Here is a 121,896-nt window from a genome sequence, read left to right as displayed (position 1 = left end):
TTGAAATTTGAGGGTGTTTTAATAAATAAGTGCACATTTGAGAGTTTTTAGTTTTTTTTTTTTGAAAATGGGCAAATTTGATTTCTGATAAATCTGCCTAAATATTCAATGACGTGAATAGCAGGATTTAAGTTCCACTGTTTTGTAACCCCCTTTTTTACAGGAACGAACGCCATGGCAACGACTCCCACAGGGTCCCCTATTTATTATCCCACTTGTCACCTGTCCAGAAGAAAATAAGGCCCCAATAAAAAAAAATAATGCTCAGAACACACAGGATCAGACACTTATATTCTCTGGCCCCACCTCAGTATGTCTAAACCCCACCTGTGATCTGGAAAAACTCTGCCCCTGGAAGCCCCACCTCTTTCCAAGCAGCAATTTGCATCATTGGGTTACGTTAAAAGCACTGGGGCTCATTTATCAACAATAGGCAAATTTGTTCATGGGCAGCTACCTATAGCAACCAATCAGTGATTAGCTTTTTAAAGCCAGTTGTTTTTAATATGTAAATGAGCCACTGGCTTTAGAAATGTAAATGAGTTGTCCGTAACAGACACCCACAGTTAAATCGATGCATGGATTTGTTAGTGCACGTGCAGATCCTATGGAGTGGGACCAGGAACTTTATCTACCCAATCTCCACGCAGTAGGGCTAATCCCACCCCTCGCCTATCTAAGATCCAACAAGCAGTCTAGCTTTGCCTGCCCCTTAAAGTGGCCATACACGGGCAGATTAAAGCTGACGATATTGGTCCTTTAGACCGATTCAGCAGTTTATCTGACCATATGTGGGGGCTGCTGATGGGTCCAACCGATCGATAGGCCAAAAATCAGCCAGATATTGATCGGTCAAGTTTGATTTTTCCCACGACCCAGGACCGCATCGGCTAGTTGATGAGGTCCTGCGACCCGTCAGAGCCCATTCGTAGTATCGTAATCCGATTGTTCAATTGGATTCACCCGATATCGCCCGGTTTGTCGACCTTGCCATAACGGATATCGCTAACAGATCTTTCCGTAATTTGGGTCTTTATGCCTTATGTCTATTAGAAATTCATTTAAACATTAAATAAACCCAATAGGCTGGGGTTGCTTCCAATAAGGATTAATTATATCTTAGTTGGGATCAAGTACAAGCTACCGTTTTATTATTACAGATAAAAAGGAAATCTTTTTTAAAATTTTTGATTATTTGGATAAAATGGAGTCTATGGGAGACAGCCATTCTGTAATTCGGAGCTTTCTGGATATCGGGTTTCCGGATAAGGGATCCTATACCTGTACAGTACCTGCGGCTAGTTGCACGGGGCAGGGTTCATTGCTGGCGCTGATGAGAGAAGAATGCTGGAGGAATGCAGTCACAAGAACACACACTCAGGTTACACAACAATTTATTAAAATTTTCCCTAATGAAGGTGGAGCTTGTTATGCCCTGTGCTATAGGAACACTCCAACTATAGCAAATATCCTTGAATATAAGTCAGTCATAAGAGTTAAATCCCTCCCTATTGTAGTGTAGTAATTGGTCACACAGAACCAGAGATTTGGGGGCCGTTGAGGATCTTCCAATAAGCTGTATGTTCCCCCCAGCCTGCCCCAGACTTACCTGTAATGCACTATTTTCATATTACCTGACCAAAAAACTGCATTATAGCAGATAAACCCCAATGGGAGAAGTTGCTCAGAATAAAGGATATTAGTAAATTCTAGTTTATGTTCCTGTTTCTTAAAGAGATACCGTACAGGTGATAGGCCTGTATCATTTATCAAGGCGTTCCCCCAATTCCCCCCACAAGCTTCTCATCAGAAACTGTTCTCTAGCTGTCGAAGTCTGTTATTTCCTATGGGAAGAAATGGGCGAGGCTGCTTGAAGGGATTTGTTTCAGGACCAGAACAATCACCGCCATGTTACTTTGAGAGACTGGTAAGTCAGAAAAACACATTTTTGTCTCCCAGTTGTACCCATCCTTACCACTCATAAGAAAAGAATGGGCCTGTGTAAATCTTCCCCTGAATGTTGTTACTTTTCTACAATAAGGAAAAAACTCAGAACAGTAACTCTCAGCCAGAAGCCTGAACATTGTGAGCAAGGACTGCTCTCAACTGAAATGACTTACTAGCCCAAGCACACTATAGAAATGACTTACTAGCCCAAGCACACTACAGAAATGACTTACTAGCCCAAGCACACTACAGAAATGACTTACTAGCCCAAGCACACTACAGAAATGACTTACTAGCCCAAGCAAACTACAGAAATGACTTACTAGCCCAAACATACTACAGAAATGACTTACTAGCCCAAGCACACTATAGAAATGACTTACTAGCCCAAGCACACTACAGAAATTACTAACTAGCCCAAGCACACTACAGAAATGAGTTAGAACAAGGGACAGACAGAAGGATGGGACTGACTGACAGAAAGGACTGATAGAATAAAGAGAGAAGGAAGGGACAGACAAAATTAGAGACTGACAGATAAACCTAATTTATTGGCCGATAGGAAGGGACAGACATAAAGACAAAGGGACTGGTATAAAAATATGTTTATTTCTTAAACACGTGAATTCTTTCAGATGGCAACATTCACCCATTGGTTCTAAGGCACATGTTGAAAGGAATACTGAGGTATAGACTCTGGGCCGTTCCATTCTCCATGCAGTACAGCAGGTCACGTGGAATGCGCCACCATCAGCTTTTGGCCTGTTTTTTCTTCTGCACCAATTCCACTAGCAGTTTGTATCTACATATACAGTCCTCCTGCAGAGAAACAGCACGGTTACTCGTATCCCCGTTATCCAACAGAAATACAGTCTATTAGAAAAAGGATAGGCTTCACTTTTAATGCAACTTTTAGTCTGCAACTGAATGACCTATTCTGAGCAATGTTTCAATTGGTCTTAAAGGAATTGTTCAGTATAAAAATAAAAACTGGGTAAATAAATAGGCTGTGCAAAATAAAAAATGTTTCTAATTTAGTTAGTTAGCCAAAAATGTAATGTATAAAGGCTGGAGTGACTGGATGTCTAACATAATAGCCAGAACACTACTTCCTGTTTTGCAGCTCTCTTGGTTTTTTCTTGGTTTTGGTTACTGCCTGGTAACCAATCAGAGACTTGAGGGGGGGGGCACATGGGTCATAATTGTTGCTTTTGAATCTTAGCTGAATGCTGAGGATCAATTGCAAACTCACTGAACAGTTATGTCCCATGTGGCCCCCCCTTTAAAGACGCTGACTAACTCAGAGTTAGAGATCTGAAAAACAGAAAGTACTTAGTGTTCTGGCTATTATGTTACATATCCAGTCACTCCAGCCTTTATACATTACATTTTTGACTAACTAACTATATTAGAAACATTTTTTATTTTGTACAACCTATTTACCCAGTTTTTATTTTCACACTGTACTGTTCCTTTAAATTTCGACTTTTTTAGTCTTCCTCGTCTGCCTCCTTCCAGCTCTCAAAGGGGGGGGGGGGGGTCACTGACCCTGGCAGGCAGTTGTTTTTATTACTTTTTATTCTTATGTTTCTCCTCTTAATTTTGATCCAGTTTCTCATTCACACTGTATCTGTACATACTTTTGGGTTCTTGCCATGTTTTTTGGCTCATGCCTTTTCTCTCCTCCTTTCTATATCTTGTAATATGCACAGACATTTGCCCCCAGCGTTGGATACATCACTCTCTATGTAGGGTTGCCACCCGGCCGGTATTTTACTGGCCTAGCCGGTAAAATACCTGCCAAGGCCGGGACCGGTATTACAAATTTACCGGCAATGTAGCTGCCAGTAAATAATCCCCTGGAACATCCCCTGGAACTTACCTTTTCTCTTACTTCTTCTAGCGTCCGTGGTGTCCGTGTCCCCGTCCTTTTGACATCACGGCCCGCCCCTTTGTGTCCCCGCCCCCAGCAGCCGGTAAAAATTTTTTAAAAAGGTGACAACCCTATCTCTATGTCATGCACATGTGTATATCAGTAAATAGAATGTTCTTATGCCCATGCAGCACTATGTGCCATTACTATTGCCCTTTTTTCATTTCTCTTACAGTTTTTCTTTGCCGTTAGATGTGTTTCTCACCTTGCTTTTCCCGGGGACACATTTAGCAATTTTATCCCAACGCTCGCCGGTGCCTTTGGGGTATTGTTGCAGTGCCAGCTCTAACAGCTTCTGCTGGTTCTGACTCCATAAATCTTCCGAACTGCGACTTTGCTCCTTTTTTCTCATGTCATTGTCACTGTCTCCAAGCTCTTCAGCCTCCTGCTCTGTATCAAAGTCTCTTTGGCGCCTGCCTCTCACCTTCTCCTCCACTTCTCCTCTGGATGAAGAAGCGGCTTCTGCTGCACCCCTTGCACCCTTCCTTCTTCGGGCCCTGGCAGCTGTTGTGTGGCCCTCGCTCTGTCCTGCAGGGAGATCCTGCTCCTCCGAGTCCAGTTCTTCTTCTTCTCTGTGTGTGATTAGACTGTCAGACAGATTCACACTTGCCTTCACAGAACACTTTAAATCAGAGAATCTAACGGTACCTGAAGGAAACGATGAAAGGAGGTGAGTGCATGTTCCATTGCATTACTAGGGGATTAAATCAGGGAAATAACATCAATATCATAACACAGTGGGGTAATTTATAAAGTTTGCACATCGCATATTTTTTGTTGGTTGTATTGCGCATGTTTTTTCCTGAACGCTAACATATTGCACTGCTCTGCCCGTCTTTCCGTTTTTCTGCGAATTCGCATTGTGAATACATTCTTGGAAACCGCTCGCAAATGAGACGGGTGTTTGCGTGAGTGCGCCCACTGTGCGAGGTTGTTGTGTGCGAAAATAACGCTGACAGTAACTAAAATTCTCAGATTGCGAAACTGCAAATATTTTCTCCGCCACTTTGGTGGCGTAATTCAAACGCAGAGTCTGCACATAAATATTCGCAATTTGCCATTTTTAACATATTTAAAAAGCTCTTTTTAGACATTCGCATTGTGAAAAAAAGATCGCTCTTATTCAGCTTTATAAATGTAACCATGCGCAGGGCAAATATATTCACTGTGTGAACCAATCTGCCCTGCGCAAAGTTTATAAATGAGCCCCAGTGAGGGTCATTTATAATCACTGAGCAATTTTGCACCTGGGCAGTAACCCATGGCAACCAATCATATCATTGCTTCCAGTGTTCAACCTGCAGCTGGCTGAATAAAGCTGGTCACTGATAAGTTGCTATGGGTTACTGCCCTGGTGCAAATCTGCCCAGTGTTTATAAATGAGCCCCACTATCTATCTAATGTTTAATCTGCGAGTCCCAGATCAAACATTAGATAGATATATTCTGTCCTACAAAATGATATTCATTTACACAGTATAAATGACAATAATACTATTTTACTATACAATATGAGTAGAGCACATTACAGGACATCCAGCCTTTCATACAGGCAGATATATAGGGGCTTCTCACCTGAAGAACAGGACACTGCATCCTTTAATTGTTTTGCTTTTGTTGTGACCTGCAAACAAGAAGGGGAAAGGGTTAATCTGGATCTATTCCCATTCTTAATGTGCCCTCAACCCGTGGTGCTTTATTACAGTGGGTGCTTTCCAGTGTGGGCAGCAGCTGTTGGGCAGAAATACCATATAAGGGCTGATGAGTGATAATATAAGGGAATAATAATAGATAAGGAATCAGAGAATAAGGGGTGTGGGGCAGTAGGACTGGATGAGAGATAAAATACAGTGATATTATATGAGGAGTCAGGAGGAATACGAGGCCTGGAGCTGCAGTGACTTTGTTACAGTATCATAGAGAAGGTACTGGGACATATATATATATATATATATATATACGGTATATATCGATCACTGGCCGACTGCACCAATTCTGCACCATATATATATATATATATATATATATATATATATATATATATATATATATATATATATACATATATACATACACACATACATACATACACATACATACACATACATATATATATATATATATATATATATATATATATATATAATTCCTGGCCAAACGAGTGTCCCTGGAGACAGACCTATGCCCAGAATATCTGCATTACTTGTGTAGATTGAAACTAAGGGCAAGGCTTGACGTGGCGTTTTTTACGTTGTGTTTTTAAAAAAGAACAGCCAGGCGTAAATAAGCATAAACTGCACTACCACTGAAACTAATGGAAAATGCATGTCAATTCACACAGGGCGCTTGCAAGCTGAAATCCGCCACAGGACGCCAGTATTGGCGTTTTTTAGCAGAAACGCCAATATGTCAAGAAACTACCAAATTAATAGACTCTATGGGATCTGCACGTTTGAAACCACACTGTACGAAAATACGCAGCGTATTTTAAATATGGCGTCAATGAGAACAATGAGAACTATGAGAAGTGCATGTTGGGAAAAGAATCCAACGTGCTGAAAAACGCATGTTGACGGTCGCATGTGGTACAGTGGCGTATTTACACCTGGCTGTAAAAACGCAGCAAAAACGCCACTTCTGGCCTTGCCCTAAAGAAGTAACAACTGGTATAGCTGACCCAGCATTATTGGTGGGAATAGGGGTATTGGGGGACCCTGTGATGGAACAGTGATGCACAGCTATTAAAAGGGATACTGTCATGTTTTTAAAAAGCATCAGTTAATAGTGTTGCTCCAGCAGAATTTTTTTATATCTAATTTTTTTATATCTAATTTCAAATCTAACATGGCTCTAGACCTATCGTCAGTTTCCCAGTTCCCCCAAGTCATGTGTAGGGTTGCCACCTTTTCTGGAAAAAAATACAGGCCTTCCTATATTTTTTATCTTTTTTCCCTATTAATAACATTGGGATCAACCATCATTTTTCCGGCCAGGCTGGAAAAATACCAGCCAGGTGGCAACCTTAGTCATGTGACTTGTGCTCTGATAAACTTCAGTCACTTTTTACTGCTGTACTGCAAGTTGGAGTGATATCACCCCCCCCCCCAGCAGCCTAAAAACAGAACGGTAACCAAAGAGCAGCTCCCTAACACAAGATAGCTCCCTGGTAGATCTAAGAACAGCACTCAGTAGTAAAATCCAGGTCCCACTGAGACACATTCAGTTACATTGAGTAGGAGAAACAACAGCCTGTCAGAAAGCAGTTCCATCCTAAAGTGCTGGCTCTTTCTAAAAGCACATGACCAGGAAAAATGACTTGAGATGGCACCTACACACCAATATTACAACTAAAAGATACACTTGCTGGTTCAGGAATTCAATTTTATATTGTAGAGTGAATTATTTGCAGCGTAAACAGTGTAATTTAGGAATAAAAATGACATCATAAAAATCATGACAGAATCCCTTTAACATATTTGTGTGCTTAACTGACCATCTTCTGCAAGGTTAATTGGGTTGGCGGGATCTTAAAGGAATTGTTCAGTGTAAAAATAAAAACTGGGTAAATAGATAGGCTGTGAAAAATAAAAAATGTTTCTAATATAGTTAATTAGCCAAAAATGTAATGTATAAAGGCTGGAGTGATTTGATGTACAACAAGTCAGTCAGACACTACTTCCTGCTTTTCAGCTCTCTTGGTTTACACTGACTGGTTACCCTGGCTACCAGGCAGTAACCAATCAGAGACTTGAGGGGGGGGGCACATGGGTCATATCTGTTGCTTTTGAATCTGAGCTGAATGCTGAGGATCAATTACAAACTCACTAAACAGAAATGTACCATGTGGCCCCCCTTCAAGTCGCTGACTAACTCAGAGTTATAGAGCTGAAAAGCAGGAAGTTGGATTCTGGCTGTTTTATTAGACATCTGTTCACTCCAGCCTTTATACATTACATTTTTGGCTAACTAACTATATTAGAAACATTTTTTATTTTGCACAACCTATCTATTTACCCAGTTTTTATTTTCACACTGAACTATTCCTTTAAGCTGATCTTGAGTGGTACCCAGGGAACTTCTAGTCACTTCATAGTTAAGCCGAAGTCTCATGTACAGTATGGGAGCGTGGCACATTATATGCCATTCAGTGGAAGTTATTGGATATACAGTGGCCAGCAACAAGGGGTCCCTGGATAATAATCTGGGAAGGGACAGTGGGGTAATATAAGTGTCTGTTTTGGGGCTCAGTAACACCAGCAAAGTGAAGTAGTACATTATAGAAATATTAAGCAAGTGATGCCCAACGTGTTGTCCCAGGAATATTAGCAATGGATTTTCATCTATGAATTGTGTGGTTTTGTAATTATTTACATTTCAATTTCACATTTTCTCCAGCCTGAAACTGAAATGCTATTGGGTTGCCAGCAGGCCCGGACTGGCAATCTGTGGGTTCTGGCAAATGCCAGAGGGGCTGCTATAAGGTGCCATAGAAAGTCACTTATTAGTGGGCTGGTGGGGGCTGATTGGGCCTCTGTGTACCTGAAATGCCAGGGCCTATTTTAATTCTCAGTCCGGACCTGGTTGCCAGTGTCACTGACCCCCAGTAACCAGAAAGCAAGTTAAAGGCAAGTTTGCTCTTATTACCATTCCTTATCGTGCATATTTATATACAGATCCTCTACCAGTGGTCCTGCCTAATTGCTAGGAAAAGTGGGACCTAGCAACCAGAGCACTGTTCAAATTCCAAATAGGAACTAGTAAAAAAAAAAAAGTTAAATCTTTAAACTTGTAAGGAATAAAAACTACAGACTAATTACAAATTTTCTTAGAATACCGTTGTCTCCATCACATTGAAGGTTACTATACTTGGGCCGTTAAACTTGCTAAGCCAGAAGTGAACAGAAATGCATATTATTCATTATTCCAAAACCAGGATATTCCCTGTCGCCGTGTAGATTTGAGTCAGGTAAATTATTATTACACTTATGGTGTCAGGGGAACATTGCCATAAAGTGAGGATGTACAGTATTATATAGGGAAAGGGTGACTCAGGCCTTGCCTTACACACAACCGACACCATATTTACTGCAAACTTTAATATTGAGCATTATAGAGGGAATAGGGAATGAAAGGTTCAGTAATATGATGGGTTGTACTGTAGGGAAAAAACTGAAATATGAGAATTTGAAGTAAATGAAAGAGCAGTTGATCTGAGCCCAATGATTGCCTGGCATTCTGTATTTCTCCCCATTAATGAAGCTGAATTGGGAATGGCTTTCCCTTTCTCCTGGCCAGGATCAATATCAGAATTATATAGGAGAAAGGCAAATAAATGGACCTGACATCCTAGCATCAATAACCATGCAACTGCACCGTGGCTTTAAAACAACACAAAGGAAAAAAAAATAATCTGCTATTAATTTTTTCTGTAAAATACACATTTAAAAAAACAGCCTTTTGTACATGAAATAAGATTTTTAAGCAACGCTCAAATACACAATAAAATTTTTCGAGGATTTTAAAGTAATGTGTGATTTACCAAAGTCGTTATTTGTCTGTCAGTCTCGGTCTAGTCTCTGACTATTGAAACAATGTAGCGGAAGAAGCTGATTAACAGACTTGGAGGTGGATGGACATTGTTTCAAGAGAACAGAAAGGGACAGACAGACACAACTTTCAGTAACATTTAGGGCAGAGACACGCGGCAATTCGGGGGGGTTTGTCGCCTAGCGACTAATCTCCCTCGGTCGACTTCGGAAAAAGAACTGCCGCGTATGATTATACGCGCCAGCCTTTTTTCATTTTAGACAGCGCAGAGTGAGGGAAGCCATTTGGGAGATTGGTCGCTGTAAAGACGAGGCGATTAGTCGCCAGGCAACAGAATCTCCCCAAAACGCCCAGTGTGGCCTTTTCCTTAATGAATGTGTATTGGAAATGGAAATGTGCTTAGAATAATGATGGTGATGATGAGAATATCTTTGGGCAAAAACAGTTAAACATCTCCTCTCAGTAGGTCTGCAGCTAAACTACAGTTCCCAGCATCCTCCAAAAGTCAGTGCCTGGAGCTAGTGGACAGTATCCCTACTAAAGCCTCAGGATAGAACAAAGCAAAGTGCAGGCTGATCAGGTTTAATAGTGAGAGGCAGAAGCAGGTTTAGTTTTCCTTTGGAGAGAGAGCGCAAGGCTTGTGTCTCTGCCAATCACGTGGCTCAGAACCATGGTGATTAAGAAAGTCACCTTAAATCTCTCCACCTGCCTCTTGTTTTGCTTCCCTACCTGAGCCTTTTTCCAGGCAGCCGGCAAATCCCCTATCAGGAGCTCAGAATGTGGAAGATTAGCGAGCACAGAGAGTGAGCAGAGTCCTCCCATTCACTGATACCGCTCACATGTAGAAATGTGAGAATTGTCTGCTTTCATTTAAAGAGACTGCTGCTAATAATCACATTATGGGCTGCTTTGCATGCCAGACACTTGCCTGTGTTTCCTGTTATTTTTACAATTTAAGTGGCTTTTGTGGTTACAAAAATCATCTGGTGAAAGCTATAAATTAACATTATAAACATTGCGCCGCGCGAAGTGCGTGTGAGGCCACTGGGACATCACGTAGGACTGGATTGTGCTTTCTATTAAGGGCTAGTCCACACGGGGAGATAGCGACGCGTTTGCGGTCGCGGCGACAAAGCGCCGCGACAGTCGCCGCGACCGGCGCAGGCGACAGTTTTGTATGGGCGCCTATGTAAAAACGCCTGTGCTAACCACACGAGGCGATGCGCTTTTCAACAGTCGCCTGAAAAAGCCTGGCGAGGCATTTTCAGGCGACTGTTGAAAAGCGCATCGCCTCGTGTGGTTAGCACAGGCGTTTTTACATAGGCGCCCATACAAAACTGTCGCCTGCGCCGGTCGCGGCGACTGTCGCGGCGCTTTGTCGCCGCGACCGCAAACGCGTCGCTATCTCCCCGTGTGGAATAGCCCTAAAAGGAAAACTTTACCAAAAATGGATGTTTAAGCAACAGATTGTTTATATCAAATTAAGTGGAATATTAAGGGCTGGACTCCACGAGTGTTTTTGGGCGGATTGACGCACGCCGACAAAACACACGCGGCAAGTCGGATGCAGTCGCGCGTGAAGATATAATCGGACTGAATGAAAAGTCCAAGGTAACGACTACATTAAATCCGACTTGACGTGATTGTCGGAAGTGGACGCAGAAAGCAGCGTCTTCATCCGACGGTTGGACCATGTAGTTGTTAACTCCGGCTTTTCATTCATTTATCAGCGGGCGTCGATCCGACCAAAAATCTTACCAAACTGGAATATATATTTAAGTAAATATTGCCCATTTACATCTCTTGCCTTGAACCACCATTTTGTGATGGTCTGTGTGCTGCCTCAGAGATCACCTGACCAGAAATACTGCAGCTCTAACTGTAACAGGAAGAAGTATGGGAGCAAAAGACACAACTCTCTCTGTTAATTGGCTCATGTGACCTAACGTATGGTATGTTGGTGTACACCGTGAATCGTAGGATCCCAGGGGGAGGCCCTTATTTTTAAAATGATAATTTTCTATTTATGATTACCCAATGGCACATACTACTAGAAAAGTATATTATTATGAAAGTGGTTTATTTACATGAAGCAGGGTTTTACATATGAGCTGTTTTATGCAATATATTTTTATATAGACCTACATTGTTCGGGGGGTATAGTTTTCCTTTAACCTGGTTTGAGTTGATATAGAGGCACTCAGGGCCCTACGTGATTGCCGACACTTCCGCCTGTGAAATGTTCCTTATCTACAGATATTACAGTGCAATGTATGGATCAGTCCTCACTCTCATACAACTATCATGGACACATGCTCAATCCACACTCTGCATGTATCTAGATGTATGCTGCAGACTGTACTGGTTTCAATGCAATGCATTCCAGACTGCAGATGTACAGTAGTTGCTGAACTAGAACTCCCAGAATCCTGTGGCAGTTGTGAGGGGTGCTGGTATGGATGGAATCAGGTTGGACATCCCTAATGTAAAATATGGGAGCACGAGAATGAAATGAAATGAGGGAGAAAATATGTAGAAGTGGCAGGTCCTAGGAGTGGGCTGAGTTGGTGCCGGGAGAAAAACAAGGCAAAGCACAAACAAAATGGGCTGATTGTTCTTACAGGACGGGAATGAGTATTAAGCCTGAAGCGAGAGATTTAGCCAGAAAATGGGTCAAACAACAGATGTGGAAAGGCTGGGAGCGAGCGCGGGTCCAGGTAAGCAGGTCTGTGATTAGACCAAAGTCAATCTGCTCCCTCTTTTATAATCAACTTGTTTGGAGAAAACAAATCAGATTAACCCCTTTTCTGCTGAAGGGCAAAATCATTTATCGCATCCAAGTCCAGGGCACTAAAATGGATTTAGCGGACATGAGTGATGGGGATTTGAGTGTAAGGCAGTTACTATAGGAGCTAATGGAAAATAAAGGACAAAACAACAAATATACTCCCGACATACATACATCACTGACCCGGCTACACATGATGCTGCATTACACTGTGCTACACGGATAAATAGCCCTGTACTGATACAAGACACTATTCTAGGGGCCAATCACTAGGAGGGGAGCAGGTATTCCTGGGGCCAATCACTATGACAGAAGGTGTAATTCTACGGGCCAATCACTAGGACAAGATGTGTTATTCTAGGGGCCAATAACTATGACACAAGGTGTTATTCTAGAGACCAATCACTATGACACAAGGTGTTATTCTAGGGGCCAATCACTAGGACAGGAGTTGTTATTCTAGGGGCCAATTACTAGGAGGGGAGCAGGTATTATAGGGGCCAATCATTAGCAAAGTAGTCGCTATTCTAGGTGCCAAACACTATGACAGAAGGTGTAATTCTAGGGGCCAATCACTAGAACAGGAGTTGTTATTCTAGGGGCCAATAACTAGGACGGGAGCAGGTATTCTAGGGGTAGATCATAATGCAAAGGAGTTGCTATTCCAGGTGCCAATCACTATGACGGAAGGTGTAATTCTAGGGGCCAATCACAAGGACAGGAGTTGTTATTCTAGGGGCCAATCACTAGGAGGGGAGAAGGTATTCTACGGGCAAATCATAAGCAAAGGAGTCGCTATTCTAGGTGCCAATCACTATGACAGAAGGTGCTATTCTAGGGGCCAATCACTAAAACAGGAGGTGTTATTCTAGGGGCCAATTAATGGGGCAGGAGTTGTTATTCTTGGGGCCAATTATCATGTCGCCAAACGAGCAGATCTTATAGTGTATGGCCAGCTATAAATATAGAGCAGGGGACAGATTCACATCTGCGTCTTGCTTTCTTGTTACTTGCAGGGCCTGAAAGGACTTTGCTCTCTTACAAAAGGCACAATGTCAGGCCAGTGTTATTGTGAGTCTCCCTCTCGTAACAATCATCTCACTCGGTTCCATCGCCAGACGCACAATATAAATCTGAGTGAACTCACATCTGTCACTGATCGACCCAATTCATGTGCAATCTTCTCCCATCGACCGGGGGTGCCCCCTGGGAACTTCGTCATATTTCTTGTCAGCTGACTCAGGTCTTCCTCTGTCCATTCCGGGGCCTGGGAACAGAAACAGTGGTACAATGTGATATTCCTACTATATGACACTGCCTTATGATAAAGAGAAATAAAGCAAATGTATGTAATGAATTTTCACACCCAGTTGTGTCGGATTATTGTGAGGAGTCTGCTCGCTTGGCGGCACTGATTTTGTTCTGCGTAATGTTCATTATAGGAACAAGGAACATTTCTACTTAAGATAATGTTTAAAAATAGGCAGCACCTCCCCTCATAACCTTTCCAGATAAATAGCTCATCTAATCACCATTTCCGATAATGAACAGGCATGCATCAAGCACTTTCATTAGCACAACTTTCATTTAGAACAACAGTCAGAGGTGAGTGACCCCAGGGAGCATCTCCACAGCTCCAGCAAAGCTTCTCCTGACACTAATCCTCCCTGTCACTCTCCCACTGGGCTCCAGCACACTGACATCCGCCTGCCTAACTGCCAGCTGAACGGGGCCCTTTCTCACTTCTTCCCCTGTCTCCCTAATCAATGGTTCAAGCGTGCTCTTTTCACCATGTCCAAATGGCAGCTTCGCTCATATTAAGAAAAGCGCTGCCCCCCATTAAAGGGCTTCCCAAAAGCCTGTACCATTTGCATTCATTTGCAAAGCAAACTACCTTTATTCACTTTGTTCTGCCATCAACAGAGTCTCCCCCCCCCCCAAGCACAGCCATTAGCATAAGTACAACTGGCTCCTTAAAGGGATAATGTCACGGGAAAACATGTTTTTTTTCAAAATGCATCAGTTAATAGTGCTGCTCTAGCAGAATTTAGCACTGAAATGTGTTTTTCAAATAAAACAGATTTTTTATTTAAATTTTGAAATCTGACATGGGGCTAGACATATTGTCAGCTTCCCAGGTGCCCCCGGACATGTGACTTGTGCTCTGATAAACTTTAGTCACTCTTTACTGCAAGTTAGAGTGATATCAGCAGCCCATCAGCAGAACAATGGGAAGGTAACCAGATAACAGCTCAATAACACAAGGTAACAGCTGCCTGGTAGATATAAGAACAGCACTCAATAGTAAAATCCAGGTCCCACTGCGACACAATCAGTTACATTGAGTAGGAGAAACAACAGACTGTCAGAAAGCAGTTCCATCCTAAAGTGCTGGCTATTTCTAAAAAGCACATGACCAGGCAAAATGACCTTAGATGTCTGTCTACACACCAATATTACAACTTAAAAAAAAATACTGGTTCAGGAATGACATTTTATATGGTAGAGTGAATTATTTCCAGTGTAGACAGTATAATTTAGGAATAAGAACTACACCATAAAAATCATGACAGTATCCCTTAAAGAGTCAATAAACAACGGCCAATAGTAAGGGAAATCTGATCAATCGCTCACTTTTATTCACACAGGATTCTTTTATACCTTTAGTACTTACACTAGAGAGCATGCAAAACCCCTGCAAATAGCATTTACTCATCTATCTTGCATATTTGGTGGAAAAAAAAGTCTAAAACGATTAGTACTGATTGGGTATGTAACCTCCCACTCAGGAATACACTTATAAAACAATATATTATATTCACCTTTTTGCTGTTGTTGAACTGCAATTATACTGCAGCCCAAAGCTAATGGGGGATGCTGGGATTTGTAGTTCATCAACGGAAGGTTGGACACCCCTGATATATGTAAATTGTCTCTCCCTCTGATGGAAACACCACTGCGGCCCTGAAAATGACAGGGACCACAACATTCTCTGTTGTCTTATTGTTTTTTTAAATTTCAATCAATAAAGTGCAATTATTAACTATGGAAAACTGTGAGATGCCTATTAGGCCTTACAACAAGTCAATTTACATGGCAGCTTTTTATATTCAGATGGCTACCTATTCATCAGTGGCACAATGACACATGGATTACCACCTTCAGCATCTGACAAGTCTGGGAAACGTCAACCAATTGAAATTCAGACGCCAAATGATTTGGGGAATGCCTAGTCTGCAAGCATACTAATTATAGCTTTCTAGAGATTTCAGAAAATCCAAAAAAACTATCAAGGGAAAGGGTGTGTGAAAGAAGGGACGACATGGCAGCCACTTAAATTAAAGTATAAATCTGCCTACTTTAGAGGAAAATAGTCTTTCGTTTAAAAAGTGTAAATTAAAATAAAGCATTTGCCATTTTTTTAAAGGGGTTGTTCACCTTTAAATTAATATTTAGGGGGTTATTTATTAGTCTAAATGCCAAAAACTCAAAAAAATCAAGTTCTTTTTATTATAAAATCAGAATTTTTAAAGGAAAAAAAACCTTGAATTTTACAACATTTATTATACCCAGAGAATGGAAAAAGCCCAAAATCCAAAAATCTGGCATCTCAGACCTACGGAGTATGTGTATAAGTCAATGGGAGAGGTCCCTATCCTATTTGGAAGTTTCTGTGGTCTGCGCTGGAATTAGTCAGAGAATCCGACTATTTCGGGCAAAAATCCAAAAAATTTTATGTTTCGAAAAAAATGTGCTGTTCAGGTTTTTGCTCAATTTTAGCGAGTTTGTTCCGGATCCATTTAAATCGTGCTTTTTTAATAATAAATAAGGTCACATTGTGGATTCTAGTTGGGTCTGACTATTTAAAAATGTTTTGATAAATAACCCCCTTAGTATGATGTAGAGCGATATTTTGAGACAATATAATTAATGGGGCTGGTCACCTTTTAATTAACTGTTAGTATGATGTAGAGACAATCTGCACTTGATTTTTTATTTTTAATTATTTATGGTTTTTGAGTTTTTTAGCTTTTTATTCAGCAGTGCTCCAGTTTACAATTTCAGCAATCTGGTTGCTAGGATCCCAATTACCTTAGCAACCTCAGGCCTCTCCTATTCACATTCCAGTCTCTTAGTCATATCAATGCATGGTTGCTAGGATCCCAATTACCTTAGCAACTTCAGGCCTCTCCTATTCGCATTCCAGTCTCTTAGTCATATCAATGCATGGTTGCTAGGATCCAAATTACCTTAGCAACCTCAGGCCTCTCCCATTCACATTCCAGTCTCTTAGTCATATCAATACATGGTTGCTAGTATTCCAATTACCTAAGCAATGTCAGGCCTCTCCTTTTCATATTCCAGTCTCTTATTAGTTATCAATGCATGGTTGTTAAGGTAATTTGGACCCTAGCAACCAGATTCCAGACATTTCAAATCGAAGAGCTGCTGAATAAAAAGCTAAATAACTCAAAAACCATAAATAATAAAAAATGAAAACCAATTGCAAATTGTCTCGGAATATCGCTCTCTACATCATACTAAAAGTTAATTTAAATTTGAAAACCCCCTTTAATTATAGGCTTCAAATAAACCAGCGAGTAAGATATTGGGGGATCGGCTTTATTGAGTGGTCATAGTATCTATAAATCTAATATGACCACAGATTTTCTATTTTCTGTTGGAAAACAACAGACAGAGATTGTTCCAGTGATGTTATTTAATGCAGGGAGGGTCTATTGTTGCTTAGCAATATGATGTCATGTTTGACCTGTAACCCTGTGTGATTTTCTTCTTCCTCTTCCTGTTTACCTCTTCCTGTTTATGCTCTCTATGAAAAGTTCCTGTTACACACATGTTATGCTGAAGTGTTCTATAAAGCAACCAAGTTACTGTTCACACACAAGTCTGTCCTCACTTATAGATAAGCTGCACTTGCAGTTCAGATCAGCTCTCTGCTAACATTTTCATCTGTAATAAAGTGTGATCCTGTTATGGCAAAGGTTGGCCGGCCTAATTCCATGCAAGAAGATTATCCCAAGGTGTGGCACAGTCACGCTGAAAGATTGTATCAAAGATATTAACAAGAGTTCAACCGATTGATCCCGACTTGTGTTAATGCATTGTCTCAAACCATATGCACCTCTCCAATACGTGACAGAAAGCTCCAGCCCTTCCTCAGCGGAGGTTACTGTATCTGAGGCTGAGACAAAGCTCCTGTGATCCAACTACTACACAGACCACTAGGGTGGCCCTCGGGGTGAATGTTTTACTATGTAGCCAAGTAAGAGGCAAATGAATACATAAGCACACTGCTATTGTCACTGGCAAACATGTGCCCAATATTCCTGAAACATTGGGAAAGAATGCGTCTCCCCACATGGGGAGTGGACAGCTGTCAAGGCTTCGCTAGAATTCAAATTTCACATCAAAAGGTCCCGCTCCAATCTCCATATAGAATACAAAGTGAAAGTTTAGCAAAGGCTTAGGAACCACGCACATAACATTCATATCATGTTCTTCCTGCAATTAGAAAAACACACTCCACCAAGGAAGGAAAATCTCTCCGACCACAAAGCTGAAATCGACAGTATTTAATGACCATCTGCTGTTGTTTACAGGGCTGGGTCTAAAAGTCCAGATTCCTGTTTATTTGCAGATGGGAAAATATTTGTTTTATTCCTATTTTGGGAATGGGATAAAAAAATCATCAACAAAAAAACCCGATACATTCAATTCTAACAAGGTTTCCTTTGCACATACAGGTATGGGATCAGTTATCCAGAAAGCTCCGAATTAGGGAATGGCCATCTCCCATTGACTCCATTTTATCCAAATAATCCAAATTTTTTAAAACTATTTCTCTGCAATAATACAACATAATAAATAATAAAACATAAATAAAAAATAAGTTATTTCTTAATAAAGACTTAGCGATTTAAAAGTTTAATTTGTCCTTGTGTTGTTTTTTTTTTTTATACTAACAAATTTTTTTCAAAGAAAAATTGATGTTACTGGTCCTTTAATCCTTATTGGAAGCAGAACTAGCCTATTTGGGTTTATTTAATGTTAACATGATTTTATAGTAGACAATGTATGAAGATCCAAATTATAGAAAGATCCGTTATCCGGAAAGCCCCAGGTCCCGAACATTCTGGATAACAGGTCCCATACCTGTTTTAGTATTTTAATGTAAGTTCTCCACATGCACAAAGGTGGTTATGGACTCTCACCCACTGCTAGGTAAAAAAAAATATCAGTCTTTCAGTATATTTCTATTATTTTCTGGATTTTATAGAAATGATCTATAACAGACAAATTTCAACCAGGAAATAGACCTGCAAAATGAATCACTCAGTTTAAGTTCTCAAAGCCCCACCAAGGGGTGGAGGTGGTGAGGTGCTATTATCCTCTGTCTATAAACATACATAGTACTTAATATGTAGAAAATACTGTATGGGTGTATGTTCTGAATGCTCCTTGTGAGTGTACCCTTAAAGGGGGATCTTTCATAGGCCCACTCTAGGAAAATGTTCTTTTTTCACAAGAAATGTTCTAATAAAATGCATTTAAAACATGCCAAGCATATTAATGCATATGAGTGGCAGTATAACATGCAGATACACCTGTACAGTTGCAGAGCTGAGTGAGACAGCTCTGAGTGACAGCAGCCTGCCTGCAGCAGCACAATTAACTTAACCCTGTAGGTACCGAGTGTCAGCAGTAATCACCACATCTATGTCTCCTGCAGACTTGAGCTCAGTGGCGTAACTAAAGTGCGCCAGGCCCCCCTGCAAAAAAAAATCTTCAGAAGGGCCCGGCTAACTCCGATCCCCATCCTGCCCACTTCCTCTCCCGCCTCTGCTCCTCCCACATTCCCCATTTGCCCTGCCCACTCCACCACAACTCCGCCCACTCCCATCCAACTTGCACCCCAGGTAAGAGAGTGGCTGGGAAGGAGGTTTATATTTTTATTCGCTATAGAGGAAGCAGATACCACAGTCCGAATTTCTAAAGGTGGCCATAAACGTTGAGATCCATCTCTTCCCGATAGGCCCACACTGAAGTGGGTAATATCGGGCTGATCCCCCACACTGAAGTGGGTGATATCGGGCTGATCCCATCGTGGGCCCTAGGGCCCAACGATCGGATCATAATGCATTCGAAACAGGCGGTCGGTTGGCGGGACCGCATAAAGGCACAGATGAGGCTGCGATCCGATGGGATTTTAACCTGCCCGATCGAGATCGATTGGGGAAGCCTGTCGGATGGCCCCACACACGGGCCAATAAGCGGCCGACTCGGTCTGTCAGCAGCTTTTGTCGGCCCATGTATGGGGGCCTTAACTCTCCTAACCAGGCAGGCATAGATCACTGTGTCAGTAATACTTCTTGTTTAATAAAGTGGCCTGAGATAAAAATGACAAAAATACATTAAGGTCCTGTAGTGAGAAGCCACAGACGCAAAGATCTGATCATACGAATCGAGGGTCGATCGGACAGGTTAGAAGATTTCTGTTGGCTGCCAATAATATCTCTGCATGTATTGCCGATCTGTCGATTTTCAGTGGGAGACTGTCACCAGCTTTTGTCGGACATAACTTTCGTGCGATTGCTGTCAGGGGCAGAACATCGGCTGATCTGTTCTTTTTCTACTTTATTTGATCTGACTGGTTAGTGGCAGGTCGGGAGATGGGGAACGATGATTCATACGATCGGATCTTTGCGTCTATGGCCAGCTTATGTTAATGTGCTGTGTGTGTCACTTGGCAGACTGATAGGAGATATTTGTAGAAGTGTTTAGAAAATAGATCTTTCTTTGTTGCTTTATATGTGTGATTTACAGTATCTTTCAACTGTGGAATAGCAATAGATCGATTTTTTTTTGTACGTATCATGCAGTTATCACAGCCTTAAACTGCCACTATGCCCTGACTGGGAGAGGACACAAATACATCAGTGTACAATGGGCTTATCAGGCATTTCCCTTCCAGGGCTACCAAGCCCACTTAATCCTTCACATTTCAACACCTACGTCTTACAAAACACTTTGAAGGATTTGTTCAAAGATTGTTTGATCTCAATTGGCTGTTTTTCGGTCTCCTTCTTAAAAAATATTAGCCTTTTTTTTATCGTAGAAACTTTCTAAAGTTAAATCATCATAAAAACAACAACAAATACTGCAATGGAAGGTATAAATATAATATCCGCCTTAGCCCGACTTCAGGTTTCTTTTATAGACCCGCGCTGCCGATGATGTCACATAAGGGATGGAGCACATAGGTGCGTGTCTATAAAAGTTCAAACCGGAAGTCGGCATATGTAAGGTCGGGGTGGGGAGAGCAGGTATCGGGCCGGGCATCATTAATTTTATATATATATATATATATATATATATATATATATATATATATATATATATATATATATATATATATATATATATAGTGAATAAAGTACCCCCTCTTGTAAAATATAAGGATATTATAAGTTACCGAGGAGTTTCATGACCATATAAAAACACGAGGCCAAGTTTCAGTGAGTCATGTGACAGAAATGACATCACTACTCACCGTTTATATGGATATAATTTACAAGATATTCATGGCTTTTGTGTGTGTGTGTGTGTGTGTGTGTGTGTCTTATTGAGATCCATTGTTAGTTTGAAAGGTCAATCCCTCCTGTGATTCCTATCACCCCACTTAGACCTGCTGTCAGGAATCATGGAGCCCTAAACTAATTTTTCAGCAGGACTTGCTGACATGAGTCCCTGGGGCCCTAAAAAGCAGAGTGGAGCAACATGGAAAGAAATGGCCCAAGCATGCAAAATCACACCCCTGATTAACATCAGCGCCAACATATTCTGCAGGGCTGTACAATAAATAGTTGATACATTGAACATACAGAAATACATACAAAGCAACCACTTTGCCAAAAACCAACCAACCAATCCACTTCCCCCAAATGCGGGTGATGCTCAACTATAACTCACCGCTTGTAGTATCGTCGGGTGCAAGCTGCTGGTCCCCCTGCCAGGGACCCACTTATAACTCCACGTATATATCCCTATATGTAATAAAAGGAACTAAATTTGTCCAGGGGCAGTAACTTATAGCAACCAATAAGATGTTTGCTTTTAAACAGGTGACCAGTAAATGCTACCTGCTGATTGGTTGCTATGGGTTACTGCTCCTGGGCAAACTAAGTGCCTTTTATTACATATCCCCTGATGACTTTATATTTACTAGGGATGGGCTTAATATTTGGATTAAGCTAAAAAAACTAAATCAAATGATACAGTTCGTATAAGGCGCATGGGCTGGATTTTCTCTTTAAGGGTCAGGGCACATGATCAGATTGTGAGAGATTATTCACCCGGTAACAAACCTCCTCTTCTTCGTGGCGACTAACCTCCCCGAACTGCCTCCCGTCCGCTACAATGTAAATCGCCAGTGGGATGGCACTCGGATCGCTTCGTTTTCTGAAGTCGCCCGAAGTTTCCTCGTAAGCGATCAGTGTGCCATCCCGCCTGCGAATTACATTCTAGCTGGCGGGAGGCAGTTCAGGGAGATTACTCGCCCCGAAGAAGAGATTTTTTCGCTGAGCGACTAATCTCCCGAATCTGAGAGTGTGCCCTGATCCTTAAGAATGAGCCCATGCATCTTTGCCGTGACATTTCCAATGACATTTTATTCCCAGTTGAGTGATGACTGATCTCCGTCATTTTACTAGAACAAAAAATGGAATTTTGTTATGTGCATTTCCTTACTATTAAATGCAGGGTTAGAGGAGTTACATATCCGCCTCTATTATTTCAAGACATCATTTACAATCATGTAATGATTAACAGAAGACAGATAGATCTTGTATAGGGCCGACACAATCCTGAGGATCAAGGGAACAATTGGTAATCGGAGTTTGAAAAAAAAAAAAAAAGCTAATCTGCTGAAAACATTAAAAAGGGGGGAAAAGGAGCAAGCTGGGAGTTTCTGGAATAAAGAAATGAAAAGAAGATGATTGATTGTCACAGGAATTAGGCTCAAGATCTGTAGCATAGACTATAATGAGAGTAGTCACAATCTCTGCAACTGGACGACAACAGATAAAACATTAAGATGAACAGAGAACTGAAAAACCAAGAAACCTTTCATTCAGTATGTCGAACGATCAGCCAGCGCCATGTTGAGAGGTTAAACTCCCAGAATCCTCACTTAGGGAAGAATTATCCTTTGCAGATGGAGATACTCGTGATACTTTATTTCAAGAAAAAGTAAATATAATGGCACAACAGAGCGCTTACTTACATGTGGTTAAATGCAGCATTAGGTGCAAAAATGGGAAAACAATTACACCCCATACAATCTGAAATGTGGCTGTGCCTACAGGCAGCAGTTGGATCACAATAATTGTCTATGTCTTAACCAAGATCCGCCACTTTATAATGCTGGTGCAGGTTGTGTCCATTTGCACACAATTTCGTAACAAGTGCAGATCTTTCTGTCTATGGTATGTGGTGCCCCCATTATGGCAGCCACAATCATGTTGGAATCTTGGAAAGAATGCTGCATTGTGGGTAAAAGCATGGTCAACTTCAGGGTTTTTTGCAGGAGAAATTACATTTTTAGAAAATAAGTTTTTAGTTACATTAGTTTGTAGTCTTAATAAAGTTACAGCAACACCCAGTCTGCTGAGCATAACTGTAGAAGTGTGATTGCGACTCATGAATATATTTGTGCTTTAAACAAAAAAAAACCCATGGTTATGATAATACAGGTATGGGATCTCTTCCGAGAACCTCTTATCCAGAAGGCTCTGATTTATGGGAGGTCCATCTTCCATAGAAATGTAATAATAACAATAATAATAAAAAAGCAGCTTGTAAATACCAATATGAATGCCAATATGCAGCTTAGTTACCATCAACCAATACTAATGGCAACACAATCCTATTGGGTTTATTTCATGTTTACCTTTTATTTAGGAGACTCAGGGTATGGTGATCCAAATAATGGAGAAACCACTTATGTGGAAAAACCCCAAGTTTCAAGCATTCTGCATAATAGATCTGAGCAGGGAGAGGCAGAATTAATGATCTGCACATCAGCAGAATAAAGGTTTCAAACCATTTGCTTTTTGGGAATGTCCCATGAGGGAATTTTCCTTAGTGATCAAATTAAGAAAAAAAAAAACAAAATGGCTCCAGATGTCACCTATTGTCCCCAGTGGGTCCAGGCATATGACTGTGTGTCACCCGAGAGACTTGCTGGTAAATCTATCCTACTGTTTTCTCTATGGCAGCTGCCAGGAAGGTATAGCCAGTGTTTAGCCTTAATAGCTATGGGCTCAGATAAACACAGTCAGTTTGTACCAGGCTGCCCCAAGACAGCAGAGCGGACACCCATCTGGTAACACCAAGTGGAGTAACTAGATATTACTGGGCCCCACAGCAAATTAATTTTAGGGCCCCCAACATATCCAGAGGCTGTCCCATTTACCAATATATATTGAAATTTCTCATTAATTAGGGCCTCGTGGGACAGCTTGTACCTCCAGGGCCCCCCCTGCAGGGTCTGCTTCCTCTGTAGTTACACCCCTGGTTACACCTCCATTATACAGAAAAATTAAGGCACTGAGAAAAACACCAAGAATATGTATATTATTGTACATGTAAATACAGTATATGTTCAAAAATAGGTGTAAATCTATCTAAAGGCCCAATAGTTCTAAAGTAAGGAGCAATCACCCATTCCCAAAAGCTGTACTCTGGGGTAAAGCCTGTTTAAGGCATGTCTGTATTTATTTTTTTAAAGGGGAATTATCATGAATGAAAATGTAATATAAGCTTCCTAATACTGAAGTAAGAAACTTTCTAAATACAATCAATTAAACATTCTGCATTCTTTCTGAAATAATCAATATTAATCTCTCAGCATCTGTTTCTCTCCATTCTCTATTCATGCAGCAGTTGGGTGTCAGATATTCATTGACAGTTAGAGCCAATATATCCTATAGGGGGCTTCCTTTCCTAGCAGATGATTCGGCCAGGATTCTGCCTTTTTCAGCAGGATTCGGCCGAATCCTTCGGCCAGGCTGAACCAAATCCAGATTTGCGTATGCAAATTAGGGACGGGGAGGGAAATCGCGTGACTTTTTGTCACAAAACAAGGAAGTAAAAAATTCCACCCATAATTTGCATATGCACATTGGAATTCTGATTCGGTTTCGGTATTCGGCCAAATCTTTTGCGAAGGATTCGGGGGTTCGATCGAATCCAAAATAGTGGATTCGGTGCATCCCTAATTAGAGCTCACTCAAATAACGGATTCCAGTACAAACAAAATCTAAAAAAAAAGACTGCCTTTTGCACAAATTCTGCAGGTAGAGACATGATGTCTGGTGATTTTAATAGAGTGAGCTCTAATATATCTTCTAGGCAGAAGGAGCCCCCAATACATCTTCTTGGCAGAAGAAGCCCCCCTAGAAGATATATTGGATCATTCATCTGACATCCAACTCTTCAATGAAGACAGAAAGAGGAGAAACAGATATTGAGAGAGGAAAAGTGAATATAAACTTGATTATTTCAGAAAAGATATAGAATATTTACAGTAATTGATTGTATTTAGAAAGTTTCTTATTTCAGTATGCTGAAGCTTTTATTAAATTTTCATTTTTGCGATAGTTCCCCTTTAAAGAACAAGAAAGGGAATGGACGTGGGGCATTGAATTGGCAGTGTAATGGGTTAGTAGATCTTGGCATGGAGCATGGGATGCATATCTATGACAGATTTGAGCTATACTTATTGACTGCTCTCTCTACTGCACACAAATGCTGACATTAGGGTTGACCCTTTATTTCTACATCTATATATTTATATGTTGTGTGTGCTCGTGAGATTACTTGTGCCAGTCCATTGATGTCAGTTATACAAACGCAGAATTTTTATGTAGTTCAGCTGGTACGGGGGGAAACACACAGCTTGTACTGGTAAGAAGTCTTACGTTATGGAAGAATGGTGGTGCATGTGATCGCTCTTCTTTCCCCATTTTGTGTTGAACACACAATGATATATTGTATGGAAATGTATTTCCCAAACATTAGGTCACTTGTCGGCCTGCAAGCCCTTCTATGTTCCTAGAGAGATGCCCTCCTTGGAAAAGAGGATTTTACAAGGTATGGATCAGCAATGCAGCAGATGAATGAATGTGTGTTCCTTGGCCCGAAGACAAAATCATTGTGTTAGCCCTTTCAGGCCTTTCCCTTTTTCCAGCCATAAATGCCTAATACAAAATCCCAACTGTAAAACCAAAAATCCTAGTTCTCAAATCCAAAGCCACTGGTGATCACCACTACTAAACAGGGGAACCTGGAGCTACTTCCAACTTCGATGGTGCTGGTTGCTTCAAGATTCCCAGTGTGGGTGGTGTCAACAGAAACAGCAGAATTGAGCCAAAAGGGTCCGCTGCATGTATCATTTTGAAGTAAAGCCAAGAGAAAAACGTAGTTATGTTAAAGGGGTGGTTCACCATTATGTTCACTTTAAGTACCGGTATGTTATAGAATGGCTAATTCTAAGCAAATTTTCAACTGGCCTTCATTATTTTTTTTTAATTTTTATAGTTTTTGATTATTTGCCTTCTTCTTCTTTGGACTCTTTCCAGCTTTCAAATGGGGGTCACTGACCCCATCTAAAAAACAAATGCTCTGTAAAGCTACACACGTATTGTTATTGCTACTTTTTATTAAGGCCTCTCCTATTCATATTCCAGTCTCTCATTCAAATCAGTGCATGGTTGCAAGGATAACGCGGACCCTAGCAACCAGATTGCTGACATTGCAAACTGGAGAGCTGCTGAAAAAAAAGCTAAATAACTCAAACATCACAAATAATAAAAAATGAAAACCAATTGCAAACCAATTGCAATCAGAATGTCAAGCTTGACAAAGGGGACCACCCCGAAACGTTGCATCGTGTGCAAATAAACATACGCAAGGTTTATCCTGCTTGAATATGCTGTGAGTGCCATTGCTTTTTTCTTTTGTTGATTGAGGAGGGTGCCGATCCTTCCAAGCAACTGAGCACCTGGCGGAGCTTTTAAGGCCTGGGTGTGCGAGTTTTGCCATTATCTTCTGAATTTAAAGGTGAACACACTCTTACAATTGTGTCCTTATTTGATTTACATTTCGAGCAGGTCTTTCACTAGTGTTTTGTGCTAATTGTAATTGTAAAGAGAAAACATGAATACAAGAATGAGGTTCCTGGCTGATTATGTTAAAAGTCAGTTTAATACAAGAGTTCCTCTGCATTGAGATATTTTGTACCTTAAGCTACCGGAAAATGTAAAAAAGAGTCAGTTTAAGCCAAGAAGAGAAATCTGCATGATATCAGCATGTACACACCCTTGTTCCAAACTAAGAGCCTCAACTAATCTCTCAGCGTTTAATAAGAGCACAAAGACACTACAGGGATGTGTAATTATGGAGGGATAAATGCACTTTCTCATTATGTGATTAAGGGAGTAAGATGCACAAAACCCTTTAACAATGAAAAAAGGCCATGAAACCATTGTCCCATACTGACACAGCCTGGTGTGCCGCGCTCCACACAACATACCACATTAAATGATCTATTTAAGAACACTATATATAATAAACTGATTATCCATCTGTGTTACATACAAATAGCGAGACTGAATGAGTGGGATTATTGGCCTCCTTGTTAACATGCATAAAATGTGGAGCCACTGCATCAATTTCATTTTCAAACAGGGGGGGGTTTTCAAAGTGCAATATTATAGTAATATTTTGTGATAAAATAAAACAATACATTTGGCTGCAAATGCTGCATTCTATATAATAGCACTATGATCCAGGCCTTCAAAAATGTGCATAGGAGCCCGTAACTTCTGATCAGCTTTTAAAGGTCAGTGGCACTGCACATGCTCAGTGTGCTCTTGGCTGCTGTTGAGAAGCTAAACTTAGGGGTTGTTGGAAATCATCAAGCAGAAAATGAGGCTCGTCTATCATAGAAGCTGGTGCTACAGGCCGTGGTGTAACTTTAAAGCACACAAAAAAGTGTTCCTCCACTGAGGCAAATTAAAGAAATTCTTAATATGTGGATAAAGACCTAATTATGGGTCCCCTCACCTTGGCGTTTAGGGTGGGTCTATTTGATTCCTTTTAAAAAGGTCATGTTGTGTAAAAAAAAAAACAATGGCTGGTATCATACAGTCCAGACAGTCAAATATATCTTTGCATGTGTGAATCCAGGAAATTAAAATAAAGTACTGATTGGCTTGCAAAGTTGATTTTCAGATTTACTATTGTTTAAAATTCTAAGAATTTCTGATACTGCAGCTTTTTTCCAGTAGCTTATTAGTGCAGAAGATCAAAGAGAAAGTCGGTACATTTCAGTAACAAATCCGGGACTGAGGGTTGAGCTGTCAAAATCAAGAATGTCCCACAAAAAACGGGACAGTTGGGAGGTATGGGGTGAGCACTGGGGGGGGGGGGTGAGATAGTTCAGAGCATATACTGTAATTAGGGTTGCCACCTTTTCTGGAAAAAAATACCGGCCTTCCTATATATTTATCTTTTTTCCCTATAAATAACATTGGGGTCAAATACAATTATATTATTATTGACACAATGTTTTTTTTATATCATGTCATATTATACCTGATATTATAGGCCTTTTCTTGCTATTAAATCCCTCTCAGGGGTGTAACTACAGAGGAAGCAGACTATACAGCTAGAACCCTACCCAGGAGGTATAGGGGCCCGATGAGGCCCTAATTCATATAGAAGTTAAATAAATACTGGTAAAACAGGTCAACCTCTTGACATTTTTGGGGCCCATTGATATCTAGTTACGTCACTGATCCCTCTCCTATTCATATTTCAGTCTCTCATTCAAACCAGTGCCTGGCTGCTAAGGTAAACAACATGACCCTAACTACCAAATAGCTGCTGAATAAAAAGCCACAAATAATAAAAAATTAAAACCAATTGTAAATTGTCTCCAGTGTCCGACTGGCCCGGCAGGACACCAGGCCAGACCCCCTCTCCCGATAATTCTATTTTGGGGGAAAACAGTTTTCGGCGATGCGCAGTGCCTTGCGCGGCGAGCGATGCTGCTCGCGCATGGCGCCGTTCATGCATGTGCACTGAGCGGCGCATTCACACAGTAGCGCCGAGCTCGGCGCGTCGCAGTAGGGGGCCAGGGGGCCGGAGGGGCGTCCTGGACCAGCAGTCCTGGTGGGCCCCCCAGTCCGACCCTGATTGTCTCAGAATATCAATGCCTATGCCTTTTGAAAGATGAAGCAGAATTTTTAAAAGAGGCAGAAGCATTAAATCTCTGTGTTTCCTAAGACATTTTTCCATGGGGAATTCTCAGGAAAGTGCCTGTAATTCAAGTGGTAATTGCAACCCATGAGGTCACTGTTCTGGCCTTTCTAAGCTGTGCATGCGAAGACTGAAAAGCTGCAGAATGGGTCAGTGAAATGGTATCAGAGACTGATAAGTTGATTTCCACTCGATAATCACTGAACAAAACATAGTTGAATTGCAGAATCTACATGCAATGAATGAGACTCTTTTTCGAGAATGAAAGCAGAAAGTAAATTGGCCATTACATCCTCCTTGCTTGATTTATTCTGAAATAGTAAGAAGTAGAGTATCACACAGTTCATGACCCTGTTAATGTCATTTCATGTATTCTCCCTTGCCTACACGCATTTCTATATAACAGCAAGATTATTATTGCTACCAGCCACGCTGTCAGGAAACAGACATGTACCATTTACTTTTATTGCAGGAGGAAAAAAAAAATAAAAATATATATCTGTTCAAATTCACCCGGGTCTTAGACATGTGGAAATTCCCAATGCATATTATTTATGTAGGCTATTCAGTATCTCAACAGAACCCACAAGCACATATATTGAGGTACACAGATATGCGGGCACATTAAAAAGATATTATGTAATAAAGTATACATTTTAAATTAAAGGGATACTGTCATTTTTCAAAATACATCAGTTAATAGTGATCTGCACTGAAATACATTTTTTCAAAAGAGGAAACAGATTTTTTTACATTTAATTTTGAAATCTGACATGGGGCTAGACATATTGTCAGTTTCCCAGGTGCCTCCAGTCATGTGACTTGTGCTCTGATAAACTTCAGTCACTCTTTACTGCAAGTTGGTGTGATCTCACACCCCCCAGTATCCTAACAACAGAACAATGGGAAGGTAATCAGATAACAGCTTCATATCACAGGATAACAGCTGCCTGGTAGATCTAAGAACAGCACTCAATAGTAAAATGCAGGTCCCACTGCGACACTTTCAGTTACATTGAGTAGGAGAAACAACAGCCTGCCAGAAAGCAGTTCCATCCTAAAGTGCTAGCTCTTTCTGAAAGCACATGACCAGGCAAAATGACCTGAGATAGCTGCCTACACACCAATATTACAACAACAACAACAACAAAATACACTTGTTAGATTAGGAATGAAATTTTATATTGTAGAGTGAATTATTTGCAGTATAAACAGTGTAATTTAGAAATAAAAACTACACCATAGAAATAATGACAGAATCCCTTTAAGGACACTGATGGCTACCCTATCTGTATTTACCAAAATTGATATTTTTAGATAAAACATGAACTGAAATACCAGTCCGCTTGCCCGCTGTTCCACTGTGCAAAAACACAACTCACACACATTTTCTTGGCATTTGAATGTTTAAAAAGAAAAGAGTCGCCGCCAATCAAAAAGAGTAAACCAAAGATTTTATTTATGACAAATACGTAATCATCACTGAAAATGTAAACCCAAGGCATAAATGAACCAGTATAATACAATATGTAGAAACTCAAACTGAACTGGTTCCGCTATTGGTTCATACAGAGTTGCTTTAGTTTAAATCCTCAAGAAGGATTCCCATATACTGCAGTGCAGTTGTTGCTACCAACTCCACAAATACATATAATGAATATACATTTCCAACAAAATCAATAAGAGCTATTTAAATATCTCGGTAATTAGAGTTGGTCTGACCTCAACAAAAATGGGGAATTTACTGTTCCAACTAAATACTGAAGATATTTTTATTTACAAAGACCCAATAAGAACACAAAGCTCTGATATGGCAGTGAATATATTTATATTTACAGGTTGGACAGTAAGAGGCAAGGCAGCATGTGTAAACTCAGCAGTTTAAATGTATTTTTGCTAAGACTATGTGATATATATGTATGTACACATATAAGCAGAACACATGTAAGCACTGCATGCATCTACACACAAATACAGATATAAACTTTGGTCTTATGCTATGTCAAGTATGTTTTATGCCCCCATTAGACCATCAAGGCATAATGAATAGTCAGGTCATAAATAAAGGCCTTATCTTGGAAATGTCCTTCTTGCCAAATACAGAGGAAAGCAGGGCACGGTTCTGGTACCCAAGCCATGAGATAAAATGGTCATTATTTACTTAGGTGGGACTCTGGACTGAGTATTATAGATAAGAGAATAGAAAAAGAAATTGGCCTTTTGGACAGCTGATAAGGTAAGCTAGTGTAAGTCTGTGATTGGTTAGTACTGCATCAATCAGCTGCCGAAACACAGATAACCAGCCAGTCATTTAGTTTAACTTAACTTGATTGAGCTGTTTAAACAAGGTATTATCCATCTGCAGGAACAGAGTCGGAGTTAGATTCAGGGCCAGTGCTTTTATGAAGACAACCCCTGTGAAATTTTCAGATGACATTCAGCACACATTCTATGTGTAAAGCTGGCCATAGATGCAAAGATCCGATCGTACGAATCATCGTATGATCAGACTTTCCCATCTCCCAACCCGCCACTAACCATTCAGATCAAAGTCTTACCAGTCAGATTAGTTAAAGAACAGATCAGCAATGTTCTGCCCCTGACAGCAATCGTACGATATCTATGTCCAACCAAAGCCAGTGACAGTCTCCCACTGAAAATCGTACGATCGGCAATACACACAGAGATATTATCGGCAGCCGACAGAAATTTTCTAACCTGTCCGATCGACCAAACGACCGATCTCCGCCGGACGAAAAATGTCGGAACTCTCCACACACGGTTCGAAAATCGTAAGAATCCTCGATTCGTACGATCAGATCTTTGCGTCTATGGCCAGACACAACTAAGATCCCAATATCAATGGCAAGCACCTTTGGTTGTGATAAAGCCATGCACCATGTTTTCTGGAGGTTCCTGTCTGGATTTGGAAACAAGATGCTTCCATGTGGATGTGGTGCAAAGTGGATGTGAAAAGTAGATATTACCAGACCTTTTGAATAGCTGCTCTGCTTATCATAACCCTTAACCTCATGAACAGAGAAGTCTATACCGAAATAATCAAAAAAAGATGATTGCTTAACTATAATCTCTGACCACATTAGATGAGAGGACTTTTTTCATTTCCAAAGCATTTCCACTGGGTCATAATTCTTTTCAAGAAACATGCATTCCTATTAAAACAAACATGATGAGTCTCCTGGCCTCTGACTTTATGAATCCAAATACAGGTATGGAACCTGTTATCCAGAATGCTCTGGTGTGAGGGAGATACCATGTTTTATTTTAAGAACAGTGACCCAGCAAAGCCTGATTACACATACATCAGCTATGGATGTGTATCATGACTAGGGTTTCCAGCTTTTCTGTAAAAAAATACCGGCCTTCCTATATATTTATCTTTTTTCCCCTATTAATAACATTGGGATCAACCATCATTTTTACCAGCCAGGCCGGCAAAATACCGGCCAGGTGGCAACCCTAATTATGTCTCGAACAACGGAGTTGTCTGAGGACCTCAGAAAAAGAGTTGTCAATGCCCATAAAGCAGAAAAAGGTTACAGGACTATCGTTAAAGGTTTGGACTCCACTAATCAATAGTCAGACATATTGTGTACAAATTGAAGGGGTTTTTACTCTGCCCAGAAGTGGTCAACCTTCATAACTCCAACTGCAAACTGTCTAATACCGCAAACGTGGTAACACCAAATACCGAGCCAAAGTAAGTGATTCACTTACTTTGTCATATATAGATATGTTATCAATTTTTTTAATAAATACATGACCAAATATAATAACTTTTATTTTTTAATTAGGTTTTCCTGATATACTTTGAGGAGTTGTCTGAAAATCAGAGGTTTTAGGACACATCCACATAAAAATATATAACATTTTAAAGGGTTCACAAATTTTCAAGCACCACTGTACCTTAAGCCTACTAGAAAATCATGTCACCCAATAAGCTGGTTTTGCTTCCAATAATGATTAATTTTATCTTAGTTTACCGTATATACTCAAGTATAAGCCGTCCCGAGTATAAGTCGAGGTACCTAATTTTACCTCCAAAAACTGGGAAAGCTTATTGACTCGAGTATAAGCCGAGGGTGAGAAAGCAGCAGCTTCTGGTAAGTTTCAATCAAAAAATTGAGGGTTTCTGCTCCCATTGGAAGTGCCAGCATCTCGGTTTTGGATGCCGGCGACCATTCCTGGACGCCGGCGAATATTCTTGGAGACTATTCTTGGACGCCGGCGACTATTTTTGGACTCCGGCGACTATTCTTAGACGCCAGCGACCATTTTTGCGCTTGACCCGAGTATAAGCCAGGGTAGAGTTTTTCAGCATATTTTGGGGGCTGAAAAACTCGGCTTATACTCGAGTATATACGGTACCTTGTATTTGATCCAAACTATTACAGGCTTTCCAGATAATGGATCCCATACCTTTATTAATGTTTCTTATGAGCCTATAGCCATCTTAGGAACATTACTATCTAAGCCTAATGGCAGCTGACCTTGCACAGAATGTTCCTTACTTTAAGGCTCATTTAATAAAAGCAGAAGTTGATTTTAATAGCAAATTGGGTTCATTCATCCTGAACCACAACAAATAAATATTGTGCAATAAGCACAAAGACTGTTACCTTCTTTTTTTGGTCTCGACCTCTACAGTCCAACCAGTCGTCCATTTGCGATTCAATATCTTCAATACTGGCACACTGATCATACCCTGGTAGAATGACATTAGCAGTAGCGGCTGAATAGACTGGAAATTCAGATTTGGCCTTTTTAACTTTGGGCTTTTTCTCCTCTGCAAAATGAATGAAGAGAAAATCATTAGGCTGATAATAATATAGTAAAAACTAACATTTTACAGGGGACCAAAAAAAATGGTGTATAATCTATAAAAATGAAACTGTATGGAATGCTTAAGTGCAGCCTTTGTTTGAAGAGTTGGTGTACCTCAATAAAAATGAGCCCATTCACCCAGCACACGTGGGCAAATTGGGCCCAGATCCACTAATTAGGTAAACTCACTGAAAAAGCAGATTTGGTTATGTATGGCCAACTAAAGATTCAGCAGTGAACAGTTTTGACCATCTCTTAGAGCAATGATCCCCAACCAGTTGCTCCCAGTGACCTCAAAGCAGGAGATTATTTTTGAATTCCTGGCTTGGAGGCAAATTTTGTTGCACAAAACCAAATGTACTGCCAAAAAGAGCCTCTTTTAGACAGCAAGTGCACATAGGGGCTACAAAATAGCCAATCACAGCCCAGTTTTTGTTACCCCTAGGAACATTTTTCATACCTTTGTTGCTCCCCAACTAAAAAAGGGTTGGGGATCCCTATCTTAAGAGTGTTGCTTGGTTCCAAAAAATGTCTTGGGCTGGATCGGAAATGTTGTATACAGTCCTATACATAGGACTTAAAATGGCCAAAGGCCTTACATTTTAGGCTAGGGCCACACGAATGCACGAATCTGCTCCCCCGCTGCACCCAGAAGAATTATCTACATTCGGGTGCAGACATACCCGGTGGATTTTGAGTAGGGAATCCACTATTTTGGATTCAACCGAACCCCGAATCCTTCGTGAAAGATTTGGCAAAAGACAAATTCGAATTCTAACTTTGCATATGCAAATTAGAGGAAATCTTTTTTTTTACCTTATTTTGTGACAAAAAGTCATGTGATTTTCCTTCCCTCTCATAATTTGCTTATGCAAATTAGGATTTGGATTCGGTTCAGCCGGGCAGATGGATTCGGCCGAATCCTGCTGAGAAAGGCCGAATCTTGGTCGAATCCCAAACCGAATCCTGGATTTGGTGCATCCCTAATTTTTGAGTTTCATAGCCGATATCTGCCTGCATGTGAGTGGAGACAATGCTTCCAGGTGCAGGCACATCATTAAGGACAGCAGCAGTGGATGGTCTGGCCCCAGTCTAACTTCTAGTCAATTATACCAATTTCTTTCTGTAAAATGTTTACAACATAATGCAGCCCAACAGAGGATTCAAAAGGTGTATTTTTATTGTAGGTTTGTGAGTGCATTTACTGAAGCCTTCATATATAAGCATTATTGGCTAGAATGTAATAAAGGTTTGTCTTATCATGTAAAATGGGCTGTATTTTTTGTATTATGCTTACATTTCAAAACATTTTCTGTTCTATCAAATATAAAAGCTATTTTTAAAAGCCATTATCTCTGAGGGTGTTATCTGAAAAATATGCTGGAAACCTAAACTACCCCTTTAATAATATAAAGACATGAAGAGGAGGGGGGAATTATACCTTACAAGTAATAATAAGATATATGCAGAAACTTACTCTGGATCAGTTCTAATTCTGCAAGTTCTGCAGCTTCTTCCTTTTCTTTCAGCTTTTTTTCCTGATATTCTATATAATACTGCTTGGCATCCTATAAAGAAAAAAAATATCTTGATGTTACCAGTGCATTTCACATGGGTTATTTTAATGCTGGGAAACAAAGGATTGAAAAGTAGTTTTTTCTTTATGACCAGGAGTATACACCAGGGTAGCATAGCCAATGGGCCCTTACTGAAGCACAATTTCAATCTAGTTGCGAAATATAAATAATCTTCTCAATAAGTTTTGGGAAAAGGGTCCAGTAACCTCTGTTCAGCACCTGTTCAGCACTAACTCTAACAAGAAGTTGAAGCAATACTGGGCAGTGCATGTATCTAACATATTTAAACATATAAGGATTGCAGAAAATATAGTGATAGAAGTGGGTCTAGTATAACCAGACTTTCATTACTGAAGGCTCAGTAAAGGAAAATGCATTAAGGGAGCCAGCTATGCGCCCAAACCTTAAAATAATAAAGGAAATGTTACTGTAAAGAGGAAACCCAGCACAGGGATTTCCGGAATCACTACTTTTGGAGCCATAATGACTGTATTCATAAAGCATTCCAATATGACAGAGCAAAAAGGGGGAGAAAGCCACACACACATCTACTACTGCCAAAAACAGCTCAAATACCAGAGTAAAATGCTGGGCACGGAGAGATCCCACAGACAAATCATGTTGACGGTGCTGTATATCAAAAGGTAACACACCTGTCTAATATTTGAATATATAAAACTTCAGGAAAAGACCAATATACAAAAACACACATATACAAAGCACCCCAGGATTTGCAGGGACAATGGCAAAATGTACAATTAAGAGTATATGTGTTCACATGTGAAGACTGAAGATCAGAATGTTCTTATAAAAAAATATATAGATATAATACACAAAAGCTACAAATATCCCTTAAATTATATCCTGATAAATGGCTCTTAGTGATGTCATCAGTTATAAACAGAGCTTAGTGATGTCATTTTTTGTCACATGACTCACTAAAACGTGTGTATTATAATAAATTACCCCTTGCTGGAAAATATGAGGATATTACAAGTAACCTCGGAGTTCCATGACCTGTATGAATTTCTATTTCTTTATTGAGGCAAAATATACAAAGTTCTATTGAGCAACACAAAAAAATCATTACCTAAAGAATTTAGAATGACATTACAATGACAGAAGAATTGTTCTACGGACACATTTCTATGGGGCAGTACCATAAAGAGGCATTCGCCATAGAATTCAACGAAGCATTAACACCAAAGTTCTATGTAGCAGCAACATCATTGTCATAAAAACGATGTAGCTGCCGCTTGTAGTTGTCTATAGAGAATAACTGAGCCAAAGCAATAAGCATGGTAAATATGCAGATAAGGAATGTTTTGTGAACACAGCAAGTTATGTCCTCATGCTTTACTGTCTATTTAAGGGAAGATAAAACTTAGTTATAAATAGTCTGCATTTCCTCTTAATTGCTTCCCATTCCAGATGGTTGGGAAAGTGCCTGCGTGAAGGGAGCCTAACCTTGAGTGCTTCCATCGCCAGCGTGTGAACATTGGGGAAACACCTTTCAGAGGGTGATTGCTAACATCTGGGATGCAATTAAACACATGTAAATTGAGTTAGAGCAAAGGCTTCTAATGACCGAAGAGGGGAAACTTCTGGTCCAGACTAAACACTTGCTACCTTAATTATGTAAATGATCATAATAAATAAAAGATAAAATGCAATGTAGTGCACTTCAGACACATCTTGGGGCTTCTCTAGATAATGAACTTCTTCCAGTACATGGCTTGAGACTGGTTATTAATGATGAGCTGTCTAGGGGAAATAAAAACTAGGCGTTCAGTCTAAGCTGTTTCTTTTAATGTTAATTAGTACTCACCTGATAAAGCTGAGGAAGAGATCTGACTGTGAGATAGAACCAGATTCCGAGCTTGAAAGGAAGCAAATCCTGCCACTGTGGTTTTTCTAAGACTCTGTAAAGATAATGGGCTGGCACATCACACCACTGTAATGGTAACACTAAAAGGCTATTAAGAACTGTACAGAAAACTTCAAGAAAATACAAAATATGCTGCTCAAATAAGATGAAAATTATATTAGGAAATGACTCCAATAACCAGTTGTCACATGCTGCAGGGCCACAGAGCCATGTTCTATTTACATTTTTCATGCTACAGTGTGCCTGCGATGCAAAATAACTGTTCAGTTATATAAAGTTGACTGTAAATAACCGTAATGCAGTCTGCATGAAAATTCATGGAATCTGCTATGCAAAACCATTATATCAAGCAATGCAAGAGGGGAAATACAATTTTCTATGTTTTTTTAAATAACCCATGGAAACAGTCACCTTTGTGGTTGTAAGTTATTTCAACCAAAGCATGGAGTATGAAGTTTCCAAAAATGGAGCTTCCAAAACGTTATATATGAATCCATAGGAAAGCGTTGCCTCGGCTGATCATGTACTGATGGACATTTTTCCAAAACAGACATCCTATGGTCTATATCAGGGATCCCTAACCTTTTGAACCCGTGAGCAACATTCAGACGTAAAAGGAGTTGGGGAGCAACACAAGCATGAAAAATGTTCTTGGGGTGCCATATAAGTGCTGTGATTGGCCTTTTGGTAGCCCATATGTGGCTTGTCAACCTACATTGAGGCTCTGTTTGGCAGTGCACCTGGTTTTTATACAGCCAAAATTTGCCTCCAACCCTGGAATTGAAAAATAAGCACCTGCTTTGAGGCTTCTGGGAGCAACATCTAAGGGATTGGTGAGCAACATGTTACTCACAAGCTACTGGTTGGGGATCACTGGTCTATATGGTAATCTTAGGCAGGCTGGGAGCTAGAAAAACCTCTTGGAAGGCCACATCTGTCCTGCGGACCTCCAGCTAGGCAACCCTGCCATAGGGCCTTTAAACATACCTATCACTACCATTGTTACAGACTGAAACCTAAAATACTATTTCTGCTTAACATCTGCTTAAAATTTTAGCTTTTACCGTTTTTGTTTTTGTTTTACTTTGCACTGAATTAAAGAAAACTTTAGAAAAACAGAAGACTGAACAGAAGCCACTAATTAGAAATTGTCTGTGTTACTTTAACCCTTTTATGACTACAGAATGTTTAGAGGGTTACTCCACTTATGATATACCTGGATGTTACAGAAAAGCAAAACTCACCACAGTTCTGTACTCCTAATGACTTGTAATTAAAGTAACAAAAAAAAAACCAATAACATTTTATATAACTTTTGAGGGTCATTTATGAAATTTATAACAAGGTGGCTGCACTAAAATCCCCTGCAACACCGAGCACTAAGGGCGGTAGGATTTCAGTGCAACCTGTGCCTTATACCCCCATGCTGAATCCAGTTAAAGGTGCAAGGCACAGTACTGTGGTTGCAACACAGCCTTGTACTTTAATGTCTGCTGATTCCAGTGGCTACCAGAGCTCCCTCTGAACGCTGCACAAGTTAGGAGGCAGGTAGTAAGTTTCACAAGGGAAATTGGTTGGTGTAATTGGTTGCTCTAGCACAGTGATCCCCAACCAGTAGCTCATGAGCAACATGTTGCTCTCCAACCCCTTGGATGTTGCTCCCAGTGGCCTCAAAGCAGGAGCTTATTTTTGAATTTCAGGTTTGGAGGCAAGTTTTGATTGCATAAAAAACAATTGTACTGCCAAAGGAGCCTCAAAGTATGTTGATAATCCACATAGGGGCTACTAAATGGCCAATCACAGCCCTTATTTGGCACCCCAGGAACATTTTTCATGCTAGTGTTGCTCTCCAACTCCTTTTACTTCTGAATGTTGCTCATTGGTTCTAAAGGTTGGGGATCCCTGAAGCACATCAAACAATTTTTGCCTATTCACATGTGTATACACCTACACACAAACACACTCATTTTGTAGACACAGCCAATGCTGGAATTGGGAAGGGGTGCACAGGGATGCCATCCCTTTACTTCTTTATTTTTGTGAGAGGCAAGAGTTTTTAATCCCAGAACTTTCTTTTGCTCCTCTCCACTCCTGCATGCAAATAAAATGCAGAGGTAAAATAAAATATAGCAAAATATAGAGGATAAAAGGAGAGAAATAAGGTGTTAAACAGATAAAGAAGGAGGAGGCATCAGATAGTGTTATAGCAAAAAGGATAGAAGAAGAAAACGGGAAACAAAAAGAGAAAATGAAGGTATTAAACAGCAGCGGATTAAGGAATAGTGAGAGAATGATATATATGAAATAATCTTGGGTAATATAGAATATGATGGGGTTGTGCTATGTTATGACATACAATACACAGACAACGTGCTGTGTTTGCAGAAGCTGAATTGGCAGCCAAGAAAAGTCATATGCACAATTTTCATTTTGGGGTCACTACAGGTCACATACTTAGGTAAATCTACGCATACTGGGCATTAAAGGAACAGTAACACCAAAAAATGAAAGTGTTTTAAAGTAATGAAAATATCATGTACTGTTGCCCTGCACTGGTAAAACTGATGTTTGCTTCAGAAACACTACTACAGTTCATATAAACAAGCTGCTGTGGAGCAATGGCGGAAATTGGAAAACGGCTATATGGCACAGGTTAACTAATGGATAACAGATAACACCATTAGACAGACAGAGCTTATTTGCTATCTGGTGTGTAACCTGAGCCTTTCCTCCTTTGAATGGCTGCCCCCTACACAGCAGCTTATTTATATAAACAATAGTAGTGTTTCTTAAGCAAACACAGGAGTTTTACCAGTGCAGGGCAACACTGCATTATATTTTCATTACTTTAAAACACTTATTTTTTGATGTTACTGTTCCTTTAAACTGTGCATTAGAAAGAAATACCAAAATGGAAATAACAAAACGGTTTTGCACTAAAGTGGGTGAAACCAGAAAGTATTGGTGTGTGCTTATTATAACAATGGGTGTGGCTTATGGTTGTGGGAGGGGCTTGTTTTAACACGCTGCGTTACGCTTACCACACAGAGAATCCCTCCCCTTTTTTCATTCCAATTCAAGCACTGGACACAGCACATTTTATGAATCCATATGGATAATTAATATATAGAATGTTCTGAAGGGCTCTTGAACCAATAATCACTGGGGCAATGGGTGCTTATATCTATTTGATAGACTGAGAATATCATTATCACTAAAGCTAATCATTTAAGATTTTTACTCAACGAACATGAGGTGAAATTACAGAAATCTCTTAAGATGTGTGGTACTAATGGCATAATGAAGTCATTATAGGGGCAAGTTCAAGGTCTCTGGAGCAGAGTACAGTATAGGACGGTGTCACTTCAGCTTTTATACTACAACATTGGAAGGGCTACTAAATCAATGCCTGGATAACTAGTTTGTTAAGCTGAACAAACAACCCAATATCTTAACAAAATAAAAAAAAATGAACGCCATCAATGGTTCTGCAGAGCATTACTCACTGATGTCATCTAAATAGAAAACAGACAGAACTGCCTCTGATCTCCCTTCCCTATTGATCCATTTCCTACTCCTGCTGAGTGAACTATTTAAAAATGCTTTAATTCTCCCTACAAGTCAATAGCAAAAATGGTTTTATCTTTCACGATTCTGAATGCCATTGCTCCAACACAGTACTCTACCGTAATTACTTGTTTTAATTTGAATTTTATCTGAATTGTGTAATACAATATTAGGATATTTCATTTCCTTCTATATTTTTAGTTAGTTTCCCTGAAGATAATGGATTTTTAAATATATACAAGACAGTATTCATCTGTCAGCTCCCACACTCTTACTATATGGGACATAACTGTCACCTGCATCAAGTATGTATTAAGATGACTGACATATATTTAAATTATCATAGGTTCAATAGGCCAAAGACCCCTTTTTCAAGCTACATCCAATGCAAACCAACTTAAAGATTCCATCAAGGGTGATTTACATGTAGTTAGCTGGGGGTAACATATTCACATGTATATCACCACCACCAGGGATACAGACATACAATGAAGAACATATACACTTGAAAACGAACAGGATAGGCATGTGATCCTTTATCCGGAAACCCATTATTCAAAAACTTCCAATATACGGAAAGGTTGCCTCCCATAGACTACATTACAATCAAATAATCCAAATTTTTTTAACATAATTTCCTTTTTGTGTGTAATAAAAAAACAGGACCTTGTACTTGATCCAAACTAAGTCTACTAGAAAATCATGTAAACATTAAATAACCCCAATAGGCTGGTTTTGCTTCCAATAAGGATTAATTATATCTTAAAATATGAAGATTCAAATTATGGAAAGTAGGGAAAGTAGGGGCGAACCCCTGAATCCTTCGCGAAAGATTTGGCTGAATATCGAACCAAATCCTAATTTATATATGCAAATTAGGGGTGGGAAGGGGAAAACATTTTTTACTTCCTTGTTTTGTGACAAAAAGTCATGGGATTTCCCTCCCTGCCCCTAATTTGCATATGCAAATTAGGAATCGGTTCGGCCAGGCAGAAAATTCAGCCGAATCCAAATCCTGCTGATAAAGGTCAAATCCCAGTCAAATCCTGAACCGAATCCTGGATTTGGTGCATCCCTAATGGAAAGCAGGCCCGGACTGGCAATATGTGTGTTCTGGCAAATGCCAGAGGGGCTGCTGTATGGTTCCATAGAAAGTTACCATATAGTGGGCTGGTAGGGGGCTGTTTGGGCCTCTGTGTACTTGGAATGGCAGGGCCTATTTTGATTTCCAATCCAGGCCTGCTTATAGGTGCACCGGCCCGGGGTTTCAGTTAAGTACATGCGTTCACTTGGGGGTGCCTAACTTTTGGCATCTCCAAGTTAAAAGACCTTTCCTTCTTATTAATGAACTCTCTCCTCGATCAAAAATATATGGTCTCCCATTCAAAAGCAGCAAATGTGCTTTTACAGAAAGTTATTATAATAACAAAATCAATGGTGAAATAATCCCTCTGCACTATTATAATCTGTATCGCTGTCCAATTTCTACATGAATTTACAAGCTTAGATTTTAGAGGCAGTGATAAAATTATTATTATTTCCATGAAAAGTATTGCTGATTAATATCTTAATATGTAGGTTTATTGTTTGGCTGCCATTATATTCATGCAGCTTAAGCCAATTACTTTTGCTGTTCACTAGTCATTCAGCTTTTCTCTTTGTCCCAGCTTCTTCCCCAAAAAAAGTTTGTCAGCACAACACAAAGCTCAATGGATGCTAAATGGAAAGCAAGGCAAGAAATTCACAGTGTGTGGCCCGTTATATGACATAATTCAGACTAATCCCTGCAACGTTCCTCTATGGCCCAACAAACGAATGTGGATTTGTGACCAAAAGAGGGCTGGTCATGAGGCATGTTGTTTATATTTTATTAAATAATATACATTCTTATCCAATACAACAGTTCAAATAGAACTGCATTGTGTATGTAGTGTGCAGCATATATCACAGTTACTCAGAGAAGGAAGGGTCGAGGGGAAAACTACTGACCCCTGCTGCTGGGCTGCCAAAGTTAAACAACAAGCCTGAAACGTATAATTACAGACGAAATGCAGAGTTGTAGTTCAGTATTAAGAACACCGCTTCTAAACATGATTTGGACACAAGAATCTCAGGCACTATAGTTAATGACAAGTCAGAGTGAAGGCTCAAGTCAGAGTGACAGCTTTATAACAGTTTGCTGCATTTGCTTCTGAAGAACCCAAGCACCTATGGATTTTGAGCCCAAGTCACACTCTGGGCTTTTACAAACTGTCTGTAGAGAATGTGGTCATCTCTCCCTCTCTCCACACATTAATGAAATCTAAGGATCCAGGATATTTATTCTGCAGAATGCTTTACTATACCTGAGTAAACAGCTCTAGAAGCTCTCTATGTTTGTTTAGGATAGCAGCTGCCATATTAGCTTGGTGTGACATCACTTCCTGCCCGAGTCTCTCCCTGCTCACACATAGCTCTGGGCTCAGATTACAGCAGGGAGGGGAGGAGGGAGTGGAGAAAAGGGAGGGGGGGGGAGAGAGAGTAACAAACTGAGCATGCTCAAGCCCTGCCCTGGAGGTTTATGCCGAAAACAGGAAGTCTGATACAGAAGCCCATGTGTACACAATAGAAGGAAATAAAAGCTGTGTTTCTTTTGACAGAGGACTCAGAGAAGCATTACTTTGAGTGTTTACTGGTGTATTTATATAGACCTTTCTGAGAAAGCATACTTCATTTTAGCCTTTCCTTCTCCTTTAAAGAATGTCCTTTTCTTGGTGACTTTTCAATGGGTCTTTATGTTTTATTTGTTATAGATATTTATTTGCCTTCCTGCTCTGCCTCTCTTCAGCTTTAAGATGGGGGTCACTGACCACCGCAGCCAAAAACCTATTGCATTTTAAGGCTACAATTTTATTGTTATTGTTACTTTTTATTGCTTATTGTTATATTCAGGCCTCTACTATACATATTCAAGTTTTGCATTCAAACCACTGCTAAGGTAACTTGGACCTTAGAAAACGGATAGCTGTTAACTTGCCAAACCGAAGAGCTGCTTAACAAAAAGCTTAATACTACAAAAACCACCAAAAATAAAAAATGAAGACCAATTGCAATATTTCTGAGAAAACCAGTCTACAGTTTATTTAAAGGCAAATTATCCCTTTACCAGATAATGGAACATTCTCAGGAAGCCACAGAACACATTGTTGCACATTGTTGAATGTTTTGCTTAAATGGTGCTCACCTTTCATTTTTTTCCATCTGCCCAAATTTGATTTCATCTAAAGCTTTTGCCCCAGCTTTCTTCTTCTTTTCTTTCTTTTTCTTGCTGAGAAGTTCATCCTTAGGAATAACATAAAGAAAGTATTAAACATTATTTTGCCTCAAGAAGATTTGTTCTAGCATTGTTTAATACAATAATGGTGAATATTCAATATTTCTATTCATGGTCCTTCAGTAAATGCACAGCAACAGCAGAGCTCAGCTGTCAGTGACCTTGAAAAACTTCAGACAAGACAAGTTTCAGTTAAGGCCCCAAAAGAACTGCTAGATATCAAATCATTTCCATAATGGAATGCTCTAGCATCATTGGATTGTTACCTCCACCCATTTAGGGTAGTGGCACACGTGCAGATTCAGGGAGATTAGTCTCCCAGCGACAAATCTCCTCTTTTTCCGGCGACTAATCTCCCCAAAATGCCTTCCCGCCGGCAAGAATGTGAGTCGGCAGCGGAATGTGATACGGATTGCCTCGGTGTTCCAAAGTTGCCTCATGAGGATGCCATCCCGCTGTTGATTCACATTCTTGCTGGAGGGAAGGCATTTCAGGGAGATTAGTCACCCGAAAAAGAGGATATTTGTCACTAGGCGACTAATCTCCCCCGAATCTGCACGTGTACTACACCTTTCTTTCAATTACTATAAAGTAATTCCTTTTTTCCAGTCCCCCCTGACTTGGATACATTCTGTTCTCAAGCTAGCTTGGTCATTATCACCTTGACGAAAAAGCATCTGGTTATATGGGCAGCTCTTTGTTTTTCTGTGCTGTCAAGAAATATCTCTATGCTCTCGCAATGGTAACACCCTTTTCAGCCTGTAAGTTCTTATGTCATACATTCCCCAGTTTATAAAAACTCTTGGACTTCTTTGTTCGGGGCTCTGACTTTTTGTGACTTCAAAATCCACTGATCTTGTGTTCAAATAAACGTTATCTTTGCACCTTCAGTGGTCTCCAGTTCTCGAAGTTCCACAATACATGTAAAACCCCGAAAGGGCAACGACATAAAATATAAGGTTTAGGGCAGGACTACATGTTCGATTCAAAACCGCAGGCGTCACGTCGGATGCGACGGAAACAAGGTAAGTAATGGCAGTGTCAGATCGTGTCGCATTGTTGATGCGACACGACTGACGGATGCAGACGCAGCGTGCAGCGTCTGCATCCAACAGTCGTGTCGCGTTGCATCAATGCCGCAACACGATGCGACATTTGAATTACTTACCTTATTTCCGTTGGCGCAGCGCATCGGATCGCGGCTGAATTGGCCATGTAGTCCTGCCCTAAGAGCTATGCATACCTTATGAACAGGAGCACTCTACTAGCCTGATTGTATGGGAGTCATCTTCCCTATATATTTGTAGTTAACTTGACAGAAATTAAATGTTTTAAACTGAAATCAGATGCTGGCTTTCAAACGGAGTAGTGAATTCTACCAGCTGATTAGTTCTTATGGCTTAATGGAACTGGAGCAAATGTTGCATCTAATCTTACATTTCTTCCGCTGCTTGGCTAAAAGGCACCATTCAACCAGCCTGAAATGATACCTGCCCAAATTACAGTGTATTGTATACATAATATAAATGAGGCTACTGGAAAGAAAAGCTTCAACTGTGGCACCTAGAAATATAATTTCTCTACACAAATAAAATAAAAAGAACCATGAACCACTTGACTTATGTACAGCCATTTAGCACTTGTGGGCTTCAGCTTTATGGTAGACAGTTGCAAGCAAAGAAACAGTAATGATTTGTACACATTTATTGTCCATGTACAGAAAGCAATGTTCCTTTACTGATGCAATAAAAGGCACAAAGTGGGAAAGAGTTGTTCGGATGTTGAATCCATGTTCAGCAGTCATAAGGTGCTGAGAGTGCGTTATCTCAGCTCCTTTATAAATACATAAGCAGACTGGATTCAATTCAAAACCTTTTCAGCCCAAGGCTGCCCTCGGGTTAGATTTAAAAACGCTCAGAGAGGAACGCTTGCTATAACAAGAATGATAAAGGTGTCACTAACAAACACAAGCTAGCAATAAGCAATTGGAGTTGTCATAGCAACCTAAATTAGCAGTGACCTTATGCTACATTGGTATTGCTATATATTGGGTGAACCTGGAATTTGTGAAATAAAAAATTGTGTGATTTATTTTTTTGGATAAAGATTATATAAACCTTATACTGGCCCTTACATAGCTGAATTATAAATATTTATTATAAGCTAATGAATGCAGTATTTTTAGGTGCCAGCTAGAAACAATTGTTTAAAAATGTATTATTCTAAATACTCACCAGCTGCTTCTCCAGGTAGATGGACCAAACCACAGCATAATGGCCCACTGTGAAAATAATGAACAAAAGCAATGCTAGCTCGGCATTGCTCATCTTCCTCACCCTCCTGTAATAGAATACAGGCTGTCGCCAGTCCGGGAGGCCATTAACAAGAATATCATCGTACCTAGAACATTAAAATGATTGGCAGGTTTCAATATGTTGTCAGGAAGTAAACATGATCAACATCCCAATTAAAAATTAAGACGGCATAATGGAAACTGGCAACAAAGGAAAGAGTGAACACAAAATGTAATTTCTTGTGATAGGACATCATAGAAAAACCTCTGTTCTTCACTTAAAAAGAAATTCATCTTTAGTCTAAAGGACATTGATTTCTTGTAGTTGCCACAATCTCAATGTCGTTTTGCTGTAATTGGGGATATATTTAAGGAAATAATCCATAACACTGATAAAAGATTATTTAATTTATATTAACAGTCACAAATGCTTTGCAGACACTTTCCCACTGTTTCATTAGACAATTCCTGAATGTACTCGATTCAGCATCTGACTAACAAAAACGGATTTTATTGCAAAGAACAAATTGACTAACTATCCCAGAATTTGACAGGTTATTTATTAAAAACTGTAATATGTATGTATGCACGAATGTAATTTGTCCTTACATTCTATTAAGCAAAATGCAGAAATTTGTTTTAAACGTACCCTTGCTTGGCATGAGCTAAATGGTAAACGGTGATCATTTTTATTATTTTGTATTTATTAAATTAGGTTCAGAGCTGCTTCAGCTTCTGTTGCACTTGAACTTGGCCCCATTCACAACACTATTCTTGCAATGAGAAATCAGAAGTTGGGTAGACCGACCTAGCGAATCTGACCACTGTTTACAGAAGGAAACACACATAAATATTAGGGATGCACCGAATCCACTATTTTGGTTTCGGCCGAACCCCTGAATCCTTCACATAAGATTCGGCCGAATACCGAACCAAATCCGAATTTACATATGCAAATTAAGGAAGGGGAAAACATGTTTTACTTCCTTGTTTTGTGACCAAAAGTCACGCAATTTCCCTCCCCGTCCCTAATTTGCATATGTAAATTAGGATTCGGATTTGGTTCGGCCAGGCAGAAGGATTCGGCCAAATCCAAATCCTGCTGAAAAAGGCAGAATCCTGGCCGAATCCCAAACTGAATACTGGATTCAGTGCATCCCTAATAAATATAAATTTGTATGCAAAGCTTAGCCCATTTTTCATGTTAAAGACATGACCCAGCAGAGAACAACAATGTTTTCAAGGAACACGCCCTGCCTTGTACATTAATAAAATACTGATGCAGTGAGTTGTGTGAGAAGTGGGCACTCGTACTTAAGTATCAGTATCCTGTAAATTCTATAGACTACGTTGTAGCCAATAGGGGTGTCACATTTTGACCAGGGACCACTTAGCTCATAACAAGGTTACAGATAATAGGCAAATATTTGCATTTGGGCAATTTTTTCCAGAATATCAGATCATCAAATAAATCTTCATCTCAACATTCAACCTAATTGACCTGAGTTTTTAGATGTATTGGCTAGAATAAGTCTTTCTCCCTAAATGTCACCCTAATTATATAGTCTTTAAGCTGAGCTGTTACCCAACACTGCTTCAGGGTGCACAGACTGGGAATCACAGATTCAGATGGAAACATAATGAACGGATATCAGATTTTTTTTTTTTATAAATCAATCATTGCGATTGGCTGGAGCTGTTGATAACGAGTACTCAGTATCTAGGTTACAAGTGAATAGAATGGAATATAAAGCAATTTGTTTTAGGTTGAAATTAAAAAACACTCTGGCACTCTTGCTTTTTCACTAGAAATAGATTTGTGTAAAAACATCTATCAAGCCATTTGGGCAGAAATGCCTTATTTCCGTTGTGCACTTGTACAGAGATTCCTACTTTATCTGATAAATGCCTATGTATATAATATTGTAAGAGTTTATATACATAGGGATGGTTTCTACCAAGCTTGCAGTTCTGTATTAGAGCATAGATGTGTACTGTCTCCGGCTCCAACTCAAAGAAAATAATTTCTCTGGCGTGAGTAGAAGCACCATGCATCATTTTCTTAATTGCAACCGGATTCCATTCTCCAGCTTTGGATTAATGTACGTTTAATCATATGACAGTGAGGCTTGTTCCAACACAGTTATCACCTGTTAAACTGCACATCCAGGCTGTATAAATATACTGTATGCACCATAGAGAATACAACACCATGAGCACTCCACCCTAGCGTCTTTTGTTTCATCCTCCGTTCTACTTTCTTCTATGGCCTGAAATGTCCGTGTGCTCAGTTTCTTCTTCTACAGAAAATTTATAGCATGTTTACAACCAAGTAGAAGGCCCACAAAATTATCAAATATTAAAGATCTGGGTTATGTTGCAATCATATAAGCAGCTGGGCCCAGGTCAGCAAATAATTCCTTTTCAGATGTCCAGGAATGCAGATAAGAGGGATTTCTGGCAGTATTGCCATCTGTCTGTCCCTATTTGTAGCTAAGTCGTCATAATCAAAAAACTTAAAGGTATGGGACCTGCTACTCTGGGTTTTCCAGAGAAGGCGGCTTTCTGTAATTTGTATCTCCATACCTTAATCCTACCAAAATATAATTTAAACCTGAAATAAACCAAAGAGGACTGTTTGCCTCCAGTAAGGATTAAATATATTCTAGTTGGGATCATGTATGAGGCGCTGTTTTAATTTTAAAGAGAAAATTTAATTATTTGATTAATTGGAGTCTATAGGAGACTGCCTTCTGTAATTCTGAGATTTCTGGATAACCATTTCACAGATAACAGATACATACTGTATTAAAATTAATGCTGGAAATCCCCAACTATTTGGAGGAGAGGGCTGGACAAAACTACACATACAATATTGCACTGAAACAGTCATCAACATTTTTAAAGAGACAACCAACCTGTTAACCTTACACTGAGCTCTACTCATTGGAAATTCTGGTCACACTCTTCCAAGAATTAAATTGGCAATGAAAGGCCTAATTTGGTGCAATACATTGACCAAAATATTTTAATTAAAAATATTCTGATTTATCGGCAGGCCTAATTACAGGAATAAAAGTAGGGTCTATATTGTCATGCAGGTCAGTAGGACTCCATAGTAGGTTTTTATCAAGTAAATTGACCGATCCAGGAATAATAGCGCAGCTGCTAAACTGCCAGTCTTGACATGTAAATCAATTTAAATCCAACAAATGCAGTTGCTACTTCAATACTTATTATTCAATTGATACCTAGTGATGTTTGGAGAAGAAAATAAAATGATTGATATTTATATATTTAAATTTTAAAAGGCTTTATGGGTGGATGAGGAAAATGTAATTACCAGTGATAAAATAAACATGAAAATATAAAAAGGGGGAAAAATGCAGAATAGACAATAGTTTCTCAAAGGGTGCTTAGCAGTACACCATTTTAACTGCTTAGATGCTATGATTGATAGATAAATCCATGTACACAAACATTTAAATATGTTTCTACCTATAACCCATATGCTCTATAGGTATTAAAAGCATACACTCTTTCCTTCAGTCTTTGCTATGAGATCAGCATTAATAACTTCTAAAGGGAGAGTTTACCCAAACACTGTATTTTTTTAAGAAAGAAAATATAATTCTAACAAACTTTCTTATAAATCCTAATAAAACAAATTCCTAAGTTATTTCTAAATGTAGCAGCATCTGCCTTGGCTATTTATATTGTCTGCCCTGCATGTTGTGACTCTTGAATCAGCAGAATCCATTCGTTGAAGCGACTACAATCAAATTGAAGCTGCTACTTTTGTTTCAAGAGTCAGAAGCAGAGAAAAGATAGGGATAGGCAAACATTTCAATAGCAATTACATTTACAAAACCAATTGTTAACGCATATTGGAATGTTGCTAAGATTTATATTATATTTCATTCAAAATGCTAAAACTATGGTTTTGGATGGAATTCCCCTTTACACGAGTGAAATTTCCCAAATTCCTTGGAATGAGAGACTTATTTTTGTTTAAAAGAAATTCATTTGAGTGGTACAGATGTCTGAACCTCCAGGTCAGACTCACTTACATGTGCTAATATGTTAAAAATAACTGCATCCCCCCTTAAAAATTGGGTAGCAACACTACTCCATAACCATCCAAAGTGTGTGGGGCAAGGAAATTTGGGCAGCAGTTCCTATTAGAACAAAAGAAAAAAAGCCACACTCAGGAAATCAAGTACCGGTATTACAGATAACACAAGATCTTTTCCGGAAAGAATTTGCTTTTATATTTCATGCCATAAATTTATATTATCTATTGTTGCAGTTAAATACTTTACAGAAAGCTGTGTATAGAAAACATAATGAAGATAAGAGTTGGCCAACGTAACCTTGATTAAAACATAATGTCACCCTATTAGCTATTCATGTCAGAAGTAAAAGGTACATGTACAACTTGATTGTGGATTGTGTTTTGGCTGGATATGCTGCATGCCTAGGTTAAGGATCCCTGCCAAGTGAGCTGCCATTGTTCAGAGCAGGCATAGGAAGCCTTGCACACAAAAGCTGTTGGACAACTAAGTTCCCAGAAACCTTCTGACAGCTTTGCTAGACCAGGAATGACAGTGGTTGCCAAGCTTTCATTAACTGTAAAAGTTGTCTAAATGCCCAGCGTTACTAGACCAACTCAAACGTTTTTAGCTGCATGAGGTTGAACTTGAATTAATACTACAATCATGTTGTTATAATGAAATAAACAAACCAAACTTAACTGGGACAATGATACATAACTCAGTTAAAGTGTTTTGCAGCCTAAAAATATAATAACTTCTCAGGTGGGTGACAAAATGCAATTCTGTATTTCTACAGCAAGCATATGGTCACTCGTAGGTCAGACGATGGTTACTGAAATTCATAAGGAGCAACAGCAAGTGTTTTGTTGCCCAATCAGAGTGGTATGAAATATTGGGGTGATAAAATGCCTGTAATTGCCCTTACAGATACCACACAAACCATCAATTGCTGTCAAATTAAGCTACATGCAGCATGAAGATCCTGCAAATATTTGTGTGCCATTGCAAATATGCTCTCCATGATGTCCCTCTTGATATGTGCAGTGAAGGACAGTGTGAATATGGTAGGAGACAGAGGCCTAAGGAAATATTTGCCCATACACCTCTGTTTAGCAGTAATGATAATGCTGATTCTCTAACAATCAATCTTATATATGTAACCAAAACACAACGTAGGCAATAAAATGCAGTATCTTGGCAATAAATGTGTACTGGTGCAACTAGCATTGTTTTGTACAGGTATGGGACCTGTTATCCAGAATGCTTAGGACCTGGGGGTTTCTGGATAATGGATCTTTCCTTAATGTTAATCTCCATACCTTGAGTCTGCTTAAAAATATTATTAAATAAACCAAATAGGATTGGTTTGCATCTAATAAGGATTAAATACAGTGCTTGAATTGGAGTGAAAAAAGTGGAAGGATACTCTGGGGCTCATTTATCAACACTGGGCAAATTTGCCCATGGGCAGTTACCTATAGCAACCGATCAGTGATTAGCTTTTTAAAGCCAGCTGCAAGTAGAACAATGAATGCAACAATCTGATTAGTTGCCATGGGTTATTGCCCATGGGCAAATTTACCCAGTGTTGATAAATGACCCCCTCTGTGTGGTGAGCATAGCACTGCATGCTAAAACAAGCCACTCCCACAACCATAAGCCACACCCATTGTTATAATTAGCCTCACACACCAATACTTTATGGTTCTAGGATTCAAAACTCTTGCTTCCCCATTGAGGGGATGCTATTTCACAGTAATAAAAAAGTTATGGGGTGGCATCCCTGTGCATCCCTCCCCATTTCCAGCACTGATTAAATATATCTTTGTTTGAATCAAGTACAGGGTACTGTGATATAATTATAGAGACAATCAATGGAAGATGGCCCATAATTTGGAGCATTTTGAATAAAAGGGTTTCCAGGTAATGGATCCCATACCTGTACTGCAAAAATGAAAGACTGTGGGGCAGTAAAAAGTAACAGATAAAAAAAACAAACAAATAAGTATTGTAGAAGTGATACCTAATGTGTATTGGCTAAAAATAAAAATGCATTGCAAGCTTTTGGAGCACCAAGGCCCCTTCGACAGGCAAAATACAAATGACATCTGGAAAGGCACAGCATATATACTGTTAGAGTAGTGAAAGGTATTCATGGGCAATAAATTAGGAAGTTACAGATAGATAAAGATAAATTGTAGAGATAATAAAATGAATGAGGATGAGTTGTAAATAGACCAGGAACCTGGTACTGCAATTTCTTGGCATGAATAGTAAGTGCAGTAGATTGTAGCACAGTCAGGCCTCTATTGATAACTTCTCTTTCTGCTCTACTTGTCTGGTAATGGGCACATTCCATGAATTCCTATCAACAATATCTTAATGGCAAGCGTTTAAAAAAAGCTACAAATTCAAGACATGTCTTTTAAACCTTCCAGTCATCAATAATCTTTATACAGTTTTTGAGCTTAGACAATATGGAATAACTTAAAAAGGGAAAATATACTGTAAAAAACAAACTTTCTTATCTGCAAATAATGAATCTGTGGGACCTGCCACAATGCTTGCCCTGGCATAGTAAATTATCTTTAATAGACTTCAAATGCATTCTGTAATTATATTATGCATGATGGCACAATGCTGGTTTGGATTAACTGTACAATATCCCTTGAACAAAACTCTGCTGAGGCATATCAGCAAAAGAAGCAATAAATAACATTTTATTGTTTACAAAGTCCATGCCTGGTCACAGAAATGTCTTTAAGGGTAGGGGCACAAGGGGAGATTAGTCGCCCGCGATTTTTAAAAGCGAGTTCTGGTGACAAGTCGTTTGTTTTGTCTTTGCATGCAGCTACATGCAAATCGCCAGCTATTATGCACACAGCATGATTTGAGGTCACTTGTAGCTCCAAAATGCTCAGAGACCCTTTTTGGAGCGATTTATCAGAAACAGCATGTACATAGAGAAGTACTGAAATCTCTTACAAGCACACACACAGAGATCAGTAGCGGCAATAGTATGTAAATTCTTGCGCTGGCGTAATGACATGGAGACAACACACGGAGGGAATAAACGCAGAGATGACTCCGGGCTCTTGCATGGGAGGAGAACACCGCGTGAAGCACTATGGGATACAAATCGCTTGGAATCTAAAGTCGCGCAAAATCTTTCCTGCACAAAGACGATCGCCTCGCGGGTGACTATTCTCCCCGTGTGCCCCTACCCTAAAAATCTCTTGCCAGTGTATAAATAAAAGTGGTAACTTTAATTTTTTCTCATGAACACACATAAATACATGATATAAATATATATATATATTTTTTTTTTTTTTTAAATACTATTTTATCAAAATCCAAAAAGTTATCACAATTTTCTGAAAATTACTCTGACCAAATCCACACTGATTTTTTCTACCCTATTTATCCATACATTTTACCAAAAATTTCTTGTGCTGGGAAAAACTTGTTAAAATCATGAAAAAATTGAATGACACAACTTTTTTTTGATTTGAGGCCCGAATACTGCGACTATTTTTTTTTTTGATGCCCGAATACCGCAACTTTTTCGGAAAGCAAGCGCAAATCAGGATATAGTCGGGATATCTGCCATTGACTTCTACATGAACTCAGCAGTCTGAGTTGGGAGTACTTTTTTTATTTGGACTTTTAAAAACATGGGAGTTTAATAAATCATGAAAAATTTTAGGTTTTTTTCCCACAAAAAAATTGCATTTTTCCTCTTTAAAAGTACAATCAGAAGAACAGATTTTAATAAATAACCCCCCAAATGTTCTAAAATAAACATGGTTTATAACGTTTATAAATTCATTTTTTTTCAACAAACGTTTAACAACAGAAATCCCTACCAGGAAGAGTGTCCATATTTATATATTTATTTTATCTAAATTACCAAAATGGTCCTAAAGATTAAGCATTTATGAGGGATTACCACTTGCCTGAAGCAAAATCAAGGCACAAGGCCAAAACCCAACTGCTTTAAATAAGCCAAGAAAAGGTGGATGTAGTAGCGAACAAAAATAAACCCAAGGAAATGAATATTTTAACTTTCTGAGAAATTCACTTCTGTCTTGTCTTTAATGTCCTGAGGGCTTTAGGAGCAGGACGAGGGGGTCCGTATACAGTATGTGTTTGTGTCTCAGCTGCTTTCACCACATTTCTCACGTAGGCAATAAGAGGTTATCCCAACTTTTCAAATTTGTTTCAGATATATGAAGATATAACTTTTGTGCCAGCAGTAATTCATATTAGCTCCTTTCCACTGATTTGATCATTTTCAAGAGAAGGGGATGTGCTTTAAATTAATGTTATTAAATTTTTTGATACAACAGTAACTATCAACCTTATTTCTCTTCTCAAAAGAAAAACATAAATATTTTGTTAGCTAAAGGACATATTAAAACCTTAGTACTATAAATTCTGTGGAATTATTTTTACAAGAATTATAATTGCTAAACATAAACCAGGAAGCAAGCTGTAAGGAAGACTGAAATTCATCCAATAGAAAAAATTTACAATGTAAAAGTTGTAGAGTAATTTGTATTCTGAAAGGCATATCTTTATAAGATTTTAAGGGACTTCCATTTTTTCCAGATCCCATGGCCTGAAAGAATATCTAATGAACGGATGATAAACAAAAGTACTATGTGTCTATTCTCGGTCTATTGTACATTTCTTACAAATGAGCTTCTAAAATGTAGAACAGAGAAGATGGACACATAAGATACGAGACTACATGATTTTAAACCCTTAGCTTCAGTCTCTGTACTGCACACCTACTTTAAAGAACTCCCTTGAAAGATACATGTTTGATATCCAGCAAATCTGCAATTAAACATACAGTATAATCCTAACCAAATATATATATATATCTATATATATATATATATATATATATATATATATATATATATATATATATTATATATATATATATATATATCTATATATATATATATATATATCTATATATATCTATATATATCTATATATATCTATATATATCTATATATATCTATATCTATATATATATATAAAATAATTCTTCTCATTAAATGTCACATGAAGCATTGAATGCTGAGTTGGATAATTCTGCTTGTGTTATGTATTTTCTGCATATCCTGATTGACCAGAATTTTAAAAACCAAAATACACAAGCTTTGGAAAAGTTAACACATATGAGCAAATCATTAAACGTTAAATGTTAGATGTACATCAAATAAACCAAACTTATGTGACAAACAATGGTTTCAAATTAAAACAAATAATAATTTGCCATATTTGAATTTAAAAAATAATTGTTGCAAAGTTTCTCAATATACATACACACAGAAAAATTATTGAAAAATAAAACATACCGCTGTCTCCTCTCTTCATCCTTTAATACTTCGTAGATGGCAACCAACTAAAACAAAATCATTTGGTTAGTGAATTACAACATTTTTTTGCCATAGCTTTAAAGACAGCAAATCTTAAATGCTTCCTGAAAGCTTGCTCGCTACCGGGCATTAAAAATTTAATCTAGTCGGAAGTGACTTCAAGCAGAGCATCCAAGTAATCAAATGTAAAGCTTTAACCACAAAGAATTGTGAATATCGACATCAATCTGTGAAGCAGATTCCCATATAAACTCTGGGCACACAGTGAAGGGGGGAAAAATATCAGAACATAACAAAAAAGCAGATTTTTTCTCTCTTTCTCTTGTTTAATGATCACATACTTGTCTGAACTGAGTTTCTGCGTTTTCCTCCTTGTTCTTGTCGGGGTGCAACGTTAAAGACAGTTTGCGATAGGCTTTCCTAATGTCAGCAGATGAAGCATCCTGCAAACAAGAAGAGGAGGGAGGGATATGAGCGAGCACAAAGCAAACTTTGTAAGAAAGCAGAAATTCCCAGAGCCTCATTAAGATGTAGAGATAGCCAACCAACTATAGGACCTAAGGCAATGTAATTTGAGCCATCAGTGAACAAGCTAGACTGACCCACATGAATGAACAATTATTCAGCTTAATTTCACTTTCTTCCAAACTTCACTATACATGCAATGTCTCCACCCACTGCACGGACATTGCTTTCTAGAAGTTTGAAAATGTTTGCTGCCAAGCTCTTTTATGATTTATTGACAAAAGACATGAAAAGCAGAAAGAACCTTTATTTCATTAAATAAAACAAATCTGTTCTATAAAAGAATGGTCGTACAGGTCATGTGCTTCTTTCCCCCTTTAAGCTAAATATAAATTTAGTTGTTATACAACATCAAAATATTGATTCTCAGTATCTGGACTGTCCAACTGAAGTCCAGGGGGTCTCCGCACTAAGCCCTCTGCTTTTCATTACACATTGTAATTATTGTTATTTGCATTCCCAAGAGATCAATAAAGAATTGTAGGCAATGTTTTAACAGGTTCTGGAAAAGAACACGAGTACCAAGTTAATTTATGGCACTTTAAAACAGATTTGAAGTGTCATTTAAAAAATAAAAATAGGCAAAAGGAAGAAAAAAAAATCTCTCCACCACTTAATGTAGAGATGAATAGACAATGCAAAAATATAAATAATCTAGTATAGATCTGGACTATCCATTGTGAAGCTCATGGATCATATGTGGCCCTATGAGGCATTTGAAAGAACCCAAGTTTCTAATGGGCTCCAATTTGAATGGACACAAATATTTTGCATTGCAGAAAAAAAACAAAACTGTTGGACAACACAACAAAACGGTGAAATCTGAATAGATTCAAAACAATTCTAAAAAGAAAATTTTATCTGCAAAATACTGTAAAGAAACTTTTAAACCCATTAAACACCAGCGAAGTCTTTCAACGCGCTGCTTATTAAGGGACTATGGTAATAAAGGAAAAAGCAGACTCTTAAGCAGAACATGGGCAGGAGAACCTTCATATTTATTATAATGAATGGAGAAGGATGCTTGTTGAATTACCAGCATGATTATCCCCATCACAAAAGTTGGGGTAAACGGCGGTGGTTCATGATAACAAGTGATTTAAACAAAGCTTTAGACATAAAAGGGGAATAAATAAATGAAGGGAAAGGTGCACTGGTTGAACACGACGACAAAGGTCTCCCTGTACAAAGAGATTCTGCCACATGATAATGGGTTACTAAGCAACGGAGGCAACATATATGGTCTATAACAAAAACACTGGCAAACAAGAAGCTCTCTGCAAGACGTAAAATGACCGTAGAGTGTAGGGTTGCCACCTTTTCTTGAAAAAAATACCGCCCTTCCTATATTTTTATGCATTTCCCTATTAATTGGGATTAAGCTTAATTTTTATTGGCCAGGACGGTAAAATACTGGGCAGGTGACAACCCTAGTAGAGGGCTACATATGAATTTCAGCCCCAGTATTTTTGTGATCTTTCAAAGGGCTGCAATGCCACATTGTGCTACATTGTTTTTTTTTTAATAAAAATATCACTGCAAAAGTAAAATGCACACCCTTTTCTACATGTTAATGTGCATTTTGAGTCCTTAAAGGAAAAACAAACCCTTAATAAAAAAAACCCTACCCTACTTAGACCCCCGCAGCCTAGCTGCCCGCCCGGGCAAATGCCCCTGTTTATTTACCCCTCCGTGCAGACCAGGTCCGGACTGAGAATTTAAATAGGCCCTGGCATTTCAGTTACACAGTGGCCCACACAGCCCCCACCAGCCCACTAAATACTGACTTTCTATGGGACCTTATAGCAGCCCCTCTGGCATTTGCCAGAACCCACAGATTGCCAGTCCGGGCCTGGTGCAGACTGTCCAGCGATGTTCACAGGCGCCATCTTCTTCTCTTTGGTAATCTTTGGAATGAGACCGTGAAGCAGCGCACATGCAGTTGGATTTTTTTTTGTTTCGCGACAACTGCGCATGTGCCGAAACTCACGAAAATTGCCGAAGCGCGGGTCTCATTCCGAAGATTACCAAAGCGGCTGAAGATGGTGCCTGTGAACTCCGCTGAACAGAATCTGCACGGAGGGGTAAGTAAAGAGTTAGGGTGGGGGGGAGGAGATCTATATAGGGTAGGGTTTTTCTTTATTAAGGGTTTGTTTCTCCTTTAAATGTTGGAAAATGTGTGTTTCCTCGGGGGGGGGGGTTATAACCGCAGTAAGCTTTCAGCTTGTATGTCAACGTTGAGAATGTCTATTCACTAGGCAAATAATGATTTCTGCCACCGCGAGTGCATCTACCGTAATGCTTTCAGATGGAAGCTCTTTAACCCATTCAGTGCCAGATAGATGTGACAGCCCTTTGAGTTGAAGGTCAGGCGGTATTACATGGTCAAGTTTAACACACCCAGATTTCCCCAAATGAACTAAATTTAGAGAAAAAAAAAACATTTTCCTATTTCACTAATCTTCAAACCATGAGCTGAGCATCATTTTTGCCTTTTTTATTCAATTTTGTTCCTCCTGTTTGTAACAATGCACATTTCTATAAAAGGGAAGTTTATAGTGGAATTAGCTGGTGCAAACACAAATAAAAAATGTAGCTTATCTTGAAATTTAAATTGCTCACGTTCCTTGATTATCTTTCCGGTCTTAGATAATGAAGACTTTAAACTTAAAATGTAGAATAGCAAAATGAATTAAATACATAAAGGCCTATTTATTAAAGGTGGAAATTTTTAAATCACGATTTAACTCTTTTTGTCTAAAACCATGAATGCCATGACAAATATTAAAAGATCTGAATATAAAAAGCATGGAGAAAAAAAAGAAACAATTCACTAAAGAATATGAAAACCGGTAAAAAATTTTGGTTTTTTTTTTGCCACTTTCTAGCAAAGCAAAAATCCCAAAACCTCAAAAAATATAAATTATTTAAAAATGGTTGAATAGGATCAGCTCAGCTCCCATTGACTTTTATGGGGCACCAACAGCTTTTACTTGGCATGTTTTTATATTTAATAAATGTAAAAACCTCACTTCGCAGCAGGTGACCTGTGAGCCGATAACCCAACGCCCATTGTGATTTTCCCTAGGTGCCATTGCCCATGGTAGTTTTAATAATCTGGACATACTTTTTTAGAGTGGTATTAAAAATTAAGTTTTAATTTGTTCCATAGAGGATTCAGCACTATATGGTGGGAGGTGCAAACATAATGGGTCATTCTTTTTCTCTCTTTTTCTATTTATAGCTTATTTAGTTGACCCTGCACACACAAATTGTTTCTTGATTGGATGGCAGGTGCTTCCATGTTTTTGCTTTTTGTAATTTAATAAATACCACATTTTTAGATATTTAGAGAAATAGAAAAAACACAAACATTTAGAAAAAAAAAATACAATACATGAAAAAATAGAAATCTGAAATCGGCCCCATAGATGTAGACGTGAGAGAGCGAGATGGAGATAGAGAGAATGAATATTAGACATAAATTGGAACAAGGTGCCATAAATATTCCAGATAATGGATCTTTCTGTAATTTGGCTCTTCATACCTCAAGTCTACTAGAAAATCATGTAAACATTAAATAAACCCAATAGGCTGGTTTTGCTTCCAATAAGGATTAATTATATCTTAGTTGGAATTAAGTACAAGTTACTGTTTAATTATTACAGAGAAAAAGGGAATAATTGTTTAAGATGTGGAATATTTGTATAAAATGGAGCCTATGGGCTTTCCGTAATACAGAGCTTTCTGGATAATGGGTTTAAGGATAATGGATCCCATACCTGTACTAACTGAGAAACTTCACATTTGACATTCAAGTCACACTAAAGTAGCTCAGCAAATACTTCCCAGAAGATTTAAGACACTAGTGGCAAGGGGAAGTTATTTCCACCAAAGATGGACACAACAAAAACTACATGTTTTTATTTTTGTTGCTTAAATGTAAAACTCACACATGCAAGTTTTTCCTATGTAGCCTAGCAGTTTTTTTTCTTAATTTTGCTCCTCTTGCATCCATGCAAAGCAATGCATTTATTTGTAAGAAGGTCTGGACCAGATGTGGGTGAGAAACAGTACTTTATTTCTAAACTAATTACACACAACTCTACAAATGTGTGTAATAAGGCAAGTTTTAAACAAAATGGGTGCACCTTTTAAAAGACTTAAAACAAATCATAATACCCATCCTGTTTCCAAGCCTGCCAATTAATGCTGAGAAAAGTATTAAACTGTGGCATATAAAACCAGATGGTGTATAGCAGCAAAAACAGATAATCATTATTCCAATTACAGTAGAAGCCCCTATTTTACATTTCACAGGGGATAGTGTCAAAACAGTATACAGGGAAAATTCTACTTTAGAATAGCATTTTACTTTTGTTTTGTGGCTGCTTCACCATTTCTGCACTATTTATAATTCTGACAAATTGGAGCTAAATTCAACATGTGAGATCATAATTGATTCGTATGACACAACTTTGCTAGTCTCTGCGGGTGAAATGAGAACAACGCTCAAAATTATATTTCTGCTGCTCCTCAGCAACAAAAGATTTAAAAAAGCTTCACTTGAATGTGTTTATCTAATAGCAAAGCATATTTATAGAACAAAATACAGCTTAATAAAGATGCCCTATGACTGTAACTAGGGTTGCCACTTCTTTCATACCAAATACACAGATTGGACTAAGAAACCTGTCCAGTCTATAGCATCCATTTATGCAGACTATTTAAAAATGTGTATAGCTATTGGATAAATGTAATTAATAATATAAGGAAAGAGGTAGCAACCTTAATAGTAATGTGTTAGGGTGTAGGAGAATAAGGTTCTATATCAATTCTGCATATAACTATTTTTTTATTATGGGATCCTTAATCCAGAAACCTGAGGCAAACCCATTCTATCAGGTTTATTAATAACAGATGTTTTAGTAGATTTAGGGAATTATTTATTAAAATCCGAATGCCAAAGATTTTTCATGATTTATTAAATCCCGATGCTGCTAAAAGTCACAATCCGAAAATACTCCATCTCCAAGCTGTTGGGGTCCTGTAGAAGTCAATGTCAAAATTCCTGCGGCGAGTTCCGGCAAAAAATTCAAAGAATTTGGGGGTTTCGATCGATTTCACGAAAAATTCGAGCGCTTCGGGCACAAAACCTGAAAAATTCAGTTTTTTTTGCAATAACCCGAATTTTTCGAGGTTTTTTTTCTAACCGATTTAATCACATTTTTTCAATGATAAATAAGGTCAAATAGCGGATTATAGTTTGGTCAGACTTTTTTTACTTGGAAAAAAATATGAAAAAACGGATTTTGATAAATAACCCCCTTAAAGTATGGTGACCTAAATTATAGAGAGATCTAGGGTTGCCACCTGTCCGGTTTTGATCCAGACAGCTCTTCCGAAAACCAGGCTGTCCTGGTCAAAACCGGACAGGTGGCAACCCTAGATCTCTCCGTAATTTGGTTTTCCAAATATGCTTATCCTGTAAGCTCTTTTGGTCATAGATCTGTAACTGCTGATGAATTTTTATATAGAGAATAAAAAGAACATCAAAGATGTTGGACAGGAACCAATATGAATAGGGCTCCTGAGAGAGGATGCAATCACTTCTACTTTATATTCAGAAGTCTCAAGAATATCACTCATCAAAAACCTTCCAATGCGTGACTCCAGGCTTTATGTCATGTATTCAGCAGTTCTACAGACAATGTTACAGTATGGTAGATAATACACAGCACTGGAAAGAAGGCTCTTAAGCAGCTGGGTTCTAGAACACATCAAGAATTCATTATATACGCAAGTATGTGTGTACGTGTCTTTGTATAGGGTGGCTGTCTAGTAGTTTGAATCAGGCAGGCTTTTAGCAGGCAGTTGCCAATGAAATGTGACTGGGGGTTAATTAGATAGATAAGGCTCTTTTGCATATCTCTGAACTATACAAGGTTCAAGGAAACAACATATTTCTACAGTGGCAAGGCTGGAACTTGACAGACTGTAGGGCTAGTCTTTCTCCTAATGCAGTGGGTGTGGGAGGAACTAGAAAGCAATTAGGGTAAATGTTAGTTTTTTAAGGGGCAGATTACTAAGGTTCGAATGGTAAATTCAAATTTTCTAGAAAATATTTTGGTCAAAACTCAAATTCGAATTTAAAATCCCCAACTCGAATTTGAATTATGAAAATGGTTTATATGAGCTGTTTATGCAATATCTTTTTATAGAGACCTTCATTGTTTGGTGGGTATAGTTTTCCTTTAAGCAAATGAGACAATATATGGATTCTTATGGTTTCATTATGCATCCCCTATATCAGTGTGGCAGATGCTGCTATACACATGGGAAAAAGTGATTTTTCATGCCTGATGAATTTTCCTTTAAGCTCATCTGTAAAAAATGCCAAAATGCCTAAAAGGAAACTCAGTCTGCAAGAGTTGAGTGCCGTGTAAAAGGGCCCAGCGTTCCCAGTGATCTAGAACGGACTCCTAAAAAATGCTCAATACAATTGCATTATCCAGGGCAAAAAGCTTTGCACAGGGGCCTTTCTGCATCTAATCCTGCTATTTAAAGTGAAAGGGACATTTCTTTTCTCCCGGAGACCGTCACTAATTGTTTCCACAAATACCTGTTATTTAATATCCTCGTGTATAACTCTAACCTCCACCATAGTAACAACGGAATCTTGTGAGAGCAGGCCTGGCCTGGCCTGTTTAACCCCTTTCAGTATTAGGGTCCCTAATGCACCAGTCTCTGGCAACTTTATGGGTGTCTTACATTTAATATCTGCACAAATAGGAAAATGAAGCATTCCTACATATTAAAGAGGTTTTGAAGTAAATGAGTAGAGAAAAGTCATCAGTTATTGTAGCTCAATGTTCTTGCAAAAATGTCTTGTTTATTTAACGTGCCTCCACTACTGAATTTATTTATTAAGAAAATTGTAAATGTTAGATCCCAGTATATTTACCAAATAGAGACACGAATAATTCGCTATATTAGCAGTGTAAAACACTGCTAATATCTTTAAAACTAGAAAATGATTATTAATGTAAATTTCAAAAAGAAGCCCTGAGAAATTTTACATACATTTGCTTTAAGGGCTTATTTTTTCTTTACTAAATGTTTGCTCAAATTTACAAAATATTTCTGCTGATCTGGCCATTCATTTTTGTTTAAAATAAGATCTAAACAAGTGTCAAGAAAAATCACATTACATTTCTGTAAAATGCTTATTTTATGTACTTTAAAGAAATATTATCCTAACATAGCTTTACTAAAATATTGCAGTGTCAATAAATTCCAGTTATATAGTGATCAGTTCAGCCACAGCATATAAAGTAGTGTATGCAAACAGGCCCAGACTGTAAAATAGGCCCTGGCACTCAGGTTCACAGAGGCCCAAACAGCCCCCAGCACCCTAATAAAGTGACTTTCTATGGATGCAGCCCCTCTGCATATGCCACGATCCACAGATAGCGGTCCAGGCCTGCATTTATAAATCATTATCCAAATGCTCTTGCCTTATAAAAACTATCAATATTCATTTCATTTTTCCAGAACATTGCATATGATTGTTACCGTGGTGCCTAAGTGAATAGTTTTTCTATTCATCTAACTGCCACATACAGCTTTATAGGAGAAACAAACACGTTACTAAAAAAAACCATACCCCCCCAACGCCATCTAGACCCCCCCCCAGCCTGATCCCCCCAGCCTAGCTGCTACCCCGGGAAAATGGCCCTAACTTTTTACTTACCCCTGGTGCAGATTCAGAGATCGGAGTTCATGGCACCAAGGTGCGAACTGCACATGCGCCGACACACCGGTCTTCTTGTCAGAGGGGTAAGTAAAATGTTAGGGGCATTTGCACAGGGTAGCAGCTAGGTTGGGGGGGGGTCTATGTGGGGTAGGGTTTTTTTTAATAAGGGGTTTGTTTCTTCTTTAAAAAATGGATTCATGATGATAACCATTTTTTTGTTTTTCAAAACAAATATACCATTTCTGTCTAAAGGGCAACATCATCTAAAAGGGATACTGTCATGGGGTTTTTTTCAAAACGCATTAGTTAATAGCGCTGCTCCATCAGACTTCTGGACTGAAATCTGTTTTTCAAAAGAGCAAACAGATTTTTTTATATTTAATTTTGAAATCTGACATGGGGCTAGACATATTGTCAGTTTCCCAGGTGCCCCCCATTCATGTGACTTGTGCTCTGATAAACTATAGTCACTCTTTACTGCTGTAGTGCAAGTTGGAGTGACATCAACCCCCCTGGCTTCCCCCCCCCCCCAGCAGCCCATTAGGAGAACAATGGGAAGGTAGCCAGATAACAGCTGCCTGGTAGATCTAAGAACAGCCCTCAATAGTAAAATACAGGTCCCACTGAGACACATTCAGTTACATTGAGTAGGAGAAACAACAGCCTGCCAGAAAGCAGTTCCATTCCTAAGTGCTGGCTCTTTCTGAAAAGCAGATGACCAGGCAAAATGACCTGAGATGGCGCCTACACACAAATATTACAACTAAAGAAATACACTTGCTGATTCAAGAATGAATTTTTGTATTGTAGAGCGAATTAGTTGCAGTGTAAACAGTATAATTAGAAATAAAACTACATCATGACAGAATCCCTTTAAAGGGATACTGTCATGGGGAAAAATTTTTTTTTCAAAATTAATCAGTTAATAGTGCTGATTCAGCAGAATTCTGCACTGAAATCCATTTCTCAAAAGAGCAAACAGATTGTCAATTTCCCAGCTGCCCCCAGTCATGTGACTTGTGCTCCTATAAACTTCAATCACTCTTTACCGCTGTACTGCAAGTTGGAGTGATATCAACACCCTCCCTTCCCCCCCCCCAGCAGCCAAACAAAAGAACAATGGGAAGTTAACCAGATAGCAGCTCCCTAACACAAGATAACAGCTGCCTGGTAGATCTAAGAACAACACTCAATAGTAAAAACCCATGTCCCACTGAGACACATTCAGTTACATTGAGAAGGAAAAACAGCAGCCTGCCAGAAAGCATTTCTCTCCTAAAGTGCAGGCACAAGTTACATGACCAGGGACAGCTGGGAAATTGACAAAATGTCTAGCCCCATGTCAGATTTCAAAATTGAATATGAAAAAAATCTGTTTGCTCTTTTGAGAAATGGATTTCAGTGCAGAAGTCTGCCAGAGTAGCACTATTAACAGGTGCGTTTTGAAAAAAACATGTTTTCCCATGACAGTATCCCTTTAATGTAAATGATACTGGGAAGACTTGAGAATTTTGTGAAAAGTGTAAGAAAGTGAAAGTGTGGAGATAAAGATTTATTTTCTGCACGAAGAACATCTTTGTGAGGTTACGGATGCATACTGAAGTGAAGAACCCTGTGATGTCTGAAATGCATTTCTACTTGTTAAAACACCCTGAGAGATCTTAAAAGCTTATAGAAACTTAACGTATGTTGTTCCTATGAAAAGATATAATTTAGGATATGCTTTACTGACCTCCTTTCACAGTGTGCCTGACATAAAAGATTTATTCTTCTAATGATGTGAATATGAGAGCATGTGGCTTTTAAAATTGATTCCTGGTTTGGATGTAAAAAAAACATCAGTTTTCATTGCAGGCATGTAAAGAAAAGCTTGAGCTCTAAACCCCGGTTTTGTTATCTTGTTTACAACAAGTTCAGTGTTTTTTTAACTGAAATATATTCAAATGCAGGTGAATCCAGTGGAATACATATATGTTACAGCAGCACTCCATTTTGTGGCAGAAATAAATCACTTTTGTTCACATTTTTAGAGTGCTGCTGGAACAATTTCCTTCAATAAATGTCTACAGCTGGCACCGGACACTACAAGCGGTATTAGTGTTTGTGTAACACTACTCCATACGGTTGTGTACAAATAGGATGCTGTCATCTAATTTATTCTGCTAGTTTACATTGCATATTTTATAAAATCACTAACATCATTTTCAGGTCAAAGTGTTCTAGTCTCTTCTATTCAGTGTACTTATCAAATACCTTTCCAGAAAGTTGTAAATATTAATGATCAGTTGCAAATAAAGGGTAATTGATCTTCATGAGAAGAACAGATCAAAAACTAACTGCCATCAAGCAAGCCGTGGATGCTGTTAGTCAGACAGAAAGAAGTGACAGATAAACTCCCACACATAGATTTCATCAATACAATTAAAATTTTCCCTAAATTATACTTCTTTGAATAGGATTAGACATTATTTTCAGGCAGAATTAAACATATTTTATGTTATCTATCGGCGGTACAGGTATAGGATCCCTTATCCGGAAACCCGATATCCAGAAAGCTCCGAATTACGGCATGGCTGTCTCCCATAGACTCCATTTTATCCAAATTTTAAAAAATGATTTCCTTTTTCTCTGTAATTATAAAACAGTAGCTTGTACTTGATCCCAACTAAGATATAATTAATCCTTATTGGAAGCAAAACCAGCCTATTGGGTTTATTTCATGTTTAAATGAATTTCTAGTAGACATAAAGCAAGAAGACCCAAATTACGGAAAGATCCGTTATCCGGAAAACCCCAGGTCCCGAGCATTCTGGATAACAGGTCCCATACCTGTATTCCTCTTAATGGTTGGCCATCACTTCTTTTGATGTAAAAAGCAAAGTATCTTACTTAGCACCCTCCAAAGATATCACTATTAAGATGTCCCATTGGTCAAACGGGGAAGATAGAGATAAAGTGCTCTATTAAATGCGTATTTAATATATATTAAGAATAGTTCAGGGATAAAGTGGTTTTACATCCTCAAATGTGGTGGGATCCAATTAAATAGGGGTTGTTAATTTGCATATAAATCACAAACAATTGTAATTCTGCTTCTGTATTTCTGTATCCTATTAAGCCTACTCTGTAGCTGTATGATACGCATTTCCCCATATATGTGCATATGTATATAACTTTAAAGAATGTACAACAATACCTAACGTAGGAGTAGGAAACATTAAGGGGGTTATTTATCAAAATCTGAATTTTTCAGATTTTTCAAATAAAATAGTATGACCAAACTAGAATCCACGATTTAACCTTATTTCTTATTAAAAAAAAAGCTTGAGTTTTTTTATGGGAATCCCTATTTTTTTCTGGCTTTTTTCCTGAAAAAGTTCAATGTTTTGGATTCCTGTCTGAAAGGCACAAATTTTTAGATTTTTGCCTGAAAAGCCCAAATTTTTTGGATTTTGCCCATAAAGCCAAAAAAGGTCAGATTTTCAAGGCTAATTCCAGATCAGACCAAAGAAATGTCAAAATAGAATAGGAACCTCTGCCATCAACTTATTCACAACCTTAGCAGGTCTGAAATGGCGGATTTTCGGATTCGGGCTTTAATAAATCTGGAGTTTAAAAATAAACTCTGAAAATGTTGAGTTTTTCCCTAAATAGCCCAACTGGAGTTTAGTAAATAACCCCTAAATGTAGTATAGTTGTTTAAAATTAATACTGAGTGAAGAGGAAAAACCGAGATATAATTATTAGACAGCTATAGACTAATACTGCTCTGTTTACAAATAGCAGCAGGGGTAATTTGCTGCACCCTTTCATGCTACACGTTAGAATTTTAAAGAAAAGCATATACATAAATACACACCCAGGCTAGCAAAGCCGTTTAGCCGATTCAGAAGGCAACAGCAAAACTGAAGTGGTAGCTTAGGAAATTTGAGTTTTCTTTTTATTTCCATCAGACCAGTGCAACGCTATGAATGGCGACTGTCAGAAAACAGTATTTGCCAAGCGCAGATGTGAAACACCCAGTGGTGATTGATGAATAGGATGCGTGGCTTGGTCGGCAAGGCAGTTCTCAAGAAATCAAAGTATCTAGTGAAAATGAAGCAGTTGAACGTTTCACACTAACACTCTGATAGGACTGATTTACGTCTATGGCTGCAGGGACACATAAAAATGTTTGTCCTTAAAAACCCTTGTGAAAACTGAAAGCTTCTTTAATCATTCCCTATACAGGACTCTGCTACGCTTTTCTATCATTATCCTGTTTAGCTGCTGTGTTAGGAGGTCATGTTGGAACATATGCTTTATGCCAAACACGATTATAATTGTGCAATACCTTGTAAAAATTGATACAAAGTTACACATATTATGATAAAAGGCAGATACACTCTAATGTCCCAGAGAAAAGACATTATATTCTAGTGATATGAATCAATGTCCTTGCTCTTCTTTATTTCAATGACACATTTAATGGATACATTTATATATATTTAATAGTCTGGAAGATCACAAGTCAATTTTGGTTTACAAACACAAGTCTTTATTTTGCAGACCTTTTTCATTTCATATATACAGGTATGGGACCTGTTATCCAGAATGCTTGGGACCTGGGGGTTTTCCGGATAACGGATCTTTCCGTAATTTGGATCTTCATATCATAAAGGGGTTGTTCACCTTTAAGATAACTTTTAGTATGATGTAGAGGTTAATATTCTGAGACAGTTTACAATTAGTTTTAATTTTTTATTATTTAAAGGAGACCCCCCTGCTCCCCCCCCCAGCCTAGGTGTAAACTTCAGTAATTAACCCTAACTCTTTACTTACCTCTCTTTACAGATTCAGGGGCGCCATCTTCAGCTCTTCGTTCTTCTTCGGGCAGTAAGCGACGTATCAGCACATGCGCATTTGGAGCATTCTTCCGGTTTCTGACAAGTGCACATGCGCCGAAAGTCACGGAAATTGCCGAATCACCGTAAGATTAGCGAAGAGCCGGAAGATGGCGCTCGTGAGCTTCGTTGCGCTGAATCTGCAAAGAGAGGTAGGTAAAGAGTTTGGGTTAATTATTTATTAACATGTATTTATATAGCGCCAACATATTGCGCAGCACTGTTTTTACCGAAGTTTACACCTAAGCTGGGGGGTCTATGTAGGCTAGGGGTTTTTAAGAAAAAAGGTTTGGTTCTCTTTTAAAGTTTTTGAGTCATTTTTTTTCAGCAGCTCTTCAATTTGCATTTTAAGCAATCTGGTAGCTAGGGTCCAAATTACCCCAGCAACCATAAATTGATTTGAATAAGAGACTGGAATATGAATAGGAGAGGCTTGAATTGAAAGATGAGTAATAAAAATTACTCATTTAGTTGACTGGCAACTAATCACCTCTTCTTCGGGGCAACAATCGCCCCGAACTGCCTTCCGCCTGCTAAAATGGAAAAAACGCCTGCGGCAATGCACTCACGGCGCTTCAATTTCCGAAGTTGCCTCACAAGGAAACTTCGGGCGACTTTGGAAATCGAAGTGCAGTGAGTGCATTGCCACAGGAGTTTTTTTCATTTTAGCAGGCGGAAGGCAAGGGGAAAGCAGTTCTGGGAGATTGTTGCCCCGAAGAAGAGGCGATTAGTTTCCAGGCGACTAATCTCCCCGAATCTGCCTGTGTGCTTAAAGCCTTACTGTCGCATTTACATTTAACATCTGTTTTGTCGTTTGGTTCCTGATTGGAAGATTATTGTCTAAATCTGTAGGTGATTAGCAAAAGTGAGTAGGGATTCATAAGGGTGATAGTGGGCAGCATTGAACACTAATTACTCCATACCCCAGAATGCCATGAAACAGCTTAAAGCTGACACAGTTATAGACCCTGATAAATGTGTCAATTTATTAAACATTTTCCGAACAATCAACAAAGGTTAGATAAAATGGAAAATAGACTGAAATGCTGGAAATCCTTGGATTCCCAAGTTTGATCCATAGTAAGTAGCAACGCGATTAAAGATCCTGTATATCGAAAGACCGCAAATACGAGCTCATAGGATGTGAAAGTATTGTTTGCTTGGCCAATTCATTTTTCACAGTATGACAAATACAACACAATGAATCCAAATTAAAACAAGCAAAAGAAAAATGCAATACTACTTCTTATAAATAGTTGCTGATTGTTTCGTGTGGGTTAAAACAAAGTCAGGCATATTTACTTCTAGACAAAAAATCATGACTTAAGGACAACCATAGTATCAGCCTGAAAATAAATAACAGTAAATCATTTCATTGCTTCAAAACACAAAAAGCACAAGTATTCCTTACTACAAGAACAACCCTTTTCAGAGCAAAGCAATTCTATTAAAAGATTTTTTATAGAATTTTAATTTCTTATAAAAATCAATTACAGTTCTGTTTTAAAAAATAAATGCAAATAAAATTAAAACCAGGAATCCCACCAAAACATAAAAGAAAATCAAACTGTCAGTGCAGGAGACGGAATTGGAGAGCGTTTTTAATGATTTGCTGTTAAAGAGATACAGGGAATATTTCCAAGGATTGGAAGTGCTGAAGCTCCATCTAGAGGCTCTTATTTTAATATACTGTGCATGACACAACGAGGCAGTCACCCAGAAAATGTTCATATTTTGAGAGTTCTTTAAATGTAAGAAAGAGCTTTGTGTACAGGTATGGGACCTGTTATCCAGAATGCTCGGGACCTGGGGGTTTTCCGATAACAGATCTTTCTGTAATTTGGATCTTCATACCTTAAGTCCACTAGACTATCACGTAAACGTTAAATAAACCCAATAGACTGGTTTTGCTTCCAATAAGGATTAATTATATCTTAGTTTGGATCAAGTACAAGGTAATGTTTTATTATTACAGAGAAAAATAAATAATTTTTAAAAATTTGGATTATTTGATTATAATGGAGTCTATGAGAGACATACATTATGTAATTCGGAACTTTCTGTAGAATGGGTTTCCGGATAACAAATCCCATACCTGTACCTGCAGTTAGATTTCTTAAAATATATCTGTTGCTGTTAAATAAGGAAATATAAACATTAGGAATAATGAATTATACGTGTATTGGCTTCTGATGGCTTGTGAAGGTGATAGAGGCCTTAGAATGTAAGCTCCACTGGGACAGAGACAGATGAAAATGGAATGATGAACATGAGCTTCCAAGCATACTAAATAAAGAGGTGTCTGCTTATGGCATATTGTCCATATTTATTCTAATTTCTGAGTTTTCAACACTTGATGAAACACTGCAGTTAGTGAACTGGATAGTTTTTCATCAACACTACAAGATGGGGGCTAAAAGAACACAATAGTGATTCTCAACAAATCAGTTTGTTTACAACTGTGATAGTACATGTAGAAAAATACTGCAATACATTCTGTAATAGAATGGAACTGTCCTATGGAATTCAAACTAGGCATGCACCACATGAATCCCTAAATCCTTTTTGAAAGATTCGGCCGAATAGCGAACCAAATCCTAAAAGGAAAACATGTGTTTACTTCCTTGTTTTGTCACGTTATTTCTCCTTCCCGCCCCCTAATTTACAAATAGGATTCGGTTCGGCCAGGCAGAAGGATATGGCCAAATCTGAATACTGCTGAAAAGGGCCGAATCCCAAACTGAATCCTGGATTCGGTGCATCCCTAATTCAAACCTGCAAGCAGTCCTGAACTCCCCATGCATGGACCAATAAATTGCCAACTCGGTATGGCAGATTTTACCATACGTCCTCTTTCGTTCTAATTGTTAAACCAGCCAAAGGCATTCCAAGCACGTGTAGAGTGTTTATGAGCTGTTTGAAAAAAGATACAGGTATAGGATTTATTATTTGGAATGTTTTGGACCTGGGATTGGGATCTTTAGGGTTAGGGTGTAGATGCATGGGCAGAGCAGGGGACTGCAGGTCAAAACACTGACAGATTGATTATTTTACAAAAGTGTTTCACTTGTTGGCACCTGTAGGTTACCAACCAGGGAAATTAGGGGTGCATGAGAGAATAGCACCCCCCACCCTACATAAGTAATCATTTCAATAAATTCAAATACTGTCAAACGAGGTTTGAGTTGTATTTAAAGTTTAATTTACATGTAAACTGGCTAAACCCTTGTACAATCATAGCAGCTGCAAGTACTGGCAAATAACTTCATCATGGAGGAAAAAAAACATTGTTATCAATCTAAATATATTCTTGTTTTTGATACCAAGGCTTAAATACAAGAAAATAAAAGCTGGGTAAAGGTGTTATAAAAGAGGATAGGTGTAAAAAAAAATGACAAGGCTAGATCAATATAGTAATTACTAGGGCCAATCCAGTGAGACTGCCGAAGATGGAGGGTACATTAGCTTCGATGGATTCCGCCTGCAATCATTTATCAAAAATAGCTCTCAAGTGTTGGAAGTACACAAATGATGTACCCATTTCACAGCACAACACTGAATGCACCTTTTACCAACCCAGAAAATTACTACTTAATACATTCCATCCATACACTGTGTAAATGCAGTTCCAACAACTCAGTCTAGTAAGAATTGCATTATACCACATGCTAATAACACACTAAGCAACATAAAATATAGGATCTGTTATACCGACCTGGGGTTTTCCAGATAAATGATCTTTCCATAATTTGGATCTTCATACCTTAAGTCTACTAGAAAATCATGTAAGCATTAAATAAATGAATTAGGCTGGTTTTGATTCAATTAGGATTAATTATGTCTTAGTTTTATTACTACAGAAAAAAAGGAAATCATTTTAAAAAATTTGGATTATTTGGATATAATGGAAGACGGCCTTTCCATAATTTGGAGCTTTCTAGACGACGGGTTTCTGGATAATGGATCACATACTTAAAAATTAGAGTTGTTTTTTTAAATGGGAAATACCACTGTTGTACTTCACAGCTTTTTGAATAATGGGTCTCTGAATAATAAACCCACCCATATATTCAGCCATCCATATATATATATCCAGCCAGATAGTCTTCCATCAATCTATATAGGTTTTATCTACCAAATGTCAATGGTTTCGCTCTAGTTCACTAGGCTGCTTGAAAACATTGGTGTTGCAGATTTTCTTCAACACGTACTGTATCTATAAAGTGCCAACAAATTCTGCAGTCCTGTAACCAGAAAACTTTATTTTTCTCAAAAATATTTTCCTTTCAAAATACTTTTTTTTTTTTTTTTTTTTAGAATAATATACACAAAACTGTACTAGAATATGGAGAAACCTCAGAGGAATAAGCATGCATTCAATACATGATTCCAAGTAGAATCAAGTTTCAAAATTTTGCTTTAACTTCAAAGCATATTTCACCTTCTGTATTTAGATTTTTTTTTTTATGATTTTTTTAAGTTTAAAATTAAAAATAAACCCATTTTATTAGGTAATCGGGAGCAGAGCAGTAATGAAGGGGATGTTGACCTTCTAAATTATAAAATGTCATACATTAGTTGAGACATTTTTTAACTTCAACCCCTACTGAACATGCACCCGAGCTTTAATGGCTCTAATAACCTTCATTGCTGATATTTCTGATGATGTTTCAACTACTGTATCAAATTTTACTGGTGAAAAATATTCACCTTTTAACTTAAAAGTAAAAAATAAAAAGCTATTGAAAAATGTCATTACTTTTGTCATGTGTCTGAAGAGGATGTTTGACAGGTGAACTTCCAAAGGACCCTAACTAAACCCTAAAAATTAATATGGCTAAGAAATCTGTGTTTTATAAATTAAACTTATTGCACCAGCCTTAAGTTTCAGCTTGTCAATAGCAACAATGATCCAGGACTTCAAACTTGTCACAGGGGGTCACCATCTTGGAAAGTGTATATAATATAAGCTGATGCTAAAGCTAATGTAGTAATTATCTGTATTAATTACCAATCAGCCTTATATTGTGACAATTCTATTCTTTGTGTATTGTATATTGTGAGTGGGTCCCTAAGCTCAGTAAGTGACAGCAGCACAGAGCATGTGCAGTGAATAAGCAGAAAAGAAGATGGGGAGCTACTGGGGCATCTATGGAGACACAGATCTTTACTGCTAAAGTGCTGTGCTTGACTTGGGCTGGTACAAAAGCACAAAACATAATGTACAACATTTCTAGCTACTTCTTTAGTTAAGCTTAAATTCCCCTTTAAATTACCTTGGGAAACTGAAGACAACACAGATGATAAAATTGACAGTCAGACTGGGCAGTTAACCCAAGGAAATTGCCAAGCACAGGGAAGGATAAAGTTGGCACAGACACACTCATATAGTTGCAAAGACAGTTTACACATTTATGGTGTCTGTACTTTGCAATCTAATTTGAATATGACAATATATTGTAGTATTCATAAATTGTTTACACTTGGAAGCTTCCCCAGCATTTTTATTGTTTCAGAATTGGTGCTGGAGAGTCAGAAGAATATTTCTGGGGAGCTCAACAGTCTAACATTTATATAGTATCATATTTTATTATTACAGAGAAAAAGGAAGTAACTTTTAAATATTTGGAATAATTGGAAAAAATGGAGTCTATGGGGGCAGCCTTTCTGTAATCCAGAGCTTTCTGGTTAAAGGGTTTGCAGATAATGGATCCCACACCTGTATTACTCATATTACTCAATACTCTCCTACTAGAGACATTAAGTAATTATTTCTGCAGTCATGTGCAGGCAGTTCAACAAATTAGCCGCTCTGCTCTATTAATGCTTATGATAACTGGATGCATTTGTTCTTACTATGCACGCTAATTACACCTCAGGGCTCATTTACTAAAGGAGTACAAAGGACACAACATCAGCTCAATTGCCCATGTTGTTATTACCTGCCATAATCCTGATGCAAAATATTGCAGCAGTTGTACACTGTGTGGGCAACAATGAGCAGACCCAAAATTTTAAAATTTTTATTACATTCAATTGTGTATTATTTCCCACTTACATCGTAAGCTCTGTTAATTTGTATTTATTGTTGTATTGACCTGTTTTTTCTATTAATGTACAGGTATGTTATCCGTTATCCAGAAAGCTTTAAACTACCAGAAGGCCATCCCCCATAGACTTCATTTTAATTAAATAACTCAAAATTGTAACCACAATTACCTTTTTCTCTGTAATAATAAAACACTACCTTGTACTTGATCCAAACTAAGATATAATTAATCCTTATTGGAGGCAAAACAATCGTCTTGGGTTTGTTTAATGTTTAAATTATTTTTAGTAGACAAAGTATAGAGAGTCAAATTATGGAAAGATTCATAATCCAGAAAACTCCAAGTAACGAGCATTCTAAATACTAGATCCCATACCTGTATTGTTCTGCTGTACAGTGCTGCATACATAAGTAGTGCTATATACTGTTCATACATAAAGTTGCGTCGGGTCTCCCTGCAAAAAAACTTCAGCGGGGCCCACACGCTGCACCTTCTGCCTGACACTGCCTCCCTACACCCGTGTCCCCGCTCCTGCGTAACTATAGTGGAGACAGACCCTGTGGGGTCGCGGGCCCAGGGGGGCCCGGACTGTGGGTCTGCTTCCTCTATAGTTTAGAAAATCCCCCCCCCCTTCCAAGCTCCTTGTTTACCATTTCCGACGCGAGCGGCTGGGGAGAGGGGATTTTCTAAACTTTGGAGGAAGCAGACCTACAGTCCAAGCCCCCCTGTTCCTCCACCCTACGACCCCACAGGGTCTTCTACCTCTATAGTTATGTCAGTGAATACATTTCATTGGTGCAACGCACAAAATGAACAGTGCACTTACTACAAGGGATGTTTTAGGTACGGGGCTCCCTCTAGCTGGAGTGCACTGCTCCATGCATCTCATTCAACAAAGTAACAATAACAAAGTTGAAACAGTGCCAATGCAGTTTAGATGGGCGCATGCATTTTGTGTTTGGCATTTAGATGGGTGCAGTTCTGTGCCAAAGTTTTGCACCTAGCATAATAATAATAATAGGTAACAAAGTTATCAGTCAGTCAGTTCTGTGAGACAAAAGTGTGTGCAGCTTCCATGTGAAAAGTACAATATCAACAAGTTTTAAACCAGCACCTTTGTTTTGTGAATGTCATTCTAAATCAGATCAGTGCCAAAACAAACCAGCTTTTCAGCAAATTGTCTCAGAATATCATTCTCTAGATCATATTAATAATTTAGTTTAAAGGCAAACCAACCCCTGTAAGAAAATAAAGCTATCTACTATATATACACATTATACAGTAGAACCCCCATTTTACATCCTCTGATTTTAAGTTTTCCCACATTTTACATTGTTGTTTTGTGGTCCCAAATATATTATGCCTACTACATTCCCCTGAATTTACAAAATTTCTGTTCCCTGAAAAACTTAAAATGGGCGGGTCTACTGTATATATACAAACATACACACATATTAAATACATTTGTCTGCATATCATGACAGAGGACACAATTATTTAAAATTATGTGCATAAAATAAAAAATAAATCTTTTGTGCGCACATTTTAAAAACGGTGTGTCCAGGTCAGAATAGATGCAAAATGTTGTGTTTTCACATAAAATTCATTGTACGCACCACAATTTGTTGTGTGCGCTGGCCTCAAAATTTCAGTGGCCACACACGAGCATACAGCTTAGAGCAGTGATCCCCAACCAGTAGCTCGTGAGCAACATGTTGCTCTCCAACCCCTTGGATGTTGCTCCCAGTGGCCTCAAAGCAGGTGATTATTTTTGAATGCCAGCCTTGGAGGCAAGTTTTGCTAGTATAAAAACCAGGTGTACTTCCCAACAGAGTCTCAATGTAGGTTGACAATCCACATAGGGGCTACCAAATGGCCAATCACAGCACTTCTTTTGCACCCCAAGAACATTTTTCATGCTAGTGTTGCTCCCCAACTACTTTTACTTCTGAATGTTGCTCACAGGTTCAAAAGGTTGGGGATCCCTGGCTTAGAGCAAGGGTCCCCAAACTTTTTTTTTTTTTTTACCAGTGAGCCACATTCAAATGTAAAAAGAGTTGGGGAGCAACACAAGCATGCAAGAAGTTCCTGGGGTGCCAAATATAGGCTGTCATTGGCTATTTATAGCCCTTATGTGGACTTCTGACAGTAATTGTAGTTTTTAAACAACCAAAACTTACCTCCAAGACAGGAATTCAAAAATAAGCTCCTGCTTTGAGGCCACTGGGAGCAACATCCAAGGGGTCGGAGAGCAACATGTCACTGGTTGGGGAGCATAGGCTTAAAGGATAAATTGCTTCCTTAGTAATGTTGTATATCATGTATATTGCTATTGCAATACAGCTCCATGAGAACATTTTCTACAGACCCTCACCTTATCCAGCCAGTGATAAAACATATGTTAGTGTTGCTATATGAAAAACAAGGAAAGAGCTGTAGCCAAGGTGTATGATATATAACTTTGCTATTTATATACCGGTGTCCTTATTGTGTCATTAAGGGGCTCCTATACATTGACAGCTTTTGCACTTGTCACATCAAATGAGTAATGGTGGCCATACACGGAGAGATCAGCTCGTTTGGCGATGTCGCCAAACGAGCGGATCTCTCCCCGATGTGCCCACCTTTAGGTGGGCAATATCGGGCTGATCCGATCGTGGGCCCTAGGGCCCAAAGATCGGATCCTAACAAATGGTAACGGGCGTTCGGATCGAGGGACCGCATCAACGAACAGATGCGGCCGCGATCCGACAGGATTTTTAGTCCCATCCGATCGAGATCTGGACGACTTTTGGCCAGATCTCGATCGGGGAAGCCCGTCAGGGGGCCCCATACACTGGCCAATAAGCTGCCGACTCGGTCTGTCAGCAGCTTTTATCGGCCCGAGCATGGCCACCTTTAGGCCAATAAGCCTCTTCTTTATATGTGTTCTGCCACTAGGGGGAGCTAAACTACACCAACCCCAGTCCCCCTGCGGCTATCCCTCCTATAATAATGATTCATAGCAGTTGCACAATAGAAACACATTCTTTCAATTTCTCCAGTCACAGTTAGAAGTGCAAAATAAGTGATTACTAACTCAGTTCATCCATAGCAGCCCACCATCCTACCAGTAACCTTCTGGAACTGCCGCAGACTGACATTGAAAGCAACCAGAAGGGGATGCTGGGAGTTGTAGTTTTGAAGCAACTACAAGGCAAGGCTACCCAACCCTGTAAATCCCCCAGGGGCTGTGTCCGGTTCCAGTGGCTGATTTACCTGCTCCACCCCCAGGAACTCGTAGAAGTTTTGCTGGATCTCCTCCACCAAATCGAACAGCTCCAGGTCACCGCTATCCCAGGCCCCGACGGTGTGGAGCTGCGTGCAGCAGCCCAGGAACAGCAAGGGAAGGAGGAGCCGGGCCCCGCAGCCCCACATCCTGAGGAAAGCCTTACAGGAGACTCTTCCAGCAGAAACAGCAGCAGACGTGGCTGCCAGGCCCACCAGCTCTGCTCACCACTTTGGCCTGCCGGGGCGCAGCGTGGGAGACCGGAGAGGCAACGTCACGTTTCCAAGGCAACGCCTGAGAGTCCGCAAGGCCTGCAAGTCCAGGCTCTTCCGCTGCCAGCGTGTGTGTGTGTATGTGTGTCAGTCTGTGTCTGTGGTACTGCCCTTCCTAAGGGTGAATCACCGCGCTAACCTGCTGCTCTCCAGCTGTTACAGCCCTATTTACTCACAGTCCCTCAGTCAACAACACGCTAGGCCTTCAGGGCATTCTGGGAATTGTAGTCACGGTGTCCTATAACATACCTCCCAACTGTCCCTTTTTCGGAGGGACAGTCCCTCTTTTGACAGCTCAACCTGCAGTCCCTCATTTGTACTGGAAAGTCCCTCTTTTCTATGCACTAAACAGCCAGAAAAAGAAACACAGTTTCTCACTTAATTGGCTTTTAGCAGAGAGCCCAGAACAGCTAACAGGTGCAAATAAGATACTTTGTAACAATTTTGAGACACAAAAACACAGTTTAGATAAGGAGAAATATTTTCAAACTTTCATAACCTGCCAAATTTTGTAAAACAAACATGGGAATTAGGGGGTGTGGCCACAGAAAGGGGTGTGGTCAAAAAAATGCTGCACTACGTGCGGAAATTTTTTTTTTGTCCCTCTTTTTACTTCCAAAATGTTGGGAGGTATGCTATAATGTACACACCGATTCTGCTGAAAGGGCTGCCATTTATTCATCTTAAGGGTTAGTTCACACAAGTAGATTCGGGGAGATTTTGTTGCCTGGCGACTAATCGCCTCGTCTTCTGGGCGACAATCTCCCCAAACTGCCTCCACGTGTCTTCCCATCCTCTATGATGAAAAGTCGCCTGCGCTAAAGCACATGCGGCGCAGTGTTTTCCGAAGTTTCCTCGTGAGGCGACTTCAGTCGACTTCTGAAAAGGCAGCCAGACGACAAAATCTCCCCAAATCTCGTGTGAACTAACCCTAAAGGCCTGTGTGTACTGCACATAATCCAGATCTATTGCTTGTTATCAATGTGTGGCTATGGGGATCTTTACTAAATCGCAGTGCCCTACTTGCAGTGGCATAACTAGATGTTACTGGGCCCCATAGCAAATTCAATTTAGGGCCTCAAAGCATTGGTAAGTTGACCTATTGTACCAAGAAAGTTGCTCATTAATTTTGGCCTTTCTGGGCCCCTTACACACTTGGGCCCCCTGCAACCGCATGGTCTGCTTCCTCTGTAGTTAGTAAGGTTGCCACCTGGCCGGTATTTTACTGGCCTGGCCGGTAAAAATGATGGTTGATCCCAATGTTATTAATAGAGAAAAAAGATAAATATATAGGAAGGCCGGTATTTTTTTCCAGAAAAGGTACCCTTGTAGTTATGCCCCTGTGATTGTGTCGGGCCCCCCTGCAAAAAAATCTGTAGAGGGGCCCAGTGCACTCCTATCCCCATCCTCCTGCCCACTTCCCTCCAGGTCTGGACTGGGAGTCAAAATAGGCCCTGGCATTCTAAGTACACAGAGGACCAAACAGTCCTCCACCAGCCCACTAAATAGTGACTGTCTATGGGACCTCACTGCAGCCCATCTGGCATTTGCCAGAACCCACAGATTGCCAGTCAGGGCCTGCTCCCGCCCACTATCTACTCCGTGCCGCTGCGCTCTGCTTCCCCACCTTAAATTCAACCCTAAACTTAAAAAAAACTACCCTACATAGACCCCCTCCCTCCTCCCCCCAGCCTAAGTGTTACCCCAGGAAAATGTTTTACTTACCCCTCGGTGCAGATTCAGGCATCGGAGTTCATGGGCGCCATCTTCAGCCCCTTCGGTAATCTTCGGAATGAGGCACATGCGCAGTTGGAGCAATTTTCTCTTTCACGACAATATCGCATGCGACGAAACTCACGAAAATTCGCAAAGCGCCTGTCTCATTCCAAAGATTACCGAAGCGGGGGTTTTTAAGTTTAGGGTTGAATTCTCCTTTAACATAGTGGCTGGGAAAGAGGGGGGGATTATTGTTGGCTTTAGAGGAAGCAGACCTCTGTAGTTACTCCACTGGCTGCCCTAGGTAACCAACATTTGCACACCCATTGGCATATGTGCAATAACGTGCCTGAACTTCCATCAACATCCTCCAAATATACTGCCTACTACCCTCTTCTGCTGCCAGATTTTATAGGAAAGTATCCAGCAGCAGTGGAAGAAGCTTATTTACCATATAGGCATCCAAAGGCTACCCTAGTCACAGGGTAAATACACCTGTATTCCCAGTGCCCAGATAATCCCCTCACATAATGTGCTCCTGCTAACAAAACAGTCACAACAAAGAGTGAAAGGAGGGAAATTGTGATAATTCAATTATCTACCACACCGAGACCAAACATTGAGTAGCTTAAATTTTTTATGAATAAAACAACATGGAGAGAGCATGTTCAGCAGAAGCCCTATTCATTGTACTCGTGCTGGAGGGGGTATACTGTCGCTTTAAGAAATGAAAGGTAAAATCAGAAGAGCAGAGTAAAACAGAAGAATACCTAGAGCTTAAAATGGAGAAAGGGATTCAGAAAGTTAGAGAAGAGGTAAGGAAAGGCTACAAGAAAAAAGGAATCAGAAGAGAATGAAAGGAAAAGGAATATATGGGTGATAGAAAGGTACAATAACTATAACCCCTTCCTTCATCAAGAGCTTTATACCTGTGGGTGCTAGTAGCTGTGTGTATTTATATGTATACAGGGCTGGATTTAAATAGCTGGAGCCCCTAGGCCAACTGCCGTTCGTCGCCCCTGTCCCCTCTCCTTTTACATGCAAATTTTCATCATCGGGACCCAGTGCCGGGCCACGCTGGGCAGGCGCCCTAGTGTGCACATGCGCAAATTCACATGTGCATGCGCAAATTTGCGCTCGCGTGCGCATGCTTGAATTGAAGTTCGTGCGCATGTGCAGAAGCGCAAAAAACGCGAAAAGTGCATAGAGTCGGGCAGAGAAGGGAACCGGACTTGGGGTAGGCGACATAGGCAAAGCTGGGAGGGCGCCAGGCACGTGCCTACTCTGCCTACCCCTAGTTCCGGCCCTGTCGGGACCAGAGCAATGGGTATTGGCATACGGGAAATTTAAAAAATTATTGTATCTCCTGCGTATCCCTAGAGTTTTTTAACCAATGTGGGTGTGGTTGGGCAGAATGCCACCCCCTAAAATCCTGCCATCCTGCCTAGGTGGCCTTTCCACAAATCCGATAGAAACACAACTATAGTTGATATAAACAAGCTGCTGTGTAGACTCAAGCACAAGATATACACAGTAGATAACAGATGCGTTCTGAAGAACTCCATTGTAAACTATTGAATTTATCTGTTATCTGCTGTGTATCCTGTGCCTTTTCTCATTTTTTAGCTTTGAATGGCTGCCCCCATTGCTACACAACAGCTTGTTTATATAAACTATAGTCGAGTTTCTGAAGCAAACACACCAGTTATACAAATGCAGGGCAAACACTTTGATTTTTGGTTTTACTTTTCCTTTGTTGTTTTGTAGGCCTAAAATACCCATATGGGACCAGCCAGTGTATGTTCTTTTTTAATTTATAGTTATATCTGACTCATTTCTGCTACTAGAGACAGACTGATAGGGTAGGGGAGGTGAGACACAAGATTACACTTTATCAACCCTTAATCCACTTTATTAACTCATTCCTTTGCTCGGGCATAAAGACTGCACAGGGAGAAAGCATAAAATCTCACAGGGTAAGGGTAAGGCCGCACGAGGAGATTCGGGGAGATTTTGTCGCCTGGCGACTATCGCCTTGTCTTCTGAGTGACTATCACCCCGAACTGCCTCAGCGTTTTTCCCCATAGGCTATAATGAAAAGTTGCCTGCGCTAATGCACACGCGGCGATGCGTTTTCTATAGTCGCCCGAAGTTGCCTCACTGAGTGGCCAGTCGACAAAATCTCCCCGAATCTCCTCGTGTGGACTAGCCCTAATGGATGTTTTTTTAATGTCTGTTGCAATCATTCACATAAAAAAAAACTGATATGGTCAGAAAATGTGACGGAGTGCTCTGAAAAAGAGCACAAAAACAAAATTATGCTTTTAAATCTAGTTACAATTTCAATTTGCATTTGAAAAGATCTGCAGAGTGATGAATAAAAGTGTGCCATGTAATTGTTTCAGTGTCAGCGTATGAATAATTGTCTTCCTCTGATTCTCTGCAAATTTTGCCATCTACAGAAAAAAACCCAATTGTACCTTAAAGGGGACCCGTCACCCAAAAAAATTATTCAAAATCCTATTTTATCACATTAGTCAAGCAAAATGAACTTTAATTACACTATATAAATTACTTGAATCTTGCTTCCTTCAGTCTGGGAATTCAAAATTATAGCAAGCAGGGAGCAGCCATTTTGTGGACACAGTTATTAAGACAAGTCTTGTATCATCTCAGAATCATGTTTGTGCACCAGAATGGGGGACCCGATGTCTATCCCCATGTACTGGTTACTCAATTAAACGGTAAAGCGAACGGGGGAATGTGGGGAGAGCGGTGACATCTAGTAAGTGATGAATGGAAAGTGAAAGTAATTGTCTGCCCCGCCTCTATGCCACTGGCATAGAGGAGTGGCAGACAATATTTGATTGACAGCTAAGATTTTTAAATGATCTTACAACAGCTATGAATGCTTTAATAAAAAATAGAAATTGGATTTCATGTTTAGTTTGAAAAGGACTTTTATTATACAGATTTGTGTGTCTGGGTGACGGGTCCACTTTAATAGGGCAATACACACCTGTGTTGAAAATGAGAACAATAAATAGTGTTTGTGTGTTTGTGTTGAAAATGCATTCTTCTTATTCTGCTAATTAAAAAAAAAAGACAATTTAATTTATCATGAAGCACTAATTAACTTTTTTTTTTAATATTTATTATCTTCTATAATCAGTGGACTTGGTTTAAATAAATATTATTAATTAGCTGTGGACAAAAAAGGGCCTTAACCCCCCCCCCCCCATCTGTGGCCTAAGTCTAATGCTCAGCCAGACTTTCAGTTTCGTTGTTCTGCACTGTTTTAATAACTTGATAATTTCATTGGTTGTAATTAAGATGAGAACCTCTTGTCTAGAGTATGTGGTTAGGCTAATCAGTCTGTGGAAAATCTGATCTGATTCCGCAACAGCCCAAAAGATTTCCGAACATGCAACGACACTCAACCCTAATAAAGATTTCTTCCAAAAGTCAGCTATTGATACTCAACTAAAGCTGGCCATAGACGCAAAGATCTGATCGTACGAATCGAGGATTCGTACGATTTTCGAACCGTGTGTGGAGAGTCCCGACTTTTTATCGTCCGGCGGAGATCGATCGTTTGGTCGATCGGACAAGTTAGAAAATTTCTGTCGGCTGCCGATAATATCTCTGCGTGTATTGCCGATCGTACGATTTTCAGTGGGAGACTGTCACTAGCTTTGGTTGGACATAGATATCGTACGATTGCTGTCAGGGGCAGAACATCGGCTGGTCTGTTCTTTAACTAATCTGACTGGTAAGACTTTGATCTGAATGGTTAGTGGCGGGTCGGGAGATGGGAAAGTCCCATCAGACGATGATTCGTACGATCGGATCTTTGCATCTATGGCCAGCATAAGTTCTCAAACTGCATCATGCTAGTGAAGGCTATTGCTAGTTGTAGATTCCATTCTATAGAATAATTACTGTTCCTCAGATATGTGGACATATGAGAGACCAACTCTGAAATAGAGTCTCTAGGTAGCCATCAGTAAATATGTGGAATAATAGGGGAAGCACTCCAAGGAAACACCTTGACTGAGAGTAAAACTAAGCTTTTATTTCACATCATTAACGCCAACAAAGCCTAACGCATTTCGTATCTAGGTGATGCCTACTCATAGGCTGTTATACCCTATATGATAGTCTATGAGTACATATCACCTATATATAGGGTTGCCACCTTTTCTGGAAAAAAATGCCGGCCTTCTTATATTCTTGCCGTTTTTTCCTATTGATAACATTGGCATCAAGCATCATTTTTACCGGCCAGGCCGCTAAAATACCAGCCAGGTGGCAACTATACCTATATATGAATCACATTAGGCTTTGTTGGTTTTAATGATGTGAAATCAGCTGAGGTGTTTCCCTGGATTGTTTCCCTTATTCTTCCGGAGATTTCCCTCACCTTAGAGCGACGATATCGGTGCAAGACAGCCGGGGCCTCCAAATGGACTCGGTGAGTGGCCTTTGGTTATACGGCTTATCCTGAAGTGATTTATTGCTATTTTGTTTCAGGCGACAGTCCATATATTACCGTATTTTAGGATTCATTTTATTTTGGTTATAGGCTGAGGCTGTATCATACCAGTAAATACATGTCTTATTTTGTGGATAAGGCTATTCAGATAAGCCAAAAAAAGATTGAGTGGTTCTAACACTAGGCCACTGTCTCTTTCCCTTAAAATTTTAGAAAGCAATGTGGCAACTCTAAAACTCTTAAAGTGATACTGATACTAGAAATGTTCTTTTCAAAATATTAATCTACATAAAAAGTTACCTATAGGTCATGTTGATCATTTTTCGCTGATGTTTTTGTAAGTAATTGTCACTTGAAGTTCCTAAACCTGACTGTTTTGTCAACTTGACTGTGCCCTCTCAACTTGTCAGAGTTTCTAATGCTAACTGCACAAATATGGCAGCTCCCTCATAGGGAAAAAAGAGGGTAAGAAAGGTAATGTAAAAGCTTCAGGCAGATATTTTATGGCAAAATTATAAATACCATCCAAAGCTAATGTTATGATAGATATTAAAAAAAGTTTTTTTTCTGGTGTCAGTATCTCTTTAACTTCCCTAACTTTGGTTGCAATGTTTATGATACTCTAGGTAGTTTGGTTGCCATTCATTTTGGAGTTCCTGCCATAGGCAAAGCTGTTGCATGTCAAGTATGCAGGAAGAAAGTGGCACCCTAGAACTGACAATTTATTTTCTATTGTGTTTATCAGACAAGATAAACTTCACTAACACTATAAAAATATTAAAAAACGTTTCCCTTAATTCTTCTGGAATCAACAATTAAAGCACATAGGCAAGCACCATTTTGAGACACTGTTATTTCGTACAAAGTCTTAATGAGACAGAATGGGGGACCTAATGTCCACACACATGCACTGTATACACAATTAGATGTTGAGGAGGGGGGGAATGTGAGTGCAGGGACATCGAGAAAGTGCATATTGAAAAGTGAAAGTAATTGTCTGTCCCTGTGTAGCAGGCAATATATGATTGACAGCTGAGATTTTTATATACCTTTATAACCGTTATAGATGTGTTAATAAAAAAAGAAATTGGGTTTCATGTTTGATTTGAAAAGGACTTTAATTATACAGCTTGTTATGTCTGGGTGACAGGTTCCCTTTCATAAAGCTGATTTGTGGAACACTTTATAAATAATAAACACAATTACATTTGATCCTGTAATATACAGCACAATCAGGAATCCTGATAAAAATTGGAAAATCTGATGCAACCGTAATAATTAGCAATGTATCATTTAAGTATGGTCCTAAAATCATTTTCAAAATGCTATTACTGTTTATAGGTAAATAAAAAAAATAGAATATTGATAAGAGGTATTTTGGCTGCTTAAATTACTCTTGCTAAAAATGCAGAAATCAAACCCCCTTTTTTTGCCTTGTGATTCACAAGGAAACTAATTCAACTCATTCTCATTGGTAAGGAACAAAGGATGCGTGGCAAATATCTCATAAGCATAAAAATCTGTCAGCTGCCTTCACTAATCAGGAGTCTGGCTTCTCTTTCAGCGCTTTAGCTTGTGCAAGCAGGCTGCTGCCACACAGCTCTCAAAAGCTTGTACAGCTTCTCTCTTTTATATTGCCATTACCATATGCTTGATGTCTGCTACAACTTGAGGACTGGGCCATGGTGGCATGAGCACTTCAATAAATCATACATCCGTATTATACTTTTGAACTACAGCAGCAGTCATTTCATTGAATTGTCATTTTCGCAAAAAGGTAAAATGTTTGTACATTAAATTGAATTCATTTTAATTTCTGTTACTTACTTAACGCCCAATGTTAATTTTTCCACACCGAGACCACCTGTTTTGTTACAGATCTCAGCACTGTCCATGGTTCAGATGGCTGGAATGAACTAATTATAATTAATTGAACTAATTTACCACACTTGTTTCATAAAAATAAAGCCTTTATATTAAAATATATATTTCCAATTATATATGCCATTGGATTATATACTGAAATGAAACCATTTTTAGTACAGGAATAAGATCTATTATTGTTCAATTCTTGGGACCTGGGGGTTTCTGGATAAGGGGGTTTTTCTGTAATTTGGATCACCATACCTTACATCTGCTAAAAAATAAAGCCCTTCCAGTATATTAAAATATATATTTCCAATTATATATGCCATTGGATTATACTGAAATGAAACCATTTTTAGTACAGGAATAAGATCTATTATTGTTCAATTCTTGGGACCTGGGGGTTTCTGGATAAGGGGGTCTTTCTGTAATTTGGATCATCCTAAACTTACATCTGCTAAAACATGACATAAACCCAATAGGATTGTTTTGCCACCAGTATGGATCCATGCGGCTTAGTTATCATCAAGTGCAAGGAACTGCTTTATTATTATAGAGAAAAGGGGAAGCATTTTAATAAAAATGTAAATTATTTGCTTAAAATGGACTATAGGAGATGGCCTTCCCATACCTCCCAACTGTCCCGTTTTTAAAGGGACAGTCCCTCTTTTGACAGCTCAACCTGCAGTCCCTCATTTGTACTGGAAAGTCCTGTTTTTCGCTGCACTGAACAGCCAGAAACAGAAATTTGAGAGCCCAGAACAGCCACCAGGTGCACTTGGAAACTTTTGTAACAATTTCAGATAAGCAAATAAGTAATTGTAACAATATAAGATAACAGGTCCCCTGGGAAAAGTTAGACTCACAGCTTAAAGGGCAATTCACCTTCATTAGCAAAACTGATGGTGTTCAAACTTTCATAACCTGGCAAATTTTGTAAAATGAACATGGTAATTAGGGGGTGTGGCCAAAAAATGGGTACGTAGCGCAGCAACTTTTTTGTCCGTCTTTTTATTTACAAAATGTTGGGAGGTATGCCTTCCTCTTATACGGAGCTTTCTGGATAAGAGGTTTCCAGATAAGACATGTACTACAGTCATGCCCTGTTTACAAACAAGCCCTGTTGGTTACTGTCTTATTACACAGTGAAGCTGACCATACACATATCATTGTTAGATATTAAGTTTTGTACCATTTTTTGGACATACATGCCCAAGTAAAGCTCAAAATAAACATGCTCACAGCATGGATAGCAATCATTTTATCAATCTTACCACTGCATTTCTTTTAAATGATCACTTCATATATGGTTAGCTTTATTCTGCCAGCGATATCCCTTTAAGTTGGAGCAAATGGTCACAAATGTGGTGGAGGAGAGTGAACAAGCTGGAACATGTGATGAAAGAGAACCATCAATTGAATTATTGACCTGGGTACCTTAAAGGCTTTTACACATGAGCGTTGCTGCCTGCGTTCTTCCTGCAGTGAATCTTTCATTCACAGGAAGAAACACAGCCCAGGCTTTTCTGTTAATTTCTACTCAACACACTTACAAAGGTATTTAGTTGAGGGTTCACCAGTGGGAAAAAAAATTGCCTGTTAATGACTAAAATCATTATTTGTTAATCTCTTTCTGTTCCCTGCAGTGCTGGTTTTGACTCGACATTGTACAGCAGAAGTGCATCGGATTCTTGGTTGAAGGATAGAGATAGTTGACATCTGCTACGTTGTTTCAAGAGTCAGAAACAGCAGTGCTGTAAGGGACAAATACTGCTTATGATTGAAATAAAGTTTACAGATAACTTTAAAGACTTTGGGGCTCATTTATAAACTTTGCGCAGTGAATATATTTGCCCCGCGCATGGTTATATTGATAAAGCTGGATAAGAGTGTGCAAACAGAATTGCAAATTTTTAAATATGACAAAAATCGCAAATTGCGAATATTTATGAGCACACTCTGCATTTGAATTACTTCACATCTTTCGTGACAGAGAAAATATTCACAATACCGTTTCAGAGATTGCAAATTTAAATTACTGTCAACGCTATTTTTGCGCACAGCCTTGCACAGTGGAAGCACTCACACAAACATCCGTCTCATTTGCAAGCCATTTGCAAAAATGTATGTGCAATGCAAATTCGCAAATATCGGAAAGAGGGACAAGGTAGTGCATTTTTTAAGCATTCAGGAAAAAGCATGGGCAATATAACCATTTGCGAATAAATATGCAATGTGCAAACTTTATAAAAGACCCCCACTGACTGTTTTTTATTAGAATTACATTTCCTTAGCACTACTCAAAGAAAATGTTATGGTGGAATTCTGCTTAAATTTTTTTTCAAAAAGTTATTTTTTGATCATTGGATAGGCTTAATTACCTATGTTGGTGGTCGCTACACCAGCCATAAAGTGTTGTCCCTCCCAGCATTTTTAGTTCTCCCATATCAGGCTGGGCCCCTGTTATGGATCTGACCTCATTTATCCTGTCAAATTCGAATTGCTGTTTACTACACATTTCAACAAATCTATTAGAAACCATGTTGACTTGACACAAGGGTAGAAATGACTGTATGTAGGTAGTACTGACAAACCAAGAAAACCCACCAAGAAATACAAACATGGATGGAGTAAGTCCGTCCTTTTCATTTGTCTACATTTTGATCCTTCAGGGGTGTTTTCCTTATTTGTACCATAAAAACAATAGGTCCTAAAGGGAGTGTTTTAAATGTATTAAAGAGAGATGGAAGAGCCAAGGACATATTATGGAGAAGTCCTGGAGGTATGCCTAAGGGTAAGAAAAGAGAGAGGAGGGAAAGTATAATAGTTTGGAAAGTATTGTGACGTGGATTAAATTGTGGTTTTGAATGTAAGGAGTAACATTTTTAATGTAACTCTGAAAATGACAGGGAGCAAGTGGCTGATTAGGTGGATAGCTTTCATAATGGGAAATGAGCTAAAAGTTTTAAGATACAAATATTTTATTTTAATAACAGTATCACTTTAACTAGACATTTAAAGTCACTTTTTGAAACTAGGTCAGATCCATAAACTGCCACTTTGTGTTTTATACTAGCTCTTATATTACAAGTTTTAGAGTTTAAGCACTGAACCCTACCCTAGAGTAAATATAAAAAAATATTGTTTATTTCTGCTCTGCTGCTGAGGTTTTTTTTTTATTATTAAATGTATACGTGGATATGAAAGCATTGTGTTGCTATTAAAATTGTACACAAATATATTGACTCTTAAATACAACAACATGGTCTATCGTCCCACTGAAATTGATTATAATTGCAAAGGTTTAATTGCTTTTCCAATGCCCATTAACAATGTAAATGAAGCCATTTTTAAAATGCAATAAATTAACTTTTAAAGAGGCTTGATGGGAATGTGGTGATGCTTGTATGGAAACAAAACGTTAATTAAATAAATTTTACAACTTAGAGTAATAGAGTAGATCAGCCATATTAATGCCAACTGTGAGGTGATTCATTTATTTTAACAAGACGTCACTTGAGTGGACCCCTCAAGGCTTGAATGGTGCTCAGCTGATGAGGATGGTCCACTTATGTGGTTGAATTTATACTGAAAAAGGTTTAGGGCTTTTGAGTTCGGTCTATTTAAATATATATATACCTAAAATTCTTCTATATGATAGAACTTACTGCTGTAGCTTGCTTGGAAAGTTGTCATCAATGGAAGAACAATCTTGAATTAGTAATGAAACACCTGTTTCCCATAAGAAAGGCATTTGCTGAACTTCTAATTTACTATATAATCTTTGTTTTTACTTGGAAAAGTAAGCTAAACCCAAAGAGAAGGTCACAGGCAAAAATATATAAAATATATATATATATATATATATATATATATATATATATATATATTCTTTTGTTTTTTGCTGAATCAGCAGAAAAGATGAGCAGCTAGTTGAAACATCTTCAGACGCACAGACCTTGTGTCTTTGGAGGCTGGTTAAAAAAAATAAATTGGTAAATAGTAGCAATTTTATGATAACTTTAGTTCTCCTTTTAGAAGTAAGGCTATGTAGATCATCATTAACTATGAACGCAGTTGCACCTGTAATTGCACTAAAATGGGTATAAATGTTTATTGAAGCTTTTCATTAAAATACTTGCGTCTAAACACACTTCTTGCACTTCCCTATAGTTGTGTCTGTATAACCACTTCAGATGAAGCACCTACTGATGCTGTGGAAACCTGGAACTACCCCCAACCTGAACAGTAATTCCAAAATACCAAAAGCATGCAGAATTAATAGGCACAGCAGACTTGCACCAAAACAATAATCCTAAAGTCATTTCAATGCTGGGCACTGTGATGCAAACTGAACTCTAGAAATATTAGCTACAAGTTGCATCTGATTTGCTACAACATGTGCAGTTGGGTTCATTTTGACACTTTGGGTGCAAATATGACGGGTACAGCTCCCACATGACCACTTATGAACTTATGGGAAAAAAACTGCATTATGAGCAAAGAGCATGTTGATTTGAGTCCAAATTTGCTCAGTGTACTTGCATTTGTGAGTGATCCTTTGAGACTGTAGTTTCCTAGAACTCTCTTCCTTATCAAGTAGTCTTCAATTGGCAAATAGTTATGGCCTAGTATAACAGAAATAAAAATAATAATGTTATAGATAGCTCAGAGTGTCTGCAAGCCTTCAGCAAACATCTATGACCTTGCCTGGCTAAAATGAAGTTAATTATTTTTTAACAGGTCTCATTGATAAAGAAACTTTCACTTCATTGTTCCTTACTACTCCCTGGTAACAATATGGATAATATTTTTTTCCATAGGCCACTTGACAGAAAAGGAAACACATATAATCTGTACCATTTCACTTTCATGAAAGTTTTAGAGATTGTTTATTATATAAGAAAGGTAAGCAATCAGAGAAAAAACATTTAAATGTTATAGGTTGTTATAGGATGTTATTGAACAGGCTAGCCAATCGCTGGCACCTCATCTGTGGAATGACAAGAATTCTGAGATTTGTATATCTAAAGTAACATGAGGGTTAGCTGGGGTATAAAAACCCTTGTCATCATTATCCTCAATTTGTTATATAATTCCAATAAATTACATGTTTTTATTATTCCTTGAGCTAAACAGGGAAACTGAAGCTACTCCATATTTGGTCCTTGTAACATAGAGAATTAGATTACCATAAATCACTAGGATCAAATGATGAACCATAGATTCTGTTGATTACAACAATAGGCAAAAAGTATGTTCAGCACCAGCCCCATTCATTGAACTCATGTTGAACAAGGGGATATACTGCTCCTTTAAAATTAATTGACAAATAAGTGTTAAAAGGTGCTTATTGATGTTTCTTGTGTCCTGTGTCAAACCCAGTACTTAAATATGAGCATTACTAGAAACTACAGTTAAAAGATCCTCAAGTCTCAAGTGTGGTGTGTATGAGCAAGGAAACTCATGATATTAAGCAAATAATTTTTCAGTCAGAATATGCCAAAGTGTAGTGTACACAAGCAATCATGGTTATGATTATGAAAAGAAGTAGTAAATATTAGTTCATAATTTACATGTAAAGTGACATCACTTTTAGTAAATTCTGCAGTTTCAAAATGAATATTTTTGTGTATCTAAAAAAAATAAATATTTGAGATCTGTAATATGGTACAGGTATGGGACCATTTATCCAGAATGTTCGCGTACAAGTACTATGGAAACGAAATTCAAGGGAAGGGGGTATCCTTCATTATTATGTGTAATGTTAAGAGACAAAATCAAAAAAGAGGGTATAGACATAAGAGAGGAGATGTACAATGAATGAGTTTTGTGGGACAATATAATGCACAAAGTGAAACCTTCTGTAAAGTGTTGCACAAACATTGGCACCTGCTAAATAATGCTCATCTGCCCATTTCAGAGTTTAACCAAATACCCCTCATGTCTTATAGGGGAGGATATACTGTAGGTAAATAATTGGTCTGGGCAGAGGTATGTCCTCCACCAAAAAAGTACATTTTATTGGGACCACCAAGAGGACATGTTTTGGTGTAAAGGATGTGCCCAATGTTAATTTGTTTTGACTGGCACAACTTTAAAAAAACACTGTCAAATAAGAAGTATAAGAACAAAGGTCACAACTCCTGTGACAGCAGCTTTTCAATGAACATCCTGATATGTTCATGCAATTTGATCTACTGTTAATACATATAATTGTCTATTACCAGACTCGAGACATTGCCTTGAGATGGGCCACACTGTGGATCTTAAATTGTATGGTTTTATGGACAATGCAATAAATGCTTAGTTGTAACAGATTGATATTCAGCTTGTTTGGACAATACAATATATATATATAGCTGGGGGTCCCCAGGTATACAAAAGGACCAATGGGATTCTGCTTCCTTGGAGATTTTGTAAAGAGGAGGGGAGGGCAGATTATTTTTATTTGTAGGGAAAGTGGCAAAAAAGGAAGGCTAGATGTATGAATGCAGCACAATGTGCTATTTCTGGATGCAAAATATTAGTTCATAATTTACATGTAAAGTGACATCACTTTTAGTAAATTCTGCAGTTTCAAAATTAATATTTGTATGTAATCATAAAAAAGAAATATTTGAGAGCTGTAATATGGTATTGCGTTACTGTTGACAGTAATCACCAAATGTTTTCATAAAATGTATTTTCCCCCAGAACTACAGCATATTGGTGCCACATGCTGTTTAGCACCCATTGCAATTGCATCCAACGTGTAACCAACTCAGCTGTGCATATGTATTTTTGCTAATTTGACAAAAAAACATTAGGAACTGCATTATCTCTACCATTAGTGAATGCTTCTTTTGGTGCTAATCTGCTGCACCTCCTGGCAAAGCCTGCTTTTAAACCATGGAATTGCTGTGGCATTCAAGGTGGCGGTAGCTCCAGGGCTCTCTAGTGTCAGTAGGTGCCCTTGCACACTATGTATCAGAGCAGTCTGGTGCTTACAACAATTACATGGAAGTACAAGGATCTTGCTTAATCCCAAAAACACTTATTGAATGTTATCAAAATCAAAATACATTTTAACATGATCACACTTGCATTCATCAATGTCGCTTCAAGTTCATTTGAACGTGGACTGCCCTTTTATCAGGATAACATAGGTAAACGTTTGCCCCAGCAAATTATCCCATGGTGACCAGTCAGCAGTAAACTATTACTGATCTTGTGCTGAAGGAATCATTAAAAGAGGGATTTAATTTGTTTGTTGGCCATGACATATTAGTATATAGCCACTTTAGGTTAGTATGTAGATGTGTGATATTTCACAATATACATTTGCAGCAATGTAAATGGAAACAATAAAAACATATAAGAATAAAGGTTATTATACTTGAAAAGATTTCTGGCCAAACTATGTATACTGGCAATCTCATGAGATTTATCACCCAGTGTCTTTTTGTGCCAAAGCTTAGTGTACCTACATGATAACAGTTCTGATATAATAAGTAGTTTTCTTCACTTGTTTTTATGGGTAGGATTACATCATTGCAAAAACGAGTTTTTCTTGAATTCAGAATAATTGTAATGTCATATAAGGATCATTTGTTTTTACTAGAATTTTGGCAGTATAGTAGAATTGCCTGTACTGTCCACATACAGTACTCTGACCAATCATCCTTTGTACCAAATAGCCAGATCCTGTACAAGGGTAAATGTGTATTTATTCTGCCCACCTGACCAAAAGAGTGTAACAGCAGGATGCTGAGAGGAGTTGTGGCTTATTTTCTCTTCCTTTAGGCCAACAGAATTTATTTTGTTTTATGAATTTGGGTATCCTAATATATTTACTGTAAAAATGTTGAGTTGTAATAGAGTATAGACAGAAAAACAATGTTAACATGACCAAATTGAGAATATGTGTATGTTGCTTTAAAAGTAGTGAGGTGGCAACATGTGATTGGTTTTAATGTTTGGGGAGGGATCTCCTGGGGTATAAATTTTGTGACCAAATAAAACAACAGTAATGCCTATGAATAAGTGCCTGTGGGCACGAAACGCGTAAGGCAGAGCATCAATTGGTCTGTATGCCTTCTTTTTAATATTTATGCTGAATAAAGAGTGATTTTTTAACTTTGAGAGAATGACTTGGAATATATATTCTTTTGGATTTCAACAGAATTTATTTGTCAAGACAAGTAATCATTGATTCACCAGAATCACATGATTATCTGTCTAAACAGTCTTACTACTAAGTATACAAGCCCAGACAGAAAAGTATGCTCTTTATGTGGAACCACTTACCTGGTTCCTGATCAGAAACCCTGCACTGCACTGAAAAATACAATAAGAGTGAAGACCCGTTCTAGTTTGAATTTGAGTATTTGATAATGTGGCTGTCTTTTAAATCCCATAAATAAGTTTCTGCTTATATGGTATTCTGTTAAAATGGAAACTAGATCTTGAGGGCTCTAGCAGATGCTACCGCCAAAGACATGGTTCTTGCTGAGGGGGTATCCATATCAATGACTGCCTCTGTCATGAAACAGAAATACATTTCATTTCAATGAATTTCATTTCTGTTTGTCTCTGCAAGACTGCTTAGCAATATCTTCAGGGACCACTGATAAAAAGTTACATTATTAGCTGGTTTAAATGAGAACTAAAGCAGGCTAAAATGTTGTACATTATGTTTTGGACTTCTGTACCAGCCCAAGGCAACCACAACCCTTTAGCAGTAAAGATCTGTGTCTCCAAAGATGCCCCAGTAGCTCCCCATCTTCTCTTCTGCTGATTCACTGCATCTGTGCTGCTGTCACTTATTGAGCTTAGGGACTGACTCAAGATATACAGTACACATAGAATACAAAATTCTTAATATAAGGCTGATTCGTAATTAATACAGATAATTACTACATGGCAGCACATAAACCAGTGCAATTAGCATCAGAATTTAATAATCAGCCCTGTAGCATCAATTTATATTACAGGCAAACTTAACTTTCTGCTTGATAATTTACAACAACCCCTAAGCTTAGCTTCTCAACAGCTGCTCAGAGCCCACTGAGCATGTGAGTGTCACAGACATTTTCCAAGATGGTGACCCCCTGTGACAAGTTTAAAGTCCTGGATCACTGAAACTTTAGGTTGATGCAAGGCATTTTAAGCCATATTCATTGTTAGGGGTTAGTTATCCTTTAAATGAAGTGTCCAGACATATTGTACTGTTTCCCAATGTTTTATATTCCTTATACAATGTGTACAGTTTATATAAATCTTTTCAATTAAAATGCTCCTGTTCCATGCCCCTTGTGACATTCATCTCTTTATTCTCATTTATATTGTTCTTGGCAGAAGAAGATGTTTCTGGTATTTCTTGAGAGTCTCTCTTGTTGTTTAATGAGTGAATTTATTATCTTAAAAAGTCAAAAAGCTGAGTCATTTGTGTATCAGTTTAATCTTTCACGTGTGTCTCCTGGGCACTGGCCAAGCTGTGTTGCCATCTTAACATCTGGAGGAAGTATCTGGAGTCAATAGCCTGGCTAATTGAATAGCGTGCCAGCTTTAATCCATCCCATATCATCAAGAGAAGCATTATTCGTTACATAATTTCATCCCCTGAGGTTTCTTGATTCCACTCTTCTTACTGGCTCTCATAGTTCTGCCATACCCAAATGACCATTAAAAGCACTACTAAAGCCATCATTTCACTAACACCAGCCATAATTTAAAAAAAAACAAAAAAAACATAAATACATATAAAACACATATAAAATGAAAGAATCCCTCCTTCATGAGATGTTTCACGATAATGATTTTATGACACCATTATATGATATGTGTGCAGACTTATTTATTCTTTTGACATATTTTAATGCATTCTATGAGATATGACCAGCACACCATTTCAATTTTGGGGATACATTTTCAGGTTGTAAGCTCCACCTTTATGAGTTAGTAACGTATATATGTATATGTCTGAAGTATACAGTCTTCTGCTTTATAGGACTGCAAAAAAATGTTTTCACTTTACAACTAGACAGTACTAACCCCTTCCCCCTTTCTATAAGGACATGCAGAGTCGGACTGGCCCGGCGGGAAACCGGGAAAAAACCCGCCGGGCCAGACCCCTCTTCTGATATAGGAATGCTTAAAAAAAGTTTATTTCGGCGCCGCGCATCCGCGCCGCTGTTCGCGCATGCGCGCTGGGTGCGCATTCATGCATGTGGCCCAATCGGTGCCTCACAGTAGGGGGGCCAGAGGGGGCCCTGGGCAGCAGTCCCGGTGGGCCCAGGGCCCCCCAGTCCGACCCTGAGGACATGTAAACCCCCTCCACAAAAATGTAATCAGTGAATTGCCTCTTTAAATCTTTAGATACCTGCCACTCTGGTTGTTAAAAGGTTAAAGGGATGGAAATGGGAATTTTTTTTTAACGCATCAGTTAATAGTGCTGTTCCAGCAGAATTTTGCACTGAAATCCTTTTAGCAAAAGAGCAAACAGATTTTTTTATATTTAATTTTGAAATCTGACATGACGCTAGACATATTGTCAGTTTCCCAGCTGCCCCCAGTCATGTGATTTGTGCTCTGATAAACTTCAGTCACTCTTTACTGCTGTACTGCAGGTTGGCGTGATATAACCTCCTCCCTTTCCCCCGTAGCAGCCAAACAACAGAACAATAGGAAGGTAGCAGATAGCAGCTCCCTAACACAAGATAGCTCCCTGGTAGATCTAAGAACAGCACTCAATAGTAAAATCTAGGGTCCCACTGCAACATATTCAGTTACTTTGAGAAACAACAGCCTGCCAGAAAGCAGTTCCATCCTAAAGTGCTGGCTCTTTCTAAAAGCACATGACCAGGTCATGAGATGGCTGCCTACACACCAATATTACAACTAAAAAAAAATACACTTGCTGGTTCAGGAACTCCCTTTGGCTGTTGGCTCATGAGCATGCTCAGTTTTTCTCAGCTCATATTACTAAACACACCCGCCAGTCTTACAGCTAATGAAGAGATAGCAAAATAGCATTGCTGGTTCCCATAGAAACTCTGCTCTAGCTGTCTGATCCTATTCTCCTAACCACCTCTCCTGAGCTCAGCTTAACCATTACAGTGCTCAACCCCTGCAGAATTTTTTATCAAAGTATGTTGTGCTTGTGTAAACCTGCATTCTGCATTGCATGAACTTTACAGCATACATGTCTCAATGTTACTGATTATGTGTCAGAGGGAAATGGCTGCCTGGTGAAAGCTGCTATTTGGTTTCGGAAAATGTGATGGCGTTGGCAAATGGAGGGGTATATGCAGAACAAATGATGTGGCTTGGATGGGGAAGATATGCCCAATTTATATACATAGGAAAATGTAGGCTTTACATGTCCTTTAAAGGTCACCTTCCAACACCTTTTTTTCAGTTCAGATAGTTGATGATAGTTGAGCAGAAATAAAAACTTTGTATTTTCTATTTAGAACATTTTTATAATATTGAAGGGTAAACTTTCTTATGTCTTTTTAAAGTAGCTCGGGGGGGGGGGTCGCCGAATCTGAAACTGTTCTAAACTGATACATTAATTGATACATTTCTTATATTTAATCCCTGAGTTTCATTAAAGACAGCTTTTAGAATTGATACAATAGTTGCTAAAATTCCACAGATGCTGCTAAGAAATGGATCAACTCATGGAGTAAATTGTAACAATTCAGAATCTGCACTTGGATTATTGAGCTGCCAGACTGAAACACCAGAGACAAGAACATTAAACCTTCAATTTTAGTTTTGAAAAAACATTTAAAAAAATTAAAAATAAATGGAAAGCAATTAAGAAAAGTCTTTATTTCTGGAAACAACTGAAGATAGCGTTTTTCCTGTCCTTACACATGGCAGTGGGCAGTAAAGGGTTAAATCCCCCTGACGTAGGAAGGCACAGGAAATAGAATAAAAGCCCTTCCGGGTCCCACCCGCGCCCATCTCAATTTTCCTGTCGAGGAAATACCCCCACACCAGAGGAGCTCTCTCTCTCCTTCTGAAGCGCCTGGGGCCGAGGTTTACCTTGTGCGTGTCCCAGGGGAAGCCGGCGGGGGAAAACTCGCTCCCGCGATAACACGCCGAGAGCCCATCTCCAAAATGGCGCCTACGGAACACGGCGAAAAGACGCATGCGCATTGGCGCTCAAAATAAAAGGCGCGCGCCGATTACAGGTAAGCACTGTTGGCGTTTTTTTATTCCTTCAACAAGCTGCACCCTACCAGAGGATCTACTGAGAGAATCTCCAATACCTCTGCAGTGCACCTGTATTCTGTCCAGCCCAGGTGTAAGTAAGCTGGCTAACAAAAACGCAGGAACCTTATTGTTAATATACAATGCCTTACAAAGACTCTATCTATCTTACAGACTGTCTGATATGAGCAGACGCTCAGGTTCCAGGGGGTAAGTGCACAAGAGAGTTTTTTCGAGGGGAGGGACCCCAGGAGGGCGCGGGTGCCATCTACCGCCTCCAAAAACACCTAAAGGGCAAGTCCATCCTAATCAGATCAGACAACTTAACCACAGTAAGTTATATCAACAACCAGGGGGGGACCAGGTCCAGACAGTTGTCCTCCTTGACCACAGCTATTTTCGAATGGGCACAAAAGAACGTGATAACCATCAAAGCTTCCTACATCCCGGGCCCTTCGAACTCCCTAGCGGATCATCTCAGCAGGAAGTTCCCAGCTATAGGAGAATGGGAACTGAACCAGGATGTATACCACACGATCTGCAAGAAATGGGGCAACACATCCATCGACCTAATGGCAACTTTCAAGAACAAAAAGAACAAAGTGTTCTGCTCATGGCAGAGGGACCCCAGGACAACATACTGGGACGCGTTCTCCTTCCTATGGAACTTCCCCCTAGCATACATTTTTCCCCCAATATCCATGATAGCGAGAACTATCAAGAAAATACAAGAGGACAAAGCACATGTGATCCTCATCACACCCTGGTGGCCAAGGAGACCCTGGTTCCCTCTCCTCTTCCATCTATCCCTATAGAAGCCATTCCGTCTTCCCGTCACTCCAGACCTACTCCATCAGGGACCAATACTACATCCAGATCCAGGGAACTGGGCCCTAACTGCCTGGAACCTGAAAGGATGAAACTGAAGGGACTGGGGCTCTCCGACGAGGCCATCAAGACCCTCACAGCATCCAGAAAAATATCAACATCCTCCAAATACTACAAAATTTGGGGAAAATTCTCCAGCTGGGGACTGGGAAAATACGGAGAGGCCTTCTCCATTTCTGAAATCTCCATCATAGAGTTCTTACAGTCTGGGGTAGAGGCCAGCCTCAGCACCTCTACCCTAAAAGGGCAGATCTCTGCCATTTCTGCTTACACAGACAACCAATGGGCCTCCCGTCCACTCATCAAACAATTCTTCAAGGCTCTCTCCAGACTTCGCCCTCAAAACAGGGACTCGGTTCCCCCATGGGACCTATCTCTAGTCCTAGACGCTCTGACCAGAGCTCCCTTTGAACCTTTAGAGGATGTTCCCCTAGAAATCCTCTCATTGAAAACCACGTTCCTGCTGGCCATCTCCTCAGCCAGAAGAGTGGGCGAACTCCACTCTCTTTCCGCCAGGGAGAGCAAGATAACCTTCCTCCATGACAAAGTCATCCTGAAAACCAGGGACAACTTCATCCCCAAGGTAGTCTCAAAATTTCAAATGTCCCAGGACATAATACTACCAACCTTCTTCGACAATCCCCAAAACGAAGAAGAAAACAGACTTCACCACCTAGACGTCACCAGATGCCTGAAAATCTATCTCCAGAGAGTCGCAGACTTCAGAAAGTCAGACAACCTCCTCTTAATTCATGAGGGTTCTAAGAAAGGCCTTGCAGCCTCCAAAAAAACCATCTCTACATGGATTAGAGACTGCATACAATCGGCTTACTCCTCTCAGACAGTACCTGGGCCTACTTCTCTAAGAGCACACTCTACCAGAGGAATCGCGGCTTCCTGGGCCTTCCATGCCCAAGTATCGGCTGATACCATATGCAGAGCAGCTACCTGGAAGAACCTCCACACCTTCTCCAAACACTACTGCTTTGACATTTTCTCCAACGATATAGCTGAATTTGGGCGCAGTGTCCTTTCAGCGGCTACAATAAAAGCTCATAACTAATCCCTCCCTAATGTGTTGCTTTTGTACATCCCTTTACTGCCCACTGCCATGTGTAAGGACAGGAAAGCAGAAAATCTATACATACTTACCGTGATTTTCTTTTCCTGGACTGGAACATGGCAGTGGGCAGGGGTTCCCTCCCTAAAATGGGGGTATTATCTCCAGCCATTGAGATGGGCGCGGCTGGGACCCGGAAGGGCTTTTATTCTATTTCCTGTGCCTTCCTACGTCAGGGGGATTTAACCCTTTACTGCCCACTGCCATGTTCCAGTCCAGGAAAAGAAAATCACGGTAAGTATGTATAGATTTTCTGCTATCCAGAAGCCTGTTTTCCAGTATGGAAAGACCATTTCCAATAGAGTCCATTTTAAGCAAATACATATTTTTTAAATGTTTTCCTTTTCTCTGTAATAATAAAAAAGTAGCTTTTGTACTTGATGGTAACTAAGCGGTAACTCAGCTGCAGAAATCCATATTGGTGACAAAACAATCCTATTGGTACAGAATGGTCCCATACCAATACTCAGCAGCAGGACCGCTAGCTGTATATTATAACCTGGAGGATTTGGGGATTATTGATGCTATGACGTTCAGGGTTAACTTCAAAGTGTATTCAAACAGAAAAGGACTATCCTAGCTGATTCTTTTATCTGCATAAAGTAGGCAGGTGGTGCAGTGGTAGTCATTAAAGGAGAAGTAAACCCTAAGGGGTCCCTAAGTTCAGTAAGTGACAGCAGCACAGAGCATGTGCAGTAAATCAGCAGAAAAAAAGATGGGGAGCTACTGGGGCATCTTAAGAGATACAGATCTTTACTGCTATAGGACTGTGGTTGCCTTGGGCTGGTACAGAAGCAAAAAAAATAATATACAACCTTTCTAGCCTAATTCTTTAGTTAAGCTTTAGTTCTCCTTTAATGTCAAGCCTTAGCCTAATGGCATGTCACCGCCAGGCTGATACTGCCTCATACTTGTCTTTATTGCATATGTGGGGGATTTTAGCCTGAAATCAACACATGGGAGTTGTCTGGCCAAAATCCACTCCGTGATTCTGCAGCCTGCAATGACAGGCTGCAGATGCAAGCAAACTGAATGACAGAAGGCAGAGGCAGAATTGGGATGGTGTTCTTCTGATATTGGATTCTCCAGGTGTGCCATCAGACTTTGCAATGAAGGCAGGGACATCTTGCACTTGACAAGGCACAAAGTAACACATTTCACACCACATCGCTAGATCTGCAAGAAGTGATATGTACACTATACAAAACCACAAATAAAATAAATCAAAACAAAGCATCACCTAGCAATAGCTATTGAAAATGAAATCCATGAAGTACAGATATAAACAAATATATCTTTGACATATCGGCTTCAGTTATATTTTGGTCTTGCATTTGATTATTCTGCAGGTAACCATTATTCTTTTTTTTTTTTTAAAAAAAAAAAAAAAGACCAATTTGAGTTAGTTTCTTCAGAGTACTGAAAATTGTGGGAGAGAGTTTATTTCATATTAGATTTTTTTTATTTCATTCAGAATTCATGAAATGAAATAGGATTTTGTTTTACTCAATAGCCCAAATGCTGATGCAGTGTTGTTAGGTTACTGCCTGTAGCCAGTAAAAAGGTTTCATTCACACATGCTGCAACATGAGATTTGCTCCTGAGAGACTGGAGGCTTGAACAAACAGTTGTGCTATTTTAATTGCCGACTTGTACTAGAATTTCAGAAACACACATGTCTCAGGCTTTGGGAAGAGAGTGAAGTAATGTCTATATTTTCTGTGCTGTTTTACACTTTGTGCAGTATTCAGTTAGAACTGTGATTAGAATAATTTCTTCAATGAAATCGTACTTTGCACACATGAATAAGGAAAAAAAAGTGTATGTGTTCTACATCTGAAATGCTATCATGGATATGTCGTAGAAGTTATTCACACTGTTAGAAGGATAATGTCAGCGTTCTTTCTTTTTAGTAAGCAGGATTAGAAGAAAACAAATATATATAGGGGTGTAGGAGATTTCAAGACCACACATGCCTTGTGTCTCTGATGTCTATGATGAGAGCGTAAAAAAAAAAAGAGCGTAGCTATCCCGAAAGAATTTGGTGTAAGCTGGGAACTCGATAGTATGTCCTAAAAGCTTGAAACATGTAAGCTGCGCAGATAAACCATATTAAATGCCGTTGCACTTTTCATTAATCAGAGCTAAATTAATTGGATAAAAGAGAAAATGAAGGTTTGCTCCTTCCCGAATACTAAGGATAATTTAAAGAAAGGGCTAGACAACAGTTCTGGGTAGTGGGCATCTATAGGAACTACACAACAGTTAGGGGGTTATTTACTAAAATACACATTTTTCTCATTATTTTATTAAAACAACTTTGACAAAACTCTCATCCACAATTTCAGCAAATGAACTAGAAACTGGTGCGGGACTCGGTAAAATCGTGACAAAATCCAAAACACGTTCTTCTTCAAATTTGGTGCCCGAAATGTAGGTTTTTCTGTATTGTCGCCCAAAAACCAGAAATTATTCTTATTATCGTATAAAACCCAGCGCAGATCATTATATCTTCCAATTGGAAAAGAGACATCTGCCATTGACTTCTACATGACCTCGGCAGGTTTGAAATGGTGTATTTTCTGATTCTGACTTTTAGCAGCCTCGGGGTTTTAAACAATTCGAAAAATTTTAGTTTTTTTTCCATGGAAAAAATTGTGTTTTCCCCTTTAAAATTTAAACCAGAAAAAGTCAGGCTTTAGTAAATAAACCCCTTTATAACTGGTACAATGTCTAAAAATGGTTCAGAAATACATTTTCTTTCATTTGATTGTATATGCCATGTTTGTCTATTTTTTCTACAGGAAAGGGTTCTGCAAAAGGTCGAACTCAATCGGCAAGTCTCTTCTCAACCTAAATTACAGTTTCATGTGAAAATTGCTTCATCTGTACGGGAAATGTGGAACTTTTTAAGGCAAAATCAAAGTAGAGACATAAAAAGCTGCGAAACTAATATACCGTAGTTTGTCTGACCTGCTGGGTGAAAATAACATCTAAGATGCTTTGCGGTGCATTAAGATCAAGAATAATGACATTTAGCACAAAGAACAATGTAGATATTAAAGCACAAGACGTGCATATAACCAGGCTTTAGTGCACAGGTTGGTAGAATGATTGTTTCAAATTTGTCCCAAAACCTCATATAAAAATACTTTAAAAACACCGGCAAAAGACCCATACATGTTTTACAATACACAGGCCTGGATTTGTGATGATGCCTGACAATACAGGGTACATTGCATTGTAGATACTAACACGACAATGGCATTATTATTATTATTAATAACTTATTTATAAGGCACCAATATATACAAAATGTTGTACTTTTCACACTGCAATGCATTTGTGAATAACCCCTTTTAACCGCCTGCATTCCTTACAATCGCTGTTGTATTTCTGTGTTCGTGGCTCCCTTTTTCCATAATCTTACTGGCATAAAACTCTCTAGGCCTGATAGTTGGTACAGCCATATATACTTACTTCTATCAATGTGTCAAAAAACATGATCAATGTCCTTTAAGGGTCTGGCCACACGGGCAGATTTGGAGAGATTAGTTGCCAGGCGACAAATCTCCTCTTCTTTGTGGCGACTAATCTCCCTGATCTGCCTTCCACCGGCTAAAGTGGAAATCGCCTGGGGGCAGGCACACGGAACGTTTCGTTTTCTGAAGTCGCCCGTAATTGCCTCACGAGGAAACTTCAAGCGACTTTGGAAAATGAAGCACTCCGTGTGCCTGCCGGAGGAAGGCAGGGGAAGGCAGATTGGGGAAATTAGTCGCCCGCAAAGAAGAGGAGATTTGTCACCTTGCGACTAATCTCCCCAAATCTGCCCGTGTGGCCAGACCTTAAAGAAGGAAAGTCGTCTTGCACTTGGAGGTGCCAAATGCTAGGCACCCCAAGTGGTGCTCCTATCAGCAGAAAACTGCACCGGCCCGCGGTTCTTCCAGTGAACACCATGGAACAATCCTCTTCCGGCTTCTTCTTTCTTCAAATTTCCCAGGGCAGACACATGAAGAACGAAAAAGGCGTCTTTTTAGTTAAAGTTTGGCTTTTCGATCTACTAAAAGATCTAAGAAAAATGAAGATGAAAGAGAAGCGATCTGTGGTTCTCACTGGTATAACCCCGGGCAGGTGCAGTTTTCTTCAGTTTGGCACCCCCAAGTGCAAGAAGACTTTCCTTCTCCTTTAAAGTGGGATAGTATTGAACACCTAACAAGCCTGAACACAATAAATGGTTTACATAGCTCTCCTTGGCAAGTAGAACAATGCCCCCCGCCCTAAGAGATATTCAAATTTTTTGATTGGTACAGTCAAGAAAGAACTAAATTTTCTTTCTATATATAAATGATTACCTTATTAGCACTTATAAAGATATGCCACCATTCCTCATCAAACACCATCATGTCAGCTCCTCTGTACACGGTTATATATAATTATGCACATACAGTAATTAAAGCTCCCTCTCCAAGAATATGGAGCCAATTTAATAAACATCTGTATTTTTTTGTTTCCCAAAATCAAACTTTTTATCTCTAAAAATCGTGTATTTAACTAATTGCTGTAATCCATGAAAAATTTGACTTCAAAGGGAACCTACCACCCAGAATTGAAACACTGTATAATAAAAGTCTTTTTCAAAATATCAGGTTTATTTTAGTTTGTAATCGCACTAAAATTCTTAAGAAATGACAGTTTTTGTATTTTTATTCTGATTTGTTCCACATTTTTATTTGCTTTTTATATTCAGATCTATTGATAAATAAGTAGACATTCATGCTTTTTTAAAATATGAAATTAGTTGAGGTCGAAAAAAAGTCTCTAAAACAATAAAAATTTTAATTTTGACAAACAGGCCTCTAAAATAGTACTAGATTGTTGTACCGTGTAAACCATAGATCAAGAACCAGAAAATATAGAGTAGGTGATACCAACATCCCCCATTCTGATGCAATCCAGGCCTGCCAGTTGTACTTACAATAACAGAGCTTACCAATCCTACAATCCTATTCGACAGGATATCTACTTACAACAAATGGGTTGTGCAATGGGTTGTCGCATTGCGCCACAATAGGCAAATCTATTTATGGCCAGATAATGTACAAATAAGCCATTGATTTACCTACGCTACATTGACGACATCTTGTTTATCTGGACTGCAAAAGGACCTTTTTTCCTTCTACAATAGCTACAATACTTTTCACCTCATAAAACTCAAATTAAGTCACTCAAAAACAAAAATTAATTTCCTAGACACCACTATTAAAATAAAAGGTTGAAACCTTGGTTTACAAAAAACAGACAGACATACCTCAGGAATGACAGTTTCCACCCCAAACATATTAGGAGCTTGATCGATAATATATATTCAGATAATACAATATATACGTATTTACTCAGACCCTTAGGAGAGGCTTCATCAAACAGAAATACAACCACAGAACAACAGACAACCAAATCAAAATATCTATTGCCATCCCCAGGGATAAGCTCCTCCAGTACAAACGAACTACAAAGAATGACTGGGTCCCCCTCATAGGCACATAAAATTCCCAAGTAGAGGGCCAACGTAAAATCATGAAAGAACTCCAACCCATGATACTGGTGGATGATAGGCTGCAAAATACATTCCCAAAACATCCCCTATTTACAGACAACCACCAAACCTAAAAAAAACTAATTGTACAAAGAGCCATAAATACCCTAGTAGAAAGTGGCACAAAAGCCTGCCTGCAAGCAAGGTGTAAAACCTGCACCCACATTTATACTACAGGCCAGGTACCTATGCCACATCGCCAGCATAGACACATAATAAAAGGATCATTCTCCTGGAAGTCATCCAAAGTGGTCTACCTTATCCTGTGTGTGAAATGCCCAACTACAGGCCTATATGTTGGTGAAACTAGGCAAACACTATGCCAACGGATGTCCTCCCATAGAGCCAACATCAATTGTGGGAAAACGGATCTCCAAGTAGCAGCGCACTTATGCAATGACAACCACAGTATTGATGATCTGCAAGTCACTGTACTAATGGGTAACTTTTAAACACAACAGGAGTGAAAGGAATGGAAATATAAATTCATGCAGAAATTCAATACCCTATAGTACAGCCTCAACAGAGACAGAAGTTTTATGGCCAGTTATGAATATGGCTAATACTGCTGTAAGTTCTGCACCCATTGGACATACACAAAAGACTTACACTTGACCCAGCACATCCATTGAATCACAACTATGTGTTATTTACATTAACCTCTACAGGGAACCGTAGCTGAGGGACATTGATCATTATCTGTATGGGTAAGGATTTCACACATACTCGTCAGATTGTTAACATTTTTGTACTCTAGTGCTAGTTTGTATAAGTGTTATGATCTTTTAGTTTCTGTGTGTACCATGCCTGAAGCAGGGACCTAAGTAGTCCCAAAAGTTCGCATTTTTTTATTTACTCAGGCCTCTAACACGTAGGGGCAGAATTATCAAGGTTCATATGGTAAATTTCGAATGCAAATTTTTGATTGAAACTCACAAATTTGAGATTTAGCATACCTCGACCCTGGAAGTAACTCTAATTCGATAGGTCACCACCTAAAACCTGCAGAGTTCAAGAAGAAGTCACTGGCAGAGATTGTTGACTCATTTGAAGATGTTAATAGAGAACAAAAGAGATGGACCGCTACTGCTCACCGCGTTTTCCCAACCAGGTGCTCCGTCAAACAGTGTCCCCACTGCTAACTTCCAATAAACTCAAGACAGGCAGACGGCACTTCTGGAAAGGATTTATTGGGGTTGCTGCTGCAGAACCTATGTGAAGATGTTAATAGCCTTCCTGACATTCTAGTTTTTTTCTGAAAAAAACTTGATTCGAATTGTGTTCAAATTCAATTTGAGTTTTCGGGTTGGTAACGTTTGTTTGAATTTCGAGGCCATTAGAAAAGCGAAGAGAAGCAATCTGTGGTTCTCACCAGTAACGTAACTAGAGGGGGGGGGCCCTGGTGCTCATTTATTTGCGGAAAAAGACTCCATCATTGACCTTTGATAAATCTGCCAGTAGCATTCCAGTGGAAAACACCATTGGTCAAAATGTCCGTCATCCATCACACCTGCTTATGTTACAGAATGAGAAGCGCAGTGTGTGATGCACACAGAGCAATCACTAGCAGATCTCGGCACCAGAAAAATGCTTGCCTGAGCATTTTTGAGTGGAGGTCACCTCTCTGTATGTTTCATACAAGGTGCTTCTTATTGAGTAGCTTTAGCAGTGGTGACAGGTGAACAGAAACATTTTGGCACCACTTCCTAAACAAATATTGTGACATTGGTAAAGAATGACAAATAACAGTAAGATTCTTCTCATTATCTTTCAGCTTCTTTAGCTGTACATTTGAGGAAAGCCGATGAAGCCAAAAAACGTTATCCCACATTTTATGTATTAACACTGTGGCAGTTTGTTAAACTTTCTTATTAAACTTTTATGCTTGAATAGACAGCATGGTAGATCTTTACATGAAACAAGAGACTGTTATATTATTTGCTTTTTTTTTTTCCTCTGATCAGTCGGTTCTGTGTTGGTACTCTTGCCCACTGTTCTATATCATCTGTGCTATTTATCCTTATGAAATCAATTCTCTGCTAGCACTGTTCTATGGTTATTTTATGTTCACTGTTCTATATAATCTGTACCATTTATCCTTAAAGTCAGGGCCGGAACTAGGGGTAGGCAGAGTAGGCAAGTGCCTAGGGCGCAAAGCTGAGGGGGCGCCAGGCACAAACCTGCTCTGTCGCCTACCCCGTGTCCGGTCCCGTCTCTCCCCGACTGCCACTGGCGTCTTCCGTGTAAATGCGATTCTGCGCATGCGCGCACACATTTCGCGCATGCGCGCTGGAGCAAACTTTCGCGCATGCGCAGTCGAGCTCGCACAGAGCCGGCGATTTGGCCTGCCAGGCTGCCTAGGGCGCCTGCCCGGGTTGGCCCGGCTCTGCTTAAAGTGGACCTGTCATCCAGATACAAAAAGCTGTATAATAAAAGTCCTTTTCAAATAAAACATGACATCTAATTTCTATTTTTTATTAAAGCATTCATAACTGTTGTAAGCTCTTTTAAAAATCTCAACTGTCAATCAAATATATGCCTTAGGCATAGAGGCGGGCAGACAATTACTTTCACTTTCCATTCAGCACTTCCTAGATGTCACTGCTCTCCCCACATTCCCCCGTTCTATTCACCATTTAATTGTGTAGCCAGGGCATGGGGATGGACATCAGGTCCCCCATTCTGGTGCACAAACAGATTCTGAGATGATGCAAGACTTGTCTTAATAACAGTGTCCACAAAATGGCTCCTGCCTCCTTGCGATAATTATGAAACCCCAGACTGAAGAAAACAAGATTAAAATAATTTATATAGTGTAATTAAAGTTCATTTTGCTTGACTAATGTGATAAATACCAGCTCATTTTACTCTAAATTATGACCAGTTCATTCATTACATGGATTTAAGTGACGTTTGTGCGCTACATTTTATCATTATACAATCATGAATGCCAGGGACCTCTATCACAATGTGACCAATAAAATGTCCCATAGTCACAATATTTGCAGTTATATTGGAATATTAACCCACAGATGCATAATATACATGTAAAGGAACTTTATTCAGATGGGGTTATTTGTTAGTCTTGTTAGATGTACATTTTATATAAGCTCCACTCCTGGGAAAATCAGCAGTACATTCTACTTTTCTGAGACACTGAGTATGCTCCAATTTTAGCAAATTGTAGGCATTATATTAAACATATTTGCCACATTGAAAGAGACAATCCTTCTCTTTCATGTCATAAAATTAGTCCTAATCTGGCAATAGAAGGGTACAAAGCATTAAAAAAATACAAGTTAGAGGAGGCAGACACATTTTTTAGGACATATAAATATTATAACAAGTGCTGTGAAGCAAGAATCAAAAGGCAAATACATAGAACGATAGAAGCTGAGAAAAAACGTTTATTAGAAAAATTATATATTGATTCAGGGCACTCTGAAAAAGTAAATGTGCTTAATAATGTATTTTCCCTTAGTACCGTATATACATGAAAATTATTTATTATCCAGAATGCTTGGGGCCTGGGGTTTTCATACAAGGGCTTTTTCTGTAATTTGAATCTCTTTACCTTAAAATGGTTGTTAATCTTTAAATTAACTTTAGGTATGATGCCGAGAGTTATATTCTGAGACAATTTGCATTGGTTTTTATTTTTATTATTTTTTGTGTTATTTAGCTTTTTATTCAGCAGCTCCCCAGGTTTCAATTTCAGCAATATAGTTGCTAGAGTCCAATTTACTCTAGCATCTATGCAATGATTTGATTGAGAGACTAGAATGTGAATAGGAGGGTCTAATTAGATGACTAATAAAAGACGCAATAAAAGTAAGGGGGTTACTTATTAAAGTCCGAATGCCAAAAACTTGAAAAATGTGAGTTTTTATTTATTATAAAATTCTAATTTTTAGTAAAACTTATAAGTCAATGGGAGAAGACCCGAAACATATCCAGATCTCCGCTGGGTTTTGGGCAAAAATCAATACGATTTTCACTAGTTTTTTGAGTTTTTTCCTGAACTGGAATTGTTTGGGAAATTATATTGATGAATAAGGGGAAAATAACCTGTGTGGATTTGGTCAGAGTATATTTCAAAATATAATGTGATAAATTCCGATTTTTATAAATAACCCCCTAAATGTGTAGCTTTACAGATTTGGGATCTGAGTTTCTGGATAAGGGAACCCATAACTGTACTTGTGGATAATACACTACTGCAGCAAGCCCAGTAGGATTTTGTGCTATAGTAAAACAGTAGAAGGTAATTATTTCCCACAGTAATGGAAGGATGCCATATAGAACAAGCAGGTTCGTTTTGGGCTCCAATTCTATAAAAGGGGAATTGTAATAGACTAGAAAAGAACATCTAAGAGTAAGAAAGGCAGGTTGTGTTTTGTGATTGAACTGCCCCTCTAAGATCAAAGAATTTTAAGGATCTGGTCTATAAAACAACTATATCTAAAAAGAAATATAAAATAAAATGAGGTTACTCGGTCATAAGAGCTGCTCACTGCATATGTTGGATTTCCAGTGCCGACCCTTTCTTTCAATTCTGTTACACAGTTGCTGTATAAAAGGTGATTTTTTTATGACATCAGGCATATTTTGAGAACCTTTTGGTTAGAATTAATTTCCAGTGAAATTGATGTGAGATTTCAAAACATCAAAGGTTCCATAATATGCATGCATTTATAAGAAGGTTTAAGTGTTGTACTTGGCAAATGTCAGAAAAGAGAGATTTTTTCCCCAGTATAGACAAGCATTCATCCCTTAATATCTTTATTCATTATTTTCCTATTTACCTATAATTACTACAATCTTTTTTTCCAGAGCAGAATGTCAGTAAACATTTCTACATGAAATGATTGTGCTAGGATTTGTATTTGATATTTATAATAAATGTATTTGTATTTATAATAAATATCTTTCCTTAAAATAAATAAACATAGTGAAAAGGGACTGTACTGTACATTGTTTGGATAGTAAAAAGTATTTTTTTTTTTTTAAATATCAGTACCAGTTTGAGAGATGAAAGATCTAATTCTGGAGCAGACCAGTTATTATAAATTCGAGCTGGGTATGGGACAATGGATAATTAATTAAACGATTCATGACATTGGTTAACTGATTCCTTTAGGAGCTTGAATTACAGTTTAATATACAAATAATTGCAAATACAGGTATGTGATCTGCTATCCAGAATGCTTGGGTCCAAATAAGGGGTCTTTCAATAATTTGGACCTCTATACCATAAGTCTACTCCCCAGCCATTCGCTTGCCTTTTCCAATGTGAGTAGTCGGGGGAGCGGGATGTAACTGGGTGGGTGAGTGTTTGGAGGGAGGGTGTGCTGGAGGTACAGTGTGCTGGGTCCCTCTGAAGTCTCTTTGCAGGGGGGCCCAACGCTTCTTTGTTACATCGCTGAGGGGCAGATTTATCAAAATGTCAATTTAACTTTTTCAAGGGAAGTTTTTATGGGGAAAAAATAGTGAATTTGAGTTTCTAAAACCTAATTTTTTAAGGTTTATTAAAAGCAAAAAAACCTAAAAATAAAAATGTTCTATCTAAAAGCAGCTGAGTTCATGTATAAGTCAGTAGAAGTTTTTACATTTAGTTTTTCAAGATTTGAAATTTGGCTCATTGAAAATGATGAGAAGATGATGAGTGATTTCACCTTGTTAGAGTTGTTCATGTCCAGTTTTCTAAACTAAAGTTTTTAAATAAATAAGCACACCTTTCAATATTTTTTTGAGGTTTTCTGAATTAAAAAGATTGGAAAATCTGAATCTTGATAAATCGGCCTCACATAAACTTAAAAGTCCCAACATTTTAAACTACTGGTCATGTGCAAATCTTACTGTGGACTGGGAAAGCAAGGAAAACTTGTGCAATGTCACTGTGATTCAAGCTTCTCTAGGCCAGGGAGCTGTACCAGCCTAGGGTAGTTTGAATCACAATAAATAAACCTAGCGTTTCTAATCACTTGGGCACGCTTAACATGCACCCCCCAGCAAAGAGGGCTTTGTTTGTCCTTTAATATCAGTACCGAACTCTATTTACCATCTAAGCAGTGAAGGGCCTGTGCCGAGGGCAGCAACTTTAGGGGGTGGTGTAGCACTTGGTAATATCAGTAAAACACACTTATAACTTGGTGTATTGGGGTTATTACATAATGAAGATATATGAGCTTTGCTTGTATAAACCACTATATATATATATTTGAGCCATTGCATGGTTAAAAATGGGCATCGATTTGTGAAATCAGTTTGTGGAGTTCAGTTGGTGGCTGAAGTTTTTTGTTTCTTATTAAAGATAGAAATCTCAGAACGGTAGGCAGAGCAATGTACTCTGTACATGAAGACAGTATTTGCTTATTTCTTATTGCTTATTCTGACTTTGTAGTGTTGCCTAAATCTTCTCTCCACCAGCAAAGACAGATCTGATAATCAGCAAGCTTCAGTTATACTGGTCAAAAGTCAGAGCCACCAGTGCAGTGAATAGAAAGGGACAATCAGATAGCACTTTCAGTGGCACTTATACAATTTACAAATAACTTTGAAACCATTAAAAATGTATAATGTATATAAAATCTTAGAATGACATTCTAACCATTGGGTTTTTTTTGTTTTTTTTGACATTTCCAGTGTTGGGATACTCCTGGTGGGCCAAAGTGTCATGGAGTGGATGTTAGGTGTCTGTGGGTGTGCGCTTTGCCTTTGCCCAAACATTTTTTATGGGGGGCCCAGCATGTTGTAGGTATGCCAATAATTGCTGGCTAAAATCCTAATTTTAAGTCTATGAATTACAAATGTATTTTATTACTTTAATTGTTACAGGATTTTATTACTACCCAAAGGTAATTTTGTGTTTTTATTGGAAAGTTTGTATTCTACCAGCATGTCTATGTAAACTTTAGTTATTGCATGGGTGGCCACACAACAAGTTTGCAATAATCATAATAATGTATTTCATATTGCCGGAATCCACAGACTTCTGTAGTTGTTGGTGTGGGAGAGTCCAACAGAACACTAGCAATACCAAACAAAGGTACCACTGTGTTATCAGGTGTGTAACTAGAGAGGAAGCAGACCCTGCTGTTGCAGGGGGGCCCAGGAGGTATAAGGGGCCCCATGAGGCAAAAACAATGGGCAATTTCAACATATATTAGTAAAATAGGGCAACCTCTGGATATGTTTGGGGTATCCTAAACTTAATTTACTGTGGGGCCCAGTTAGGGTTGCCACCAGGCCGGTATTTTACCTGCCTAGCCGATAAAACACCTGCCAAGGCCGGGGCTGGTATTACAAATTTATCAGTTGTAATACCCTTTAAAAAAAGCCCTTTGCTTGCCCACAATTCGCGCAGAACTTCCCTTTTTTTCCCAGTGTTCTGGACATCGCCGCAATGTTGCTCCGCCACCTTGTGCGGCACGCTGCGTGGTCCCACCTCTTTTTGCATCATGGACCGCCCCCTTTTTGTGCCCACCCCCCCACCGGCCGGTAATCTTTTTCAGTAAATGTGGCAACCCTAGGCCCAGTTAGGGTTGCCATCTTTTCTGGAAAAAAATTCCGGCCTATCTATATATTTATCTTTTTTCCCTATTAATAACATTGGGATCAGCCATCGTTCTTACAGGCCAGACTGGTAAAATACCACCCAGGTGGCAACCCTAGGCCCAGGTAGAGTTGCCACCGGGCTGGTATTTTACTGGCCTGGCCTGTAAAAATTATGGTTGATCCCAATGTTATAAATAGGGAAAAAAGATAAATATATAGATAGGCTGGAATTTTTTTCTAGAAAAGGTGGCAACCCTACGCCCAGTCTGTAACATGTACGCAACTGTATGTAATATATTGTTTTTTTACACAAAGAACAAATGAGCCTCTCATGCTGAGGCCCAGGGCTAATGTTCCTTCTTTCATGCTATGTGTTTTACCAGGTTCACATAACCAGCCAAATAAGAATTCAGCAGTGGGGTTTTTAGTATATGTATTAAATTCTTTGGATGATATTGGTGGACAATGAAAGAACCTGCTCTAACACCTGCTGGTCCACATGTCCCTCAAACTGAGGTAAATATATCATTTAAACACGGGAGCTGATGCTACAGGTAACGTTACAGGAACGGATTTCATTGTGATCACATCAAAGAAAGGAGACCATAAGAATGAAGAGTGGGAAAAACAGCCGCCGCCACGTCTCCATAAACTTCCTCTACGGACAAAGCAATTTTCATCCAATCGGCCATTTTGTGGACCCCTCGCCGGAGTAAAATATTCAAAATGGCCGATCAACCCGCCCACAGCAGGGACTGGGCGTTGAATTCACTATTAAATCACCTAGCCGCTCAGACGGAAACGACTGGCAGGAGGTCCTTCTGTAGGACAAAAAAGTAAAAAAAAAAATGCATGCGTAAATGTGTCTCTACACGGAGGTCAGACATCCGAAGCGCGGTTTCATTTTGTTTTCCCCCCAAACACCGAATAGGGAGGGGGAGGCGAGTTAGTTATTAGGCTGCTGAATCAAGACTTTAACCGAGATTTTATTACTGAAAATAGCAGCCTCTTCTCTAGTGTGTGCGTGTGTATTCACAGCATCTCTGAATGTTCTTTATTTATTCAGGCAAACGTGCAAGGTCTCGGAATTCGAAAGGCTGATTAAAGACAGACAAACACAGACGCACAGATATACAGATAAATATACGTGTGTGTCTGTGTGTTTAGAGACAACTCGGATTCAAATGGCTCAAAATAAAGACGTTTTAATTACCAGGGCAACTTTCACAGGTGAAAAAAAGTTCAATATATTCTTATTTACACTCACTAATAAAGCTGATCACCCAATCATTAATATTTTCAGTTTTAGCCAATTGCAGAAACATACGTGCTATATTAATAAGTGTATCACTATACAGGGTTATATATATATATATATATATATATACATATCACTTTAAAAATTCACAATTTTAGTAAATACATTTTAAAAACGGCCAACGACCTCTTGATAAAGGTCTTAGCTGGAGACCGAAACGGCTGTTTTTTAAATGTATTTAATAAAATTATGAATTTTTAAAGTTTTGAATAACAAAACCAGGTGTGCACCATATTTTTGAGACTATATACTACAGCATCGTTTGGTAGCACCAGGCTTGATTCCAGTGAACGGTGTGCGGAAGGTACAACGCTTGTATATATATATATATATATATATATATATATATATATATATATATATATATATATATTTATATAATTCTCCAATGAGTATCCGCACTCCAAGGCAATATAGAATAAGGAGGGGTGCACGGTAATTTTTGCATACACCAATAGTTTCCAAACCAGCACTCCCTCCACTCCCTTAAGTGAAAAAATGTAATTTTTATTACATAGTATCTGTTTACATAGATACTATGTAATAATAAAATTACATTTTTTCACTAAAGGGAGTGCTGGTTTGGAAACTATTGGTATATATATATATATATAATATATATATATATATATATATATATATATATATATATATATATATATATATATATATATATATATATATATATATATATTGTAAAAAATGTTGTTGCACTCTAGGGGCTTTTGCAGTCAAAAAAACACCACTGTTAGCACCAGGGCATTATCTCCTTTAAGGTGTGTGCAGCAGCCTCACGGACTCTCTCTCTCTCTCTCTCTCTATATATATAGTATGTTTGTGTTCACACATCAGTTAAGCAAAACAAATAGCTACATGGAAAACCTAAAATACATTTATTTCCCAAAGATCACTAAAAGTGATGCACATGTATTAGCAATAAACTTATTACAATAGAAACTAAGTAAACCAAATGAAATTTAGTAACTAACTAAATGGCCCTAACAAATATATTTATTGCATAGCAGGAGAAATATATGCTAGGCAACAGTTATTCTTTTATTTCTAATATTAACTAGGCCTTCAGGCATTTTGTTTTACTTTTTTTTAATGAAACAAAAAAAAGGTAAATGGATGCTTATGCTTAATAGGCACAAGTTATTCCTTTATTTCTAATATTATCTAGGCCTTCAGGCACTTTATTTTACCTGTTTTAATTTGTTTTATTGAAACAATAAAAAGTGTACAACAAAGGGTAAATTACAGTTTATGACTAATTTCAGACTAAAAATGCTATATTTTGAAAATAAAAATGCTATATATCTAGCTAAAAATGCACTTAGTACAAAAAATACATTTGCATTTGCACCGGTAACTATGCAATTCTACAGTATGCAAGGATACTTGTGCTTATTATAAAATGGAGTTAAATTGGTGTAAGCATTATTTTCCAGAATTATATAAACATTGTAAGAATTTCAACTTTTTTTTATGTTTGCAGAAAAAAACTGTGAAGCCAGCCCTAGAATTTAGATTATAGATAAACATATGTAATAGCATTTTAATAACAGTGTCATGGAAAGAGGGGTTTACAATTATTTTCACTTAAAGTGATACTGACACTAAAAAAGTTATTTTGGAAATACTAATCTATATTGAAAGTTACCTATAGGTCATGCTGATCTTTTTTTCGCTGATAGTTCTGCTTTTGTAAGTAATTGTTACTTGAAGTTCTGACTGTTTTGCCAACCTGACTGTCTAATGCTAACAGACTACTGCTTCACAAATTTGGCAGCCCACTTCACAGATGAACATGGGGGTAAGAAAGGTAATGTAAAAGCATCAGGCAAATACTTTTATGGCAAAATTATAAATAGCATTCAAAGACAATGTTATTATAGATATAAAAAAAGGTTATTTTTTGGTGTCAGTATCTCTTTAACATTTAAAGTTTGGGTGAGGCATAACACAAAAAAAGGTCATGACTGAAAAAAGAAAAGAACATTGTGCAGACTGTGATAAATTGCTAAGGGATATCAAACCGCTTCACATTTACAACAATAATAAAAAACCCCGCTTTGGATGTGTTTAACATGTTTATAATATAAAGCCCAGGTGATTTTAGTACACTCTGAAGTCACTGAAAATTTCACCGAATTTAGCATTCGAACGATCGAAGGAAACTAGTTTGATCGAACGATAAAATCCTTCGAATCAAATGATTAGAACGATTTTAGCCTACGATTGAAGGATTTTCCTTCCATGTACAAAGACTTAGAAAATGTTTGTAGAAGGTCCCCATAGGCTAACATAGCACCTTGGCAGGTTTAATTTGGCGAAGTATTGAAGTCGAAGTTTTTTTTAAAGAGACAGTACTTCGATTATCGAATGGTCGAATATTCGAGCGATTTTTACTTCGAATCGAAGTAAATTCGAACTCGTAGTATCCTATTCGATGGTCGAAGTATTCGAAAATTCACTCGAACATTAGTAAATCTGCCCCCTAAGAAACGTAATTCCTATTTTTATATTGTATTGTTGTCAATTCAGTTTTGGTGTGTATTCAGCCTACAAATGTAGAACCACCCAAATATTTTCTACTCTGCGCTTCATAATGATTTTTTGTTTATGTTATTGTCTCCTATTAATAAATAGATAGTGCTACTAATTGCTGTTATTCTACACTATCAGTTATATGAATAAACCACTGCTCAGAACGTTGTTGTGTTGAGACATTTGTGGAAACCCACATACTTCATATCAACAAGTGAGGCCTGCCCATTGCAGCAGCCTGATCTTTGCTTTTTTTTTTAACAATCCATAAAATAACTGTCCAGTCAATGATATCTCATAATTTCTCTATTGTCCAGCACATCACCCAAAATGAAAGGCATTGTATTTATCGAAACAGCATGCATCTAAACCAACACATTTTTAGCTATCTATTGTGTATCCTGTACATTTCAATAAAATCCTATATACATATACAGTGTATATGTATCTCCAATATTACCAGTAGTGATTTGTTGCCATACAGCTTTTGGGTAATAGTATGGCACTTGTAAAAAAAATAGCATCTACTGGATTACCTAATCATATATAAATTAATTAATAATAGATGAAAAATTGGACCTGGCTGATTATAAATCCCACATGACAGACTGTATGTGAATAAGAGCATATCAATGCATTGCTTTCACTTGGAATAATATCTACAATTAATAAGGAATAATGCATCTGCTGATTACAGTTATTATTATAAGGAAATTTAAGAAATAAGGAACTTTATGCGACCGTGACGTATATATATAATAATCCGGATATATCAGCGTTTGTCTGGGTGCAGCAGGGATATTGTCGCGCACAGGCAGGAGCCGCAATTTTGTCGCAGAGCGGCGCACAGTCTGTGCCTTGCAGAACACCAATAACACGCTGACAATGGTTAATGAGCAATTCTTTATTATAGACTTTCAGTTGCACTCATACAATTGCCGACTTTACACTGAATCTGTCAGTTCACGGGCTGTCACAATTCCAAGCTTCGCGCAGACTCTGTGTAAACGTACTGACTGCCTTTCCTGTTCAAAACTATTCAATCTGGAATCTATCATTCAATCACTGGAATCTTCGATTTTTTAAGAGAACACTGTTATTAGAAATAGTTCTGTATGTTATAATCATATTTAAAATAAAGAAAATGGAAAAAAAAAAACGAGCGTCCCTGGGTGGGCTCGAACCACCAACCTTTCGGTTAACAGCCGAACGCGCTAACCGATTGCGCCACAGAGACCTTCGAGTGAATTCAGCTTTCTCTCAACCTAAAGTAGTTGTGAAACTTAAAGTCTAAAAGCAAGTTGTATTATATGTAAGTACATTGTAGCTGCTGGGGTGGAAAACACGAAGCCAAGGCTTATAAGCATTTTTATACGACTGGACTTTTTAAAGGTAACAGTAAGAGATTTACCCGCGTACATTAGGTCAGATGACTTGTTTTGTATTGTATCGCCGTGATATGACATGTGACGTCACGGTCCCGCCAAAACAGCGAGTGTGAGGTTGCGACTATATCTTTTTCGCTTCCACATTTAGAATAAATAAAACACATTGTTTTAAGGCAAAAAAAAAAAAAAAAAAAAAGAAAATTTGTTGTCCCCAGCTAGCTGCAACAAAGACAAGGTTTATTAAAAATAGCCATCAACTGGTGAGACATATAATGAGCTACATTTAGCAGTGTAATGCTTTACATTCTCACGTCATTATCATTCATTTGAACTACTTGGGATAAGTGTAGAGTAAGAAGTGAGGCTTTGTTCTCTTAAAATGGCCTACATGGGCTGAACGCATGCTTTCTGGCAGGTCTGAACTGAGAGCCAAAATAGGCCGTGGCAGGGCAGGATTTACATAGTGGGCACCCCTAGGCCCAGTGTCAGGGTCAGACTGGGGGGCCCGGGGCTGCTGTCCAGGGCCCCCCTCCGGACCCCTCTGCCGCGATGCCAATGTGTGCGCTTATGCGCCGGTGCACCTAGTTTTACATGCGGCGCAGCAGGAAGCAACTTTAAAAATCACGGATCTGAGTCGGCGTCAGAGCCCACCAGGTTTTTCCCCGGTATCCCAACGGCCCAGTCTGATACTGCCCGCCGCTGTCGTTCATTACCCTCAGTCCCCTCCTTTTTATTAGCTCAAATTTTCATCATCTGGACCAGAGCAATGGGGAAATTTAAAGAAAAACCATAGTCTCTCTGCGCATCCCCAGTGTTTCTGAAATAATGTGGTTGTGTTTGGGCAGCATGCCGCCCCCTAAAATCCTGCCGCCCTAGGGCCGGGCCTTGGTGGCCTCTCCATAAATCCGGGCCTGGGTCCTGGCTAGACCTGGGTTGCCACCTGGCCGGTAAAAATGATGGCTGAACTCTATGTTATTAATAGGGAAAAAAGATAAATATATAGGAAGGCCAGTATTTTTTTCCAGAAAAGGTGGCAACCCTAACCCTGGCAGTTCAGGTACACAAAGTCCCAAACAGCCCACTAAATACTGATTTTCCTTATAGCAGCCCCTCTTGCATTTGCCAGAACCCACAGGTTGCCAGTCTGGGCCTGCTTTCTGGCCCATGAGTTGAACAGGCGGAGAGCATACTAGGGGTCACCAGGGCCACCATCAGAAGTTATGGGGACCTGTACAACAACATTTTCTGGGGCCCCCCAACAAGATAAAAAAAATCATTGGTAAAAATAAATGTAAAAAAATCATTGGTGGCCAGTGACGGCGCGCGTACAAGTAAAAATAAACCCTTGGTGGCCAGGACCCCCCAAGTTAAAAAAAACATCGGTGGCCAGGGCACCTCAAGTTAAAAAATACATTGGTAGCCAGCCCCCCCCCAAGTTAAAAAAACATCAGTGGCCAGGGCCCCCCCTACAAGTAAAAAGAAAAATGAATGCCCAATGGTTTAAAAAAAAAAAAGACCATTGGTATTCAGTTGAACGTATCTTGTATACAAACGAGTCAATATTTTGGTTATTTTTAAACTGTTGAAATAAATGTCATCTTTTATCCATCGAGTGGCTTCTTGAAGTGCTGGCCAAAATTTTGGATTCTGTTCAGTGGAACTTACATTTCTTCTTCCTCTTTCTGCGGCATTCATTTCCTACTTCGGCAGCAACTCCTACTTCAGGCTTCAGACTCGGCTCTTACTCAGGCACGGCACTGCTCTTAGTTCGCCACAAATCAGCTCTTACTTTGGCGCAATACGGCTCCTACTTTGGCAGATCAAGGGGGCTTGGCTAATCCAGGAAACAAATCATAGCCTTGCCCCCCTTAACATATAGAAGCCATTCAGGCCTGGGAGAATTGCCCCCCCCAGTGACCCCCTGATATATAAATGCATTGTGATGTTGTAGGCTTGTGAACAAATTTTAGGATTAAAACACACAACAAATTATGGTGTGCACAGGAATTTTGTGTGCCATTACATTTTGTACTTATTCTGATCCACACGCCTATCTCTGCATACAGTGCAGTTTGGCAATTCCACACAGTGGATAGTTTTTTTTTCTATATTCTTTATTTTTCCTTTAGACAGATCACAAGATAACCTTTAGAGATTTTTAGAACGGTAGTAAATCAAGAAAGTATGTTGAAAGAGTACACCACCATTTGTACATATTGTCAGTGTTCATCATCATCATTTATTTATATAGCACCAACAAATTATGCAGTGCTTTACGTTAGTTTATAACAAACGGGACAGCAAATAACAAACAAAGGTTTCGAGAGTACGATAGGATTAGACCGCAAGAGCTTGGTGTTTACATGCTTAGCGATTTGTTCATGTGATGTAAATGTCAGTCGCTGGTCGTAAAACATTTGCATTGCAGAATCACAAGAATACTCAGGAGAAGGCAATTTCTGGACCTTATGCAATTCAGATTTCTTTTTTTACCACTAGAAATTGACTTTGACACAATACCAAGATATTTTCTGATGCTTTGTCGCCCACGTTGGAAGGTGAGCAATGGCTACAAAATGTGTTGTCTACCACCACCAGCAACTCAAACTGACTCCAAAGCAAAGTTTTATTGCTTGTGCTGGAGGGGATTATGTGCAGGTAACAAAACATACTGTGTGCCAGGTGGCACCGATATTATCACACAAAACAAATTTTCATACAGTATTCAGTGTGTGTATGGTGGGAGACAAGCCGACCGATATCGGCAAAAGTCTTGGGATACCTGTTGGCTCGTCAATCGGCCCAGGCAGAAAATTTTGATCAGGTGTCTTCGGAATCAACTGCTTTATAACGGAACAAGGTAAGGCAGGGTTTACATGATTCTCTGAGCCTAAAAGGGGTTAGGAAATGTTTTCATGTCTAAAATAGGCTATCTACTTTTTCAATTGCTTTCGA

At 38.9% G+C, this 121,896-nt stretch overlaps 1 protein-coding gene and 1 non-coding gene across 2 annotated transcripts; both read right to left on the bottom strand.

The window, feature by feature from the left end:
- Positions 1-2,537: 2,537 nt before the first annotated feature.
- On the bottom strand, positions 2,538-78,299 carry dnajc1.S (DnaJ heat shock protein family (Hsp40) member C1 S homeolog). The gene is given in 12 exon segments (NM_001092364.1): positions 2,538-2,766; positions 4,086-4,528; positions 5,455-5,503; positions 13,362-13,481; positions 33,199-33,365; positions 34,881-34,971; positions 36,809-36,902; positions 43,659-43,756; positions 45,983-46,148; positions 55,472-55,518; positions 55,834-55,935; positions 77,965-78,299. Coding segments are annotated over 12 exon segments (1,605 nt in total). The 5' UTR covers positions 78,124-78,299; the 3' UTR covers positions 2,538-2,697.
- A 40,417-nt stretch (positions 78,300-118,716) lies between these two features.
- trnan-guu lies at positions 118,717-118,790 on the bottom strand. Its single transcript has one exon. It is a non-coding gene; the product is annotated as a tRNA-Asn (tRNA).
- Positions 118,791-121,896: the final 3,106 nt, after the last annotated feature.

Source organism: Xenopus laevis, chromosome 6S (genome assembly GCF_017654675.1).
Source record: "Xenopus laevis strain J_2021 chromosome 6S, Xenopus_laevis_v10.1, whole genome shotgun sequence".
NCBI classification, from domain to species: Eukaryota; Metazoa; Chordata; class Amphibia; order Anura; family Pipidae; genus Xenopus; species Xenopus laevis.
Note: the sequence above shows the minus strand (reverse complement) of the source record. Positions and strands in the feature narration are given on the sequence as shown.